We start from the raw sequence: 131,856 nt of genomic DNA on the forward strand, positions 1-131,856 counted from the left end.
CTAGCAAGATTAATAAAGAAGAAAAGAGGAAGAATCAAATAGACACAATAAAAAATGATAAAAGGGATATCACCACCAATCCCACAAAAATACAAACTACCATCAGAAAGTACTATAAACACCCCTATGCAAATAAACTAGAACATCCAGAAGAAATGGATAAATTCCTGGACATATACACCCTCCCAAGACTAAACCAGGAAAAAGTTGAATCTCTGAATAGACCAATAACAGGTTCTGAAATTCAGGCAATAATTAATAGCCTACCAACTAAAAAAAGTCCAGGACCAGACGGATTCACACCCGAATTATATCAGAGGTACAAAGAGGAGTTGGTACCATTCCTTCTAAAACTATTCCAAACAATAGAAAAAGAGGGAATCCTCCCTAACTCATTTTATGGGCCCAGCATCATCCTGATACAAAAGCCTGGCAGACAGACAACAAAAAAAGAGAATTTTAGATGAATATCCCTGATAAACATCGATGCAAAAATCGTCAGTAAAATACTGGCAAACCAAATCCAGCAGCACATCAAAAAGCTTATCCACCATGATCGAGTCGGCTCCATCCCTGGAATGCAGGGCTGGTTCAACATACACAAATCAATAAAGATAATCTGTCACACAAACAAACAATGACAAAAATCACATGATTATTTCAATAGATGCAGAAAAGGCCTTCGACAAAATTCAACAGTGCTTCATACTAAAAACTCTCAATAAACTAGGTATTCATGGAATGTATCTCAAAGTAATAAGAGCTATTTATGACAAACCCACAGCCAATATCATACTGAATGGGCAAAAACTGGAAGCATTCCCTTTCAAAACTGGCACAAGACAGGGATGTCCTCTCCCACCACTCTAATTCAACATATTGTTGGAAGTTCTGGCCAGGGAAATCAGGCAAGAGAAAGAAATAAAGGGTATTCAATTAGGAAAGGAGAAAATCAGATTGTCCCTGTTAGCAGATGACATGATTGTATATTTAGAAAACCCCATCGTCTCAGCCCAAAATCTCCTTAAGCTGAGAAGCAACTTCACCAAAGTCTCAGGATACAAAATCAATGTGCAAAAATCACAGCATTCCTATACACCAGTAAGAGAGCCAAATCATGAGTGAACGCCCATTCATAATTGCTACAAAGAGAATAAAATACCTACGAATCCAACTTACAAGGGATGTGAAGGACCTCTTCAAGGAGAACTACAAACCACTGCTTAATGAAATAAAAGAGGACACAAACAAATGGAAGAATATTCCATGCTCATGCATAGGAAAAATCAATATCATGAAAATGGCCGAACTGCCCAAGGTAATTTATAGATTCAATGCCATCCCCATCAAGCTACCAATGACTTTCTTCACAGAATTGGAAAAAACTACTTTAAAGTTCATATGGAACCAAAAAAGAGCCCACATTGCCAAGACAATCCTAAGCAAAAAGAACAAAGCTGGAGGCATCACGCTACCTGACTTCAAACTATACTACAAGGCTACAGTAACCAAAACAGCATGGTACTGGTACCAAAACAGATATATAGACCAATGGAACAGAACAGAGTCCTCAGAAATAACACCACACATCTACAACCATCTGATCTTTGACAAACCTGACAAAAACAAGAAATGGAGAAAGGATTCCCTATTTAATAAATGGTACTGGGAAAACCGGCTAGCCATACGTAGAAAGGTGAAACTGGATGCCTTCCTTACAGCTTATACAAAAATTAATTCAAGATGGATTAAAGACTTAAATGTTAGACCTAAAACCATAAAAACCCTAGAAGAAAACCTAGGCAATACCATTCAGGACATAGGCATGGGCAAGGACTTCATGACTAAAACACCAAAAGCCACGGTAACAAAAGTCAAAATAGACAAGTGGAATCTAATTAAACTAAAGAGCTTCTGCACAGCAAAAGAAACTACCATCAGAGTGAACAGGCAACCTACATAATGGGAGAAAATATTTGCAATCTACCCATCTGACAAAGGGCTAATATCCAGAATCTACAAAGAACTTAAACAAATTTACAAGAAAAAAAACAAACAACCCCAACAAAAAGTGGGCAAAGGATATGAATAGACACTTCTCAAAAGAAGACATTTATGCAGCCAACAGACACACGAAAACATGCTCATCATCACTGGCCATCAGACAAATGCAAGTCAAAACCACAATGAGATACCATCTCACACCAGTTAGAATGGCAATCATCAAGAAGTCAGGAAACAACAGGTGCTGGAGAGAATGTGGAGAAATAGGAACGCTTTTACACTGTTGGGGGGACTGTAAACTAGTTCAACCATTGGGGAAGACAGTGTGGTAATTCCTCAAGGATCTAGAACTAGAAATACCATTTGACCCAGTGACTGCATTACTGAGTATATACCCAAAGGATTGTAAATCCTGCTGCTATAAAGACACATGCACATGTATGTTTATTGTGGCACTATTCACAGCAGGAAAAACTTGGAACCAATCCAAATGTCCATCAATGATACACTGAATTAAGAAAATGTAGCACCTACACACCACGGAATACTACGCAGCCATAAAAAAGGATGAGTTCATGTTCATTGCAAGAACATGGATGCAGCTGGAAACCATCATTCTGAGCAAACTATCACAAGGACAGAAAGCCAAACACAGCATGTTCTCACTCTTACGTGGGAATTGAACAATGAGAACACTTGGACACAGGGCATGGAACTTCACACGCAGAGCCTGCGTGGGGTAGGGGGCAGGGAGAGGGATACCTTTAGGAGAAATTTCAAATGTAAATGACAAGCTAATGGGTGCAGCAAACCAACATGGCATATGTATACCTATGTAACAAACCTGCACGTTGTGCGCACATACACCAGAACTTAAAAGTATAATAAAAAATAGAACCATATTATGCTACTACAGACAAAAACAAGGAAAAAAATCACTCAGTATCTTTAGCTACCCACACACAAAGTCAGGTCTTACAAGATACATCCCCCAAAGAGAAACATAACAGTTCTACAACACAACAGTAAATATTTCACCAGGAAGTTATTTTAAAAACTAATTGTACAGAAAACGCTCTTATGAAATCAGAGGTACAAATAACGAGCCTGGGCTTCAATTCATGAAAGCACTCACTGCAAACTTTCAGGCATCCTGCACGGCACACCCCAAAGCCAAGTATATTAACACACAGACCTCTTTAACACAATGATGTGCTTTGTTTTTATTATGTTTTGCAGGCAGCGTTATTTGGAGTAATCGTGAAAGTTCACAATACAAAAAACATACACGGAAGTAACGGTGGTCAGTTACTCTTTTTAAAAAGTCTTTCGCTTTCCATAAAAATAGTTTAAATGAAAGATGCAAAACTCTCCAAAAGGCTGAGATCATCATAACACTAATTTTGACAATCATGTCTCTGGATTAGTGGGTTCTTGGTCGCGCTGACTTCAAGAACGAAGCCGTGGACCCTGGCCGTGAGCATTACAGCTCTTAAAGATGAGGCGTCTGGAGTTGTTCTTTCTTCCCGGTGGGTTCGTGATGTCACCGGCTGTAAAAATGAACCTGCAGACCTTCAGAGTGAGTGTTACAGCTCTTAAAGGTGGCATCAACCTAAGTAGTGACCACTAGCAAAAAAATCTGTTGTAAAGAAAGAAAAAACAAAACTTCATCTGAATGGAATTGGACGCAACTGGGTGGTTGCTGTAAAGCTCAGGCAACCTGCTTTTATTTCCTTATCTGGCCCCACCCACCTCCTGCTGATTGGTCCCTCTTACAGAGAGCTGATTGGTCTATTTTACAGAGAGCTCATTGGTCCATTTTACAGAGAGCTGATTGGTCCGTTTTGACAGAGTGCTGATTGGTGCGTTTACAATCCTTGAGCTAGACACAGACTGCCAGACAGTAAAGTTCTCCAAGTCCACACTAGGTTAGCTAGATACAAAGTACCAATTGGTGTATTTACAAACATTGAGCTAGACACAGAGTACTGATTGGTGTATTTTACAAACCCTGAGCTAGACACAGAATGCTGATTGGTGTATTTACAATCCCTTAGCTAGATATAAAGGGTCTCCAAGTGCCCACTAGACTCCCAAGCCCAGCTGGCTTCACCTAGTAGATCCTGCACCAGGGCTGCAGGCAGAGCTGCCCGCCAGTCCTGAGCCGCGCCTGCACTCCTCAGCCCTTGGGCGGTGGATGGGACCCTGTCCTCGGGCCACAGAGGAGCCCACCATGGAGTGGGGGCTCCAACATGGCGGGCTGCAGGTCCGGAGCCCTGTCCCACGGGGAGGCGGCTGAGGCCTGGTGAGAATTCGAGCGTGGTGCATGCTGGTCGTCAGTGCTGGGGTATCCTGCGCAGCCTCCGCAGCTGCTGGCCCAGGTGCTAAGCCCCTCACTGCCCTGGGCTGGCAGCGCCGGCCGGCCGCTGCCTGTGCGGGGCCGCCAAGCCCGCGCCCGCGCCTGCGGGAACTTGCGCTGGCCGTCCAGCGCCAGGCGCAGCCTTGGTTCCCGCCAGGGCCTCTCCCTCCACACCTCCCCTCAAGCAGAGGGAGGCGGCTGCGGCCTCAGCCAGCCCAGAGACGGGCTCACACAGTGCGTGGCGGGCTGAAAGGCTCCTCAAGCGCCACCAAAGTGGATGCCAGGTCGAGGAGGCGCCAAGAGTGAGGGCTGCTATCACGTTGTCTCTTCTGTTATAGCCTTACAACTTCAAATAAATATGTACAGAGCAGTTTCTAATCATTCTGTGAGGAGCAACATATACTGATCTTTGCAAGTTACAAAAAGTTTTGATTTTAATCTTGAAAATTCATTTGAAGCACATGTGGTTCATTTTGAAGTCCTAGTTTTATGCATTTCACAGAAAAGGGAAACATAAATTTCTCATGGCTTCTCCGTTCAGCTTTACACCCCTGCTGTGTGGTGCCAGTCAGTGCTTGGCGAAAAATGGTTTTTGCTTTTTAAATGACATACCGGTGCTACAGACAGTTGAGTGCTTTTAAGTGTTTTGCTCCTTTCTACGACTTGAAATAGTGCAAAGCACGAAAGAAAGAAATCTTACAGTAGAATGAAAATGACAGCAAGATATGGGCATCCTAAAGCAGAAGTAAAAGAAATTGCCTCCTTGTTCCACTGTTTATTTTCTGTATAAAATAAGTACCCCATTTTACCTTTTGTCACTAATTTATATGGAGAAAAATACACCCAAAGGCTATTTTATTGGTGGAAATATTTAAAAAGGAAAGAAACATTAGCCCTATTTTCATATTCCTCTATTGACTTAGGTAAGTAAGTTATCTAGGCCAGACATGGTGTCTCATGCCTGTAATCCCAGCACTTTGGGAGGCTGAGGCGGGAGAATCACCTGAGGTCAGCAGTTTGAGACCAGCCTGGCCAACATGGCGAAACCCTGTCTCTACTTAAAAAGGAATACAGAAATTAGCCAGGCATGGTGGTACACGTCTGTAATCCCAGCTACTCAGGAAGCTGAGGCACAAGAATCGCTTGGACCCAGAAGGTGGAGGTTATGATGAGCTGAGATTCTGCCACTGCACTGCAACCTGGGCGACAGAGTGAAACTGTGTTTCAGAAAGAAGAAGGAGAAGAAGGAGGAGAAGGAGGAGAAGGAAGACAAGGAAGAGAGGGAGAAAGAAGAAGGAGGAGGAGGAGAGGAAGAAGTTAAAGATACATTTTAAAGATACATTTTATCCTTTTAAAGATACATTTTAAAGATACATTTTAACATCAAAGTTAATAATTTCAAGCACAGTATATTCATGTAATTTTATATTAATGTTAACAGTTACTTAAAATGGTATCTGATTTTAATTATGTATAGCTTTCAAAAATTAGTAGTAGCAGTGAACAAGTCAAAAGATGCTCAATTTGGTCCAAAATTTCAGAAACATTCATCAAAATGTGATATTTTAAAACTATGAAATTATTTTTAAAGTTGATAAATCACAGTTTTATTAAGGGTTTCTGGAAAAATCAGCTTTCTTAATATAGGTTGGTGCAACATTTTGGAAGGGCAATTTGGCCATCTAACAATTAAAATCACATCTTGCAACTGGGAGAGGTGGCTCACACCGATAAACCCAGCACACTGGGAGACCAAGGAGGGAAGATCCTTGAGCACAGGAGTTCAGACCAGTCTGGGCAACATAGTGAGACCCTGCCTTTACAAAAAAATAAACAAAATTAGCCAGGCATGGTGACACACATGTGTAGTCCCAGCTACTCAGGAGGCTGAGATGGAGGATTGCTTGAGCCCGGCAGATCCAGACTGTAGAGAGCTGTGATCATGACATTGCACTCCAGCCTGGGTGACAGAGCAGGATCTTGTCTCAAAAAAAAAAAAAAAAAAAAAAAAATTACACACTGCTCTTGATCTAACAACTCCTCTTTAGGGAATTTGTTCCATGGATATAATCACATACGTGCACAAGGAAGGTCACTGCATCTACATCCTTTTTAATAGTTAAAAAAATGAAATTAACCTAATTGCTCACCAATAAAATAATTAAATTATCTTGCGTTATACTGTGGAATACTACACAGCCATTAGAAAGAATACTGACATGAAAAGATTTCTAAATTAACTATTAAGGGAAAAAAGAAAGATGAAGAACTGCCCAAGGGGAGGTATGAGCTGATTTGTTTCTGAAAGTAAGAAGCTGATATAACCATAAATATTTATATATGAAGAAAAAAATTATTAAAGGACAAGCAAGCAACTGTTAATATTCCTGAATGTAATGAATGGGATGGAACTAGAGGTCAGAAATGGAGGAAGAAAATCTTTACTTTTTATTTTATGTCTTCCTTTGCTGCTTGAAATTTTTACCACAAATAGAGATTATGTTTATAATTTAAAAAGTAATAACACCTGATTCTCAATCATAGGGACTATTGAAACCATGGACATTTGAAACTCACAGATGAAAATTTTAAATGGCTCTCTTCCCTCTCCATTTACCCTTACATGTATAAAACGAAAAATGCCTTTTGTCATAGCAGATAAATACAGGAAAAGTTTTGAACTGTCTTCCTTCTATCTCTGCATACCTCTTCTGATACAGCTGTTAATAAGTAATTATCCTCAGCAAGTAATCATTATCCTCAGCAAGTAATCTTGCTAGAGAATGCACAAGGAAGGGATTGGAAAATGCACATTTATTGAAAACATAACCACTATGTGCCAGGCATTGAACTAGGGTTTAGGGTCCAAATGATTCACAAAACAAATGCTTGGGATAATTAGGATGATCTGAAGAAATTATGAAGAGTTAGCTCTAATTGTTTTAAAGTTGTGTATGCCCATTGCTGGATGGAGCCAGAAGGAAGCTATTCAGGCATTTTTTATGAAGTTGGTGAAAGAGACATAAGTTGAAGAAAAAAAAGAGAAGACAGAATTAGACAACCACAGGTCTAGAACTGTATAATCTGAAAGGCCCTGGAGTGATAGTTAGAAATGCAGGTTTCCAATGCCCAACCTCAGTCTACTGAATAAGACTTTCTAGAGGTGTGTCCTGAGAATCTGCATTGAAGTCAAATTGTCTAAGTACACTTTATAAAACTAAGTTTGAGAAACTCTGCTCTAAGGTTATTTCCACTCTGAAGAATAAGTCCTATCTGGAGATATTCTCCTTATGTTTATTTTCTCCTTAGATTTCTAGGAAGGTGTTAGGGCCCATATTAGGGAGTGAGCTAGATGTTAGGGAAAAAACTCAATCTGTGCTTTTTAAAATTTTGCCATCTCTCTTACATTTTGTCACAATATAGATTTTTAAAATCATCTCAAAAGATTCTAAATTTCCATCCAATTGTTTCCTTAACATGATTATTTTCTCAGTAGCTTCATCATGAGTTTTTCCCTTAAGTTTGTGAAAGAGAAAGCTAGAGACCATGTATTTGCAGTTCATCTGTTATAATGTAATAACTGAGCATACATCTTGTCTTCTTTTGATTTTACTTGTGTTATAAATTTGATTATAGATAATTTTGTTGATAAATCACAGGTCTCCTAAAATATTTGAAAGACTATTATGAATAAGGTCCTAAAGTTTAGAAGGCATCTGATCTCTCTGTAGAGTCTAGATTATTTTGGATAACAATGAGGATAAGTATAAATCAATATATGACTGCCAAGTATAAACAGAATTGAATCTAGTTTAATGTGCATTTATCAATTACTTATTATACTGCAATTTGCCAAAGGGTATTAGAGGAGGTAAGCTGGTTATAAGATACAGTTCTACCCTCGAAGGGCTTACAGGATGATGAACAAGGCTCATCCATAGACTAACTTTAATAAAAGGCAAAATGACAGATTCCAAATAAAAATGCAGTAAGTAGTAAATCTAAACAATAGGAACTTTGGAGAGTGACTATTTGTGGTAACCTAAGGAAAAGCAGAACAAATAAGTCAAATCTACTCTGTTTAGAGGTGTTGCATCCAGATTATACTCCACCAGAGCACACCAGAGAAGACTTCACAGAGGAGCCTGGTTACAGAGAAATTCACAAGGATGAGGATTTGACGAGAGGAACAATGAGTAAGATAATATTTTTGTAAGGCTGGGGGCAGCGCCTCACACCTGTAATCCCAGCACTTTGGGAGGCTGAGTGGGGTGGATCACCTGAGTTCAAGAGTTTCAGGCCAGCCTGGTCAACATGGTGAAACCTGATCTCTACTAAAAATACAAAAATTAGCCCGGCTTGGTGGTGGGCGCCTGTAGTCCCAGTTGCTCGGGAGGCTGGGGCAGGAGAATCGCTTGAACCTGGGAGGCAGAGATTGCAGTGAGCTGAGATGGAGCCACTGCACTCCAGCCTGGGTGACAGAGCAAGACTCCGTCTCAAAAAAAAAAAAAAAAAAAAAAAAAAAAAAGGAAGAAAGAAAAAAAGGATATTTTTGTAAAGATGTGATAATGTGATAGAGGGTAAGCACTTGGTGGGAACAACAATTCTGGCCCGATACATGAGTAGAATACTACTCAAAATGATATTATTTACATTATTATTATTGTTGTTACATTGAAGAACATACCTATAAGAATCACAGAAACCAGCAAAACTAAGAAGGTGATGTCCTAAAATGGGAAGAGACCTGGGAATTTCCAAGTTTGTCACATCTGCACAGTATTATTTCTTTAAAAAGCCAAATGCCACAAAAGTCGTATCCTCTAATGTTTTTAATAACCTTGAATTTCTGATGAGGTAAATGAGACACAGTGATTAAAGTTTAGACATATAGGAAAAGAAAGGCACTTTAAAATATTTCTCTTTGAATCTTCGGAGAAATGCTGTGAACCAACTCCAGGATTCTCTACAGAAACAGGCTGGGCATAGTGGCTCATGCCTGTAATCCCAACACTTTGGGAGGCCGAGGCAGGCTAATCATTTGAGATCAGGAGTTTGGAACTAGCCTGGTCAACATGGTGAAACCCTTCTTTACTAAAAATACAAAAATTAGCCTGGTATGATGGTGGGTGCCTGTAATCCCAGCTACTTGGGAGGCTGAGGCAGGAGAATCGCTTGAGCCCGGGAGATAGAAGTTGCAGTGAGCAGAGATCGGGCCACGGCACTCCAGCCTAGGGAGACAGAGTGAGACTCCATCTCAAAGAAGAAAAAAAGAAAAAGAAAAAAAAAATGTATACCACATTTATGATTCCAAGGTTTTATTTTGCTTTATTTCACAATTATTTTCATCTTGGTTAAATTAGAAGTTAGGATAATTGAGGCTCTATTAAAAGCATTTTCTTTAAATGTTATTCTCCTTATTTGCATTTGGCTTTTCCTCAAATGGAAAGGAAAAAGATATCCAAATAGACAATTTTAAAAAATCCTTCCTTATTTAATTAACTGTTCATATAAATATATATAAATATATATGCCATCCTTTTTTGTTTTCTGGGAAAAACTCAAGGGCTACAACTAATCCTCTTAAATGTGAGTCCCATGTTTTCTCTGCTTTTGGAATCACTTCAACACGTGGCACAGCACCTGCCTTAATGTTTTTAACATTACATTGACTCCTTTTGCTGTTCCTCTGGAAGAAAATGTCTTCCATGGAAAAGTGTGGTGTCTAACCTATCCCAATAGCGCTTTAACCCATGCTTTCTCTTTGCATCTGTGGGCACAGCACTGGTTCCCAGACTCTGGGGATGGGGGTGGGGGGTTTCCACTGGACCAAACCCAGGATAGACTCCGTCCCCCACTTCTGAGATCCAGAGGCTGCTTGTCTGTGGCTGGGCTGCCCAGCCCTTTGGAAGAGAGAAGGCTGATGGAGCCTCCTCGAAATCAGGCAGCAGTGCCCGTGCCACGGCCTCTGCAGGACAGACTCCAGCATCCCCGGGGTGGGTTTCCGGAGCCCCGCGCCCCGCCGCGCCCGGGAAAGGCTCCAAAATCTCTCGGCCCGGAGGCCCCACGCGGCCTCTGCTCACAAGCGGGGAGTCGCAGCCACGCTACAGCTGGCTTGATCCTCAGTGCTGTGTGGAGAAACCGCGGCGGCAAACGCCGGGCCTGCAGCTGCTGCGTGTCGGCAGCTGCTGCGTGTCGGCGTTGCTGGCTCGCGGGCGGCGACGGCTCCCGGACAACAGAGGACGCGAGCAACCCGCGCAGCGCCCAGCAGGGCCTTGGCAGGGTGGAGAGGCGCAGGCTGGGTTAGCGGAGCAGAGCGGACCGATCTGGTGCCCTTCGTGGCCCCAGGCCTGCGGACCTTCTGTGCTCCCCGGCCCAGGGCGAGAGCGGGGGAAGAGACAAACAGTGCCCCGATAGTGGCGCGCGCTCTCCGCCATCCCCGGGCCTCACGCTTTCACCTCGCGTGCTGGGGCGAGGGCGGGGCTGCGTGGTGTACTGGGTCGGGGGTAGGAAGGACCTGCCAGGCCTTAGCCCTGAGCTATCGGTCATCCGCTAACGCCACGCTTCCTGCATCCCTGGCTTGGACCCGAGGCTCTGCGCCGCTTGTCTGTAGCAGACACAACCCAGCTCCCTTACTGTTCTCAGGCCCTGCTATTTCAAGAATTCCAGAAAAAGAGTGCACCGGCGTGTGCGGGCCGGTGCTGCCCGGAAAACCCGTGAAGCAGGCACGCACGGCCCGGATGCAAGCACATCAGTCCCCTCCCCCAAAGGTCTCCCCAGCTTTATTGATCGCGTGGGTGGGGGGTAGGGATCTAAATTTGTCTCCCAGATTTTCTCTGAAATCGAGTCTCTTGGGAGTGAAGGTCCATATGATTATACCACGTCCATAGCAGTCGCGTTGTGTTCAAAATGGGCATGGGTGCTCGCGGCGCGGATACTGAGTTCCCCAGAGATGCGGAGTCTTTTGCCCCAGGGGCTTATTCTTGTTTTCTCAATGGAACAGGTCTTCGAATTTCCCCAGGAACATCTCAGTAAGTAGGGGTGTGCGTGTTTGTGTGTGTCAGTGTGTGTGTGTAAATGGTTCCTATGAACTGACAGTTTGGTATTTAAAGAACAAATGGACATAGGCACAGAAGTCATGCCTTTTCCATGGATAAGATTGAGATTTCTGAGATTTCCAAGACAAGGTTGACCTGTCACGGGATAGTATTTTCAATCCTTCTCATTTAATTTAAAAAAAAAAAAAAAAAAAAAAAAGCCTGCACTTCTGTAGATTTTTGTTGGACATTCTTGTTAGTATCTTAGATTACTATGATGTTTTAAGTTGAATATAGGCATGAATTTTCATAATAGAACACTTGTTATATCATATGTATTCCCATTGCAGGTCATTTTCCCACCAAACTGTAAGCTTCTTCAAGGCAGGAAGACCTTTTATTCGCCTCTGACTTGTCCCAAACCAAGTAATGCCTGCAAATATCAAGTACCCAATAAATGAGTGTTAATTACACCACTCACCCCCAATCCTTCCATTTCCTGTAGGCTCTAAATATTTCTGTGTGTGCAAAGGAGTAGCAATGGAGGAATGCGGAGATAGGGTTCACAGATACCAAATAAAAGTAAAAGACATGGCCATCAATGCTGATGGATATTTACCAGATAGTAATGGTGCTCAGAATCAGTTTGCTAATCAAGTCTCCTTAGTTTTAGGGTTGTTATGTGGAAGAGGTAGGAGTGACCTACAGTATCAGGCAATTCTCTTAAAAATCAATATCTGGATATATATCTCTCCCACCCCTCAACCACCATTTTTTCTTCCTTTCTATAGATTAGGTGTGGTGTAAACCATTATACTTACAGTGGAAATGAGCTTGCTAACCTATGATACCTTACCTTGGATTTACTGGTACATTTGGCTAATCTCATATTTCCCTTTTTACATTTTTCACTGGAATCCTAAGATAACATAAACTGGTGAAACCTGGTTTAGGTATCTAAAATACTTAACTTGGGAAAGTGAGCTGCAAATATTAAAAATCATTAGCTGCCTTAATTGTTGCTTTTTCAACTCAGTGATACCATTATATCCTCTCTCCTCAGCCTTTGAACGTACTTCCTAGTCTCTTCCATGAGTAAACATTTGAAGATTAAACATTTGAAGATTCTACCTTGTTAATGTGTAATATTAACTGATACTGTTTTTCATAAGGGGTTTAGCTGTGCCTGGTCACCTTATATAATGCTGCTTTAAAAACATCACCATCACTGATGCGTTATAAAACATTTATTCTGGACAACATAGTATGCAGAACACTTTCCATTAATTACTAGAAATCTCTTGAAGAGGACACTGCCCACAATGGGAATTATTTTTATTTTAGATGCTTGTACTAGAAAAATATACTTCACTCAGAGTAAATGATAAGACTGGGTGCCTCATCAATATCATTGTTTCTAAATTTCTGTAGACCATTCAGTTGTGACGGGTCTAATGCTCTAACGGTAACAAAATATTAGTTTTATTAAGAACTTTAGGGTTAAGCTCTTGGATTTTTGTAGCACCTCTTCTACTCTTTCGTTCAAGTGCCAAGTATTAATTCCTTTCAGCTTGTAAGTAAAATGTGGTTCAGAATGCTACCTCTATTTGTAGCATTAGGAAAAAATGCTGTATTTATAATAATTCTCCACAACATTGGTTTATTTTAGCATCAATTTCCTCTCCTCCGTTATGATTTTTAATGGAGTCCTTATTGGTGTTTTTTTTCTTGACCTACTTTCTTTTCAATAGCTTTCATATATAGCCTGTTTTCATTGTTGGTGATTTCTGTAGAGTCTAGTAGAGTCTAAATCACGGTGAAACAGAGTAGTTAGTTATTACTTACTCTAGAAATGTTTTCGTGGTTTAAAAATCATCTGGTCTGTTCATATTCCGACTTCTTTTAAACTATGCTTTTCATGAATTTGCTTCATTCTCCAGACTGAGGATTGAACCTCATTCTGCTCTGACCCAATTGTTCTTTTCCTTTGTTGCCTCCACCCCCTAGAGAATGTGTTTCCAGGGGACAGGCGTTCTTGGGGCTGAAGAGGAGGAGAGTCAAGTGAGACGAGATCTGGTACCTCACGCACTAGATCCCTCCTCTCCGGCCTGGTGAGAAGTCAGAGACAATTTTGACAGTTCATAGTCCTGCCTCGGCTCTCACGCTTGCGGTCCATGGGCGGGTTTTACCTTCTCTCTCTTCCTCTGCTTCTGGCCTGCTTACAGGCCAACAGCAAATACAGCCATTGCCCGAGGCCACTCAGAACTCTCCCTGTGCCATCCTCTTGGGGAACAGGAGGATATGTCCGTAGAAGACTTCGGGGACTGGGGAAAGCCACGCTGGGATCGGGACGCCGGAGAGGGTCGCCCCTCCCTAGGCTTTTTCCCGTCGCGGCGCCCACGTGACCGAGAGCAGGCCTTCACCAGCCCGCCCCTTTCGGCCGCAACTGCCCACTTCCCGCTCGGGGTAAGTAACCGCGGTTTTCCGCACCGCCCCAACCCCGCCCTTCTCCTTTCCCCTTGCCTTCACCTCCCTCGGGCTCTCTCGCGCCACTCTCCCCACCCCCCTATCTTCCCCATCGGGCCCTTTGTACGTGCTCGGCGGCGTGCAAGCGCGCCTGGCACGTGACCCCGCCGAACGTGGCATTGTGTTATCACGTGACCCAGGTGCGTACGCGACGGAGCGGGGTGTGAAGATGGCGGACGAAGAGGCCGAGCAGGAGAGGTTGAGTCGCGGCGAAGGCGGCTGCGTCGCGGAGCTGCAGCGCCTGGGCGAGCAGCTCCAGGAGCTAGAGCGACAGCTGCGGGAGAGCCGGGTACCGGCCGTGGAAGCGGCCACCGACTACTGTCAGCAGCTGTGCCAGGTGAGGGCGCCCGGTGGTCCCCTCCCCCTTTACCCAGCTAGAAGGGGAAGAGGGCGAGCGAGCGCCAGGCGGCCGAGAGGTGGTCGCCGCTTCCTTGGCATCATCGGCGCCTCCGCCCGGGTGGGAGCGGTAGTAGAAGGAAGGCGCCTTTGTGTGGCTGCAGTTGTGGCGGTTGTTGTCGTCTGCAGCTCCTGGCTGGGGGAAGGGAGTTGTGGTCAAGGCGGAAAATCCCCCCTCCCCTTTCCTTCCCTGAACTCGGGACTGCGCGGTCCTCGCGGCTGAGGAAATGTAGACGGTGCGGATTGGAGAGAGTAGGAGGAGAATGGAGGCCAGGTTCTCTTCCTCCTCGTCTTATTGTGCACTGGGGATTACCGCGCCTCCCGCCTCTGCGCCTCTCTGCTTCCCACTCCGACGGGCCTCCGCCCCCACTGGTTTGATTCCTTTGCCTTCCCCTGCTTTCATCCGTCCCGCCCCCAGCCCCGGCCCTGTCCTGGCTGTCTCCGGGCCTTTGTTGTTCGAATTTCGCCTTAGGACTGAAGGGGCCTTTGTTGATGTTCGGAGGAGCAGTCCCCGCCGACCCCTTCTAGTTGAGCTAGACGTTCCGGAGGGGGTGCTTGGCGGAGGTTGTCCCCTCCTGCCCATACTTGCTTGCTTGGTGCACCCATGGTAAAGCTTGATCTCCTTAGTGTGGAGGAGCTGTCCCTGTACATCTGTCTCAGATTGAATGGCCCTTTGGGACGGCTTTTCCAGAGTCCGTTTCTCGTTTGCTTCCACCCTTCGAGGAGTATGATTTCCACTATCCTTTCTCTACCGATCACCCCTTCACCCCTGTTTCTTGGAGTTCTCCCTATTTGGCTTCCTGATGAAGTGGGAGAAGACAGGTTCATGTGGATCTGTGCTTTGGGTAGTTTCAAATCTTTGCTTGCCCAAGGACGCTTCTCACCAGTGACTGCATTCTAATCAGAATTTGGAATGTTAATAACACTGTTTGCTAGTAATGAAAATAATTTCATCCTTGATGAAAATCGGAGAGTTTGGGACAACATTTGGACTTCATTACGAGCCTTGCACTTAGGTTTGAAATTTCAAGGTAGTGTTGCTGGCTCTGGTGAAGACTTTGATTGGATTGTCTTGAGGAGGAAAAAGAAGACACAATTTACACAGGTCATATTTAGAGTTAACTTGTGAATGTATCTTTACAGAGAATTCGTTTTGGAAAAGTATTGATCTTAACGTAGAACAATGGTTGACCATTTTAGCTGAGTAGATTACATTTTCACTTATTTTTTAGCCTCCAAATATTGAAATCTTTCCATTATAATGTCGGGTTTACGTGATCATATACAAAAGAATCTCCGCCGCTGTATGCACTTTATTGTCACAAATTATTTGATGGCTGTTCAAAATCTTAAAAACAAAAACTGTGAGATCAAGTGGTGACTTGTCTAGGAGGATGTGCAATTTGAAAGCTCCCTACGTAGGTAAATAGGTCTGGTGAATACCTGTGGCAAAATTAGAGGCTCATTCCTTTGAATTCTGATATTAAAAAATTGTTGAAATTTCTCAGTTTCTTTACCTTGCAGTACCCACTCATTCTTAATTGGTCTTTAAAGATTTATTTTAGAGAGAAAAAAATTTCTCTAAGATACCTATAATAGGAAGTATTTCATTAGTAAGTCGAGTCAGTTTTTATATAATAATCAGTGAGAACTATTAAAGTCTAGCTTTGCTGAAAGACATTTTTCCCCTAATAGTGTCCACTGATAGTTTTAAGGCTAATTACTGTAAATTCTCTTTTGTCAGCAGTATTTTTAAGCAGGATTAATAATTCTGGGAAAATAGAATTTCATGCAAGCTAGACCCCCCCCCCCTTTTTGTGGGTGTGTGAGGTTGTAAAGTTATCACTTAAAGATTATTTATTTATTTATTTTTGAGAGACGGAGTCTTGCACTGTCACCCGGGCTGGAGTGCAGTGGTGCGATCTCAGCTCACTGCAACCTCCGTCTCCCGGGTTCAAGGGATTCTCCTGCCTCAGCTTCCCAAGTAGCTGGGACTACAGGTGTGCGCCACCATGCCCACCTAATTTTTGTATTTTTATTAGAGATCGGGTTTGGGGTTTCACTATATGTTGGTCAGGTTGGTCTTGAACTTCTGACCTCAGGTGATCCACCTGCCTCCATCTCCGAAAGTGCTGGGATTTCGGGTGTGAGCCATCTCACCCCACCAGACTTACAAGAGTTTTTAAATGAGTGAAACAGCATTTTAAAAATCAGAATGAAAATAATTTCCTACATTAGTTTCATTAAATGATTAGTCTTACACATAAATTGTTATTGATGCTACTGACAAAAAACATCAAACAGTAATGAAACGAAGGCTGGATTTGTGGATTTCAAAAATTATAAAATATTTCATACACTGTAATCTCAGAATAATTTAAGTACACTTAAAAGCAATCTCCATTTGAAACGATACGGAGTGTGTCTAATTTCCTCTGGAACTTTTTCTGGGGTGGGGTTTTTTGTTTTGTTTTTCAGGTAACCTATTTATGTTAGTGATCTTGTCAAATGGAGGTAACTTGAAACCATTGTTTTATTTATGTTTATTTACAGGGGTGGAGGTGGATCACGCCTTGAATCCCAGCAGTTTGGGAGGCCAAGTTGGGCGGATTGCTTGAGGCTGGGCAACATGGTGTGGCCCCTTCTCTACAAAAAATAGAGAAAACAAAACAAAACAACTAGCCAGGTTCTGTGGCGAGTGCCTGTAGTCCCAGCTACTCGGGAGGCTGAGGTGGGAGGATCATTTGAACCAGGGAGGCAGAGGTTGCAGTGTGCAGAGATTGTGCACTGTGCACCTCCAGCCCAGGTGACAGAGCAAGATTCTGGCTCAGAAAAATAAAAAATAAAAGTAAAATTGTATCTTAGCAATTACTACCTAGCATTTTGATACGAAGTGGAGTGAAGCAGTGTTTAACAATTGTAGAATTTATTGGCACAATCTAAATATAGTGAGTGCCAGGGATACTAGGAGCTAGAAATTATCTGTTAGTTTCTAACCTTGAGATTATTGTTTAACTTTTTCTATTTAAGCTTTTCCTGTAAAACTGGGATAGTCACATGCTTCCAGAAGGCAAAGATGAATAAACGTTTGTCAAAGTTAATGGGCTTCAGAATTAATATTCTGCCAGTGTTGATGCTTAGTGCTTGTGTAACCCTTATTTTTGCATTTACTTTAAAAAATGAATTAGTTTACTTTCTATGTAATGTTTATGAACAAAAGTTAAGTTTCTGGAGAATGTGGTGAAACCCACAGAAATAGGAGTTGCTTATGATCCCTAGTTTATAGAGTTTTATTTTTGAGTGAGGTAGGAGATTAATAGATTTTTTAAATTCTGAGTAGCAGAATAGAAACGAAAGGCATTAAATGCTTTTCTTAACAGTGTTGTTTTGCTCTTTCTGGAAATAAGCCCCCCTCTTTGCTTATTTAAATGAGAATTTGCTTAAAGCTCAAGTGGGAGGAGGGAAGAGTAAGTGGAGGATGGGCATGGTAGAGTGCCTGTCATAAATCTTAAATTTTCCTTATTTTATTTTATTTTTTGAGAAATGGGGTCTTGCTACATTGCCCAGGTATGATCTCAACCTCAAACTCTTAGGCTCAAGTGATCCTCCTGTCTCAGCCTTCTTTTTTTTTTTTTTTTTTTTTTTTTGAGTTGGAGTTTAACTCTGTCACCCAGGCTGGTGTACAATGGCGCAATTTGGGCTCACCACAACCTCTGCCTCTTGGGTTCAAGCAATTCTCCTGCCTCAGCCTCCCGAGTAGTTGGGATTACAGGCATGTGCCATCATGCCCGACTAATTTTGTATTTTTACTAGAGACAGGGTTTCTCCTTGTTGGTCAGGCTGGTTCCGCCCCCCTCAGCCTCCCAAAGTGTGGGATTACAGACATGAACCACCACGCCCGGCCCTTTCTCAGCCTTCTAAGTAGCTGAGACCTCATACACCACCACGCCCAGCTCTTAAATTTCCTTGTATCTTTTCAAAGTTAGCTTTAATATGGGCAATATAACCAACTCATTTTCTTAAAATTGACTTAGAATAAGTATATAGAATAACCAGAAGTAATTTCTTGTATTTACTTGTTTTAGGATTATTACTGTATTTATTATATAAAAAATTGGTTATAATTGGAATCTTTTGGACTAGTTAATTGTATTAGACTGGGCCAGTAGTCAGTCATTCAACATTTCTACTGTATACAGGCTAGGCACGCATGATCATGGTCCCTGGCTTCAAAGAGTTTATAGTCTCTGGAGGAAGGTAGACAGATAATCGTAAGCTGTGATTTATATATTTTATTGCAGAGATGAGTACAGTAAAGAGGAAGGTTATTTGGGAGTTTTAAAAGAAGCATTCCAACAGAGGAGTTGTTCTAAAGAGATTTTAAAATAATGGTTGGAAAAATTGGCCATTGTAATAGTTGATTTGTTGGAGTATGATATTTACTGACAGCACTATATACTGGACTGACTGACTGGTTGATTGTAACTGTTATTGACCATTGATCAGTAGTGATCTGGTGGCTGACAGTTGTTTTAAAGGGTTGAATTGCAGTCGTGTGTGTGTGTGTATAATACACACACACATACACGTGTGTGTATATGTATGTGCAAGGACCTAGGTTTAGATGTTACAGAGGATATAAGATACAAGAGACTCTAATAAAAAAAAGTATGTGTGTGTGGGTGTGTGTGTGTATATACATATGTACGATATGTGTGTGTATATACATATATATGAAGTGTATGTATATATATAAAATTTTCTTAGTTCATATAAGCGGTGCTTCTCAACTGGGCATAGTACTTTCCCTACCTCCAGTTATCTCTTCAAGGGCACTTAGAAATATGTAGGATCAGGCTTTTGGATGTTGCTATGACTAGGGATGTGGTACTGGCATTTAGTGCCCATGACCCTGAATGCTAAATTTTCTGAAGTGATCAGGACAGTCCCAACAAATGGAAACATAATCCCTCTGTCTAAATACCTGCAGTGCCCTTTTCAGAAACATTGAACAGAAAGAAAAATAATATATTTAGAAGGTTTTTTTTTTGTTTTTTGTTTTTTTAGTCCTTATACTCTTTTCATATTGAGATAGGCTCCAGATATATGGTTAATTTGGAACAGGTTCAGGTAAATGATATTCAACTATATTTAAGTATAATTTGTACTGACCATGAGAGGTCAAGAAGCTTTCTACTTTCTTAGCAGAAATTACAAGCAATTACTTAAACAGTTAGTAAAACAACTCTTACTAGGTTAAAGAAGGCAATAACTTCAGCATAATTATCCTGATTAAAGCAAAGGTTTGACATTTTGGTGTAACAAATTCCGTACTTTTAAGCATTTATATGCAAGGACCTAGATTTAGATGTTACAGGAAATAAAAGATATGGGCGACTAGTGGGATATAAATTAGTAAGATAATATTTAAATATCACTTCAAAATGACAGCTGAAAAGATGTCAAAAGGCAGTGTATTAACTAACAAATTCGTTTTGCTTTATTTTTATTTTATTTATTTATTTTTTCTGAGACAGGGTCTCCACTCTGTCATCCAGGCAGGAGTGCAGTGACACAGTCATGGCTCACTACATCCTTAACCAGCTGGGCTTAAGTGATCCTCCTGCCTCAGCGTGCCGGGTAGCTAGGACTACAGGTGCACATCAACATGCCTGACTGACTTTAACATTTTTTGTGGAGACAAGATCTCCCTACGTTGCCCAGGTTGATCTCAGACTCCTGGGCTCAGGCAGTCCTCCCACCTTGGTCTCCCAAAGTGCTGGGACTATAGGCATGAGCCTCTGCACCCAGCCTGGTTTTGCTTTTTTGTTGTTTGTTTTGTTTTGTTTTAAATTGAAAATGTACTAATTGAAATGGTTTTTAAAAATTCACCCTGAGAAAGGGCATACAATGAAAACTTGATCTTTTCCCATTCTAGAGTTCTGGTCTCATTTCCATGAAGACAAATCCCCTAATAGTTTCCAGAACTAGTTTGCTCTTTTTAAGAAAATAAAGATAACTACACTGCATCTTGCTTTCCCTCCCCCCAGAGGCATCTTCTAGCTCATTCCATAGCTGCTCATGTAAGTTTATGGCTTTCTGTTGTATAGTGTATAGTAATTCTAGTCTATGACTGTGTCTGATTAATCAGTTCATTATCAGTGGATATTTGGGAGAGTAAGTTAATTTTATGTATAGTAACTTAAAGAGTTCAAAGTAGGTAGTAAGCACTTCAGGCTGGGGTATCAGGGAAGGCTTTACCAAGAAGGTACTATTTGAGCTAGTCTTCATTACCTTTATTAGCCATTAGTGGTGCCTGATTGGTATAAGAAATAAAAACCAAATTAAAACTGTTAGAGCTACAGAATGTGTAGGTTACATATTTAGACATTTCTTTGTATATTTTTTGTCTCATCAGTTTGATATAAGTTGATTCTTTTGTTTATATACATGTTTTGCTTAGCTTTAATTATAACTGCAAGAGCTTTGAAACTAAGCATTTTCCTTAAAAATTAGACTCTTATTTTTGACTATTAGAGGCTGTCTTAATTTGTAGGACACTTCAAATCAGAAGAAAAGATAGCTTGCTTGTTAATTAGTGATAATTACTTCAGGTATTGAGGGAGCAATAAGTCATTTAAACTTTTAGAAGTTTAGATAATGCTCAGGGGAAATAATGTTTTAAATGTTCATAATTAGTGTGATTGCATGTTAAGAGATAATAAATTCTACTTTGCAAAATATGCTTATATCAATTTTAGCAAAGGGGAAAACTTTACTAAGCTGTGCTTGTCCCCTTCTTATCCTTTTTGGTCCTAAATTAAAATGAGGGAAGAGAACATTCATTCTGCAGATGTACTTCATAACATATAATAACCTGCCAAACAGGATTTTCATAGGTTTTTATCTGTAAAACTGCTGCTGTACTTATTTTCTTGAGCTTCTGTCAAAGATGAGAGGTTACATTATTTTTCCCAACTCCTACAGATAAATTCAGTTTATAAAATTAACCAATCAATGTGAGTATCCTCTTATAGTTGTAAAATGGAAAGTTTGCTTTCATTAGTATGTTTGTCAGCATACACTGCAACTTTTAACAATGTATTGTTTTCCAGGAGAGCCTCTTGATTCATTGTTTTTGTTTTGGCATTGGCAGTTGCACAATGTATCTCAAAAGAAAAATGTTACCTTTTCCCCCTTGACTTACATTTTAAAAAGAAAGACTAAAGGTCTCTAAGTAAACATGTTCAGCTAAGAAGATTTGTTAAAAATTAGCCATATAGGCCGGGCGCTGCCTGCCTGTAATCCCAGCACTTTGGGGAGGCCGAGACGGGCGGATCACAAGGTCAGGAGATCGACCATCCTGGCTAACACGTAAAACTCCTGCCTCAGTGGTCCCAGCTACTCCCGAGGCTGGAGGCAGGAGAATGGCGGGAACCCGTGGAGGCGGAGCTGTCGTGAGCTGAGATCTGGCCACTGCACTCCAGCCTGGGCGACAGAGCGACTCCGGCTCCCAAAAAAAAAAAAAAAAAAAAAAAAAAAAAATTCAGTTACATACATAAGGCCTGGCACAGTGGCTCACGCCTGTAATCCCAGCACTTTGGGAGGCCAAGGTGGGCGGATCAGGAGGTCAGGAGATCTAGACCATCCTGGCTAACACGGTGGTGAAACCCCGTCTTAACTAAAAATACAAAAAATTAGCCGGGTGTGGTAGTGGGCACCTGTAGTACCAGCTACTCCAGAGGCTGAGGCAGGAGAATGGTGTGAACCCGGGAGGCAGAGCTTGCAGTGAGCCTAAATCATGCCACTGCATTCCAGCCTGGGCGACAGATCAAGACTCCGCCTCAAAAAAAAAACAAAAACAAAAAAACCCACACATACATTTCAGTTATATGTATCTTTTCTTGATTTATTCTAATCAGATGTTTAAATTGCTCTTATGTGGGAACACTAAGGTAGCTATGGAGAATTATGGAGTGGACCTCTACCTTAAAGAGCTTACAAAATCAACAGTGTGTATTAACTGTTAAGTGACAGTATTAGATAGTAAGGCATCTAGCGGTGTAATAAGTATGGATTCAGAGAAGTAGAGCATCTTGAAATTATTGTAGCCAAAAATTGAGCAGGAAAGGAAAACACTATTTACATTGGATCTTGAAGGATTTTGGATAACCAAAGAGAAGTGGGAGGGTTGAGAATAAAAGCTCAGATAAATGGACCAACTATTCAAAGTGGCGTTTTTGGAGAAAAATGTCAAGTGATAGGATTGAAAGGATAGATTAAAACCAGACTAAGAGTTTAGGATGCCAAGCCAAGAAGTTTTGATAAATCTTGTAAGCATAGATTTATGGTTACATGGCCTAAAGACTCATCCTTCTGTGTTTGAGGCATTGAAATAAAAGTTAAATTCAGAATGTTACAACCCTTGTTTCCCCCCCCCCCCCCCCCCCCAGTATCCTGTATCAGTTACTGTCATGTTACAGACTATCCAAAAACTTACTGCCTTTAAAAGAACAGCCATTTTTATTATTGTTCGCAAGTCAGTGGGTCGGCTGAGTGGTTCTGCTGTCAGCTCTCAGGTTATCTGGGGCTGAATGGTCCCAGATGGTTTCATTCATATGTCTGGTGGTTGTCAGGCCGGTCTAAAGGCTTCACTTGGGCTGGCTTATTTCTCTATTCTTAGCCTTCTCTAGTAAGGTAGCCTGGATTTCTTTACATGGCATCAAGAGAGTAAGTTCTTTTCCACACATGCTTTACTTTGTATGCCCCTCCTGGTGTCATATTTATGCTGATGTCCCGTTGGCTACTGCCAATTAAGTGGTCAAACTCAGCCTCTTTGTGGGAAGGGGACCACACATGCTATGGGTACAGGGAGATGTGATTCTTTAGGGACCATTTCTGTAACACTCTACTACATGTCCCATTTCCCTTTATTCCCTACTGCAGTGTGAGGCACTTTTATAGGACAAATTTAATTTTTTACTCTCAATTGCTATTGCCTCTGCTTTCTTTCTTGTCACTCATCTTCTCTAACCACATCTGTGTCCATCTGATTGGCAAAAGTCATTCCCATTCCTGCTTTCTGATCTCAGTCTCTAAATAGAAAAGAGGCATCCTCACCCCATGACTGAGACTTTAGAATATTTGTGGAATGACCTCGTTTTTGTTTTTGTTTTGTTTTTGATATGCAGTCTCACTCTTTCGCCCAGGCTGGAGTGCAATGGGGTGATCTCGACTCACTGCAACCTCCACCTCCCAGGTTCAAGTGATTCTTTTGCCTCCACCTCCCAAGTAGCTGGGACTACAGGCATGTGCCACCACGCCCGTCTAATTTTTTTTTTTTTTTTTGGTATTATTAGAGATGGGGTTTCACCATGTTAGCCAGGCTGGTCTCGATCTCCTGACCTCTTGATCCGCCCTCCTCAGCCTCCCAAAGTGCTGGGATTACAGGCGTGAGCCACCTTGCGTGGCTAGAATGACCTCTTTATTTACCATGGTTCTTTACCTTGATATTAAACCTGGTCTGAATTTGTTGTGTTGCATTATCTCTACCTTGTATAGTCTGATAATGACATCCTAGTTCTTGTCCCAATGAACTTGCTTTTAACATTCCTTTCAGTTTGTGAAATTCTCCAAAGTCCTGCTTTTGTCTTTCTCAGTGGCAGACTACTTCTTGTAACAGTGTTTCTCAAACTTCAGTTTGCAGAAATCAAAGAGAGTAAGTCTGTAGATCTCAGAGTTACAAATTATTCACCTCAGCTTATCCAGGTTCAACATTCCAAATCTGAAATGGTAAACACTCTGGTCCCAAGCATTTTCAGATTAGGGATACTCAACCTGGAGTAAGATGTAACTTTATTTTACTTCACTATTTAGTTGTCACACTGAAACAAAATGACCACAAAACAATACTTATCCTTAGTCTGTGTGACACATTCTGTTTTTACTTATTTTAAAATGTTACTCTTGATTTTATAATCCACCAATAGGTCATAACCCACAGTTTGAAAAATACTCTTTTAGAGGGTTACTGGGATTCAATTCAGTAGTAAGTAAAAAAGTAGGCAGTCCCTATGTTTAAGCTAGTCTTTTAGTCTAGTTGGCCCAGAACATTCTTTTATTTAGAAGCATCAAAATTAAAATACAGTTTCACATTTCTTTTCTTTTCTTTTCTTTTTTTTTTTTTTTTTTGAGATAGAGTTTCTCTCTTGTCTCCCAGGCTGGAGTGCAATGGCATGATCTCAGGTCACTGCAACCTCTGCCTCCCTGTTTAAGCGATTCTCCTGCCTCAGCTTCCCGAGTAGCTGGGACTACAGGCAGGCACCACCAAGTCTGGCTAGTTTTTGTATTTTTAGTAGAGACGGGGTTTTGCCATGTTGCCCAGGCTTGTCTCAAACTCCTGACCTCAGGTGATCTGCCTGCCTTGGCCTCCCAAACTGTTGGGATTACAGGCGTGAGCCCCGTCACCTGGCCAGTTTTACATTTCTTAAAGTGAATGCTAGAAACCCAACATTATGTTCACAGAACCCAATTTGAGAAATACTGATGCGTAGGAAAAAACCTACATTTAAGCATGAACCCAGTGCTCTCCCTCCTACTTTTTTCAGCATTACTTTTTATTATTCTACAGGAACTTTCTGCTCCAAGTTTATTAATTCCTCACAAGCATACCTGTTCATTTTACTGCCTTTGTGACTGCTTAGATAACTTTGCAATGTTACAATAGTGGAAAGCCAAATGGCTTTGAGTTCAACTAACAGCTCCCCCACAATCTGGGAGAAATATTCAGCTCCGTAAGTCATGCTTTCTTTGAAAAAATAAGGCTGAGGTAAGGGATGATAAATGCCTACCCATAGAGGGTAGGAGACACTGGTGAAGGCTCCCAGCACAGTATCTGGCATAAGGAAGACATCATGAACAAGTAGTTTTTGAGTCATTCTCAACTCTACTTGTACCTTAAAGCCCAGGATGATTACGTGTTTTCCGAGTATACCCTTCTCTGGTCTGCACTTGCTCTGAGAGTTACTTCTGACTTCTGTCATTGACTATGTTATGTTGCTTGTATAGCATGGATTTTTCAGTATGATTTAGCTTTATTTTCAATGTTTGAAAATTTGTTCTAACTTTTTCAGTTTTGGTTAGGAAAATATACATGAGTCATAAATATGTGTGCATTTGTTGCCTTTTGTTTCTTTGTTGCATGCTCTATGTCCTCAGTAGATTTTGGATTCCTTCATTGGACATACAATGCTTTGATGCAGTAAGTTCTCCGTAAGTATTTCTTTGAGATTTTTTCTCAGAGCTTTACTTGTCCTCAAATATTAACACTTTTGAGTTTTGATTTGCCCAAGGTGCCAGAGTTAGGATATGGTTAGCCCCCAGGTTCAAATTAAATATATTTTGCTGCCTGTGTCTCCCGTGTTCTTTTGTTAAAAGAGTTACTTGACTCTTCCTGAAATAGGTTATACTGTTTTATTGTAGTAGTGTTAAAAAACTACTTTAATAGTAAAAATACTACTATTTATTTCCATAAACTAGGAAATGAACTGCAGGAAGAATCATTTATTTATTCCATTAGCAGTTACTTGGTGCTTAATTCGTGGCACTGTACTATTGGTATAGGAAAAATTTGCTGTCACTTTAGCAAAAAACTTGCAAAAGTTAAACTTCTGAAGTCAGTCCTGAAATCTTTTTTCCCTCAGTACATTTCGTTTTCAGTTAAAGTAAAACTGACTCTTGAATCTTCTGTTTTAGGCCGGGTGCAGTGGCTCATGCCTGTAATCCCAGCACTTTGGGAGGATGAGATGGGTGGATCACCTCAAGTCAGGAGTTTTAGACCAGCCTGACCAACACGGTGTAACCCTGTCTCTACTAAAACTACACAAATTAGCTGGGCTTGGTGGCACATGCCTGTAATCCCAGCTACTTGGGAGGCTGAGCCGGGAGAATCGCTTGAACTAGGGAGGCAGTGGTTGCAGTGAGCCAAGATCGCACCATTGCATTCCTGCCTGGTCAACAAGAGTGAAGTGAAACGCCATCTCAGAAACAAAAAACAAAAAACTTCTGTTTCAATGACAACCTTGCTGTTTGTACATTTAGTTTTCCTGAAATACTTTTGAGATTATGAGATTGAGGAGAGCTATGTTTGTTAGATATATTTTGCTGCTCTTCATGTGGTTGAGAAAGTAATTTGAACTAAGATTGTGTAGGAATTCTTGGCTAACTCAGAAAATGCCACCTAACTGGCATTCAAAGTTAAACCAAATGTGATTATCCAGAGTGTAGTCCTTTCTTTACCTGTAAAGGCAGAACCAAAAGGACTCTTAGTGAAGCTTCTCCATTGTCTTGGACTGAAGGCACCCATCCTCACTCAGACTGTCATTGTCCAAAATCAGTAACGTTGTTTTACTTACAAGTTAGGAAATTCAATTACCTAATTTCCATAATCTGCAAATGGGTGGAACCTTGGAGTTAGAGGCAAGACCAACCAGATTGAAGAGACAGGGAATCAGTATTCAGAACAGGCACTGTTAGATGCTTTACTAACGATTAATTGTTTAATCTGAAGGCCTATGAGATCATAGGATTCAAGAACCATTTAGTTTGTTTTAGTTTCCAAGTTAATTTAAATTGCCTCCTACGACCTCACCATTACTACTATATAATACTTGCTCAGTGTGACCCAGTGTCATCAAAAATTAAGTGATTATTTAGGAAGACTGAGGCATAGGGTTAAATGGCTAAAACTAAGCAGTGCTTTAAAAAATGAAATTTCAAATACCTGGAAAATGTCTTCATGTGGAACATTTGGCATCCTTATTGATGCCTGATATAGGAGGTGATATATTAGCTTCATAATAGTTTTTTTTTTTTTTTTTTTAGGTAGAGTTTTGCTCTTGTCACCCAGGCTGGAGTGCAGTGGCACGATCTCAGCTCACTACAACCTCTGCCTCCTGGGTTCAAGTGATTCTCCTGCCTCAGCCTCCCGAGTAACTGGGGTTACAGGCACGCACCATCATACCTGGCTAATTTTTCTATCTTTATTAGAGACGGGGTTTCACCATGTTGGCCAGGGTGGTCCCGAACTCCTGACCTCAGGTGATCCGCCCATCTCAGCCTCCCAAATTGCTGGGATTACAGGTGTGAGCCACCGCGCCCAGCTGATTACAGGTTTTATATTTAGAAAGAGGTTATTAAGTTTAAAGATAGTACAATAATCCCTCGGTATTCATAGACAATTGGCTCCAGGAACCCCCTTGGATTCCAAAATCCCCAGATGCTCAAGTCCCTTAAATGAAATGGCATAGTATTTGCATATAACCTAGCATATCCTCCCAAATGCTTTCTCTGTAGATGTATGTACGTAAATAGTTGTTATACGGTTTTGGTTTTTTATTTGTATTTTTATTGTTGTATTGTTACTTTTTATTGCTTTTTTTAATTTTTATTTTTTTGAGACAAAATCTTGCTCTATCACCCAGGCTGCAGTGTAGTGGCACTATCTCCATTCACTGCAGCCTCCACCTCCCGGGTTCAAGTGATTCTCGTGACTCAGCCTGCCGAGTAGCTGCAGTTACAGGCGTGCCACCATGCCCGGCTAATTTTTGTATTTTTAGTAAAGACAGGGTTTCACCACGTTGGCCGGGCTAGTCTCGAACTCCTGACCCTGAAGTGATTCGCTCACCTCAGCCTCCCAAATTGCTGGGATTACAGATGTGAGCCACTGTGCCCGGTCTGCTTTTTTTTTTGTTTTTTTTTTAAATGTATTTTCCAACGAAGATTGTTGAATCTGTGGATATGGAACCCACGGATACTGAGGGCCCCCTGTAATTAACCGTTGGCTCGGCTCCTCATTGCAGACAGTGTTATACAGATATCAGAAAACTATTTGATATAAATAATCTAAATTAAGTCTAGCACTAATTTTGATTTACTACAGTTAATTGAAGTAGTTATTTGTGATATTGAGAAAATTATTTCCAGTAAATAGGAATGATTATGCTACTTTTAAAAGATGAGCCATTAGCATTTAGTTGTTTTTTGTTTGTTTGTTTGTTGGTTTTTTGAGACAGGGTCTCACTGTCACCCAGGCTGGAATGCAGTGACGCCATCAGATCTCACTTCAGCGTCCACCTCCCAGGCTCAAGCAATCCTCCCACCTCAGCCGTCTTGGATAGCTGGGACTACAGATGTGCACTACCATGCCCAGCTAATTCTTGGTATTTTTAGTGGAGACAGCGTTTTGCCATGTTGCCCAGGTTTGTCTTGATCTCCTGGGCTCAAGCAGTTTGCCCATCTCAGACTCCCAGAGTGCTGGGGTTACAGGCATGAGCCACTGTGCCCAGGCTAGAATTTGTATATACTCAAAATAGTTTACATTTTGCATTTTTCTATATGAACATGTGCATGTATTGCTGATCTTTCCCTACTTTTTGCAAATGTGATAGATTTCACTATATATAAAACTTAAAACATCACTATACGTTAACTCAGAAGCATTAACATTATATTATGGAATAATGCAAATTTTTAGTTTTTAAAAAACAACTTCTACAAGATTATTATATTATTTTAAAAGACTAAAACATAAAAGACTGATACTTAAGTAGTTTGAATCTGGTGATTTATTCCATGACTTAACCTATTCATATTTGTATAATCTTATTTTAAACCTTGGTTTGGGATTTTTTTTAATTGCCTCCCTAAAATAGGATAGTGCACATTGCATAAAATGACATTGTCAATAAAATTTATATCCTCGAACTGACTATGAAGTTCATCAGCATGAAGATATTTTATAGAAAGCATTTCTGAATGCATGTATTATAAAACTGCTTCTTTAGCAATTAAGAATTAACCCTAGTAAGTGAAGTTGAATATGTTGGCAATAAATTGATCAGTATATCCAGTGTTGTGACTCATTTATGAAGTATTTTTGAAAAGGTTACCTGATGTTGCACATTCTGCCTAAGGAGAAATTATCTTCAACACCAAAAGACCTTTGAGGATTTACCTATAATTCAATGAAAATATTTGTGGTGTGAATTTTTTCCTCCATGAAAACCCTCCTCTATAGATCTTGTTTTATTTGACCAAAAGAAACTATATCCTAGATTTTGTCTTCCATGTATAGTTTGCTTGACAGCCCATTAGATACTGTGAATTAAAATCTTGGGATTCTAAGGATGTTGGTTTTATACATACTGTTTATTGTGAGTTTGGCATGCCACTTACAGCATTTCTTTGTTTCTTTATCCTTGAAATGGGGACCTTTTGTGATTGTTATTAGAACTGATGAAAGCCATAAATATTTTAAATGATCGTTGTAATATAAAGTAACATTTTCATTTACACTTAGACTACTTTGGAAACACTTTGGATGTTTTATGTATGATATGACCTAGCATAATTTTAAAACATTAATAATTCCACTGTTTTCAAAGTTATCCATGATTATCAGTTTTAAAAATGTTAAATTACTGATTTATTAATTTGTTTAAAGCCTGCATTTTGAAGAGAGTAGGATTAGACTTTATAGTAATTTATAAAAGATCCTTTTGCGTGTGTGTGGTGGAGGGTTTGGAGTTAGTTGATGGGAGTGAATGTACTGGGAGAAGATTAGTGGCTTTATAGTTGAAACCTTTCCTTTGTCCAAAATTTTAAACTAGAATTTGAGAGGCTGGGGATGAGAGAGAAGCTGGGATTATACAGTAACTAAAAGAATACATTTTGAACTATGATTTGAATTCCAACTCTGGCACTTCCTGAAGGACTTCAGGGTTGTGTGTGTGTGTGTGTGTGTGTGTATGTTTAAATCTCTGTTCTTACTTATAGACTGGAGGTAATAATAATAATACCTGCTTAAAGCTGTTGTGATTAAGGCATAACGTTTGCTGAGTGCTTTGCTTATTATGGTGCTAGAATTACAGAGTAATTGTTAGCTATTAATACATTTAAGAGGAGTAGATCCAAAATGTTCCCTCATAAAAGGATACTAGTTTTAAAAAATTATTTAACCCACTATATCAAAAATGTTGTAATTTCACCAACATAAAAATTGACATAGTTTATAGTCTTTTTTTGTACATCTTCAAAGTCTGGTATGTATTTTATACTGATGACATATGTCAGCTTGGACTAGTTACATTTCAAGGGCTGTATGTATACTCACATGAATCTCAATTGTAATGAAATATACTGGTTTGCACCCTTTCGTTGTCGGCACATCTACTTGTAAACCAGTGTGAATGTCTGCCACTCTCCAACCTCTATATCCTATCATCTAGATTTAAATAAAGATATACCACTAGCGGACCATACTTATTGTTGAACATTAAACTATGAGATTAGCACTATGTCTGGTACTAGTTAAATGGCAACAAAAATGCCTGACATGGAGAGTTCAATTCAACCATTTATGTGTTTGCAAATACTAACAAAGGTAACTGTGAATGGGTAATTTCTTTTTCTTCATAGCACCTAGCACAGTTACTAATTTTCTGTAATCTTTTATACGGTGTACTATTTCCCCTGTGACACCCGATGAGGAAAGGAACTGCATCCACCTTGTTTGCGACATTTTCTCAGTAAAAGCAGTGAACAGCCGTTTTCTCTTTAGAACAATTTATGATAGCCTACCCCAATCATTAAAAAGTAATCAGGAAATTTCCCAGTAGTCAGAATCACATTTATCCTGCCTTCATCCAACTCCTCCTCCAAGACACACTGGAATCAGAATGGTTGAGGCACAAATGGACAAGTAACAAGAGAACAGCTCTTTTCATCAACCTCTTAGACTTAAAGTAAAAAGAAAACAATATATATGCACCTGGTGGGAAAGAATAATGAGTATTGTTCCCCAAGAGTCAAGTCAGAGGCATGGTTCATTAGCACCCTGGAGACTAATTAAGCATTCTTTAGAATGTTTAACCATTCTAAGTTAAACAATAGAAGTACTATAGTAGTCATGATAAAGGAAAACCTAATACCAATAAATGCCCTGAGTTTTTCAAAATGCAGACTAAAATAGGACCAGGCATGGTGGCTTATACCTGTAATCGCAGCACTTTGGGAGACCAAGGCGGGTGGCTTACTTGAGCCCAGGTGTTTGAGACCAGCCTGGGCAACATGGCAAAACCTCATCTCTATAAAAAATACAAAATATTAGCTGGGCATGGTGGTACACACCTGTAGTCCCGGCTACTCAGGAGGCTGAGATGAGAGGATCACCTGAGCCTGGGAAGTCAAGGTCTCAGTGATCCAAGATTGCACCACTGCATTCTAGCCTGAGTGACAGAATGAGACTCTGTCTCAAAAAAAAAAAAAAAAGAAAAATTTAAATTAAAAAATGAAATGGCATGTAATGATTAAAGGTGAAATCTGTTACAAATAAAATTAAAAACCTATATTTAACTCATTCTTTAATATGAATAATATCGTATTATAATGTCCTTTTGGTAGTCTTAAGGTTATAGAAATAACTTTATGTAGCATAAAACCTGGAAAGATGGAAGACTTGAGAGTCACAGCAGCTCTTTTTCTATATACAATAAAATGGCACTTTAATAATATTGGAATTCTCCAGATTAATTTATTGTCAGTTTTGTAATTTTGGCCCCCCCCAAAAAAAATCCAACTCCTTATCAGGCGTTCCGTTTCGTAAACTGCTGATGTACACTGGCATTCCATGTCATTCAAAACATTCATCTATTGTGTAAGTCAAACTGAATCATATTTAAAATTCCCTAAAGAAGATTACTTTTTTCTTTTCTGTTTAGGCGAGCATTCCAAAAGTGGGGTAAATTTAGCTTCTTCACTGTGTTTTTTTCTTTTTTTTTCTTCTTTTTATGGTCACTTTGATAACCGCTGGAGTCACTACCTTGGAAAACAGGGTCCTAGTTCTGATGCCTTTTCTTTTTCTTCTTCTTTGGCTCATCTTCCCAGAGGTTATTCTCATTAGCAATCATCCTGTAAGTCTAACTCTTCCTTTGGGGTGACATCTGCAAAATTTGCTAGCTTGTGGTACCATCATCCACTTCATTAATCTCTAGGTGTTTCTGGTTTCTCTTTTTCTTCTTTGGAAGTTTTTCAAAAGCTTCTTCAGTGCTGGTTTATCAGAAACTTCAGAGTTCTTGGATTGTCAACTAGTGGTGGTTTTCCCTAAATGCAGAATATTTCAGCAGCATCTTAATCTAGATGAAACATTTCATATTCTGATTCATCACCACACATATCTCCAGGGCCTGCCACTGGTCAGCTAACATCTCAGGTTTAGGGATGGACATACTAAAATATTTTTGTACAAAATAGCCAGTCTGACTATAAGACACTTTGTTAACTGTACCTTTTGCCCTGGTTCAGGGCAGAAAATAACAAAATCTACTTCAATGTTAAGATTAATGTGTTCTTGATCATCATAAATATCTCCCAGTTCACCACAACTTTGATGTTATATGCAATGGGGACACCCAAAAGGCTCTCAGAATAGTGCAGGAGCTTCACATTGACCTTCTCTGCAATGCCGGTGTATTTCCTCTTAAGGTAGCAGAGTGATGTGCTTTTGGCTGGGCCACCAGGCAGGAATAGCGACTATTCAATTCACCAGCATCCAAGCAGCAGGATAGGTCGGCAGCTCTAGGAGAGGAGGGACATCTTCAGCCACAGCGCCTCTGAGCAACCTGCAGCCATGTGGCTTGTCCAAGAACATTAATCTTAGTGTTAATAAAATACTGTTTAGTTTCTTGTCATCTAGATAGTGGTTTTACAGTCGAAAAAAAAAAAATAGGGAAACTCCCTTTTCTGCCCAGTCTTACCTGATACCTTGATGTATAAAATAGAAAAGTTACTGCTGCAGAAGAGTTTGACAAGTAGTACTCTAGAATATAACAGCATTATTGGCAGGGATCGTGAAGGGAGTTAAAGTGTAGTTCTCTTCTGACAGTATTTTCTTCCTAAACTGGTGTTTTTTCCTCCTGTTTCCTCTTTCTACTGCTTTCTTCTCTGTACTAACATAGTGAATGTTCTTAGAAACATAAAAAAGCCATTACTGAAGAGTTTCATACCTTTGATTTAGTTTTTAAAGACTTATGCTGCTTATTCTTGTCTTACCTACTAAGGCACATTAAACTCATTTTTTTAGTACCTAAGATTTTAAATATATTTCCCTGGAATCACGGCACTGATGTGTATATAGTATGAATAGGGGAATGTACTTTATCAGAGGAACAATAATATCAAACAGTGAAATTTATACAACTATACTCAGTGCTAATGTTTCTAAAAATTTATTGAGAAGACTGAGGTTATCTTACATGTTTCCCCAAGTCGTCTTCTTAAATTTTCTCTGGACTTTTCATTTCCTTCCTTGGAAACCTAAGGAAGAAGTGGCTGTTCCCTTTCCAAAGTACATCTTTTCATATGTGTACTTGATCCCCACCGCTTCAGAGAACCATCCCACTCTTTTGAATCTTAATCACTTTTCACGCTTCTGTCTTTTAGCGTATAGATGTATACATATCTTTCTCATCTTCTTGTTTCACTGGTCATCTCTCTTCAGATTTTGCCCCTTCCTCTGACTTCTTCTCTCCTTATGTGAAACTTCTTCTTCCTAAAAAAGGTTTTCCTTAATTCTTTTTTTCACCTCATCGTTATTGCCAGACTTCTTGGAAAGGTATTGTTTTTATTGCCTTCATTTCTTTACCTTTCATTGCAGTTTGGATTTTACTCCTCACCACACAAAAGGAAATGTTCTCTTTTTTTGAGTTGAGGTCTCACTCTTGCCCAGAAGTGCAGTGGGTACAATCATGGCTCCCTGCAGCCTTGAACTCCTGGGCTCAAGTGATTCTCCTGTCTCAGCTTCCTGAGTAGCTAGGACTACGGGCCCACACCACCATGCCTGGCTAATTTTTAATAACTTTTTTGTAGAGACAGTGTCTCACTATGTTGCCCAGGCTGGTCTTGAACTCCTGGCCTCAGGTGATCCTCGTGCCTTGGCTTCCCGGAGTGCTAGAAGTACAGATGTGAGCCACCACTCTTGGCCAAGAAAATGTTCTTTTAATGGTCACTCGGCTTGGCATATCTGCAGTACTTGTAGACCTGCATAGCAACCTAGCAGCTCAAAGACTATGTCATATGCCTGTACATGTTTTAAAGAAATTTTGTCAGCATTTAAAAAATCATAAACTCATATTGAAATGAGGGTTTAGGGCTTTTGGAAGATCAGAAGATCTGGCAATATTGAACTAATGCCTGGCTCTGGACTGAAATGGCTTGCTGGCCAACCCCTCTTGGCTGTTTAAAATGTTTGTGACACCACCTAGACTTACCTTCAGTTTATTTACACTAGGCTCCTGGTTCTACATTTGTGACTGTTTATTGTCTTTACTCACTCTTCCTTTCACCTTCTGGAAGGTAAATGGTAGCTATTATTAATATATTTAAGAGGACTAGATCCAAAAGTTTATAGTATGTGTGTGGTGGGGGGGCTTTCCCTCATAGGGAAGAAAAAGTATTTTTTCCTATCTGTCACTAGGTTCGTGGCTGAGTCACCTTTAACAGAATACAGATTAACAAGAGAAAAGAACGCACATTTATTTAATAAAAGTTTTACATGACATGGAAGTTTTCAGAAATGAAGACCCAAAGATACAGGGAAACCTGTGTATTTCAATGCTTAGATTTGATGAAGAATAGACAGTGGTGGGGAAATATGATTGGACAAAGCAGGTAGGATCTAATGGTAATAAACTGGAGGGGAACTTAGCAAGGCCTGTTTGTGCAGATCCTTAATGTTCCTGTGTTTTCAGAGATAAGGACATTCCTTTCCTCAGGGAATAGTGAGGACACCTCTGAAATGAGGGTCTTATGACCTAGTTTAGAGGAAGGTCAGAAAATTGTTTTATGGCCTGTTTCAGGGGAGAAGGGTGGGAGGAGATCAGAAACCTTCCTGTTTCTGCTACTTTCTCAAATGCCAAGGTGCCATATTTTGGGGTAGCATTTCCTGAACCCTATCACCCTCAATGTTTTCTTCTTTCACTCTTCACTGGCAACAGTCAAGCATTTTTTCCCAACTTACCATTATGTCTGAGGCAGGACTTTCTCCTCAGAAAGTGGTTCCTGATGGCCCGGTTGATAATCCATGCTTTACATAATCGTCTTCAGTAGTCATCCACTCTGACAGTATCTCCCATCGCTCACTCTGGATGGGATTTCCAGGTGTCCATTATTTTTATAGACTTTTAGCTCTTGGCTTCCATTTTCAGTCACCTGTGGAACTCCTCCTCGTGGATGTTCAGTAAGTACTTCTAATTAAATATGTCTGAAATGGAACTCATCCACTTTTCCCTCCATCCTCCCACCAATAAGAAAGCCTGTTGCTGCTATTCCTAATGCACCGCCTCCCCGCCCCGCACTCCCTCCGTGCCCCACACACACACTTATGTTTTTAATCCTGTTTAATCCTGCCCAGGCACGGTGGCTCACGCCTGCAATCCTAGCACTTTGGGAGGCTGAGGCTGGTGGATCACTTGAGGTCAGGAGTTTGAGACCAGCCTGCCCAACATGGTGAAACCCTGCCTTTACTAAAAATACAGAATTATCAGCACATGCCTATAATCCCAGCTACTCAGGAGGCTGAGACAGGAGAATCTCTTGAACCTGGGAGGCCGAGGTTGGTGTGAGTTGAGATTGCGCCACTGTACTCCAGCCTGGGCGACAAGAGTGAAACTCCATCTCAAAAAAAAAAAAAAGTTTTGAATCCTTGAGTCATTTTTAGCTCCTCCTCTCATTTCCACAGGCCAGTTACTAAGTTTTGTCAATTTTATTCCTGTACTATTTCCTGTATCCCTTGCTGCTTAAATTTGATAAGTCATTACTGGCTACGTAGTTTCTTGCCATAGGAAAGTAACAAATATTTATTTTTTCATGAGGTACTTTTCTGTCCTCCATTCACTTCTTTTTAAATCTGTCTTCTATACTGTCACTAAGATTATTAGTTATCTTTCCAAAGCACAGATACCATATTTGTTCCTTAAAGATTTTAAAAGACTACATTATGTCGAAGAATTCAAATTCTGGGTTGAACACCATGAGTTAAAATCCCAACTTCACCATTTACTAGTTGTGGGCTCATTTGCTTAATTTCTTTAATAAGGATAATAGTCATGTCTACTTCATAGGTTTGTAAGGATTAAGTGAGGCATCAGTACAGTGCACATCACATTAACAAGCACCGTGTAAAATGCTGTTGTTCCATGAAAACGAAAATTCAAGCTCATTAACCTTACATTCAGGAATCTTTCATGCTTCCAGTGCCCCATCCTGACTGATTGGCACCATATCTCTAATTTTTTTGTAGTCTTAGGCCTTTGTAGTCTATTCTTATGCTACAGCTTATGTATTCTCCCTCACTTCTGTGCATTTGCCTTAGCTTTCTCCTTTAGTGTTTTCTTTTTTTAATTGACTTGGTTTTTCCAGATCTCTTTGCTTTAGTCTATGGTAAGGCTATTCAAATTCTACATTTTTCATTAGGCCTTCCTATGCTACTAAATGGATTTAATTATGTATTCCTCATTCTTTTTATTGAACTGTGTATGTTTTTCATAGTTTCTTTGTATTATGATTGTGTTTCTTTCTTCTACCTCCCAAGTTGGTGTTCCTTAAAAAGAGAGACCTTGCCTAGTTTGCTGAATTGTAAGTAAGTAAATCTTGTTGAATGGTTTTCTCCTTGGATAGGTGGTTTCAGTTTTTGGAAGAAAGGTGAATTTTGTGCGTTTAAGAAGCTGTTCTTTACTGAAATTATGTTACTTTTGACTATTCTTATTTCATCTCATTTCTGAATTGGATATCTATATTCAGGGCAAGGATTCAGTGTGATCAAACAGTTCTTATAAAGCAAATGTGAGTGTATGAAAAGTAGTAGTACTCTTACTGGCTTACATTTATTAAAGTTATGTGCCAGGAACTGTTACATTTGTGTGTTGTGTATGTCTGCCTGTGTGTATAAGAGAGAGGGAAATAATTCATTTAGTTCTCAGCACCTCTCTGAAATAGGTGATACTATCCCTATTTATTGATGAGACCACTAAGGCACAGAGATGTAAAATAACTTGCCCAAGTCAAGTAACTAGGAGTTTTTAACAATGCAAGAAAATCAGAACCCAAACTAAATAAAACATTTTATTTGTTTTTTTAGGGACAATGTGTAGGTGTGATTGTTGAATTTTGCTTTAGGGTACTAAAGGAATTTATAAAAGAAAACTTTAATCTTTTGAAACTAAGTTTCAGGAAAGCAGAATGTGAGCATTTTACCCTTGTGGAGTCTGAGTAATACCCTTATTTAACAATGTGCAAATTAGGGTTCTTTGTTCTATAGTAGTGGGAATTTCATTAGTTTTGAATTTGAGTGATGTGTAGGTCCTTGAAGGGTGAACAATACGTATTTATGAACTATAGTGATAGCAATTTGTTGAAGACATTGTTTCCCAGTCTTTACATATTAATATACGATTATTTGTTTTATTGGATTAAACAAAAACAAATCTGTAGTTGTGATATATGTGGCTTTGTTTTTTTTTTTTTGTTTGTTTGTTTTTTGGAGATGGAGTCTCTGTTGCCCGGGCTGGAGTGCCCTGGCGCCATCTCGGCTCACTGCATCCTCCGCCTCCCAGGTTCAAGAGATTTTCCTGCCTCAGCTTCCCGAGTAGCTGGGATTACAGGTGTGCGCCATCATGCCCAGCTAATTTTTGTATTTTTAGTGGAGACAGGGTTTTACCATGTTAGCCAGGTGGATCTCGAACTCTCAGCTTTAGGTGATCTGCCCACAGCAACCTCCCAAAGTGCTGGGATTACAGGAATGAGCCACCATGCCTGGCCAATGTGGACTCTATATGGTGTAAAGGAGTATGTAAAATCTGTAGAGAGAAATAGGGCTATTTTCTACAGTAGTGGTCTTTAAATTTTTTAATTGGGTACCTTACCAGCAAACATTTGAATAGGAAACTTCAATATAAGTATGTCTAATTATAAATCATAAGTATAAATATATATACTATTTCGGCTTATATAGTTTTTCAGGTCTGTTGATAATATAATTTTATGATTTAGAAAAATTTAGTAGAATTTTTTTCCTACTGTACTTCAGTGTACGTCCTCTGTTTGTAAATCCCTAGTTTATAGTGCTATGATTAATGAAGTTTTCTAATAATACATTATTAAATAAGTTCCTGATTTATTTGCCGTTTCCTCCATGTACAGAGAAGTTACAGCAACAGCCCATTCAGATTTTTTTATACTATCTTTTAGTCAAATTTAATTTACTGTGTATTTCTAGTTTATTGCTTCTGCCATGTTTTATTCTTTATGAAGATCCCCGAGTATTGAGTGTGCGAGTTATCAGATTCTCTCCCAGCTCTAAATTACCTCTTCATTACTTGATCTGCAATATTGAAGCCTAACCCTTTAGGCCAGGGGTGTCCAATGTCTTGGCTTCCCTGGGCCACATTGAAAGAATTGTCTTGGGCCACACATAACATACACCAACAATAGCTTATGAACTGAATCGCAAAAAAAAAAAACAAAAAAAAACCCAGAAACCTCATAATGTTTTAAGAAAGTTTGACAAATTTGCATTGGCCCACATTCACAGCCATCCAGGGCCACATTTTGAACAACCTTGCCTTAAGCATTTCTTCTTTGTATGTTAATTTTGTGAGTAGAGAGTGCTGGAAGGACAGTGCACAAAGGTGGGCTTATGGTTTTGTTTCTTACTGTGAATGCACGGCTGCCGGTAGTGTGGCTGTGGATATCCAGGGGTCCTCTGCCCCAGGTCTGTGTCAAGAGCAGACAGACCCTTGTCTAGCTCACAGCCCCAGCCTCAGCTTAGTGACCTCCTTTCTGTAGTTTTCCCAGCATGAGGCTGCACACCCCAGACCTCATGCCTGCCTTCTGGAGAACCAGCTGCCAGTATTCCAACTTCCCCTGCATGTCTGCTTACACTCAGGAGAGCTTTCCTTTTGCAGGCCCTGCTGGTAATCAGATTCTCAATGTCCCAACTGACTGTGTGTGCTCAACGCCCAGCCCCTTAAGCCTAGCAACCATACTTCCAATAAGGCCTGAACCCTAGTTTTGGGGAGGGGACCCTCTTCTAAGTTTGTTCCTCCCGTGGATACCCTCACTCAGCCCTTGGGTATTCTTCAGAGTTTTCATTACACATTGATAGTGATTTTCCAATTACAGTTAATAGTTGTAACGAGTTCCCTGATTTCCCTTGCAGGATGTGTGGCGGGTGTGGCTTACCTGCTTGGTTCCCCACAGCTCAGGCCCCTAGGGGGAGCATGCAGACTGGTAGGTGCAGAGACCAGGATGAATGCTTTGGGCTCTTGGCCCTATGGTAGTGTCTAGGGGTGAGTGCCTGCACCCACACTGTTCCAAAGCTCTTTGTTTCAGCTTTGCCATCTGCAGACGGCTTTGAGTGTTAATCAGCTCAATGGACCCTCTGCCTTATTGCAAGGAAGAAGGCCATTGTGACAGCCTTCTGTATCCCAAGCTCTTCCCCAGTGTCCCAGATCACACGCAGGCTTGAAGGATGAGTGCAAGGTTTTATTGAATGGTGAAGGTGGCTCTCAGCGAAATGGATGGGGAGCCAGAAGATGGAGGGATGGGGGATATAGTCTTCCCCTGGAGTTCAGCTGTGGTCAGCCGAACTCCTTTCAGCATTCAGGTGCTTCTTCCCTCCTTCTCTGCCGTGCCACCCTGCTGCTCTCTGCCGCTCTCCACTATTCCTGTTGACATTCAGCAGTTTGTGTGTGTGCCCTCTAAGGTCTTGGGTTAAGTGGGGGCAAGATGGGGGAAGTGGCGGGCCAAAAGGCAACTTTCTGGGCGCAAAAACAGGAATGCCTGCCCTCTTTTAGCGCCACTGGTGTTCAGACTTGAGGGTGGGGCATTTGCTGGGGATCTGTTCTCTTCTACCCAGTATTTCCCTGTCTCCTGTTCATATCATGTGTATTAAACTTTCCCTGTTCAAATTAGGGGGTGGTTCTCTTTTTTTTTTTTTTTTTTTGAGATGAAGTCTCACTCTGTACCCCAGACTGGAGTGCAGTGGCACTGTCTGGGCTCACTGCAACCTCTGTCTTCTGGGTTCAAGCGATTCTCCTGCCTCAGCCTCCCAACTGGCTGGGATTACAGGCACGCACCACCACACCCAGCTAGTTTTTTGGTATTTTTAGTAGAGATGGGGTTTCGCCATGTTGGCCAGGCTGGTCTTGAACTCCTGACCTCAGGTGATCCTCCCGTCTCGGCATCCCCAAGTGCTGAGATTACAGGTGCCCGGTGGTTCTCATTTTTTTAATTGGATCCTACCAGATGCAGTGGGCTAAAGTGAGTTAAATTACATATTATCTTTGTGCTTGAAAACTGAAGATTAGTACGAATGCTTCCTCCTCCCCCACTGCTCATATACAGGGCATATTTGGGTCACTGCTCGTCCATAGTGACTAGCTTTGTTATTAAAAAATACCATGGTTGTAAATGCAGTTATTCACTCTAGTGGGATATTACTATGCAGGAGTAGCCCTTAAAAGTCATTTTGATCCCCAAAATGGTTGAGTTGAGAGAATGGAATAATTGTGTGAGTGTGTTTCCATAGTTAAAAGTCTATTATATTTTAATTTAAACAATTAAGAAACGTCAAATGAGAACTTTTCAATTCTATTACTTTATTGTCATGCTTGGTAGCTTAAAAAATTTCCACCTGGTTATTTCCTTTTGAGTAAATTAGCAAATGGCAGTCATGTAAATTATCTTTTAAAAATTTCCCCAAGTACAAGGCTGGGTTAAAAGAAAAGCACTCCTACACTTTCAGAGGATGTGGGGTTGGTGAGGCAGAGAGACAGAAGATGAGCTATTGTGACTAATTTATTAGTGCTAACTTGTTACTAATAGATGGTTCATTTGTAGACATCTAAATATGATTGTGTTCGTTTTCATATTTGACTTTTCCTTTGAAGTTATATGTGTAAAAATAGTTGGTGATATGTTTCTAGAAATTGAAAGAAGAAAGAATAAAAGCAAATTAACAATCATATTATTGATTCCATAGCATCATGTTAAATTTGCTACATCCAGTAGCCTTTACATTAGTGTAGAAGTAATGAGCCTGCATTTTATATTAAGTAAATTACATTATTTTTAATAAATCAGTAAAACAGCAGGACACCAGAATCTTTTTGAGAGATTTTCTACTTCCTAGTCCTACTGCTTTAACTTCACTGTTTGTGACAACTTTGTATAGAGAGATATTATTGAAGATAAAACTGATGGCCCTGACTCTGTAGGTGATCTTCCCAATGAAACACTCATGGAGATAGTATTTTACATAAATTTTTAAAAGCAGTGATGACTTCTGTGTAGGAGTCAGTTTTTTTAAACTTAGGTTATAAATGACTGTGTTTACAGTGAATGTTGCTGAAAAAGAAAAAATGCTTGCAATAAAGTTACAAATAGTCATTTCCCCCTGCAAGTGAAAGAATGATGCCTCATTCCAGTCTTTGACACCTTAGAGTCAGTAAGGGTGTTAAGTACTAGAGGAAGTTTATAATTATAAAGGGCTGCATCTAATAGTATTAAAGGCAAACAGAGTGCTTTGCAACAGTTACAGTAACAGGGAGTAAAATAATTTAAAATACATATTGCTATCAAATACTTTCCTCTTGCAGGCTGGCCCCTGCAGGAAAATGTAACTTGAAATTCAAGCATGTTGTATCTAAGAAGTTACTGTTTAAAAAAATAAAATGGTCCCTTCAGTTGGGGTTGGATCATAATTCTAAAAGACACAATCCCGAACACCATAATCCCAAATGTTGAAATCCTGAAAGATTGAAATCCCTAATGTCTAAAATCCCAGAGGATTGAAATTCCATTAATTCTGGAAAAAATAATTTTTAAAAACATTTAAAAAGAGTTTATTTACATTTTAAAGGGGATTTGAGAATCATAAATTACCACAGAACATAAACCACTTTACACCATAAAATAGGCAGTAATGACATACATATTTTTGCAAGTTTAAATAGATATACTAAGGATAGTCACATGGGTATAACAGTTATGAGCAGATAAGCCATATTCGTAAAGAAATAGGTCACAAAGTGAAATGTGTAAATACATATCACTATTGTTGGCAACTGTATACACCCAGTATTATAACTTATATAGTATGTAAAGTATATAACTTATAATTTAGATGATCACAGTCATCTAAAATACTGTGATGGACAGCTAAGTCTTTTGATGAGGTCAGCAAAAAACCATAATGATTCACCTCCACATATGCAGTTGCCCAGAGAGCCAAGATCTCAAGAGATTTTGTCTTTCACAAATACAGATGTAAAAAAAAGGACATCTCTATTTATTGAGGAAATTTCAACATTTTCACGTATACACACGGTGCTTACACACAAAGTTAATGTTGTGATAATACACTTTTGTACAAGAGTCATATTTACTAAAATGCATATGACAAATTAAAACTCTCTAAACCTTTATACAATTTATACCTCCAGTATTGGAAATGATGTGAAGATGAAAGATAGCATAGCTAATTGGCACAATGTGTGAAGGGGCAGAAGTAATTCATAATTGAATAATTTGGCATGAGAGATTTCTCCTACTTTTTGCCTGCATTTTCACTTCTGTGAACTTTTGGAGAGTGGTGTATTCTACACATTTTGTAGGTATATGTTGTCCATTTGGAAGTCTGGTTATTGTTTGGCCATTGCAATTAAGCATTTTTCTGCTTTCACATCACCAATAATAATTAGCTTTTAAACTTCTGTCTTTCACCAGTAAGGAGCTTAGTGTGCTCAACTTACCATAGCTTTTCTTTTTTTTTTGGTGGGGGGGAACAATTCCGTAGGTGTCTTCCATTGTGTTGTAAGAAATACCATAAGAAGGAATGGTTGGCTTCTCCAATACTAGGTCTGTATTAGTGTTCTCCAGAGGGAGAACCAATAGGATATGTATATAGATATGTGAGAAGAGATTTATTAGGAGAATTGACTTAAGAGATTCTGGTGGCTGAAGAGTTCCACAATAGGACATCTGCAAGCCAGAGACTCTGGGGTTGCAGTAGCAAAGCTCAGTCCAGTTCCTTAGACCTCAACCAAGGAAGCTGGTGGTGTGACCCAGTGGGAGGTTGAAAGCTTCAAGGACCCTGAGGGGCTACTAGTGTATGTCCTGGAGTACAAAGGTCAGTGAGCCTGAAGTTCTCATATCCAAGGAAGCAGAAGAAAAGTCTTTTCCTAACTCTCAGAGACCAATCCATTTTCTGTATTTGCTCTCTTGGCTTTTGGCCAATTGATGGTCCTCATCCACAGTGAGGTCAGATCTTCCCTACCTGGTCCACCCAGACTTACACTATAATGTCCTCTGAAAACATCCTCCCAGACACTCCCAAAATAGTGCTTTAACAGGTTTTTAGGTATTCCTTAATCCAGTCAAGTTGACACCTAAAATTAAGTCCATAAGTCTACCCCTTGACCATGTGCCCATATGCATTTCCTGGAACTAATACTTAGTTTCCAAATAAAGACATTAACAAAGTAATAGTTCCACCTAACATGATACAACTTATATGATGCAAATATGCTGTGTACAACCGAAAAATGCACTAAACTTTTCCCCAGAATTCGACTTTCAGGATTTTGACATTTCAAGATTTTAATCTTTCAGAATTACGATTTTCAGGATTTTAGATTTCTGGGATTTTGATGTTTTGGATTTCAACATTTAGGATTGTGTGTTTTGGGATTCTGATGAGCACTGCTTTAGTTACCAGCGTCACAATTTAATTAATATAGTAATTTAATTCTTTTGGTTTACCATTTGTATTCTAGAACTTTAAGCATACTTTTTTCTTTCTTTGAGATGAGGTCTCGCTCTGTAACCCAGGCTGGAGTGCAGTGGCACAATCTCACTTACTGCAACCTCCACCTCCTGGGCTCAAGTGATTCCTCCTATTTCAGCGGGGACTACAGGTGCATGCCACCACACCCAGCTAATTTCTTGTATTTTTGATAGAGACAGGGTTTCACCATGTTGCCCAGGCTGGTCTTGAACTCCGGAGCTCAAGCGATCTACCCACCCAAGGGTAGATTACAAAGGTGGTGGGATTACAGGCATGAGCCACCACGCCCGGCCCTCTGTATTTTTCCTATTTAAAAAAATTTTTTTTAAACATTTGCTAGTTTATTATAAAGGATTTTACAAAGGATTGACAGGAACAGACGTATAGGACAAGATATGGGGGAAAGGGGCTCAGGGACCTTCCACACCCTGCCCGGGTGCACCTCCCTCCAGAAACCTCATGCACATTTGGCTATCCAGAAATTCCTGAACCCAGTCCTTTTGGGTTTTTATGGAGGTTTCATTACTTAGGTATGATCTATTAAATAATTGGCCATTGGTGATCAACTTAGTCTTCAGCCCCTCTCCCCTCTCCAAAGGTTGGGGGGGCAGGTGGGGATAAAAGTCTCAACCCTCTAGTCATGCTTTGGCCTTTCTGGTGTCCAACCCCTGTCCTGAAGTTACCTATGGGCTGCCAGCCATCAGTCAACTCATTAATATACAAGGAAGCCTTCAGGCATATTTTTCTAGGTTATTAATGGAGGTGAAATTCCCAGACTAGTTACAAAAAGTATTTTTAAAATTCACAGTAAAATTGTAATGTTACTTTATATTCTAGGAACAGGATACTGTGCAGGAAAGACCACTGTCAAATTCAGAGTTTTGTTTTGGGAATGCCTTATCACTTCATTTTCATTCCCTGTTCCTTCCCCAGTCCTCTTTCTCAAGTAGCCGACGTTCTCATATTTCTGTGAGTACACTTTGCATCTTCACTCAAACCTATTCCTTCAATATAGGAGAGCTCAGTTAGCTGCTAAAGAAAATAATATGAACTAATTTTTGATACTGTATGAACGTGCATTAAATAGATACGATTTCAGGTAGATAATAAGTATGGGAAAATGGCCAGGTACAGTGGCTCATGCCTGTAATCCCGGCATTTTGGAAGACTGAGGTGGGAGGATCACTTGAGCCCAGGAGATTGAGGCTGCAGTGACCCGTAATCATGCCACGGCATTACAGCCTGGGTGACAGAACAAGACCTGGTCTCAAAAAACAGGCAGAGAAGTACAGGTGATTTGGAGGAAGGATAATTTGGAGTGGAAGGATCTCCAAAGAGGGAAGGCTCCCAGTTGCTCCTGTGTCCAGTCTTTTGTTATAGTTGTTCCTGTATTCCAGAACTTAAAGTTTCTCAATGCGTGAACTGAAAATTTTTCTTCCAACTACTTATATTACATTAGCAGCAAAGGTTCATGGGATAAATGAGGAGGGTAAGACTAGAGCCTTTGGTGTGTATGATTTTCTCAGTTCAGGACTATAGTTGTATATCATCATTCTAGTCTTTTTTAGTTATTAATATGTGAGCTAGTAAATTAATTTTTTCCTCACTTAAGTGACATTATGTTTAATTTCTAATCTTAAGACAAATAGTAATCCAAATTTTTAGAAAAAAGAAATTTCTGCAGTAATTAGAAAATATTGTCAGTCTTCTCTGACTTAAATGTATATCAAGTACTGTTACTTATGGGTCCAGGTCAGTCATGATAAATATCAGTAAAGTTTAAAAGAAAATCTTGTTCAGTAACTCACTTTACTAAATCTTTTTTTTTTTTTGAGACAGAGTCTCGCTCTGTCGCCCAGGCTGGAGTGCAGTGGCGCAATCTCGGCTCACTGCAAGCTCCGCCTCCCGGGTTCACGCCATTCTCCTGCCTCAGCCTCCTGAGTAACTGGGACTACAGGCACCCGCCACCGCGCCCGGCTAATTTTTTGTATTTTTTGTAGAAACGGGGTTTCACCGTGGTCTCGATCTCCTGACCTTGTGATCCGCCCGCCTCGGCCTCCCAAAGTGCTGGGATTACAGGCGTGAGCCACCGCACCCGGCCACTTTACTAAATCTTAATGCTTGAAAACATACATATTTACAGCCAGATCTTAAACTGGAGAGTGGCTGGATGAACCCATTCTGTGGTCAAATGTTTGCTATTTGGCCAGGTACAGTGGCTCACACCTGTAATCCTAGCACTTTGGGAGGCCAAGGTGGGCGGATCACCTGAGGTCAGGAGTTCGAGACCAGCCTGGCCAACATAGTGAAACCCATCTCTACCAAAAATACAAAAATTAGCCAGGTATGGTGGCGCATGCCTGTAGTCCCAGTTACTAAGGAGACTGAGGTGGGAGGATCACTTGAACCCAAGTGTCGGAGGTTGCAGTGAGCCAAGATTGTGCCATTGCATTCCACCTGGGCGACAGAGTGAGACTCTGTCTCAAAAAAAAAAAAAGTTTGATATTTACTGTTGACTTAATGTAGTTTGATGCTCTTAGATTAAAAGCTGTGTTTACTACTTAGCTGTTTCACTATATGAGTAGTTGCAACATTAAATGCCTATCGACACCAGGCATGCAAATTAATGACTTGGATAGAGAAAGGACAGTGGGGAACAAGAGAGCTCTCACCGTAATTCACCAACTGCTACCTATCTGCTTATTACTGCTGTATGGGAATGCTGGCCGGTGTTTGCTGAGTCTTTTGATTTTTCAGTGAGAACTAGGTCCAGTTGCTTGTGTATAATGTCTCAATTATGAAATATCGGCAATGATTTCAAAATATCTGGGGGAAAAAGACCCCAAAAGACTGAGCCAAATAAAACATGCCTGGGGAATTTATTCTTAGAGATTTTGAGCATTCTGTAGTTTGCCAGTTGTACATGAAAAACAACTCTCCCATAGTGAGTTTTGATTGTTTAATTCTACCGTGGTCTCTGTGCTTTCATCATTATTCACGTACCTGGAAACTGTACAGCTCTGAATGCATTTGGAAATAAGTGTACAAATGGTCAGCATGGCTAGGGAAGGGAAACAACTCAGACTGTTTTGATACCTTTAGCAAAGAGAAATCACTAAGGTAAAGATACCCAACTGACAGATAATGTAGAAATCCCTTACTATCTTTCTGGCCTTATATTTCTATTAGAGGCCTCTATGCTTTGTTTAATTTATCCTGAGATCTCAGATTTTTAACCAGTATTCTAAGCTTCCAGAACTATATAAACATTGTATATATCCAAGAGTGATTTTATGAGTATTTCAGTGGAAGGATAGAGGAAAGCAAATCAGATAACACTAGCTTGTAACCATGTTAACTTGAAAATTGCATGATTATTTAAAGTTCTTACAAGATGCTTATGTTAAAATTAGTTTTAGAATGTCAGTTTTCTTATTTAATTTTCTGCATTGTATTAATTGTACTTTTTATTGTAATTTTCTAATTGTAATTTTTTTATTAAACAGTTTAATTCACTGTTGTTTTGGCTATTTTTACTTGAAAAACAACAGTGAATTAAGCTTTAATAAAAAAATTACTATGGCTGGCTATATATTAATCTAAATAAGACTTTAAAAATACAATGCAGATAAATTATTAGAGGTTTTAAAATGAACATCATAATGAAGGCTTTTAAAAAGTCTTTTTCAGGCCGTGCGCTGTGGCTCATGCCTGTAGTCCTAGCACTTTGGGAGGCCAAGGCGGGCCAGTCACCTAAGGTCCGGAATTCGGGACCAGCCTGGACAACATGGTAAAACCCCGTCTCTACTAAAAATACTAAAATTAGCCAGGTGTGGTGGCAGGCACTTGTAATCGCAGCTACTGGGGAGGCTAAGGCATGAGAATTGTTTGAACCTGGGAGACAGAGGTTGCTGAGCTGCGATCTCACCACTGCACTCCAGCCTGGGCAACAGAGTGAAACTCTGACTCAAAAATAAGTAAATATAAATGAAATAAAAAATAAGTCTTTTTCAAAATAAATTTTTTATTAGAGTAGTTTTAAATTTGTAGAAGCATGGGGAAGATAGTATAGTGAGTTCACATATAGCCACAGTTTCCAATTAGTCAGATCCTATATTCACATAGTGTGTGTCACAATTAATGATCCAATATTCATAATATATTATTATTGTTAACTAGGTCCATACTTGGTTCAGATCTCATTAGGTTTTTCTTAATTTTTTTTTTTCTGTTTCAGGATCCCATCTAGGATATACATTACATTTGTAATGTCTACTTAGGCTGCTCTGAGCAAGATTATTTTCCAAACTTTACTTTTAGGAGTAATGGCCATGTAGTATGTAGAATATATTGAATTTGTCTAATTTTTTCTCATTATTAGACTGGGATTATGTTTTTTTTTTATAGGGGTGGGGAGAGGGGAAGAAGACCACCGAGATAAAGTGCCATCATCAAAGATGTATATTCGCAACATGACTTAGCACAGTTGATGGGCTGGTTTAATACTGTTTGTCAGAGTCTACACTGTAAAGTTATTCTTCACCCTTCCCCTTCCATACTGCACTTGGAAGGAAGGAAGCCACTATTTGTAGCCCACACTTAAGAGGTTAGGCTCTGTCTCCTTGAGGGCAGAATCTAGGTAAACTATTTGGGATTCTTCTACATGGGAAATTTTTCTTCTACCACATTATATTTATTCAGTCATTTATATATGTCAGTATAGACTCATGGATATTTGTTTTATACTTTGGTTAATAATCCAACACCACTTTATTTTGTTGCTCAAATTGTTCCAACTTTGGCCACAGGAACTCTTTTACTTGTATATCCGTTTGATATATTCCCTAACCTTTGTGTGTGTGTGCATGTATGCATATGTGTGTATTAGAGGGATATTCTAGTCTTTTGATTGAGAAGAAAATTTGTAAGACGTAAGTCTGATATACAGACAACCTTCCATTTTTATATCCTTGCTGACCATAATACCATATAACTAACAAAATGTATTATGTTTATGCTTTACTGCTAGCTTTCTTCATTCAAGTACTTCAGAAGCATTAGGGAACGTTGTCTTAGAAGTGAACCTCGTTAAGAAAGATCCTAGGAGATTTTTAAGTTATTAGAGCAGTGAAGATTACCTATGCTTGCTTACAGGGAAATGTATCAGGAAATGGAGTTCTTAGGCCAGTGAATATGTATTTTCATTTTTAATTTTATATTTATATTTATTTATTTATTTTTGAGATGCAGTCTTGCTGTGTCACCCAGGCTGGAGTGCAGTGGTGCGACCGTGGCTCACTGCAACCTCTGCCTCCTGGGTTTAAGTGATTCTCCTGCCTCAGCCTCTCGAGTAGCTGGGACTACAGATGCATGCCACCATGCCCAGCTAAGTTTTGTATTTTTAGTAGAGATGAGGTTTCGTCATGTTGGCCAGGCTGGTCTGGAACTTTTGACCTCAGGTGATTTGCCCGCCTTAGCCTCCCAGAATATGTATTTTCAAGAAGACTGGAGAAAAATTTCTCCAAAGGAATTAAATAGTTAATAAACATCTTTGAAGCTACCGCTCCGGTACAGAGTATTAATAGTCTTTTTCCATTTTTTTCTTTACTATTTCTTCTTTAGTTATGAATGTAACATTCTTCTTTAAAAATGAAGCAATACAAATACTATCTTCCTTAAATTGTTCCACTCTTCAGAGGTAACTATACAAAACCTGAGTATTCTTTCTAGACAGTTTCCTATGCATTCACACAGATATAATTCATTTGTATTTATATGTTTATATTTAAATAGTGGGATCATATAATACATAATATTCTATACCATACTTTTTTTTAACCTAATGATAAATCTTGGTCATGATTCCATGTCAGTGTATTCAAAGCTACTACATTCTTAAATATAATGTTTCATAATACGGACATTCCATAATGTATTAAACCAGGAGTGTTCAATGTTTTGACTTCTTAGGCCCACACTGGAAGAAGAATTGTCTTGGACCACACATAAAATCCACTAACAGTAACGATAGCTGATGAGATTTAAAAAAAAAAAAAATCACAAAAAAACTCATAATTTTAAGAAAATTTACAAATTTCTGTTGGGCCACATTCAAAGTCATCCTAGGCCATGGGTTGGACAAGCTTTTATTAAACAGTCTTCTGTTAGTGACACTTAGATTGTTAACAGTGTTTTGGTTAGAGTTTTTGTCAAGATACCCTTATATTAATATCAATATCTTTACATGTATGTGGCAATACTTGGTTAGAATTGTTTTCTGGAACTAGTATTTTGCATTCCCAAATTGACCTCCAAGAGTCTGCACTGATGAACATTCTACAATACTTGTTTTTGAAGCTATATAATTTTTACCATTTTCTAGGGTGAAATCATGTCTCCTTGTTGCTTTTATTTTATTTATTTATTTATTTTGAGACGGAGTCTCACTTTGTCGCCCAGGCCGGAGTACAGTGGCGCAATCTCGACTCACTGCAACATCTGCCTCCCGGGTTAAGCGATTCTGGCACAACCTCCCAAGTAGCTGGGGTTACAGGAGTGCCCCCCACGCCCAGCTGGTTTTTTTATTTTAGTACAGATGGAGTTTAACCATGTTGGCCAGGCTGGTCTCAAACTCCTGACCTCAAATGATTCACCCCTCCTTGGCCTCCCAAAGTGGTGGGATTACAGGTGTGAGCCACCATGCCTGGCACTTTTAATCTTTATGTGCCTGATACTGGGGAGGTTTGAGAATTTGTTTCTCATAGACGTCTGCTTTGTGATGGAAAAGCCTTTCTAAGGGTAACACAAACTTAGAAATGATTGAAGATTCACTGACAGATTTGACTACAAAAACGTTTATAACCTCTTTATGGTGGGAACCACAAAAGGCAAACAACAGACGGGGAGAAAATGCTTTTAACAGAGAACTTTGTTTTTATGGTTCACGGGTTAATTTATCAGAGATTGAGTTGCAATTTCTCATTGGAACTTTTGTTATATGTAAGAAGGTCCAATAAAATATCTCAACAGTCTTTCTAGAGCTACTGGAACAATTCTGTTATTTTAAAAAGTGAATATAAATCTAGATGCACTGTTTAGGGTGAGGGTGGATTTTTATTTTAACCCTAGTGAAAATAACTTTTTTGGTAAGTTTCTTAGAATTCGACCATTATTTGATAAGTCAGTTATTGTGCTTTCATTCATGTTGCACATTCCAATATACACGTTAATTTTGCACAGGAAGGATGATTTTACATGGTTTTTTTTTTTTTTTTAATCATGGACACTCTTCCACATACCCAAACCCCTCTAGGAAACCCTTATTCACTTAGGTTTGTTCCCTTCCATAATGTTTTAAGGCTCTTGTAATTCTGTACACACACATAGATACATGCACACACATAGAAAATGCCTTTGTCAGTCCTGATTTTTCAAAAATGGAATTATATACTTCATTGCATTTAATTATTAAATAATGGCTCATGTGAATGTTTCCATGAGAATCACAGAGTAACTGTATCACAGTTTATTCATTAATTCTCTACTGATGAATGTTCACTTTTTTGTGAGATCTTGACCATCAGGAACAGTATTGCATTGCACGTGCCTGTATTTTAAGTTCATACATACTGGTACTTTTATTTCAGTGGGCTGGATTTCCAGGGATCTTAATGGATAAGGAATAGATTTGACCAGGAATGAGTTCAGTTACTGTTATATAAAGACTTTTGAAGCAAAAAACTTTAAATATAAGGAAATTATTTTCTAAAGAAAGGATTTCATTCCTATTGCCCCAGCTGGAGTGCGATGGCAACGTGGCTTACTGCAGCCTCCACCTTTGAGCTCAAGCAATTCTCCTGCCCTAGTCTCCAAGTATCGGGGATGAGGGTAATTTTAAGTACAGGTTGAGCTTGCCTAATCTGAGAACCCTAAATTAGAAATGCTCCAAAATCTTAAAATTTTTTAACACCGACATCATGCCACAAGTGGAAAACATACCTGAGCTTATGTGACAGGTCTCAGTTAAAATGCGGCCACACAGCAGGGTGTGGTGGTATGCCTGCAATCCTAGCACTTTGGGAGGCAGAGGCAGACAGATCGCTTGAGCTCAGGAGTTTGAGACCAGCCTGGGAAATATAGCGAAAAATATTTCTATCAAAAATGCAAAAATTAGCCAGGCGGTGGCACGTCTGTAGTTCCAGCTACTCGGGAGGCTGAGATGGGAGGATTACTTGAGCCTGAGAAATTGAGGCTAGAGTGAACCAAGATCGCACCTCTGCACTTCAGCCTGAATGACAAAGTGAGAGAGACCCTCCCTCCAAAAAAAAAAAAAAAAAAAAAATGCAGGCACAACACAGTTTATTCAGTGTCCCCAAGGGAAAAAACAACCTGCGCCCTTCAACTGTGATGTATCTTTTCTGCACATACTTGCTCAGATTCTCACACAAGTGCGCCCTCCAAGAGTAATAAGACAGCTCAGTGTGCACCTTTGTTTCATGCACAAAGTTATTTAAAAACATTATATAAAATTACCTTCAGGCTAAGTGTAGAGTTTACATGGAACATAAATGAATTTCATGTTTAGACTTGGGTCTCATACTGAAGATATCTCGTTAATGTGTATGTAGATATTCCAGAATTTGAAAAAATCTGAAACACTTCTGATCTCAAGCATTTTATATAAAGGATACTCTGCCTGTACTAATTTAACAAAATCTAGGAACTAAGATGAGGAGAGATAGAGGAGGGAGATAAAACATCTTAAAGGTCGACTAGAGGAAAAGGAAAAACAAGAACAGGGGAAATAGAAGTATTCTAACCCTAGAACCTAAAGGTCTCATCCTTTAGATGGGTAACTAGGGAGAATAGGAGCATGGGAAATTCAGCGTGGAAACTTATTCATGTCATATGTCTAGAAAAGGCACAGCATTCATTATCAGAATGAATTTAGAACTTCTAAATAAGTGTGGAAAACAGAATAAAAACAAACTTGGTAGAACAAATAGGGAAAAGGAAAGGGGAGATTAAATGATAAATATGGAAGGAATAAAATTAAATGTGAATAATTTGAGTTCACTCTTAGACATAAAAATGCTGTTTACAAGGACTTTTTAGTTTAAAAGCGTGAAAAATGAAATTAAACATTTATGTTAAATCAGAAAAAAGAAAAAAGTTGAAATTAATGAAGCAGAAAAAAGAATTAAAAATAAATGAATTCTTTGAAAAAGATTACTCTTTTTCACATCTAAGTGAAAAAAAAGACAGCAGAAGTAGACAAAATCAGGAATAAGGAGACAACTGTGGATCTAGGGGGCAAGAACTAAGTTTTCTGCTCTGTAGCACCAAATTTGAAAACAAGAAGAAATGGTGGACTTCCATTTAAAATTCAAACTACTGAAACTGAATCAAGAAAAGTCTGAATGAATACAAGTTCTATTGTTAAAACTGTTATAGGCCATAAATTACTCTTTTCTCAGTTTAACTGAAAAGAGTAATTTATGGCCTATAAATCGAAAGCTTCCGAATTTATTTTACAAAGTACTTTAATATCAAAACCTAATAAATAATATTTAAAAAGAAAACTGTAGGCCAGTTTCACATATGAAAGAATATATATGCAAAAGTTTAAATAAAATATTAGGAAATAGAATCCAGCAATATATACAAAAAATCCTTTTAACAAAACAGATGGTATTGCAGGAATTCAGTGCTGGTTCTGTACCTGAAAATATCTATATACTGTATTAAATTGAAAAGCTCATTTGAGAAAAAAAAAAAAACACCTGTATGCAGTAGATGCTACAAATGACCTTCGTTAAAATCACCATTCCCAATAAAAACTCTGTAAAATAGGAATACACAGAAATTATTTAATGTAATAGGGACTAAGTTTTAGAAACTAATGACATAATTTTAAGTGATAAAAACAAAAAAATCTTCTCCATTGTAAACAGGTTACAGATAGGAATCCCTTTTAGTACTATTTTTATTTAACATAGTGTTAGTAGTTTAAGAAAAGTAAAATGTTGAAGAATAGATTAAAATAACTGTGCAAAAGATAGTGAAAGGAAGATTTGCCTTTTCACATTTAGATTATAGCAATACGTAAACATTTAAGGAATAGAAAAGTATATTACTAGAACAAGTAGAGAGTGAAAAAATTCTGGTACAAATTGTGAAGTTAGTGTATAACAACACAGTGTTGAATTTAATGAGAAAAGTTTAATATGAGGATTTTGGTATCAACTGGCTGTCCAAAGATAAAAATGGACCCTCACATCACATACAAAATTGTTTTTTAGATAAAGATTTAAATACAGGTATTCCTTCATTTGCATGGTGCACTTTGAGGTGTTGCAGAAGTGACGATGAGAGCTGAAACTGCAAAGCAATTTTATTTAATACTTTATCAGTTGGAAATTTCATAGTTTTCCTGTGACTGTTGAAATTTTCATTAAACTATTAAAAATACCCATCACTGGTCATAAATGTATTGGGAAATGGAGGAAAAGAATTAAAATAATACACTAAAAATACAAAAAATAGAAAATAATTATTTAAAATTATCTAAAAATTTGAAACATTAGAAAAATCGAGAACTAGGCAGGATGTGGTGGCTCACGCCTGTAATTTCAGCACTTTTGGGAGGCCAAAGCAGGTGGATTGCCTGAGGTCAGGAGTTTGAGACCAGCCTGGCCAACATGGGGAAACCCCGTCTCTACTAAAAATACAAAAATTAACTGGGCATGGTGGCACATGCCTGTAATCCTTGCTACTCGGGAGGCTGAGGCAGGAGAATCGCTTGAACCTGGGAGGTAGAGGTTGCAGTGAGCCAGTATAGCACCACTGCACTCCAGCCTGGGCAACAGAATGAGACTCCGTCTTGGGAAAAAAAAAAAAAAAAAGAAAAAAAAAATTGAGAGGATGTTCTATTGTAAAAAGCTTATCGAGAATAGTTTCAATGGTGCTTGCCTTCTAATTGTATAACTTAAGATATGGAGCAAGCATCTCTTCTGTGCCTTGCCAAATTATCATTTTCTCTTCTAAATTTGTATTAATTTTCAACATTTTATATAGTACTTGGCATTTCCAAAGTCATGAAATATTTCAGAGACTTCTTTTAATGTGAAGTTTTTTTCCTCTGGGATATCTTCATCTTTTGGTCATAACCAGTTTCCAGTTCCACTTTCAGCATTGCCACTTTTTGTTTCCTTGCTGCACTTCCATTTTTGTTGGTCAGTCCCCTCTTTTGACTGTTTCCTTTTGTAAAATGTCAAGTCAGTGTATCACTGGGAGACAGGAAGACAACACAGTTACACACTTTGCTGTTTGTGCATATACTGAGTATACAAACAGGTACCCAGTAACCAGTTGCTGTCAAATTTTGGGAAAAGTTATGTGATTGCTTACTGATCATGATGCACATCTCTTATTTACTTAGTGATTTGTGGACCAGACATCTAGAAACTGTGCACTTACTCAAAGTTGATACACTGTGGTAACAGAGTTGAACCAGGTTGTTGGGGACTATTATTTAAACTGTGATGACTGGTACCTGTGTATTTCAGAACTGTGCAAAAGCAAAGACTGCTTGTGTACATGACACACAGACACAAAAAAAACTTGAAATATAATCTGAGAGACTACGTATTTAGTCCTTCCTAATGAAGACTTTCTAGTCTTTATATTATTCCCAGAAAGTGTAAAAAGATGGACATATTTCATAACATAAAAATGAATTTAAAATAACAAAGCCAACAGGGAAAACAGTAGATCCAGAAAATTATTTCTAAAACTGGTGATGAACAAAAGGTGAATTTCTGTAATATATAAAATTCTTGCGGTGTGACAAGAAAAGAGACCATCAGTGTGATAGAGCAACAGACAAAACAAATCCAAATGGACAACAAATGAGAAAGGAGGTCAGATTCATTATTATTTAAAGAAGTGCAGATTAGAGAAACTGTAGAATTTAATGGGTTGTATATGATTTCTTGCTAGAGGTAATATAGAGAAAGGCACTCAAACTTCGGTGGAAATGAGAAAACAACCTTTTGGGAAAGCAATCTGGCCAGTAAATCTGTCAGTAAAACAGCATATCTGTTTGCTTTATCCTAGCAGTTGCTCTTCTGGAAATCCATCCCATAGTAGAAAATTTAGTATTTCATTTAATTGCAGTAGGTTAGATAGTACCATAAATGTTTTTGAAACCAGAGTACAATTTTAGAATATCAGATTTTTAACATTTGGGTTTTTTTAAAAAAAAAGCATTAAGTAAGACTGGGCACAGTGGCTCACGCCTGTAGTCCCAGCACTGTGGGAGGCCAAGACGGGTGGATTACCTGAGGTCAGGAGTTCGAGACTAGCCTGGCCAACAGGGTGAAACCCCATCTCTACTAAAAATACAAAAAAATTAACCGAGCCTGGTGGTGGACACCTGTAATCCCAGCTACTCAGAAGACTGAGGCAGGAGAATTGCTTGAACCCCAGAGGCGGAGGTCATGCCACTGCACTCCAGCCTGGGGAACAGAGTGAGACTGTTTCAAAAAAATAAGCATTAAGTAGAGCTAGAGTTTCAGTTTTTTATCTAAGATGTATCCATTTTAGTTGAAAGATGTACCTTCATTTCTAGCTTTCAACAGTATGTGTTTTCAATCTTTGATTCTGGGTTATGAGGGTGCTACAGTTAAAGGGATTTTTAGATCATTTCTGTTTCAAGAGTATTTATGTATCTTAAGAACAGGTCCCTCTGAAATGTAGTTAACTTTTCCTGAAGATAAAAGTAATATGATTTGAATCATTGCTGTTTTAAGCAATGTTTAATAGATACTGATTGGTATTTTCTTTTTCATCAGTTTCAAATTGATTCTATAAAATTTGATAAGTTGGAGAGAATATGCGGATAGCTAGAGGTCTGTGTAACAATGACACCAATTAGCTTAAAATTTAAATCCTGACATAACCAAGTCACCATTGCATGTTTATGTATTCCATGTTAGTCATTTTAGAAAATATTAACATTAGAACTACTTTGTAGTTGGGAAATGGATGAGACTTAAAATAGGTTTTATAAGATATGAAGTACTTAAATATATTAGACTTGGGGAAGTTATTAATTCTCTGTGAACTTTGCAATCTTTATCTGAAACTTTGAGCCAGATGTGAATCAGAATTCAAAAATGTTCTGCATTCAAAAAAGAATATGGTGCATATACCGTATTACATAATAACTTCAGAGGGTCCTTGGGTTGCATCTCATAAACACAGCAGAATACATAAATATTCTCACTAAATGGGACAAAACCTATCAAACATTTCATTCCTTTTTATTGTTGAAAAATATTCAGCCATATGGATTTATTACATTTTGCTCATCCATTCAAACTATTGATGGACATTTGGCTTGTTCCTAGTTTTAGGCTCTTTTGGCCAACATGCTTATATTTGTTTTGGGTGGATTGCTAGGAGTTGAATTGCTGGTTTGAATAGTAAATTTATGTTTAACTTTTTAAGAAACTGACTATCCAAAGTGACTACCATTTTACATTCTCCTTAGCAATGTATGAGAGTTCCAGTTTCTCTGTATACTCACCAACACTTGGTATTGTCTTTTTAAAATTATAGCCATTCTAGTGGATGTGGTATCTCATAGTTAAATTCATATTTCCCTAATGGTTAGTAATATTGAACATCTTTTCATGTGCATTTTCAGCCATTTGTTATCTTCTCTGGTGAACTGTCCATTTAAGTCTTTTGCCCATTTTTAAAAACAAGGTTGTCTTTTTATTATAGAGTTGTAGTAGTTCTTTCTGTATTCTGGATATGAGCCCTTTGTTAGATATATCATTTGTAAACATTTTTTTCTCAACCTATGACTTGGCTCTTCATTTTTTAATGGAGTCTTTGGAAGTGCAGAAGTTTTTTATTTTGATGAGTTGAAGTCCAATTTATGAACTTTATAAAAATAGATCATGTTTGGTGTTCTAAGAACTCTTCAAGAAGTTTTATAGAGTTAGCTCTTCATTTAAGTATGGTCCATTTTGGGTTTTGTGTATGATGTAAGGTAAGCATCTCATTTCATTTTTATGCATGTGGATATTCAGTTGTTTCAGTACCATTTCCTGTGCTGAGAATGGATCACATGCCCTCTGGTTCAGCCTATATTAGCATTTGTTTCTAGGAAAATGTTTTTAATTTCTTTTTTATCAAAGTCACTTATACAATGAGTATAAATTACTAAGGGAAAACCTATTTCTGTTGAATTTTATTTCTATTCAGAGCAGTTACTAGAGAATATAGAAATTAAGGGAATCAATCACCTTTAAAGCTGGGTTTCCTACCATTGTATTTCATGTCCTAAAGTAAGGATGTATTGTATGTGCCAATTGGCCCATGATAGACATGCACAGTAGACTGTGGCACCCTTTCTGGCTTATCCCCAGCAAGTTGAGATTGAGACTCATGCTATAATTATTTATGGCAGCTAGACTGTCTTTCTTTGAATCTGATTGTGTACATACTGAGCTTGTAGGTCTCTGAAGTTACTAGGGGTTACATTCTACGTAAGGGGTTTACGCTTAAGGATTTTGGACGTCCCACATGATATTTGGCTGTATGTTGGGCTAAAGTCTTCACTTCAGATTTGAGCCATGTATTTACCTTCATTATGACTACTTGACTATGGGAGTCAAAATGTAAAGGTACAGATCAACCAGACATACTATGTTAGCATTTTTGGAAAGTAAGTTCAAAGCCAGAAATACTGTGGAGACTAAGCTGAAGTCAGAAGTGTCCTTTTAAGAGTGTTTTTTACAGAGAAACAGTTACATAGCATTGTGAGAATTAATTCAGTGGATGAAACCTAAAAACATTCCATTTCTGTATTATGTACTAGACATTAAAAAAAAAAAAACCTCTTCTCCCATTAATGTCAGGTTTCTTAGGAATTAGGTTAGCATCAAACATGCTCATGTTTTTCCAAGATTGAAACCCTTTGTGCCAAGGCATTGATGTGGTTGCTTCTGTAAGCCTAGCTTATAGCAAAGAATATACAAGAACAGAGAAATTATGGGGCATGCCATGTCAGGCTAGGGAATAGGGAAGTTTTGGGATTATAATTGGTTCATGCCATCAAAATGCTACAAAGAGAGTAGGCCCTGGAACCAGAAGTTTTAGAATTCTCAGAAAGTCTGGAGATTGTGTTACAGCATCAATATTGGAGATTATTTAGGGATTCAAAGCTATCAGAAACTCAGTTTTGTGAATGGTTATTTCATATCCTAGCACTGAGTATATGGGAATGTGAATCATGTTAAATTCATAATTGATTTTCTTTGAAAATGCTCAACTACTACTAAAATAACTACTGCAGTGAGCCATTTGCCAGGGATGGTATACTGAGATATGGGGAAACAAGTGTCTCAACCAGAACAATGGGGAAGTAAGATTATTGGATTTCATCACAAGTAAGTGAGAGTCTCCTGAATTCTTACAATTTGGGAGAGAGATGATATAAAGGCAACATACTCAGAAGAAAAAATAGTGGTGGACAAGCTCAACCCTGAGATTCCGAGGTAGACTTATTTTTATGTTATGAAATTTGTGTTATGCATATGGCACTATGTATTATTTGTGAATATGAGATACAAAATGTCTTCCCAGTTTGTAGCCTTTTATTTGATTTTCTATGGGGTTTTGGTGAAAACAAGTTTTTAATTCTGTTGTAGCTGCAGTTATTGTCTTCCGTTATGGTGTGTATTTTCTGTCTTGTTAAGAAAACCTTCTTTGCCCTAAGGTCTTAAGGTGTTCTCCTATGTTTTCATTCTGAAGTTTTTTGTTGTTGTTGTTGTTTTTCTCTTGTGATGGAGTTTCATTCTTGTTGCCCAGACTAGAATCCTATGGCGCAATCTCGGCTCACCGCAACCTCTGCCTCCCGGGTTCAAGCGATTCTCCTGCCTCAGCTTCCCAAGTAGCTGGGATTACAGGCATGCACCATCACGCTCAGCTAATTTTTGTATTTTTAGTAGAGATGGATTTCTCCATGTTGGTCAGGCTGGTCTTGAACTCCCGACCTCAAGTGATCCGCCTACCTCAGCCTCCCAAAGTGCTAGGATTACAGGCGTGAGCCACCGTGCCCAGCCTCATCCTAAAGTTTTAAAGTATTGCTTTTCACATTCAATTACTTGTCCATATAGTATATAGTTTTGTTGTATGCTGGGAATAGTTATAATTTTTCTTTCCCGTTTAGATGGTTGTTTCAGGTTATTTATGGAATAGTCTGTACTTTCCTCACTGGTTTCTAATGGGACTTTTTTGTATACCATGCTCTCATATATATGTAGTTCTATTTTAAAGCTCTTTCGTTTAGCATACATCTAATCAAGAGAAAATACTAAAGCCAAATTGAGGGACATTCTACAAAATGAGTGGCCTATAATAATCTCCAGTGGTGCCAGGGTCCTGAGTCTTTCAAGTCTTATTTAGGGTTTAAGGAGACTAGGACATGACAAACGCAAACTGTACTACTACTGTATCTTTTTCTATAAAAGACGTCATTGGGATAATTTGGCATACGTGAATGTCTGCAGATTAAATAGTAGTAATGAATCAGTGTTTATTGCCCGATTCTGATGGTCATACTGTGGTTATGTGGGAGAATGTACTCCTGTGTAGGAAATACATACTCTTTGAAGGTAATGAGGCATTAGGTTGGCCACTAACTATCAAATAGCTTAGGAAAAAAATTTCTTTGTACTGTATCTCCAACTTTTCTGTAACTTTGTGATTGTTTCAAAATATTTTTTTAAAAATTTAAAGTTTATTTATTGTAGGATTTGGTTGGTAACATTTAGGATTTTTTTTTTTTTTTTTTTTTTTTTAAGACTAAGTCTCAGTCTTATCGCCCAGGCTGGAGTGCAATGGCACAATCTTGGTTCACTGCAACCTCCGCCTCCTGAGTTCAACCGATTCTCCTGCCTCAGCCTCCCGAATAGCTGGGATGATAGGCACCTTCCACCATGCCCAGCTAATTTTTGTATTTTTAGCAGAGACGGGATTTCGCCATGTTGACCAGGCTGGTCTCGAACTCCTGACCTCAGGCGATCTGCCTGCCTTGGCCTCCCAAAGTGTTGGGATTACAGGCGTGAGCCACTGCGCCTGGCCACATTTAGGATTTTTAAATTGCTGTTTATGTCTGAGATTGGCCTGTGATTATTCCTTTCTCATACCGTATGTACCGAGTTTTATTCTCAAGTTTATAGTAGCCTCAAACAATGAATTAGTGAATTTTCCCACTCTTCCTTTCATCCAAAAGCTTCTGTAATAAAGAGATTATCTGTTTCCTAAAGGATTGTTTGCTGGGGTTTTTCCCCCCTCCCCGCTGGCCCCAGACACAATATATCTCTCTGTCTTCAGGCTGTAGTGCAGTATCTCACTACAACCTCGAACTCCTGGGCGCGAGTGATCCTCCAGCTTTAGCCTCCCAAGTAGCTGGGATTACAGGCATGCACCACCATAACTGGCTAATTTTTAAAATCATTGGTAGAGATGAAGTCTCACTGTGTTGCTCTGGCTGGTCTCTAACTCCTGGCCTCATATTGTCCCCCCACCTTGGCTTCCCCAAGTGCTGGCATTACAGACAGGAGACACCATGCCCAGCCTGTTTGCTGGATTTTTCTATAAAAATTGTCTGATAATTCTTTTTTTTTTTTTTTTTTCTTAACCTGGATTCAGTTTCTTAATAGGTAAAGGACTGTTTTTTTCTATTTCTTTGTGAGATCATTTTAGTAATGTTCTAACCATTCCCATTTTATTCAGATTTTTAAGTTATTTTCAGATAACATGATTCTTACTCAATAATCTTATTTCAAATAAGATTATTCAATATATTTTGATTTTAAAACATCTTTATTGCTTCTCTAGTTATGACTCCTTTCTCATTTCCAGTACTGTTGATTTGTGCTCTTTTTTTCTTGACCAGCTTTGCCAGATGACTAGGTTTAGTTTTGTTGACCCTCTCTGTGTGTTTTCTTATTTTTTTCTTTTTTTAAACATCCTCACCACAATCTGTGCCTTTATTTTTTTTGTCATTTATTTCTCATCTTAGTTTTATTACTTTTACGTTTTTATACTCTTTGACTTTATCCTGTTCTTTTTCCAATTTAAGTTGGCTACTTTGTTATTTTCACCAAATTTTGCATAATAAACTGCAAAAACTTTAATAGCATTTAACATAAGCATTATCGCTTACTCATCTGAGGTCTGGTTAAGTATCTGTTGATCTTGGCTGGACTGATAGATATGTTTCAGATTGGCTGTTACCTGATACGTGTTGGACTCAACTGGAGCAACAGGATGACATCTGCCTCTCATTACCCTGCTGGGAACAGCAGGCTAATCTGGATGTATCTCTCATTGTGAGGGCAGAAGCATGAGAGAAAGCAAGATGCTTAAACTTACAGCCGTCCTACTATCGCTTCTGCCCCATTCTCTTGGTCAGAACAAGTCACATGGGTTAGGAAAATATTTTCTACCATTATGAGAAGTACTCCAAAGTCATGTGACGAACGACATGGAAATAAGGAGAGGTGCTAAAAATTCAATCTACCACACATCCCACCCTCAATACTTTGCTTTTCCAAACTCTTTATAACAGAAAAGTTACAAGAATAGTACCATGAATACCCCCATAGCTTTCACCAAAATTCCTCCTTCATTCACATTTTGCCGTATTTGCTTTATCTCACACTTTATTTTCTTGTCTGAATCTTTTAAGAGTTAGCCAGTGTTATGACATTGCCCCCCTTATGTACTTTAAGCATTTATTTCCTAAGGCCAAAGACATTTTTCTGTATACTCACAACACAATCATCACACTCAGGAAATGTAATATTGACACACCGCTATTATCTAATTATGATATGTATTTAAATTTCTCCATTTGTCCCAATAATATCCTCTTTGGCTATTCTTTATTTTCTCTTTTTTAAATGCAGCCATTTATCAAACAAATATCACAAAACAAATGTGATATTTGTTTTATCACAATATATGAATTCCTAACAATCTCTTTGACATGTAAAATTGCACATTAAAGATCCCAGGGCTTATTGAAAAAATGTACTTAAGAGACACAGCATGCAAAAACGTCATCTCACACACAGAGAACCTTATTGAAACAGTAGCGCAGTTTTATACCTATTAAGTAGTTTAAAAATGCATAGGTACTTTACCTTGAAAAAGATCTGAAGTTTCTTTGTGGAAGTGAGCACCAGAAGGAAAGTGGGTGTCAGAAGGGATGTAGTTTGTGAGTTAATGTGAATTAGCAGAAGGAGAGTTCTCTGAAATTGGATAGAAAGTTGTAACACCACGTGTGATTGGTTATCACTAATAACACTTATGGTGAACTGAGGTAGCTGGTACATGTTTGATTTGCGTGCGTGTGTGCATTTTGCATATTCTAACAGCTCAGTTCATCTGGGTACAATTCTCTGCTTTCACCTAATGTTTCCCACCAAAAAATAGTATATAAGCAAATGAGAAATTCATGTTTTGCTAATGTTGTGTCGGAACAAATGTGTATATATGTATTTTTTAAAGCTGTAACAGAAGTGACAGTATAAACATTTGCATCTAAAACTGCCCTTCTTAAGATTGCTTTAGCTGCATCCTACGAATTTTGATAGGTTGTTTTTGCTATAATTCAAGTGTAAGTATTTTTTGATTTCTATGATGGTTTCTTTTACCCCAGACTGAGAAGTACACTTTGAAATTTCAAGTTTGTGGTTTTCTTTGTTAGGGTATTCTTTTGTTAAGTGTTTAACTTTATTGCATTATATTCAAAGAATGTGGAAAAATGTGGAAAAAATATTAAAAATGTGAACATATTCTTTATTTCATGTGACTGTCTATGTGGCCTAGTTTGTGTTCAGTTTTTGTAACTGTTTTACTTGTGTTTGTGAAGAGTGTGCATTTTCTAATTGGAGAGTCCTGTTTCTGTAGACGTAAATTATCATGTTTTTTTCTTAGCTTAATTTTCTGTGTGTTTATCACTAATTCAATCCAAATTCTCCCTCAATTGTTTAAATCTCCTCTTAAGCTTATTCAAGCACCTTGGGTTCTCTATCAATTTCATCTTGAAGAAATTTATCCAAAATCCATCTAATATGCTATAATTATTTTCCAGGTCCATTGCACAACTGTCTTCTTGGAATCTTACCTCATTCATCTCTCTCATGTTAGAGCTCCCTTTCTTCTGTGTATCATTCTGACTTCTTTCCTGGTTTATTTTTCATTTTGGTGAAATTCCTTCTTCAGTAACATCCTGAAAAAATGTGCCTAGAAGGTAAAAAATTTTAGACCACATATGTCCAAAAATGACTTTTTTGTTTTAATAGTTACAATCATTGGATACAAATAGTTTCCCCATAGCTTTCAATGCAGTGCTTCATTTTCTTTTTGCTTCAGTGTTGCTGTTGAGAAGTCTGCTGCCTCATCCCCTTCCAATCTTATTTTGATCCTATCTTGTTTTTGAGTTCTGAAATTTTATGAGAAAGTACTTTGGTACAGTTCTATTTTCAGTAATTGTGCTGGACATTCAGTGGGCCTTTTCATTCTTAAAATTCATGTTCTTAGGTTCTAGAAAATTAATTTCAATTAAGTATTTTATTTATTCACCTCAATTTCTCTATTCTGACTTCCTGGAACTCCTGTTGTTAATTATGGGACCTCTAGCATTATTCTTTAAATTTTAAAATCTTTTTTGTCCTATCTGTAATTTTTATTAGTCTTTTTTCCCATAACTATTTCTTATAACATGGTGTTTTTATTCATAGATGTAATGTGTTTTCTCATATATCCAAGAATATCAATGGTAGTTTCTTGAAATTTTATTTTCTCCCTGCATAGTTTCTGTTTATTCAAAATTGCTTTTTTCCTCCTTGTTTTGATTTCTCTCAACGTTAGAAGCTTTTTAAAAATGTCTACTGGTCTTTAAATACCGTATTTAAGGGTATACTGCTAAAAACGTGATTGAGAGCTCCAAGTTCATGTATGACGTTTGTTGTGATTTTCACAAATAAGGGGTCTAGTTTGTTTCATTCCCTGATGAAGGCTTGGTGTCAGATTCTTGGATCTTTTCTTTTTGATTTCCCAGAAAAAGACTCAGCTAGGGACCTGGAAGTTCAGGCAGTGAGTTGGAAAAAAGGGGCTTGCTGTCTATAGGGAGTATGTAAAGTTGACTTATTGCCCTGAAAAGTAAGATACTTCTTCTCAACTGTGTCCAAACACCTCTTTTTAAACTTCTTTACTGAGGAAGAGTGGCAGTACCTTGCTTGGATTTTCTAGCTGTGGAGAGTGAGGAGGAAATCAGGGAGGCTTAACTCCTAAAATAGACTTTTCAACCAGTTTTCTCTTTTTTAGCCCCACTTTCACCCCCCATTTTCAGAGGCATCTGGTGCTCCCAGTTCCTGAGCCCTTTGGTGATTATGCAGAGTTAGTAGGTTTTGCTTGTTTGTTTGTTTTTGTTGTTTTTACCTAAAGCCTATTTAGGAGTCACTTTTCTTGGAGTGTCAATCTTACATACGCTTTCCAGCTTTTAAGATTTTATTTCTGTTTGTTCCATTCCCATGTTCCTATTCTTATGGGTTTATGCCACTTTAAAAAAAATTACTGTAGTTTCAGTGAGGTTTGGGGAGAAGAGAGTAAGGTGCAAAATAAATGTGTCCAGTCTACCATTTCTACACAAAACCTTAAAATACATTTTAATAACTTAGAAATTTTAAAGAGTATTTCACATTCATCAAAGGCTCTTCAGGGTAAAAGGTCAAAACTGTAAGACATTATTTGCTACCTTTCAGTCGTGTACAGGGAGTTTTCCAAAGATACCTAATGTGTGGTATTGCAGCAGATTAAGTGTATAAACCAATATGAGAAACCCACTCTTTTTTCTTGTCGGACTTTGAAGAGATTTGAAAAATGTGAAACAATGCCTCTTTTCACTTTTTTCAGGAAATGCATTTTTATTAAAAATATCTTATGTGATGGGTTTGTTATTTTAAACTTGTTTATAAATATGTAAAAGTCTCAGTTTTCATATTGAATATGGTAAATGTCAGTAGTTGTAACTCACATAAACAACTCTTTGGGTTCCTCAGTCATTTTTAAGAGGGTAAAGAGTCATGAGATCAAAATGTTTGACAACTTCTGTTCTGGAGAACCCTAGATGTAAATTGGAAGTGGAACATGAATGTAATAATATAAACATAACCAACACTCCACTAGTCTTATCTTTACGTAGGACAGTAATGTAATTTAATCCCCATGTTTATTAAATGTAACACCCCTGTGGTTTTATTTCTCTTTTATTTTCCTTCCTGGTAATCCTTAGGGCAACTAAAGGAAGCTACCAGAAGTTAATCTATACTGTTTCTCCCTAAAGCATATATGTTCTAGACTCTGCTGATTTAAATAATGAGAAATCAACTTAAGAGCCAAATGTTAAAGTGTGCATTTTTGTTCTCAAGGGAGTAAAAATTGGCTCTTAAAGAAAAAAGTTGTTTTTTAAATTGTTTGTTACATGTAAACAAATATATAGTTTAATCTGTGGTATCAAAATTTCATTGGGGATGATGAACAATTAGGAAAAAAAAGTCAAAGGTCTCCTTAAGAGGGGACAACAATGAAAACCACCGCAAGAAACACTGTGTTAGAGATCCTTTAACCTCTTGCTTATTTCTTCTATCCTAGGCTTGCCCCATAACACACACTATAGAACAGATGCAGTAGCCACAAATAACTTTGTAGGGATCTAGTAGCTCCCTTAAAGGAGGTGAGGCATGTAGCAACCACAGAGCTTGTGTCTGATCTCAGTGGGAGACCTTGGGTCTCACTCAGCCCTAGCTAGTTGCCATGCTGGAATGTGGGCCCAAAGTTGCCAATTTTTTTTTTTTTTTAAAGAAAAGCCAGAAACCCAAGTTTTTATGTAAAATATATAACTTCTAAATATTAGAAACTAATTCAAATATTTTTTGAACAATGTGCACATCAAAACATCCATGAGCCACTAGTTTATGAACAGACACACATACTAGTGTAGTCTCTTCTGGTATGGTGGAGTGTGTCTTTAATGTATGACTCCTTTCAGCATCCTCAACTCTGAATCATCTTGCTCCTCTTTGAAAAACTTCAGTTGATGGGCCACCACCTGTCTCAGGAGACCAACTTGTTCTGTTTTTGGTTTACTCTGATGGTTTGGTAGTTCTGTCTTATCAGAAACAGGAGTGTCTCTTTTAAACTTTAACCTAGTGGTCCTAGTATGACCTGTGAGACACACAGAATAAAATTAACTGCTCTCTTATGTGACAAGCCTCTAGATTTGTGAATTTGGCTAATTTAATGTAATTTAATCCAAATTTTAAAAATTAGATTTACAAGTTAATTTTTATTTCTCCAGAAATGTATCGCATAGTAGTTAAGAATGAACACTCTGAAGTCAGACTATGAGGGTTTGAATACCTTCTCTGCCTTTTCCTAGCTCTGTGATCTTATGGCTTGTTATTTCACTACTTTATGCCTTGGTTTGTTAATTTTTAATATAAGCATATTACTATAATTTACCTAATTACTGAGTAGGTAGTACATGTAAAGCTCTTAGAACAACACCTAGCCATGTGGTAAGTATTCAGTAAATATTATTTAGTATCCAGATTAAGCATCCCTAGTTCCATCAGTCATTCATCAAAAAACAGTTTTAAATTTTCTCACCCTATTTTGCGTACAGGTTACTCATTAATGGAAGCAATATGGTGCATTGCAGGAAGACGTTTAGGTTTTGTTCCCTGTCTTTTCCCCTCTGTGCCATCTCCCCCCAAACTCATCTTCAAACCAGATTACAGTGACTTTTATCTTTGTCTGTTCATATGTGTATAAATATAAATATATGTGTATAGACAAATTCATTCATTCTTGAAAGAGTGTGGGAACAAAAACCATTGGTTTAATGGGGGAAAAAGTGTAGGACTTTGGTCAGATGCCAGTCTCAAGTACCAGGTCCCCAAGTCTGTCCAACTTGGCTACAAAGTTAGGAGTTCTCACAACCCCCTCCTCAGGGTCAGTAATTTGCTGGAATAACTCACAGAATTCAGGAAAATGCTATACTTATTATTATAAGGTATTATAAAGGATACAAATGAACAGCCAGACGAAGAAGTACCTAGGGTGAGATCTGAAAGGGTTCCAAGCACCAGAGCCTGCCTCTGTGGAGTTGCAATGTGCCACCTTCCCAGCACATGGATGTGTTTTCCAACTCAAAAGCTCTTAGACTACTGTTGTTTAGGAGGTCTTGTGGAGTACATAGACATGATTGATCAAATCATTGGCCATTGGCGATTGGGTTCAATCTCTATGACCTTTTATCGCCTCCAAGACTGGGGGGTGGGGCTGCAAGCTCCGTCTCTCTAATCATGGCATGGTCTTTCTAGTGACCAGTCCCTATCTTAAAGCTATCTAGAAGCTCCTCAGCCTAATGTTATCTCATTAACATGAAAAAGACACGTATGTAGATTTCAAGGGTTTCAGGAGCTCTGTGCTAGGAACCTAGGACAAAGATCAGTTATTTTTATTATACCATACTTGTATGCCTGCCAGTGGCACAAACTGAATTCAAAGACTGATCATGAATCTTAACATCCCTTTTGATTGAATGGTTGCATCATCGAATTCCAAATTTTCTTTTTCATGTTGATTCCTAGTTCATGTTGGTTCAACCAGGAACTAATCCCAGGTTTTAATTGCTCTAATCAAAATCACGTGTAAGAGAATGTTTTCATTTCTAGTAGTCCATAGTTCTCTGTCATTGTCCTCTGAATCATCTAGCTGGTCAAAAGATTGGAGAGTATAACCATTTCAGATCCGTAAGAAATATAAGTTCTTCTTTATTTGATGGATATTTAGAAGAAAGTTAATTCTCCTGGGTAGGGGCCTAAAGAAAACTTCCCCTTCATCCTCTGAAGGTTCACTGAAAATCAACTGATGAACAGCAGATTTGAAATGGCATACAAATTTATTAATGAAAGGGAGGTGGAGAAATGTGGATGATTTTAGAGGAGGGTTGTAAATTATTTTTAGGGGAATTCAGTGGGCTTGAAGAAGATACAGTGGCCTGGGACAAAGTCTGTTGAGCCTGCAAAGCACTCAGTGGTTTGTGACAAAAGTTTCTGCCCTATGAGTTCAGTTAATAAAAACTCAGGGAGGGAACTGTTAGAAATGCTTGTTCCCAGTGCCACAAAGAAATAGCACTCAAACATAAATTTAATTTTCACAGTGAGGCAATTTTTACTTTCTGCAGAAAAGGTGCTCCTCGCAGATGGAACAATGGTGAGACCACACCTGGACAGGGGAGGGGAAGGAGTTCTTGTTCCTGATGCAGGTAGCCCCTGCTGCTGTGTCGTTCCCGTATTGGCTAGGGTTGGCCCACACAGTCTGAGCTAATTCCAACTGGCTATTTTAAAAAGAGCAGGGGGTATGAGCCATAGTGGTAGGGTGAGTAGTTTGGTGGGAAGGATGGTTAGGAATAGGTAACTAAAGGTGACTTAGGTCAGAGCAGGTGACCAGGGGTGACTCAGATAAAGCAGGTGACCGAGATGAGTCAGGACCGACCAGGAGACCAGGGAACAAATGTGAACTACTGATGAGGACTGGCGAGAAAGTTGTTTACTGAAACTTAGAAGCAAGGGGGTGAAGAGAACCAGGGAGTTGAACTTTAAAATGGAGAATCAAAGAATAAGAGAGGTGAACATACTGACATACTGATTCTTTGAAGAGAAACTTGGGGTTCACTATATTTAACAGGATCAAAGTTAATTTTATTCTTCTTTGGTGGATCTGGACTTTAGACAGATAAGGAAACTTCACAGAACAACTTCAAACTGTGCTTTGGGAGAAAGAAGATCAAGAGATGGGAAGGAACAGGGGAAGGTCAGAGAGACTCTGAGGCTTCTTCCTCAGCATGTCAGAGTGCCACAGTTTGGGGTATCAGTTTCTGAGCCCCGACACCTGCAAAAGTGAGTCTCTGATTGGGATTATATGTATAATAGGGACATGATTAGGCAAATAAAAGGCTTTAATTTCTGTGTTTACGTCGAAGCTGAATCATCTTGGGTATAATGTAGGCAGCTTCATCTCATGTTCCATGTTGACCAGCTACAATGTCATTTGTTCATCATTACATTTAACAATGCCAAGAGGGTACAGAAACACGGATTCCCCTCTTCTCCAGCATCTCTATCCCTGCTTGGACTTAAAAGATCAGGAATAGCTTTACCTTTGGGCTTCATGTGGATTGAGCTAGGGAACTTATCTCTGATTGTTTTTATCCTCACATAGAATCTATTTTGTACCATGGAGGTTTGGGATATAATGGGATTGTGAGGTGAGGTGAAAGTGTGGATGAGAGCAGATTTGTTTCAGCGTTCATCTGGGAAAGATTGGGGTGTTTTTTCCTGGATATCTGAGAAATAAGTTTTTCTACCTCAACTTTACTGGGAAATTTTGCTATGGAGTTGGTTTTGAACCTAGTTGAGTATCCCCTGACACCCCACCCTACATCCTGCACTGTGGCTGCAGGTTTTCTGTCCTTTCTCTCCCTAGGAATTAGTATTTGCCCTCACTTCTTAGGGGGAAAGGAAAGGAAGGGATTAGTGAGAGCCAAGGTCTGTGAATATGTGGCTAGTCAGTAGGTGAGTGGTTGTTTTGTTGCCTTTAGTTTACCAGCTTACTTTTTCTATTGCTTTCGTCTGATCACTTACTAATTCTGTTAGTTGGAAGTTAGTAGAGAGGACAAGGTAGTAAGTGCTTTGGTAGTAGAATACAATCCCCACCCTCTCCCTTCTCCCTCCTCCCTCTCTCCAGTTTTTAAATCTGCTTCTGTATGCCAGAGGATACAGGCCCTCAGGAAATTTTTTTTTCTTCAATGCCCTATTTTCTAGGAAAAGACACCTGAATTTCCATATGTTTGATTAAATGAGTCTTAAACCCTGAAATGTGGAGAGGACCAATTGTGGCTTCTGTGTTATAAAAACATTTATTTAGAATCTCTCTTCATTTAGCATAACTATAGAACCTTTTAGATAAGAGTCTTAACGTGTGTATTTCTGTATAACTTCTCTTTCCATTATCTCCCATCTTTATTCAGTAAGATAAATAGCATCTTTTAAAGAAATTCTGATGAGGTAAATTTAAAATATTTACTTAATTAAAAGATGAGAAATATTTTTTAATTAAAAAACTATTATAGAAATTACTTAATCTTATAATAATTATTTAATATATTTAATGTTGATTTTATATGTTGAAAGTCTTTGGATGACTTTTTAAATGCTAGCGCTTGTCAAAAAATTATTAATTTGTATGTACTGTTATTTTTTTATGGACTGAAAAAGGACATGTCTTTGCTTACCATACATGATTCATTTTGTTTTTCAGTATTGAATTTTCTGCTGCTTTACGAAAAATAGAAGACAGATATTATTTGAAATTCTTCACTGCATGCCTGGTCAAGTATTACTTGCCCAGATGTCTTTTTAAAATAACTTTTAAAACTTACTAGGGAATAGAGGAGCTACTCTTGCACTATTTAAAACTAGCCTTGATGAAATGATGCTATTGCTGGATGAATTAATACTAATATTTTCTCCTACAGAGAGCTGCCAAAAATATGACTATACATCATTTAATATTTTAATCAATATAAACTTTTTGTTTTTATAAATAAAAGTTTGTATTTTTCAAAATTTTTCAGAAACACAGCTGATGAGTCAATGTATATTTTGATTTACGTTTTGAATACTTTTTATTATTCCTTCCAAAACAGACACTCCTAGAATATGCAGAGAAATGGAAAACTTCAGAAGATCCTTTACCTTTATTGGAGGTATACACAGTGGCTATCCAAAGTTACGTTAAAGCCCGACCTTATCTTACCTCTGAATGTGAAAATGTAGCCTTGGTTCTGGAACGCTTGGCATTGTGAGTAGACCTTTGAGTAAATAAACTAGATTTAGCTTTAAAAAAGAACACAAAAACATTAAATCTCAAGTCTTATAGTTTAATTTTAAATAGATTAGTTATGGGGAGTCTGCTTATGATATTAGAATTACTGGTTCTATTTTCCTTTGAATTTTAATAATTATTCCTCTCCTTACCAATTTTTTGTTTTTTAGAAGCTGTGTTGAACTTTTACTGTGTCTGCCTGTTGAGTTATCAGATAAACAGTGGGAACAATTTCAGTCACTGGTGCAGGTGAGAATCTTTAGATTTAATATAGGTATATCTTATGTCAGTTTTCCTTACTCTTAAAAAAATTATTCAGTTAAGTTTTAAGACATCTCAATAATGACAGACATTAATTACTGATCTTATTAACACTAGTGTCTTACATATAGTAGATCTCAACAAGTGTTTGCTAAATAAGATAGATTGAATAATCTTTATGATCAGATAATTAGGGCTTTGTAAGAGCAGCAAGGGAACACAAAAGGAAGTGCCCTCATTTGGATTTAGAAACAGTTAAACTGGTTTCTGAAAGTCTTCAATGTGCTTTATAAGAATTTCACATATATCATTTAATCCTCATGAAAATTTGTGTGGGTAGGTATGGTTTCCCCATTTTAAAGGTGAGGAAACTGAGGCTCATACTCTAAAATAATTATCTGCCCAAACTTGTATAGCTAATATCACATAGTAGTTATTCAAACTAAGGTTCTTTATTCCAAAGCCCATGCTTTTTCTCCGGCCTGAAAACACATGCTTTGTCTTTTTTATTTAGTGTTGTTATTCTGCTTACATGCGATACTACACAATTTAGCAGTTAGTTGTCTTGGAGTATTTTCAAGAATGTTAAATTTTGTTTCAAGCACTAGAGCTGGATGTATTATGGCTTCAATTAAATTTTGATTAATTGGTTAGTTAAAAAGAATGCTCCTGCCAGCTAGTTTCAAAGCTATAGCTCTCTTTCTCTCCATTTCTCTATCCAGAGTTCTTAAAATATCTTTAGGCCTTAAGATTTTCTATAAGAAATTTGTTAAAGAGGTATAGCCTTAAATTTTAGAAGCATGTAGAATAAGCTATAGTTAAGCAGAGAAATAAACTTTCCTATTTTAATATTAAACGTTAAAATCTACATCAAGTGCAACAGGCCCTTGAAGGTGGAATTCATCTTATTTAATGTCATAGGATTCCGCATGATGTTTTACATATAACAAATGCTTCATAACTGTTTGTTGAAATGAAAGTGTCTTGTCCTGTTTGTCACATTGCAACTAACTTTTTGATCATGCATATTCTACTTCAGATATCCGTAACTTGTATCTTAGGTTTTTTTTTTCCAGAAAGTATTTTTAGGTAAATTATTTTGAAACTTACCGTTTGCCATTCAGATACACCCTACTACAGACTTAATATGCTTAACCAGAATTCTAAATGCTACTGATTTTGTTTGCCAACATAAGATAAAATTTTACACTTTCCTTTTTGAAACAAAAGGACTAGTTAATACCTTTTTAGATGGATTATGAAGGAAATAACTCTTTACATCCCTCTACATTCAGTTACTTAAAACTTAATAAAGCACCTGAACTTGTTGGAATGGGAATATTTGTATGGCTTTGAGGTTTAGACTTTTTGTTTGAAAATAGCATGCAGCTTTGAGTTTCTACAACACTTTGTTCCCATTTCTGAGCTTCCTCAAGGTTAGTTTATGCCTAACAGCATTTATTTTCCCTGTGTTTTAACTATTTAAACATTTCTTTACCCCACTAGAGGACAAACGCCGTAAAGTCAGGGACTAGTTGCTCTCTTCTCTAGAACTTTGTTCATAGAAATTTTCAATATACAGTTTCTGATTTGAATAAAAACTGTTAGTCTTCTGTGGACTGAAGACTATGCCCCTTTCATGAACACTTGGAAACAACTAGCAGGCAAGGTTCATCGTCAGCTTTAATGTGAAACTGCCAGAACTATACAATGAATAAATGAAAAAAATCGTGCATTTAGTTATTTTCTTTTCGTAATTCCCTTTTATTGGAATATGCATAAGTTGTCACTTAGTTCGTTATGTGAATCTTTTGATTAATGGTAGACTTGGAGGAAAACTTTTTTAAACACAGAGGATATAAAATGTGTAAGTTCTTTTATGCGTATGGATATTCTGATTGCTTCCTTGAGGAATAACGTTACTCCTGGCTTAGATTTTGGGGAAAAGAAAATACAGACTTATTCTGTAAATACATTATATTTATTTAAGATTTGTAAATGATTTATTTCTTATCCTTGAAATTCATCTTTAAATATTAGAAGTAAAGGAATTGAGTACTTTTTAATGTGATGTGAAAGTTTTAAGATAAAAGTCTTTTCAGAAGTTTAGTATTATATTTAAAGCCTGATAAGCTTGCTTTTAAAAATCTGTTGTAATTCTTTGGATGTTTATTTAATATTTATAGGTAGCTCATGAAAAGCTGATGGAGAATGGCAGCTGTGAATTGCATTTTTTAGCTACTCTAGCTCAAGAGACTGGGGTGTGGAAAAACCCGGTACTGTGCACTATTCTTTCCCAGGAACCATTGGATAAGGATAAAGGTAAATTTTCGAGAGAGAGAGAGAAAAAAAAAAAAAGAATAATTAGACTAGAAAAAATAAGTGTTAAAGTTGTTTTGATATAATTTATCTCAAGATATTCCAAAGAAGGACCATTTAATTAAATATCTTCTGAGGTGTGCTTGAGGCCCTGCGCCTTTATTTTATTTTGGGGAAGATGTATTTATACGATTATAGAGTCATAGAATAACAGATAAAGTAGAATTTTTTCCCAGCATCTTTTTAACAGAGGAATTCCTTCTCTAACTTCTGACAGGTGGCAGTCCAGTTTATATTTGATAATTTATTTGATAGTTGGAGAAACAGAAATAGGGTGATTAAATGCCCTTCCTCAAAATAGAATAAGAAATCAGTGCTAGAACTCTTTAAGTCTTTTGTCTCTGAGATTAATATGCTTTCTCAGTTTATTGCTCAGTCTTATTCTATCCCCTGTGTTTTTCTTATATGAGCTCAGCCTGGTATCCTATTGAAAGTAGGTGGCTAAATTACTTATATGTATAGCGCTTAATGTTTTTTAGAGTTTAAAATTTGTATAGACCCTGAAGAAAAGTACAGTTGTCTTCTAGATACTTTTCTTGAGATTATTTAGGAAAGTGTGCCCAAATATCATCCTAACCTTTCCCAAGGTATTTTGGGAAGTAAATTTTTTAGAATAATTGTAATATATCTAATGGAAAAATCTTGTATTTACCACTGTAAGCTTCTTCCGTCATTTATTGCTGCTTTTCTTGTTGATCAGTGGCAAATTCTAGGAATTTTTGCTATGTGATAGCAAGTTATGAAGGCCATGAGAAGGGAGTGTGAAGTCTATTGCTTGTGAGCTCTTCTGGTACTTTGATATTTACCCAAAGCCTTCCCAGCCAATCTTCAAACTTCTCTTTAGGTTGGTTATTCCTACTTGATTTCCGTCTCCTCCATTTTCTCCATGTTTTCTTGATTGTTCTAGTAGTGTACCTGTTTCTTAGCTTTCACAAGAGGTTTATCTTTATCCCCTGTCTTCATGGATATCCAAAAATTAGCTACAGTGTTCTCAAGACCTTGGAAGGAGATCCTTTCATTACTTAATAATAGTAATTCATTTATTTATTTACTTATTTATTGAGACAGGATCTTGCTCTGTGGCCCAGGCTAGAGTTGAGTGGTGTGATCATGGCTCACCGCAGACTCAACCTTCCAGGCTCAAGTGATCCTCTCAGCCTCCCGAGTAGCTGGGACTTACAGGCATATGCCACCACACTCAGCTAATTTTTGTATTTTTATTTTTTGTAGAGACATGGTCTCCCTGTGTTACCCAGGCTGGTCTCGAACTCCTGGGCTCAAGCCATCCTCCCACCTCAGCCTTTCAAAGTGTTGGGATTATAGGCATGACCGACCATACCCAGCCTAACAATAAATGTAAAAGTTGAGAATCGGCCGGGCACGGTGGCTCACGCCTGTAATCCCAGCAGTTTGGGAGGCCGAGACGGGCAGATCACGAGGTCAGGAGATCGAGACCATCCTGGCTAACCTGGTGAAACCCCGTCTCTACTAAAATTACAAAAAAAATTAGCCGGGCGTAGTGGCGGGCGCCTGTAGTCCCAGCTACTCGGGAGGCTGAGGCAGGAGAATGGCGTGAACCCGGGAGGCGGAGGGTGCAGTGGGGCGCCGAGGCCACGCCCCCCCCCACCAGCGGGGGCGGCTGAGCACGACCCCTTCTAAAAAAAAAAAAAAAAAAAGTTGAGAATCTTAGATTTTTTTTTTTTTTTTTTTGCCTTGCCATATTAACTTTATTCCCAATAGATTAATACCAGTATGCTTTACTTCTGGCACCAACTTATACTTTCTGATCTTGTCAACTTTTAGAAATATTAGATGTGATATATTAGTAATAATATCAAATTACAAGTTCCTCACAGTTTGGAAAGTGCTTTTATATGCATGGTTTTATTTAACCATCATAGTGAATGCTGTGAAAAGGGTAGAATCTTTATTGTCCCTATTTTTCAGATGAGAAAATAGAGGCTCAGAAAGATGAGTATTTTTTCCATACCACATTACCGGTGATGAGAGGCAGAGCCAGGAATTAAAATCAGACCTCAGCCTCTTCCTATTATGCCCTGTTGTCCCATTGTCAATTTCTGAACAGCATTTTGCTAAATTCACATATTATGCTAAAGTGGGAAAAAGGAACCTTTATCCTAGCAGAGATGTCAACTTTATTTGAAAAGATAATGTGCCTGATTTCTTTACTTGTTTAAATGTGCCTAACATTGTATCTGTTAACCAATGTCTCTGCCCATCTCTGTGCTGCTTTATTTCTTGACCTTCATCTGTCATGCCACTGGAATAATTAGGACTATGCAGCCAGGAGGAGTTTCCACAAATTAGATGGATTGTAGGTAGCCAAACTAATACAATACAGCTCATGAAGCAACCAGAGAGATGTTACATGATTGAGAGATTTGCAGCCATAATCTAGCCTGCAGCAAGTTTGAAGAGAAGAATAAAAGAGCTCAGAAAATGAGTATACCTCTATAGGTTATACTCATTAGTTTGTTTATAGTGAAGCCTTTTGAAGTTTTGATGTAGTATTTGAACAGTGAATAATCTGATTAATTCTGAGTTATTTTAGTTTATTTTTTTCAATTGACTGATTTTGGAGCTACTAAAGCCCAGCTCAACCAAGAAATACTCTTTAATTTGGGAGAATAAGGGTGGATAGGACTCAGAGATAGTGGTTTCACTTCAACGTTTGAGTGTCCTAGAGTGAGGTAGCTCTAATAACTAAACCAATACAAGTCAAGTAGATGGTTTTGAATATCAAAGGAACTTTAGGCATACTTAAATATTACTTATGCCTCTCTTTGGTCATAATCTTGGGATTGGAAAGGTACTTAATGCTCAATTATTTGTTACTCAATTTTAATTCCCCTCTAAAACATCACTGATAAATTAGCTTTTGCTCAAACACTTCTAGAGTATGGTACTTACGTAGTTCAGTCTATTCTTAGCCTGCAATTAGAAAATCTTCATTGTGAAAATTCTGAAAACTAATTTTTGGAGTTTCCTTCTTTTGGACCTGGTGCTGCCTCTAGCCATAGTAAAGTATAAATCTGTCTTTCACTTGGTAGCAATTGAGATTTTTAAAGATTGCCATCATGTCTACACTTAGTCTTCTTTTCTTTAATTTTTAATTTTTGTGGATATATAGCAGGTGTATATATTTATGGGAGTCTTCTTTTGTAGACTAAAAACCTTGATGTGGCTTGATTATAAATCTACAATCGTGATTCCTCCTTTTTGAGTGCATTTTATGTTTTTGTAGTTCTCTTAAATGTGTAAATCTCAGCACTTCATCTGTACTCTAAATATGATCTGGCCAGTTTTGAGGTCACAGGTATCCTCTTTCTCTTCATGCTAACAATTTATACTTAAGTTAGTGTAACCTAAGATGACATAACCTTTTTGGGCAGCCATGTAATTCTCACAACTCAATGAGGTTACTAAAATCATTTAAAATTTTAAAAAAATAAATGCTAACTTCTAATTATGTCTTCTCAATCTACATTTGTATACTTTTTCTTTTGGTGTACAAGTGTATTACCTTTTTCTTCCTGTTTAATTTTACTGTATTAGATCCATTCTGTCTCCCCAACTTGTCAAGATTCTTTTTAATCCTGATGTTGTTATTCAAGGATTTTGTCCTTCCCAATATCCTCTCATTTTGTAGACTTCATTTTCATATACCATATTGGCATCCAGGTTCTTCATCATAACCGTAAAAAGGTCATGTCCAGAAATAAGCTTCTGGGATACTTACAAAAATCTTTCTGCTTGCCTTTAGTTCTTACATCCATATCCGTTGATTATTATTGTTTTATCAAATATACCTATTTTCCCATAATACTGGCCCATGATTCTCCTTTTCTATCTATAAGGATTTGGTGAAAGACCATAACAAGTGTTTGTGACTGTGAAAAACTGGCTGTGACAGGTTTTCAGACTTTCATTGTTTTTGACAAGTGTTTGCCTAAAGTTCTCTTATGTAAGATTATTCAATACTGAGGTTAGTCTGACCTAATTTGTTTTTTACATAAAATTTTTTATTTTAGAATAGTTTTAAATTTATAGAAAAACTGTGAAGTTTCCGTATACCCTACACCCAGTTTTCATTATCATTAATATCTTTCATTAGTTTGGTACGTTTGTCACAATTAATAAACTAGTATTTATACTTTGTTATTAATTAATTAATCCATACTTTACTCACACTTCCTTAGTTTTTACCTAATGTCCTTTTTCTATTCCAGGATCCCATCCAGGATACCACATTACATTTAGTCGTCATGTCTCCTTAGGCTCCTCTTGGCTGTGACAGTTTTTCAGACTTTCCTTGTTTTTGATGACCTTGACAGTTTTGAGGAGTACTGGTCAGGTATTTTGTAGAGTGTCCCTCATTTGAGATTTGTCTGATGTTGTTCTCATGATTAGACTGGGGTTGTGGGTTTTGAGAAGGAAGACCGGAAAGGTAAAGTACCATTGTCATCACATCATATAAAGCGTATATATTGTCAACATGACTTATTACTGTTTTGAGGTTTTTTGGGTTTTTGGGGGTTTTTTTGTTTTTTGAGAAAGGGTCTCACTCCATCACTCAGGCTGGAGTGCAGTGGCACAATCCCAGCTCACTGCAACCTCCAATTCCTGGGTTCAAGCGATTCTCACACCTCAGCCTCCCGAGTAGCTGGGACCACAAGCATGTGCCACCATGCCTAGCTAAACTTCTTTGTATTTTTTGGTAGATACGGGGTTTCACCTTGTTGGCCAGGCTGGTCTCAAGTCCCTGACCTCAAGTGATCCACCTGCCTCGGCCTCCCGAAATGCTGGGATTACAGGCATGAGCCACTACACCCAGCCGACTTATCACTGTTTGTGTGAACCTAGACCACCTAGCTATGGTAGCGTGTGTCAGGTTTCTCCACTATGAAGTTATTCTTTCCTCCCTTTCCATGCTGTATTCTTTAGAATGAAATCACTATGTGCAACCCATACTTGAAGTGGAAAGTTATGCTGCACCTCCTTGAGGAAGCAGTATCTACATGTTATTTGGAATTCTACACAGGAGATTTGTCTCCTCCCTATTTATTTTTTTAAAATCAGTCTTTTATATTAGTATGGCCTTATATATATTTATTTTATACTTTGGTCATAATCTGATGCACTTTATTTTGTTGCTCAATTTCTTCCAGCTTTGGCATGGGAGCTCTTTTCCTTTGACTCTTGTGTCCCTCGTCATGGGTTTTGTTTTTTGTGTGACCACTTCCTTGCTTTCTGGCACCATAATATGCTCCAGGTTCATCTGGTGTATTTCCTGCCTGAGTCCTGGAATCACCCATTTCTCTAGAGAGGACTTGCTCCTTTTATTGGAGAATGGTGTTAGAAACCAAGATCTATATTAAACTAAATATGAATTCTTATTAATGTCTCCAAGTCTAATTCATTAACACAAGGATCATTCTAGCCTCCTTCCCTTGCTAATCTGTAATCCCCCACTTCAACAAAATGTCATATAATTGGAATCATACGGTATGTAGCCTTTCAGACTAACTTCTTCCAGCATTGGCCATCCATTTACTTACTCCTGTTATACCCCTATAGGGAAAAGCTTTCTTAATTACAGTACAGTGCTTTTGTACAGTTCTTTTTTACTTTATTCTTACATTCTCCACTCATTTCCAAAGTTAGTTAGGTCAGCACCTTATTTCTCCATTCCTTTCAGTGAGGTTGTTTTCATACATTTGTAATACAGTTATTTTGTTACATTCTGTATTCCATCTTGGGCTTCCTGAACCTCCTAAATAATTTTTTTTCAATTTGCATACCTTAAGATTCCCTGTTTGTGTTGTATAGTTTTATAGGTTTTGACAAATGAATAGTGTCATGTGTCCACCATTACAGTATTATACATAGTAGTTTCACTCCCTAAAAAAAAAAAATCAACTGTGCTTCACCTATCCAGCTTTCTCCCAAACACCTGACAACTACTCATCTGTTTGCCACCGCTATAGTTTTGCCTTTTTCAGAATGTCGTCTAATTAAAGCTTTTCATTTAAGCTTCTTTCACATAGCATTGTATATTTAATTCATCCAGGGCTTTACGTGTCTGTTAAACCAATGAGCTGTTAGCTCATTCCTTTTTATCACTAAATAATTCTCCATTATATGGCTGTACCACAGTATCCATTCACCTGTTAAAGGTGAATGGCTAACAAACTGTGGTACAGCCATGTAATGGATGCTAGTTTTTGATGTATGTGCTGCCAGTTTTTGGTGATTTGAATAAAGCTATTATAAACATTTGCATGCAGGTTTTTGTGTGAATGTCAGTTTTCAGATCAGTTGGGTGAAAATACCTAGGAGTATGATGGCTATGTCATATGGTAAGACTGTGTTTAACTTTGAAAAAATAACTGTCTTCTAAAGTGCCTGTACCATTTTGTATTCTCATCAGCAATGAATAATTCCTTTTGCCCCATACCCTTACCAGCAATTGGTATTGTCTGTTTTTGGAATTTTAGCCATTCTAATAGGCATGTGGTGATATCACATTGTTATTTTAATTTGCATTTCTGTAATGACAAATGATTCTGAACATCTTTTCATATGCATATTTGCCATCTGTATATCTTGGGTAAGGCATCTGTTCAGATCTCTTGCCTATTTCTTAATTGGGTTGTTTGTTTTCTTATTGTTGAGTTTTAACAGTTCTTTGTATATTTTGGGTACAAGTTCTTTTTCAGATATGTGTTTTGCAAATCTTTTCTTTCCCTCTTGTGAAAGAATTCTCTTGTGGCTTGTCCTTTCTCTTAAGAGCAACTTACAGAGTAGAAGTTTTACATTTTCGTAAAGTCCAACTTCCCAGTTTTTTCTTCCATGGATCATGCTTTTGGTATTTTATCTAAAATCTCATCGCCAAATCCAAGGCCATATAGATTTTTCTATGGTCTTTTCTAGAAATTTTATAATTTCCCATTTTACATATGGGTATATGATCCATTTTGAGATGAATTTCTGTGAAAAGTGTAACTTAATTTATGTTTAGTGAATTCGTCTTGGCTCTTACTAGTCACACTTCTTTTTCTGAACAATCACAACCCATCTTTTTAATATAATTAATTTTTAAACTCTTATTCAGGATTACATCTGTTGCTGTTTCTACAGTTTTGCAAGAAGTACCATCAGCCCCGTTTTGAAAATTACATTTTGCCATCTGTTTTCACTTATTCTATGGTTTGTTCTACTCTTAAATCTTAAGCTTATCAAAGAAGGAGTAGAGTAAGAGTAGAGGAAATATGCTTTTCTTTGCTATCATAAATAGTACATAATCAGACCCAAGTAGCAGACTTTCCCAAGAAGGTCCCACCATGCTCGGTTGTATTGTTCTCAGCATTTTTGGTGAGTTAGGTATCATCTTGGGTTTTAGCTTTATTAACATTTTGCATAGGTTGTTAGCACCAGGTGTCTGACACTCATGGTGCATCCTTGGTCTTAAACCTGTGTTTCCTTCTTTTGTATGTATTATTTTAAAATCTAAGCTCTGAGACAACTCCCTGTTATAGTCACACTGAATTTTTTAGGCACTTTCCCTCTACTTCTATATTGGGTTAATTTGCAATTGCGTAAATTGCATTTTTGTCAGCTTGCCAGTCCTTTCTTGCATCTTGAGCACTGCAGTTCTCTTTTCCCCCACCCCAGAACTCTTTTGTTTTCAAAGGAAATTTCTAAAGCTTAAGATTTTCCGTGATACTCATAAATCATTCATGGTTTTGTCGGAAATAAGCCCTTATTTTAGTAATAAACTTTGCATTTTAAAGTGAACATGGAGAAATTGCTCTTTGCTAGATATTAGCATACCTAAGATGCAGTAATATTTTAGCAGGAGAGGGGATGGGAGGAGAGAGCTAACGATAACTAATGTTGCCCAGGTAAATAGGGTAAGGTCAGATCTGATTACATGCAGATTATACCCTACTATTTTATAATTAAATATAAGTAATTAATTATGTGACGCAAAGTTTTCATTTTTACTAAAAAGGATTTTTAAACACATTCTTTGGTTTCTTTTTTTTTTTTTTTTTTTTTTTTTTGAGACGGAGTCTCGCTGTGTCGCCCAGGCTGGAGTGCAGTGGCGCGATCTCGGCTCACTGCAAGCTCCGCCTCCTGGGTTCACGCCATTCTCCCGCCTCAGCCTCCGAGTAGCTGGGACTACAGGTGCCCGCCACCTCGCCCGGCTATTTTTTTGTATTTTTAGTAGAGACGGGGTTTCACCATGTTAGCCAGGATGGTCTCGATCTCCTGACCTCGTGATCCACCCGCCTCGGCCTCCCAAAGTGCTGGGATTACAGGCTTGAGCCACCGCGCCCGGCCCATTCTTTGGTTTCTTAAACATCCCAGACAAGTACATTATTTTTTAAATACATATATATACATTTTTTTGAGCTAAGAGTCTCCCTCTGTTGCCCAGGCTGGAGTGCAGTGGTGTGATCTTGGCTCACTGCAACCTCCGCCTCCTGGGTTCAAGCGATTCTCCTCCCTCAGCCTCCCGAGTAGCTGGGACTACAGGCATGCGCCACCATGCCCAGCTAATTTTTTATATTTCTAGTAGAGACTGGGTTTCATCATGTTGGCCAGGCTAGTCTCGAACTCCTGACCTTAGGTGATCCACCTGCCTTGGCTTCCCAGAGTGCTGGGATTGCAGGCGTGTGCCACTATGCCCGGCCTTAATGGGTATATTTTATAATGTCATGTGGAAAAATCTGTCAGAATTTAGTTAAATCTGACACTCATAGTTAAATCTCATTTTGTGAAAAAATTGTGGCATACTGACTAGGTTCATCTATGATATGAAATACTTTCTAATCTTTAAAAGTTAATTCTGTTTCCTGAAAATGTGACATCCTTCTTCAGGAAAGGGGAAGAGGTGGGGTCAAGGTTGATTATCCCTAATTGGTCATTTGGAAGTTACCATGAGCAGTAGTTTCAATCCTGGCTATAATTAGAATTAACTGGGGAGGTTTTAGATAGACCAGTGCCAGGGCCCTACCTCATACCAATTAAATTAGACTCTGTGGGCAACCAGTATTGTAGAGCTTGAAGCATTGTGTTTTATTAAATGTCTTAATTTGGATTTTTTTGGATTAATTAAATGTCTTAATTTGGATTCCAACAATGCTGAATTGTGTTTTTTTAATATATTTTTAATTGTGGTAAAAAAAACACAAGGTAAAATGTACCATCTTAACTATTCTTAAGTTTGGTGATGTCAAATATATTCACGTTGCTGTAAACATATTTCAAAACTTTTTGATCTTGAACCCCAAGGTGAAAATTATACCCATTAAACAACAACTCCCCTTTTCCCTTACCCCTCAGTCCCTGGTAACCACTATTCTACTTTTTGTTTCTGTAATTTTGAGTACTTTAGATCCCATATATAAATGTTATACCATATTTTTCTCTTTATGACTGACTTTTTTCACTTAGCATAATGTCCTCAAGATTCATCCGTGTGGTAGCATGTGAAAGGATTTCCTTCCTTTTTAGGGCCAAATAATATTCCATTGTATGTTTATACCACATTTTGCTTATTCATTTATCTGCTGTATTTGGACATTTGGATTGCTTCCACCTCTTGGTTATTGTGAGTAGTGCTACTATAAACATGGGTGTACAAACACTTCTGCAAGACCCTGCTTTCAATTCTTTTGGGTTTATACCCAGAAGTGGGATAGCTGGATCATATGGTAGCTGTATTTTAAATTTTGGGGGGAACTTCTGTACTGTTTTCCACAGAGGGTACATCATTTTACAATCCTAACAGTATTGTATGAAGTTTCCAGTTAATTCACATCTTCACCAACACTTGTTTTCTATTTTTTTCATAGTAGTCATCCTAATGGGTGTGAGGTGATATCTCATTGTGGTTTTCATTTGCAGTTCTCTGATGATTTGTGATGTTTCATACGCTTGTTGACAATTTGTATGTTATCTTTTGAGAAATATCTATTCAAGTTATTAGTCCATATTTTAATTGGATTGTTTGTTTTTTGTCGTTGTTGAGTTAAAGGAGTTCTTTATATATTCTTGATATTAATCCCTCATCAGAGATATGATTTGCAGATATTTTCTCTCATTCCTTTTCACTCTGGTGAAAAGGTTGCCTTTTTACTCTGTTGATTGTGTCCTTTGCATAAAAGTTTTTTAAGTGTGATGTAGTTTTATTTTTGCTTTTGTTGCCTGTGACATGTTTGGTGTCATAACCAGGAAATCATTGCCAGTCCGTTGTCATGAAGCTTTTCCCTATGGTTTCTTCTGGGAGTTCTGTAATTTTGAATTTTCTCATTTAAGTCTTTAATCCATTTTGAGTTAATGTTTTTATATGGTGCAGGAATAGGGTCCAGCTACATTCTTTTGCATCTAGGTATCTAATTTTTCCAGTACCATTTGTTGAAGAGACTGTTCTTTCCCCATTGAGTCACCTTGGCACCCTTGTCAAAGATCATTTGACCATATATGATAGAGTTTATTTCTGGACTCTTTTCTATTGCATTGGTCCACATGTCTGTCTTTATACCAGTTATCATCAGTGTTTGATTACTTGAGCTCTGTAATATATCTTGAATCAGGAAGTGTGAGACCTTCAACTTTGTTGTTCTTTGTCAGTTATTTTGACTTAAAGATTCTGTATGAATTTTAGGATGCATTTTTCTATTTCTGCCAAAAAAAAAATGCCATTGAGATTTTTATAGAGATTGTGTTAAGTCTGTAGATTGCTTTGCCTAGTTTGGATATCTTAATATTAAGTCTCATCATTCATGAACACAAGATAACTTTCCAGTTATTTATGCATTTCATTTCTTTTAGCAGTGTTTTATAATCTTTAGTCTACAGGTCTTTTGCCTCCTCCTTGGTTACCTTTATTCCTATTTTATTGTTTTTGTTGGAATTGTAAATGGAATTATTTTCTTAATTTCCTTTTTGAATTGTTCATTTTTAGTGTATAGATGCAGCTGATATTTATGTGAATTTTTACATCTTGCAACTTTGCCAGACTTATTAGTTGCAGTAGTTTTTAAATGGGATCTTTAGGACTTTCTACATATAAGATCATGTCATCTGCTAACAGATGATTTTACTTCTTTTCAATCTTGATGTCTTTTATTTTTCTTGCCTAATTGCTTAATTGTTTCTTTTTTTGAGACTGAGTTTTTGCACTTGTTGCCCAGGCTGGAGTGCAATGGCACAATCTCGGCTCACTGCAACCTCCGCTTCCCGGGTTCAAGCAATTCTCCTCCCTCAGCCTCCCAAGTAGCTAGGATTACAGGCATGCGCCTCCACGCCCAGCTAATTTTGTGTTTTTAGCAGAGGCGGGGTTTCTCCATGTTGGTCAGGCTGGTCTCGAACTCTCGACCTCAGGTGATCTGCCCACCTTGGCCTCCCAAAGTGCTGGGATTACAGGCGTGAGCCTCCGTGCCTGGCCTAATTGCTGAATTATTTCTAAGAGAGAATACAGATTAAGTGTTTTTAAAAGGGATAAGTGATCCTTGCTTTGAAAGCAAGGGAAAGCCACTAGAAGGTTTTAAACAGGGAAGACAATCAAGTGTGTGCTTTAAAGTAATGCCAAAATCACCCTGGATTCTAGTGAAGTGATGGAGGTGGTAAGAGTAGATGGAGAAGACTAGCAGATTGCTAGGAAATAGTCTGATTAGTGATTTGGGCAGGGTTGCGTTGGGGGAACAGTGTGGAAGTGGAGATGGAGAAGAGTTAATGGAATTGAGTATTTAGGCATTGGAAGTGACAGAACTAGATGATAGATTGACATCTGGGTAGAAAGGAGGTAGGAGAGAGCATTTTTAAGACAGACTCAGGTTTCTGCCTTGAGCACAACTGAATAGATGGAAATGTGGAGATGACACATACTGTGGTGTAGAGATTTCGTATGCTGAGTTTGAGATGCTTTTCAAACAGCTAAAGATGCTGCAGAGGAAATCATGTGCAAATCTGAGCATGAGAATAGGAACCCAGTAAATGAGTTGACCCCACTTTAGGGGGAATCTAGGAGCTAGTGTAACCTGTTGTACATAGTACACAGTTAATTCTTGTGTAATTATTTCTCACAGAAAATCAACTCATATTTTGTATTTAATTATCTTTAATGTAGGAATTAGTAGTTTCCTTTTAATATTATGAAAGTGACATGGCCGGGTGCGGTGGCTCATGCCTGTAATCCCAGCACTTTGGGAGGCCAAGGTGGGCGGATCACGAGGTCAGGAGATCAAGACCATCCTGGCAAACACGCTGAAACCCTGTCTCTACTAAAAGTACAAAAAAATTAGCCGGGCGTGGTGGCGGGCGCCTGTAGTCCCAGCTACTTGGGAGGCTGAGGCAGAAGAATGGCATGAACCAGGGAGGCAGAGCTTGCAGTGAGCTGAGATCGTGCCACTGCACTCCAACCTGGGTGACAGAGCGAGACTCCGTACCAAAAAAAAAAAAAAAAAAAGACAGTGGCATAAAGAAGGCTCTTTTACATTTTTAATCAAATTGGCTAAATATCATTTATTTACATTGCCATGTGAAGTAGCGTTATCTGTGTCACAAAGCTCTCTTGATAGGCCCAAATATAGTAAAGCCTGCTTTTCTGTTGAAGTCTGTGAATATGGAGAAAACATGAAAAGGTGCCACATCAGTAAAATTACAAATATTTTATACTTTTGTGGGATGCCAGTGGGAAAAGCAGGCTAGGGAGTGAAATTTGATATGCTGGCTACTTAGAGATAAGTCTGAGAAGCATGAAAACAGTCTTTGTTGCAATATTGTAACATTATAAGGAAAAACATCTTGGATTGCAGAGAAATAGAGAAAGATGCAGGGAAGTGGGGGGAAAAGTAGTGAAGTAGAGGGATAGAAGTGAGCTTTCAATAGGACTGAATTGAGTGTAATCCACTTTCGATCCATTTGAATCATGAACTTCAGAATATATAATTATCTTCCTTTAAAGGCTGATGCTACTTCAGAGGTTTTTACTGCTGAAAGCTGCCATTCTAATGAGAAGTAGACCCAGTAGTCAAATAGAAAAAAAAAATTCTTTTCGTATCTCACACTGTATAAAGCTAGAAGTTAGAAGACTCATTCTACTCCTAGTTATGTCATTAACTGGCTTTATGTCCCTAGGAAGTCACTTGCCTTCTCTGAGCCTCAGTTTACTCATCTGCCAAATGATGGAACAGACAAAATGATCTGTAAATTTCCTTCTACTCAAATATTCTGTGTATTTTTGAAATCCATTTTGCCCTAAGTGTGGCAGTGGTTTCCCATCATTAAGAGACAAACAAAAGCCTATGGTTTTGAAATTTGCAATATTAATATTTTTCTACATTGATTTAATGCAGAAATTACACAATTTGTCATTCTAACTTAAATGCTGCTATTTGAGAATGTAGGGCCTATTTGAGATTGGGACCATCAGTTTTGTTAAATACTTCCCACCTTTAAGTTATTTATTCACCATGATCTTTTAGAGTCTGTTGATTATGACTTTTTTGTGGAAATATTTGCAGTAATTCCCATTGCAGTAATTCCCAGACTTTATATCTCTAGAGTTTCCTTTGGAGAAAATTGTTGAATTAGGAAACTAAAGGTGTTTATAGCCAGAATAACTTTATTATAACTTTGTTTTTTTAAATCTTATATTTAGCATCTTTTGCTTTGTCAGTGAACTAAACTGTAACTGCAATATAATTGTCCTAATAGGATAATGCAACTTTAAAAAAGAAAAGTAATGCCCTTTATCTCATAAAGACATAATAGTCAGAGGCACCAGAAACATATGCTTTATTTATCTGTGCTTATGCTTTATGCCTTTTGATTTAGTGTAATGTAAAGAATAGAGGGTAGCTGGTAAAAAGGTCTAGACTTCAAGAAAAGGATTAGATTTGAGATCTTGTATTATATTGCTTATATGTTTATGGTTTTAATACTGAGGAGCCATGATCATAGCATTTTATAGAAGAATCTTTTCATAGTAGAGTGGAGTACAGTTAGATGTAAAAATAAAAGTACTAGAGGGAAACAAAGGATATTACAAGAAGGAAAGGAAATCTTTTCTCATTTTCTATCCTCTGACCTGCAAATTACTTACCAGACGTATCTTTCAGTATGTTAACAAGCAGAGAAGATAGTGTGTTTTATTCATAGGGCATTTTAAATTGTATTACTAAAAGCCTTCCCAAGGTTTCAGGCTAGCCATTGCCAAATAAATTTTTAAACATGATTTCTATTCTGGTAAAGAACACTTAGGGAAAAATTTAAACTTGCACTTGTTAAAACTTAAATTCTCCTTCATAAGTACGAAAAATAAAAATATTAATTCTTATTTGTAGATGACCAAACTAGCACTAGGGGATAGTCAGAGGTTTGAACAAAGTAGAATTGTTTTTTAAATAAGTGACTGTTTTGAGTTTGTTCATTGACGTTTTAAAAATAACGACATAAAACCCACAGAAGTTTTATCCTTTGGCAAACTTTTCTCCCATCTTATTTATTTTTCTATAGATATTTTGGTTCATTCTAAAACATCTATTTTTAAAAGTTAGATTTCAGCTTTGTAAAATGGAAAATATACCATCAATATTGAACAAAATATTAGTTGAATCTCTTCTTCTGTAATGTTCCAATAGCTTTTTGTGGTTACTCATCATGTAAGGTTGTAATGCCCTAGCATTACAGATTTTAGGGATGCTAGCTGCTGGTGTTGAAGAATAACTGCTGTAGGAAAAAAATTTAGTGTAATTTTAATAACATTGACTATTAGAATTTAACACAGAATTATTTTCATCATCAAGTTTATTCAGCTCATTCTAAATGATCCCTTATGTAAGGGACCAAAAGTACTTAACTTTTCAAAGTTAGCAGTATAATCTCTTCTTGCTTATAAGGTCAAGTCTTTTGTGATAGCCTTACTAGCAATAATAGAAAATTGAAAAAAAGAAGCATTTTAGTTCCTATGTTTAAAAATATTTCTTGTAAGTGTTTGTATTGCAAATGAAGTATTACCAAATGTTGATAATCTATTATGTCTTGTTTTTTAAAGTGAATGAATTTTTAGCTTTTGAGGGTCCCATCTTGTTGGATATGAGAATTAAACACCTAATCAAAACACATCAGTTAAGTCAAGCAACTGCTCTAGCAAAGCTGTGTTCTGACCATCCAGAGATTGGTACAAAAGGTAGTTTTAAGCAAACTTACCTTGTCTGTCTTTGTACATCATCACCAAATGAAAAGTTAATTGAAGAGGTGAGTATGTTTTCTTTCATTAGTAATTATTTTTTAAGTTGAGAAATTAATTTTTAATTAGAATGTCTTTGATTTCCTTTTCTCTTAGATAGTGAAGAGATCATTGTCAATCTTACATTTTTGGTATGTTCCTGAGTGGTGGCAACATGATTCTAAGCAACTTTTAGAATTATATGTAAACTGATTGCACCTAGTTTCTGTTTTAAATAATATTCATCTGTTAAATGCTTTGGCTAAATTGTTGGAAAGATAGTGGTGGCTTAACAGTTTAGTAGAATATCTAGATTTGTCAGCTTTGGGCCTTAACTTCAATCTTGTCTGACTTCAAGATACTTGAAGATCTTTTAAACTGACTAATTTAAGTAACTTTGTAGAAATTTTATGACTTATCTCTGGGAATACTTGGAGATAAGTCATATAAATTTTATATTTTATATGCACATCTATGCTATATATAATTTTGAGTACATATTTATTTGCATATTTAATGTAAAACCTTATTTTCTCTCTTAGACATTGTGTTCTCGCTTCTAGTTTGGTATAAAGCATAGTATTCACATATTTGTATAGTTTATGACTACAAAATTCTGAGAGTGGAATCATGATCCAAATGGGAATTTTGCATTTTGGGGGACTCACAATTTCAAAAGGAAGTTGGAGACAGGGTAGGAGAATTAAAAGTTGTTGATCAAGAAACAGGGCATGTATATTTTTAAAATTTAGATAAAACTATAGTAGATCGGCCAGGTGTTGTGGCATGCCTGTAATCCCAGCACTTTGGGAGGCCGAGGCAGGCGGATCACGAGGTGAGGAGTTTGAGACCAGCCTAGCCAACATAGTGAAACTCCATCTCTACTAAAAATACAAAAAATTATCTGGGCATGGTGGTGGGCACCTGTAATCCCAGCTACTTGGTAAGCTGAGGCAGGAAAATTGCTTGAACCTGGGAGGCGGAGGTTGCAGTGAGCCAAGATCACGCCACTGCACTCCAGCCTGGGCAACAATGTGAGACTCTGTCTGAAAAAAACAAGAACAAAAAACAAAAACACCTATAGTAAGTTGATCAGTGTTCAGTGGGCACTGATTGTGTACAAGTGTCTTATATCTCTAATATACATACCCTTTGACTCCAGAGCAATAGAGAGGAAAACAAAGCGATTGTAGGCAAAACATAAGGATATGTTAAGGGAAAAGTTGAGATATAAGACAGAGGAGTAAACTAATAGAGCTTGCATGATCCTCTTAGACCGAGAGGTATTGTCATCAGTCTCAAAGCAGAATAGCTCATACAGAAAGCTCAGTGCCACATGAGGTTTGTAATGATGATTGTGTAATATTTTTTTTCCTTGAGAATAGACAAGTAGGAAGGCAAGTGGTAGGCTTGGACCAAGATTAGAAATAAACCTGTTGGGTTTCTTATGTGAGGATATTGAGGGTACTGGGAAGAGTAATGTCAGACAGTTTGTAGGCTAGATGGAGTAGAATCATGGTCTGTAGCATAGGATATTATATCATTATTAGTTTGGACTTCGACTAGTCTATATATGTTTTTCTTTATTATTTCTTTTATTGCAGGTAATTGACCTTTTAATTGATATTATATATGAGAGCAAAATAGAAGACTGACATTTTCTTATTAGTTCAAAATAACTAGATAAGTTAATTTGCAGATGTATAAAATTTATTGAAATCACCTTTGACATGTGTGTAACTTTTTTAAAAAAATCATTAGTTATTGTGCTGCTACATCTCATATTTTTCAATGCCATGAAAGCTTTTATTATCAGTTCAGTCCCTGCCCTTAAAGTCTATCTGTCCTCCCTTCCACTTCCACAGATTTGTATTAAGTGAATGATTTTTTCTGTATAAGCATTGGTGGGAAGTTGACGGGAGGTGGGATTTAAAGGTGAATAAGGCATAGGCCCTTCACTAAAGAAGCATATCTCCTATTAGGAAACTGACTGTGTAAACATAGAGTGGTTGGGTTAGCTTTGAAGTTGAAGACTATGAATTTGTGTCTCAAGTAAAAATCCAGTAAAAAAAAAAAAGAAAATCTGTATTTCCAGCTCTCTGAATAATCCAGTCTTGCAATACTGAGCCTAAGTTCCTTCTTGGTTTAATTATCCAGAGTTGAGTAACAACAGTCCAGCCTGCTCTGGGATGTGATCAGGAAAATTCTCTGTGAAGACCCTGGGTACCTCTAATGTCATGTGAAACTATTTCCCTCCCCCCACTTCTCATGTTAAGCAGGTAGAATTAAGACTTTTCATGTTCATAAGCAGGGTTCACTAAGGCCTGTATACTCCATCCCAGGAAAAAACTAGATCATATACTGCAGAACAGGACAGATAGTTGTAAGTCTACACATATATAGTAACATTACTTTGTTTAAAGTCCCTTGTTACAAAGTAACAACATTACTTTGTTAAAAATCCTTTTTTGCTTAGAGATTGCTTGCTCTTTTATGTTTCTGTTATAAACACATTTGAAACTTGTTCATTGTTCCATATGAGGTGAGTGAATTAAGATTTATTGATTTATTGTCCCCAACCCAGAGACATTGCCCCCTTTGGAAGAGGTATGCACTGTGTCCTGTCTCACTTGCCCACCCTACTCTTTGTCCACTTCATTAATGTACGTTACTTGCCTTACAAGTATTTGAGGTTTGGTTTTGTTTACGTGTTCCTTAAAGGATAGTGGGAATAGACTGTTAGAAGGGGTCAGCAATGGCCTGGATTGGTAGTGATCTTTCTGAGATCTTTGTCCAAGTGAGGCAAGGGATTGACTGTTCCCCAGGACCCTTTCAGTGTGATAGAAATAGCAGCTAGTTGATACCCCATAGGTTGTTTTAAAAAAAGAAAAGAAATAGCAGCTAGCCTTGGTAGATGGCAGAGGAATGGGGCTGGGAGAGATGAGTGTTTATCTGGCCTTTCTGGAAGGAATGAACTGGATTCTTGGTATAGTAGTAAAAAATAAAGTTAGCAGTGTCTAGTTGAGATCCAATATTTCTATTCATTTTATCATTAAAATAAATATAGAAGTTTAAAAACTAAAACTTTCTATCTTGTATCTCTGTAGCTGTCTCATTTCCCCATTTAACACTCCACTAGGTAATTATTATTAAGATTAAAATTTGATATATAATCTTTCTGACATTTTTCTATGCAGATACATGCATTTTTAATACTTAAAATCACATACACACTCCCTGGTTGTTGGCCACTTTTCCCGCTATTATTGTGGACATGTTTCCATATCATTCCATATAGATCAACCTTATTTCTCATGGCTACATAATTCCATAGTATGGATTTGTAATATCTTTAACCAGATTGGTGGACACTTACTTATATTGTTGCTTTTTGCATACATCTGTGTATCCTTGTGGGGAGTGTACTGGTAGGGTAAATTTCTGGAAGTGAAATTGCTGGATCAAAGAATCAGCACATTTTAAATTGATAGGTTTAAACTATCCTCCAGAAACGATTATGGCAATTTATGTTTCCAAAAACAATATGTGAAATATCTTCTTAGAGATTATTAGTCTTAAATATTTGTTAGCCCAAAAGTTAATTTTGATTAACTCTTGATTTTATATTTTCTTAGTTATGACAGGTTTAACATTTATTTTCTATATGGAAAGCAATATTATTTTGATAAGCAAATCAGTTATTTTTTAAACTTTTTGTTTGTTTGTTTGTTTGTTTGGGGGGACAGAGTCTTGCTCTGTTGCCCAGGCTGGAGTGCAGTGGTGTGATCTCAGCTCATGGCATCCTCTGCCTCCTGGGTTCAATTAATTTTGCCTCAGCCTCCCAAGTAGCTGGGACTACAGGCACACACTGCCATGCCTGGCTAATTTTTTGTATTTTAGTAGAGACAGGGTTTCACTGCGTTTCCCAGGCTGGTCTCAAACTCCTGGGTTCAGGCAATCCTCCCGCCTTGGCCTACCAAAGTTGCTAGGATTATACACATGAGCCACCACACCCAACCGAAACTGTTTTTGAAATGTGATTACAGCCAATACTTTTTAAAAGCATGCTTTGTAAATTCATATAAAATGTTGATAGTGTTCTATGTTTTTTGAATGTTTGGCATAAAGAGCCATGTTAAAACATACAAATTATTATTTACATCTTTGAAATAATTGTTATGCTTTATAAAGGGACTTTATTCAGCATAATGTGTCTTTAGCAAACAGATCATCCTAATCGGTTTTAAGTATTTTATTAAGAGTTCTAAATTTTCTGGTATTTAAATTTTTGCTCATTTGTCAAAGCAATAGAGAATAGTCCCTCTATAGGTAATATACTGATAATCTCTGAACTTTGCTTCTTTGAATTTTTAAATAATTCTTGTTCATTGGTGGCTATGCTTCACTTTTCATAATTTTAATTCAGTCATTTACTACTTTATATATGACTTCCTTATTCCTACATTCTATTTAATGTCATATTTTTTCAAGACGGCCATCTAGTGGCAAATCAGAGAAATGAAGGATCCCAAGTACACCATAAAAATTGTTTCATTAGTATGCCTATGAAAAATGAAGTTTGCTGTGTTAGTAAATATAGCAAATGTTTCCATTGGTACATTGCATGTATATGAAAAAATACACACAGGCAATCACACATTTATATTTTTAAATATTAAGAGTAAGCCGGGCGGGTGCAATGGCTCACACCTGTAATCCCAGCACTTTGGGAGGCCGAAGCGGGTGTATCACCTGAGGTCAGGAGTTTGAGACCAGCCTGGGCAACTTGGTGAAACCCCGTCTCTACCAAAATACAAAAATTAGCCAGGCGTGGTGGCACTTGCCTGTAATCCCAGCTACTCGGAAGGCTGAGACATGAAAATCGCTTCAACCTGGGAGGCAGAGGTTGCAGTGAACCAAGATCACACCATTGCCCTCCAGCCTGGGTGATTGAGTGAGTCTCCGTCTCAAAAAAAAAAAGAGTAAGCTAATGATAGTAATAACATTGGGGAAGTAAATTTCTTTCCTTATACATAATAGATAAATTTGGTACCATATGAGCACTCAGCAAGAGTGGCTTAGGTTTTATTTTTTATTTTATTTTATTTTTTATTTTTTACTTTTCTTGAGACAGAGTTTCGCTCTTACTGCCCAGCCTGGAATGCAGTGGCACCATCTCAGCTCACTGCAACCTCCACCTCCCGGGTTCAGGCAATTCTCCTGCCTCAGCCTCCCAAGTAGCTGAGATTACAGGCACCTGCTACCACGCCTGGCTAATTTTATATTTTTAGTAGAGACAGGGTTTCACTATGTTGGTTAGGCTGATCTCGAACTCCTGACCTCAGGTGATCCACACCCCTTGACCTCCCAAAGAGCTGGGATTTCAGGTGTGAGCCACCGGGCCCGGCCTAAGGGTGGCTTAGGTTTTAGAAGAACAACAAAAATGATAAGATTAAAAATAAATCAGACTTTCAAGAAATAAGGATTTTTATTAAACCTGAACAAGTAAAAATCCATATTTAGCAGCATACGAATATATGGCCTTAGTATGCCTGTGCACGTGGAATTCTGGAAAGAGCACAGACTCTGAAGCTAAACTTAGGTTGACATCTTGACTTTGCCACTAAGTGCGTAACTTTGAGCAAGCAACTTAATGTCTTAGGCCTTCTTTCTTTAAAAGAAGTATTAGCATTGGCTGAGCATGGTGGCTCATGCCTGTAATCCCAGCACATTGGGAGGCCGAGGCGGGTGGATCAAGATCAGGAGATCGGGAGATCGAGACCATCCTGGCTAACACGGTGAAACCCCATCTCTACTAAAAATACAAAACGTTAGCTGGGCGTGGTGGCACGCACCTGTAGTCCCAGCTACTCGAGAGGCCGAGGCAGGAGAGTCACTTGAACCAGGGAGGCAGAGGTTGCAGTGAGCCAAGATCACACCACTGCACCCCAGTCTGGACAACAGAGTAAGACTCCGTCTCACAAATAAATAAATAAATAATAAAGTAGTAGGTAGCATCTACCAGGCAAGCTGTTTGTCTGGAGGCAGTGCAGTTTGTCTGCATGAGTGTGACAGGGTAATTGTTTAAAACTAACATAACTTTGAATAAAATATATTGTGATGAAGTGGAAAGAACTTTTTTTTTTGGTTTTTTGGGGTTTTTTGTTGTTGTTGTTGTTGTTTTTCTTGAGACCAAGTCTTGCTCTGTCACCCAGGCTGGAGTGCAGTGGTGCAATTTCAGCTTACTGCTGCCACCTCCGCCTCCCAGATTTAAGCGATTCTCCCACCTCAGCCTCTTGAGTAGCTGGGACTACAGACATGCATCACCATGTCCAGGTAGTTTTGGTATGTTTTAGTAGAGATGGGATTTCACCATGTTGGCCAGGCTGGTCTCGTACTCCTGACCTCAGGTGATCCACCCACCTTGGCCTTCCAAAGTGCTTGGATTACAGGGGTGAGCCATCGTGTCTGGCCAGAGCTTGCATCTTTGATGTCAGCCAGACATGATTTGATTTGTGGCTCAACCACTCAACTAGCACATTCATCATACAGATAGTCCCCCAGTTTATGATGGTTCAACTTAGTATTTTTCAGCTCTACAATGGTGTGAAAGTGATACACATTCAGTAAGTTTCTGGACATATGATGGGGTTACATCTAGTTAAACTTACTCTGAATTGAAAATATCTTAAGTCAAAAATGCACTTTCAACTTAGGATAGGTGTATTGGGATGTAGCCCCATCGTAAGTCACAGAGCATCTGTATATAGAATGTTAGTGATAATACCTACCTAGTGGGAAAGTTATGGTTAATAATATACATAAAATGTCTGACCATGTGTTTAACAAATTGTAGATATTTTTAAATCTTTACTTTATAAATATATATCCTTCAGTCTTTTTTTAATTTGCTTAAATCAAGCTGCTTGTAAAGATTTGTTGAAAAAGAGTCAGACAGAGGAGTAGTGGAAAGAGCACTGTACCGGGTAGTATAAGACTAGATTTCAGTCTTAACTCTTCCACTAACTTCATAATTGCTTTAGGTAGTCATTTATGTTTGAACACACGATGTTTTTTCTTTGTTTGTTTCTCCCTTAGTGTTTTCTAAAAAGGCCTGATTTAATGTGTAAAATAGAACCTGTGAATCTACTGCCCCACAGCGTTTATCCTCATTATCAAAGATTGACCTCAGGATTACCCCCATTCTCCATTTACATAATTATTGACTCCTAAACACATTACATTTTACACATATGCACATTTTTGCTTACTCAATATTATATGAAAGAGAGAAAATCAACTAGGAGAGGCATAGTCTCCTCTGTGGTACGTGAGTGCTAATGGTCTGTTTTGTCTTCAGTTCTTTTTGCCATCTGTCAGTTGTACCATGTTGGAATTAATCTTTCTATTCTTTGGAACACTGGTAATTTGTGATTGTATGCTGTTTGTCACATCCCTTGTCTTATAGCAGATGCTTGTAGCAATCACAGGTAAAGTCTCTTCGTTTTATATAGTACATCATTGTGATGAAGTAATAAATTTTAATTTAAAAAAAAAAAATCATAGATGTAAGTGCATCATTAAATGAAGCAAGTTGCCTTCATCTAGGTTATATGTACACATGCATGACTTTTGGCAAGCTTTGAGATGGAGTATATTTATATGAAAAGAAAAATAGTGGAGATTTATAGAAAGTTGAGGTGAGCTAATTTTAAAAGTCGTAGTTACATAAAATGCTTAACACTATATTTTTCCCTCATGAATAGATACATATTTTATCAGTCTATACGCAGTGTACCTCTCTGTGTCTCTCTGTTGATTCTAATGCTTGTTTAAATCAGTGGATAAAAGGGGAAAAAATAAAAGTACTGTAGTTTTTTTTTCATGATCAGATCTGATTGAATGGGTAGAGAGTGCTTATAGTTATCATCAGTTAGTTACATATAAATGCTTGTAAATTCTTAAATAGTGTTTCTTAATATTCCTAATATTTCTCAGGTGTTTCTTAATATTCTCAGAATTACTATGTAAATTTCTACTGGCTATAAAGAAAGGTGTTTTTTTTTTTTTTTAAACTGCAGCCAGTCTTTGTCCCATAATGACAAATTATGACTGACTTGATAGTGTATGAAGTAATGGTATTTTATTCATGAAAACGATCTGTAAATATCTAATGAAAAAACCAAAGGTATATTGCTCTGTATCCTAATATAAAACCGTTTCGTGGAATATTTCTGTTGGCTTTTTCTTTAGATTTCAGAAGTTGATTGCAAAGATGCACTGGAAATGATCTGTAACTTAGAATCTGAGGGTGATGAAAAAAGCGCTCTTGTCTTATGTACTGCATTTTTGTCACGTCAGCTCCAACAAGGAGATATGTACTGCGCTTGGTGAGTTGATTTTATTTTTTAAGAAATCTTTGTTAAATAAGAATACAAAATAGGCTGTGAGAATTCATATGACTTAGGAACATAATTTAAAATCTTTTTAAGACAAAAGGCTTATATTTAGATATTACATGCTGGGCAAACTTATTATCAAGTAGTTGTTACAACTCTAAAAACTTTGTGTATTAAAGGCCACACAATTCCTTAGCATGCATACCAGTAATTATCTTTGGTCAGGAAAATTTTAAGTGTTAGAAAGCGAAAGAAAGACTTGTTTTGTCCAATGCCACCATAACATTTTTTAGATATGTAAGCAGTACATTTCTTCTTATGGTACATTTTCAGCTGGGCATAGCTTGTTATATGTAATCCTTTGGGAGGCTACAAGAAACAGAGATGTTGGTTTCAGTTAATGAAAAAACTGAAGATCATCTGCCTTAAATTAGCTTTCGCTAACACTGACAATTTATCTGGTCAGTCAACAGCACTATAATTCTTCAGTGTTGTGTTCATATTATGGGAACACATAAGAAAATTTGGTTTATAAAATTCCAACATTTAAGAATATTTACCAAATGACAGCATACAAATGAATAATAGAACAGCAAGGTAAATCAATGATTGTGTAATCAATAAAGATTGAAGCTTATAAAAGATTTCTAAGCATTGAGCCTTGTTGTGAAGGCAAAGTAGTATATGCAATACAGAGGACTGGTATGAAAGGCAGAAAGATTCTGAAGAGAGAATAAGTAAGATATATTTATCCAGGACAAGTGTAATAGGTTTTCTAGTTATACTACCAGAAAATCAGTGATGACTAAAAAATTAGTATGTTATGCTGGTTTTTACAAAGGCATGAAAAGCTAAGTTTCATATGCTAAGCAAAAGCAGTCCATTATAAGCTCTTGAAGGGCAACATAGAAGTTTATGTTCAAGAAACACTGTTTAAGATAAGCAGTTGTGAGTTGATTGACGACTCAATAGTGAGGGCAGAGTTGGACAAGGAAGTAGCAGTACAGAGTTCAGACAGAAAATCAACTGGAAAGCCAGTAAATCAACTGGGAAATTACTGTGACATAGATTAGTGTCTTCTGGGTTTTTTGTCAGCATTGGTTTTTATATTCATCTAATAATAATAACCTTACTATCAATTTTAAATTTGTTAGGAAATAAAAGAGAAATGCTGTTTAAAAATCATGTCATTGATATGTTTTATATATATACACACACATACACGTACGTACACACACGTATCTTGAGCTTTCTTATTACATAAAGTTCACACGTTGCTCAAAGTTATCATCTGTATAACTCGTTTAAATGTTAAATGCTGGCTGGGCACGGTGGCTCATGCCTGTAATCCCAGTACTTTGGAAGGCTGAGGTGGGCGGATCACCTGAGGTCAGGAGTTTGAGACCAGCCTGGCCAACATGGTGAAACCCCATCTCTACTAAAAATAAAAAATTGGCCAGGCATGGTGGTGCGCACCTGTAATCCCAGCTACTCAGGAGCCTGAGGCACAAGAATCGCTTGAACCTGGGAGGCAGAGGTTGCAGTGAGTGGAGATTGCGCCACTGCACTCCAGCCTGGGTGACAGTGAGACTGCCTCCAAAAAAAAAATGTTAGATGCTTTCCTAGTAAAAGGTAATGCTTCTCTGGGACTGAAAAATATTAATAAAATGATTAATCATATCCTGATTTTATTTGGTATTTAGATAGTTGGGATCTGTTTTCTTGCATTTAAACTTAAGCATGCATATAGGATTGGAATATAAAACCAGTTTTAATTTCAAATGTAATGACTGGACTAATGTGGTCCATGATTATTACATTACTGCTCCAACTTTTCTTACTGTAACTTTTTTTTTTTAAGGGAACTTACTCTCTTTTGGAGTAAATTACAACAAAGAGTAGAACCATCTATACAAGTGTACCTTGAGAGGTGTCGTCAACTTTCTTTGTTAACGAAAACAGTATATCACATTTTCTTCCTGATTAAAGTTATTAATTCAGAGGTAAGAATAATCAGAATATTTTTAAGGTTAAAATGTATACATTATCATTAATAAAAGACTATAACTTTTATGATTTTGGCACCCTTTTCAGTGATTTTTAAAATGTTTCATTTAATCCTTTGAACATTTTCTTGTTAGTCCTTTAAGATACTTGATACAGAAAGACTTAAAAATGCAGTTGAGATCCAGGGGCTTGTTCTTACTTACCCAAAAGAAAAGTAATATATGTAATACTTAAATTATATCATTCTTTGTTTTGGTTCTAGGTGTTACACTACTTTAATAATTTGACTATAGAAATTTAAAAAGTAGGCTGGGCACAGTGGCTCACACCTGTAATCCCAACACTTTGGGAGGCCGAGGTGGGCAGATCACAAAGTCAGGAGTTCGAGACTAACCTGACCAATATGGTGAAACCCTGTCTCTACTAAAAATACAAAAATTAGCCAGATGTGGTGGCGTGCACCTGTAATCCCAGCTACTCAGGAGGCTGAGGCAGTAGAATTGCTTGAACCCAGGAGGTGGAGGTTGCAGTGAGCCGAGATCACGCCACTGCACTCGAGCCTGGGCAACAGAGCGAGACTCCATCTCAAACAAACTAACAAAAAGAAATTTAAAAAGTATAAAGAAGAATATATAGTGCTACGTTCCTTTGCTAGCAGAAGGGAAGATTACATTATCTAAAATTCTACAAACAGCCACAAATACGTGATAAAATAAAACAAACATCTCTTTTATTGTGTAGCAGCTGAGATTGCAGGAATATTTGGGCTCAAAAGGTGAAACCTAAAAACAGGAACAGAAAGCTTGAACTGATACTGAGCCTCACCTAACCTGGAGATTGGGATAAGTTGCTACTTGCAGTAACTAAGTAGTTGGAAGTTTGATATTTACACAGGGACAGGAGATAGCTATATGGAGATAAGATCTTGGGCCAGGCCAGGGTGCTCACGCCCATAGTCCCAGTACTTTGGGAGGCCAAGGTGGGTGGATCACCTGAGGTCAGAAGTTTGAGATCAGTCTGGCCAACATGATGAAACCCCATCTCTACTAAAGTAAGTGGCGCCTGCCTGTAGTCCCTGCTGAGGTGGGAGGATGGCTTGAGCCTGAGAGACAGAGGTTGCAGTGAGCCGAGATTGCACCACTGCACTCCAGCCTGGGCGACAAGCAAGACCCTGTCTCAAAAACAAATAGTAGTCCGGACGTGGTGGCTCACGCCTGTAATCCCAGCATTTGGGGAGGCCAAGCTGGGTGGATCGCTTAAGCCCAGAAGTTTAAGACCAGCCTGGCCAACATGGCAAAACCATGCTCTACTAAAATTACAGAAAATTAGCTGGGCATGGCGGCAGGTGCCTGTAGTCCCAGCTACTCTGGAAGTTGAGACACAAGAATCGCTTGAGCCTAGGAGGCGGAGGTTACAGTGAGCCGAGATTGCACCACTGCACTCCAGCCTGGGAGACAGAGTGAGACTTGGTCTTTAAAAAAAAAAAAGATCTTGGGCCAGCTCTACTTGTCTGCTTGGGTAGGTAGATCTGAAACAACCACCCCCTCACCACATACACACACACGTGTGCACGCATGCATACACGAGCACTACACAAAGCTGGAAACTGTGAAGTTCTATAATTTTATTGAAAAGGTAGACTAGAAAAATAATACTGTCTAACACAGATGGATGGTAGGGAATTTTAGGTATGTCCAACTGGACTCTGGGTCAGAGGAAGAAATTCTTTAGGAAGTTATAACTACAAGTCTACCCTCGTACAGATTTGGGAGCCACATTTACCCTAGCTGTATAGTTCAGAAATCCCTATGCCAAGTAAGTTAATGTTTAAGAAGGTGAGGATGAATACCTAAGATTCCTGCAGAAGGAAATGCCGAACTGCTTTGGGAGGGACATACTGTCAGCACAGGTGTTTCATAAAGCCCTGCTTAACATGAGTTCACCATTAAGATTTATAAAGATACAAAACTATCTGACCTGAGTGATTTTCAGCAAAGGAATAATAGGATTACTTGCCTAATACTTTAAATAATATAATTATGGAAAAATCTGGGAAGTGTATATATTTAAACACTTAAAATAAGGAATTAAAGTATGAGAAAGACAGTATCAAAATGACCAAGCATTGTAAAAAGAGTCAAAAGAACGTTTGGAAATAAACATATATAGTTATTTAAATGAAAATTTTAACAGGTGGATTATACAGATTAGACACAACTGAAGAGTGAGTTGATGAGTAGAGGTTGCATATGTGTTTCCATTTATTTATTACTATTAAATATTAATAAATCAGAATTCCAGTTTCATAAAGTTAGTGATTTTCTTATAGTAACCTTGTAGAAATGCAGTTGGTTTCCATTTAAATGTACACAGAAAACACCTTCCAAAGGTGCTACCATTGTGTAGAATCTAAAAACTGAGATGCAGCATGATTAAGAAGTATTTTTAAATGAATGTATAATTGTTTTTGAAAGGAAGGACCAAAAGATACTCTTCTATTCCTTTTTATAAGTACCTTTTAAAATCTGTCATTGGTCAGTAAGTCTTAGATGTATCTTCATTTTTCTCTCCTAAAAATAATTTCTCTTCATTTTCAGGAGGAAAGAATATGAATGAATCCTGCTTTCCAGTTTTTCCTCTGTCACCCTTGTTAACTTGTCCTGATTTTTCATTTATATATTGCGGTGCTGCAGTTAAAAAATAAAGTAGCTGGACATGATCACTTGAGCCCCAGATTTCAAGACCAGCCTGGGCAACATAGCAAGACCCTGTCTCCAAAACAAAACAAACAAAAACCTGAAAGGGACCAATAATAAATTTCTTATGAAACTACTATGCAGTTTTAAATTATAGATTGTGCCACTAACTTAAAAAACAGCACGACAGAGTAGAGTAGAAAGAAGTTGAAACTAGAATCCAAACTGGGTATAAATCTTGACTTGGAATTGACCTTAATCACTGTAGGTTTCATTACTACTAAATCAGATAAATTGAGGAGGTTAGGTAAAAGTGACCATCCTTCTTCAGTCTTACTCCCTACTCATAAAGAGACCATGGTGGGCCAGAGGATGGGGTGTAAAATACTAGACAAGAGCTGCGCTGTCCATTATGGTAGTCACATTTTAGTTGCTGAGTAGCTCCATGTTGCTAGTGGCTATGCCAGATATAGAACTGTGCTAGTGGACAGCACAGATATAGAACATTCCCGTTATCACTAATAGTTCTGTCGGGTAACACTATTGCAGAGAATTTGGGTTCAGAATTAGAGTATATAAAAAAGCAGTTAAAAGTATGAATAGCTTTGGAAGTTGGCAGTGGCAGCAGCTGCCTTTTCTGTTGTTGCTTTTGTTGGTTGGTTGGTTTTTGAGAGACTCTTCCTCTGTCATCCAGACTGGAGTGCAGTGCTGCAAATCACAGCTCACTGCAGCCTCAACTTCCCAGGCTTGAGCAGTGCTCTCACCTAGCCCCCTAAGTAGCTGGGACTGCAGGTGTGTACCATCACACTTGGCTAATTTTTTTATTTTTTGTAGAGATGGGGTCTCACGATATTGCCCAGATTTATCTCCAACTCCTGGGCTCAAGCAATTCTCCCTGCCTTGGCCTTCCAAAGTGGTAGGATTACAGATATGAGCCACCACACGTGACCTTCGCAGCAGCCTTCTTGACAGGGATAGTATGCACCATGGTAATTGCTCTTTGCCCAAAAACCTTGCTGCTTGTTGCAAGAAATTTTTTTCCCTTTGTTTTTTTACTTTCTGAAATCTGATCAAGCAGAGGTTTTATCTTAAAACTAGAATCATAGATTATTATTATTTTAGAACTGAAGAGACCTTAAAGTTAAGCTATAGTGATTAGATTTTGGTGTAATAACTCTCTTCATTTTCCACATAGAGGTTAACCTCGATGTAGTGATTTGGATTAACTGGTAACCCCTTTTTTTCTCTTTTTGATATGGAGCCTCCCTCTGTTGCCCAGGCTGGAGTGCAGTGGTGCAATCTCGGCTCACTGCAACCTCCATCTCCTAGGTTCAAGCGATTCTCGTGCCTCAGCCTCTTGAGTAGCCGGGATTACAGGTGGACACCACCATGCCCAGCTAATTTTTGTATTTTTAGTAAAGACCGGGTTTTACCATGTTGGCCAGGCTGGTCTCGAACTCCTGACCTCAGGTGATCTGCCCACCTCAGCCTCCCAAAGTGCTAGGATTACAGGCGTGAGCCGCTACACCCAGCCAACTGGTAACCCTAAAAAAAAAAAAAAAAAAAAAAAAAAACTCCAGGAATTGAAGACTATCAGCCAGCTACTCATATGTTAATTTAAAATACAGTTGGCCCTCCACATTCATGGGTTCCACATCAGTGGATTCAACCACCTACAGATTGAAAATATTTAGGGGTCAGGTGTGATGGCTCACATGTAATCCCAGCACTTTGGAAGACTTAAACCCAGGAGTTTGAGGCCAGCCTGGGTAAAACAGTGAAACCTGATCTCTACCAAAAAAAAAAAAATTAGCCAAACATAGTGGTGTGCCTGTAATCCCAGCTACTCAGGAGGCTGAGATGGGAGGATCACGTGAGCCTGGGAGGCAGAAATTGCAGCGAGCCAAGATCATGCCACTGAACCAGGTTCACTCCACTGCACTCCAACCTGGGTGACAAAGTGAGACCCTGTGTCAAAAAAGAAAAGGAAACAAAAATTCTATAGAGTTCCAAAAAGCAAAACCTGAATTTGCCACAAGCGTACTATGTTGAATCTATGCAAATGAAGTAATATGTAGCCATTTATTAGGTATTATAAGTAATACAGAGATGATTTAAATTATGTGAGAGGATGTCCATAGTTTGTATGCAAATACTATGCCATTTTATATAAGGGACTTGAGCATTGTGGATTTTGGTAACCACAGGAATCCTGGAACCAGTGCCCCCAGATTCTGAAGGACAACTGTAATTAACATCTTAAATCCTAATTGAGATCTGCAAAGGAATTGGAGCAGATAGCTTGGGATCTTTTTATTCATATAATATACTCTTCCCTAGACTCCTTGAGGTTTAAGAGTTAAAAAAATACATCCCTGCCTTTAAGGATTTTGTAGTCTGTTGATGGAAACTCAAAACCAATAGCAATATTATATGAGTCTTTCTACTAGAGTGGAATCTTGATCTGGTGAGGGTACATTACTTAGTGCAGTTCCTGGTATAAAAGTAGATTCTGAATGAATAAAAGAAGTGGGCCATAATAACCCACTTGTCTATTTTCGCTATTCAATTAGTAATGACTAAAGAGGGAGGAGAGAGTGTTCCTAGTCACAGAAAAAAAACATAAAGTAGTATCAAGACAAATGAGAGAATGGAATATTTGGGTAACTACAGGTAGCTCAGTTGTTTGAGTGGAGGGAAAGATAAAAGAGGAAACTAGAACAGATGAGGCAGTGGTCAGACTGTGAAGTCCTTTTTGTATTCCACACTAAGGTTTGTATTTTATTCTGAAATATGTGGTAATTATTCAAAGAGTTTTAAAACCGGGTAAAACGTGATGTTAAGAGTGGGTAGGGAAGGACTGGATAGGATGTTACGTGGGAAACTAAAAGCAACATGTAAGCCTTGGATAGCTTTAGGTCAAGGATACTAGGCAGCCAGAGGAAAGGAACAGAAAAGGCAATGGGAAGAAGGTACAAAAGACAAACCTTTCTGTTTTCCAGAACTTGTCTGGTGCTGTTCTTTTCCTGGAAAGGAGTTGAGTGTCTGTTCCTCCTCTGAATTCATGTCACTTAGCTTTCTGTTCTTGTGACTCATAAATTTAAGCTTGTGCTATTAGTATTTATGATTAACTTATGAATTAAGTAGATTTTTCTGGGCAAGTCACTTAATTACATTGTCTTTATAGAAAATTATTGTGAATTCAAATTCAACTTTTAAAACTTACCTGCTGTATAGCCAGTTTATGATTTGAATGTTGCCTGTTCACTTATTTTCAAGTACACACATGAAAGGTCAGAAGAAAAAAAATTGTAAAATATAGTTTATTTTGTTTCTTTGACATTATGTAAAGATTTCAGGTTTAATTACAACATGAAAATGTTTTTAAAGCAAATTTATTGAGGCGCCTCACCGTTAATGAATCGAAATGACCCTTCAAATTTAGTCGCAGACTGGATTAGAATAGAATGTCAGTGGAATTCCCCTTTTAAATAGTTTAGGTGTGTCTTGTGAGCAATAAATAGAATTCTTTTTTGTTGTTTTTGTTTTTTGTTTTTGTTTTGAGATGGAGTCTTGCTCTGTCGCCCAGGCTGGAGTGCAGTGGCGCAATCTCGGCTCACTGCAAGCTCCGCCTCCTGGGTTCACGCCATTCTCCTGCCTCAGCCTCCTGAGTAGCTGGGACTACAGGCGCCCACCACCATGCCCGGCTAATTTTTTTGTATTTTTAGTAGTCACCGGGTTTCACCGTGTTAGCCAGGATGGTCTTGATCTCCTGACCTCATGATCCGCCCGTCTCGGCCTCCCAAAGTGCTGGGATTACAGACGCGAGCCACTGCACCCGGCCAATAAGTAGAATTCTTATCAGCTTTTGCCATTCCTGGAGAAGAGGCTCAACATTCATATAATACAGATAGTTATCTTCTGCAAGACAGATACCCTTCATCCAGAAATCCTTCATTCTCTGAATCTTTTTTTTTTTTTTTTTGAGACAGAGTTTCGCTATTGTTGCCCAGGCTGGAGTGCAGTGGCGCAGTCTCAGCTCACAGCAGCCTCCACCTTCTGTGTTCAAGTGATTCTCCTGCCTTAGCCTCCTCAGTAGCTGGGATTACAGGTGCCCGCCACCACACCCAGCTAATTTTTTGTATTTTTAGTAGAGACTGGGTTTCATCATGTTGGCCAGGCTGGTCTCGAACTTCTGACATCAGGTGATTCACCTGCCTCAGCCTCCCAAAGTGCAGGGATTACAGGCATGAGCCACAATGCCGGGCCTCTCTGAATCCTTTTTTAAATTCATTTATTTCTCCATCATTTCCTGAATTTCTGAAGAATCACACCCCTTCTCAGAACTTTCACCAGTAAGAACTTGTACCAGTTCTTCTGACATTATTATATGTGCCTTCAGTATTACTTTTAATCATCTTTATGGTTTACTTGGCCATTAAGTCCTCCCAGATTTATTTGTGCCTTTCCGTGTGTAGAATGCAGCTTCACAGACCACCGGTAATTTTTTTCTTTCTTGCATATCGTAATAGAGGAGTGACCTGATTGTTCACCCTTAGCAGCCCCATAAGGCATGTAACAGAGATGCAGATGTTTTACTGTACAAGTTTTAAGGCACAGATCTATCTAGGAATAGTATAATATATACAAGTTTATATGAAATCTAGAGACACCCATATGGTCCCACTTCGTTCCCAGTTTTCATCTTCCCTGTCATTTTTTTAAAATTATTATTCTTTTTAAGAGACAGGGTCTTGCTCTGTTGCCCAGGCTGGAGTGCAGTGTGCAATCCTAGCTTACTGCAGCCTCAAATTCCCAATTTCAAGCAATCCTCCTGCCTCAGCCTTCTGAGTAACTAGGATTACAGGCACATGCTACCATGCCCAGCTAATTTTTTGTTTGTTTGTTTTGGTAGAGATGGGGTCTTTCTGTATTGCCCAGGCTGATCTCAAACTCTTGGCCTCAATCAGTCCTTCCCACCTTGCCTTCCCAAAGCACTGGGATTACAGGCATAAGCCATGAGCCACCATGCCCAGCCTTTTTGTTGTTTTGGAGACAGGGTCTCACTTTGTCACCCAGGCTGGATTGCAGTGGTGTGATCTCTGCTCACTGCAGCCTCAGCCTTCCAGATTCAAGTGATCCTCCTTTCTCACCCCCACAGGTAGCTGAGACTACAGCTGCATACCACCACACCTGGCTAATTTTTGTACTTTTTGTAGAGATGGGGTCTCCCTGTGTTGCCCAGGCTGGTCTCGAACTCCTGAGCTCAAGTGATCCTCCTGCCTCAAAGCCTTCCAAAGTGTTTGGATTATAAGCATGTGCCACCGCCCCCAGCCTAGCCTATCATTTTAAAAATAGGTCTCATCATGCTATTCTTTCTATTCATTTTCTTTTTGGTCATTGTGCTCTTGCTGTTTCTAAAATCAAGGCCAATTCAGTATCCGAGGCTCCTTTTCCTTTTAAGTAAAAATACGTTTGCCGTACAAGTTTAAGCTTGTTTTGGTATAATATTTACTTCTTAACTTATGATAATACAGGCCCTATCAGTTCTCTCTACCTATTTTCTTTGTTGCCTTTTGATCCTGTATCATAAATATTTTATTCCAATGAATGTGGCCACATCCTGTGGCTATCTTATTTCTCATTTATCTTTGTTCCCTTCTTGTCTTTAAAACCTATTTTTATCTCTTTACCCTATGTGTCTTTCAAATGACTCTTACCTTTGTTATTGCTATCTAATAATAATAGTTTAAGATGCTAATTCAAAAGAAAAAGTATGTTGGGCTATGTCTACCCCTACTTCTAATTCTTAAGCTGGTCCCGCTATGAGGTAGGTAATTTGACATTCGCTTTTATGATAGCACTAGAATCTCCACTATTAGGGATTAGTACCTTATTTTATAGAAGCAAACTATTTCAGTACTGATAAGTTTGGAAATATGGGGATGTTCTCAGTTTTATAATTAGATTAGGAGGGTTTTGTTTCAGAAAGATTGCTTATGCAAACAGGAAGAGTTACAGTAAGGATGACATTTATTGATCATTTACTATGTGCCAGACATTATACTAAACTATAACACATACTTAATCTCCTTTAATACAGCAATTTAATGAAGTTTAAGTGCTGTTTTGACCTCTGTTTTATAAGTGGGATATGAAAGGTCAAAAAAGTTAAATTAACTTCCAAGTTTGCCTAGCCATTAAATAATTTCATACCCAGGTCTTAGCTTCTAATACTTATGCGTTTTCTGCCATTCTATGCAGTTCATTTTACATACACACATAACAGACTAAGCTGCAGTGCTTTAGAAGGGGAATCCTTTCATAAGCTGCTATTGCAAGATTTGAGAAAAATCTCAATCTTAACTAAATTCTGAAATAAATTAGTGTTGATTAGTGTAGCTTAAATTAACATTTCCTATTTGCTTTTTCACAGACTGAAGGGGCTGGACTTGCTACCTGTATAGAACTGTGTGTAAAAGCTCTTCGCTTGGAGTCTACAGAAAATACTGAAGTGAAAATATCTATTTGCAAGACCATTTCATGTTTGTTGCCTGATGATCTGGAAGTAAAACGTGCTTGTCAACTGAGTGAATTTCTTATTGAGCCTACAGTAGATGCGTATTATGCTGTGGAAATGTTGTATAATCAGCCAGACCAGAAATATGATGAAGAGAATCTTCCAATACCAAATTCTCTACGCTGTGAGCTGTTACTTGTATTGAAAACTCAGTGGCCCTTTGATCCAGAATTCTGGGATTGGAAAACCTTGAAACGGCAATGCCTTGCATTAATGGGGGAAGAAGCATCCATTGTGTCTTCAATAGATGAACTGAATGACAGTGAAGTATATGAAAAAGTAGACTACCAAGAAGAGAGTAAAGAAACTTCTATGAATGGACTTTCTGGTGGAGTTGGTGCTAATTCTGGCCTTCTTAAAGACATTGGTGATGAAAAGCAGAAGAAGAGAGAGATAAAACAGTTAAGAGAGAGGGGATTTATATCTGCTAGGTTTAGGAATTGGCAAGCCTACATGCAGTATTGTGTGTTGTGTGACAAAGAATTCCTTGGTCACAGAATAGTACGACATGCTCAGAAACATTACAAAGATGGAATTTATAGTTGCCCCATATGTGCAAAGAACTTTAATTCTAAAGAAACTTTTGTCCCTCATGTCACACTGCATGTTAAACAATCTAGTAAAGAGAGACTAGCAGCTATGAAACCATTAAGAAGATTGGGAAGGCCTCCAAAGATCACAACTGCCAATGAAAATCAGAAGACTAATACTGTGGCTAAACAGGAGCAGCGACCTATAAAAAAGAATAGTCTCTATTCAACAGATTTTATAGTGTTTAATGACAATGATGGTTCAGACGATGAGAATGATGACAAAGATAAATCCTATGAGCCAGAAGTGATTCCAGTCCAGAAACCAGTACCTGTTAATGAATTTAATTGCCCTGTAACTTTTTGTAAAAAGGGCTTTAAGTACTTTAAAAATTTAATTGCTCATGTAAAGGGGCATAAAGATAATGAAGATGCTAAGCGCTTTCTTGAAATGCAGAGCAAAAAAGTTATTTGCCAGTACTGTAGGCGGCATTTTGTGAGTGTTACTCATCTCAATGATCACTTACAGATGCACTGTGGCAGTAAACCATATATCTGTATACAGATGAAATGTAAAGCTGGTTTTAATAGTTATGCCGAGCTTTTAACCCACCGAAAGGAGCATCAAGTCTTTAGAGCAAAATGTATGTTTCCTAAATGTGGAAGAATTTTTTCAGAAGCTTATTTACTGTATGATCATGAAGCACAACATTATAATACGTACACTTGCAAGTTCACAGGTTGTGGCAAAGTTTATCGTTCTCAGGGTGAGCTGGAAAAGCATCTGGATGATCACAGTACTCCTCCTGAAAAAGTGCTGCCTCCTGAAGCCCAACTTAATTCATCTGGAGATTCCATTCAGCCTTCTGAAGTGAATCAGAACACAGCAGAGAATACTGAGAAAGAAAGATCTGTGCTTCCTTCAGAAAATAACATTGAAAACAGCTTACTAGCAGATAGAAGTGATGCTTGGGATAAAAGCAAAGCAGAATCAACTGTGACCAAACAAGACCAGATTTCTGCCTCTGAGCTCAGGCAAGTTAATGGACCGTTGTCAAATGGTTTGGAAAACTCTGCTACTACTCCTCTGCTTCAATCCAGTGAAGTAGCTGTGTCCATTAAGGTGTCTCTCAATCAGGGGATTGAGGATAACTTTGGAAAGCAAGAAAACTCAACTGTGGAAGGCAATGGTGAATCTCTGGTCACAGACTTACATACACCAGTTGAAGATACTTGTAATGATTTATGTCATCCAGGTTTCCAGGAGAGAAAAGAACAAGATTGCTTTAATGAAGCCCAGGTTACTCAGAATTCTTTAGTAAATTCAGAAACTCTCAAAATAGGTGACCTTACCCCACAAAACTTAGAAAGACAAGTGAACAACTTGATGACCTTTTCTGTGCAAAATCAGGCAGGATTTCAAAACAATTTACCAACTTCCAAATTTGAATGTGGAGATAATGTTAAAACATCATCCAATCTTTATAATTTACCTCTTAAGACATTAGAAAGTATTGCATTTGTTCCGCCACAGCCCAATCTAAGTAATTCATTAGGAACCCCATCAGTGCCTCCAAAAGCTCCAGTTCAGAAATTCAGCTGCCAGGTCGAGGGATGTACTCGAACCTATAACTCTTCACAGAGTATTGGGAAACACATGAAGACAGCACACCCTGACCAATATGCTGCATTTAAAATGCAGCGCAAAAATAAAAAAGGTCAGAAAGCTAACAACTTAAATACACCAAATAATGGAAAGTTTGTTTATTTTTTGCCATCACCAGTGAACAGCTCAAATAATGCATTTTTTACATCACAGACCAAAGCCAATGGGAATCCTACTTGTTCGGCCCAGTTGCAGCATGTCTCGCCTCCCATTTTTCCAGCTCATTTAGCAAGTGTGTCAACTCCATTGTTGTCCTCAATGGAAAGTGTCATAAATCCAAATATAACTTCTCAGGATAAAAATGAACAAGGTGGTATGTTATGTTCCCAAATGGAAAATTTACCTAATACTGCCTTGCCAGCACAAATGGAAGATCTAACCAAAACAGTTCTGCCTTTGAATATTGACAGTGGCTCAGATCCTTTCCTTCCTTTACCTGCAGAAAGTAGTTCAATGTCTCTCTTCCCTTCACCAGCAGATAGTGGGACTAATTCTGTTTTTTCCCAACTGGAAAATAATACAAATCATTATTCCTCACAGATGGAAGGAAACACTAATTCCTCCTTTCTAAAGGGGGGTAATGGTGAAAATGCAGTTTTTCCTTCACAAGTGAATGTTGCAGATAACTTCAGTAGCACCAGTGACCAACAGTCTGCACCTGAAAAAGTTAAAAAAGACCGTGGGCGGGGCCCAAATGGGAAGGAAAGAAAACCTAAGCACAACAAAAGGGCTAAATGGCCTGCAATTATCAGAGATGGGAAATTTATCTGTAGCAGATGTTACAGGGCTTTTACTAATCCCAGATCACTGGGTGGGCACTTATCCAAGCGATCTTACTGTAAACCACTGGATGGAGCCGAAATTGCTCAAGAACTTCTACAGAGTAATGGACAGCCTTCTCTTCTTGCCAGCATGATTCTCTCCACAAATGCAGTAAATTTGCAGCAGCCACAACAATCTACCTTCAATCCAGAAGCATGCTTTAAAGATCCATCATTTCTACAGCTGCTTGCTGCTGAAAATCGCTCGCCAACATTTTTACCAAATACATTTCCTCGACCTGGCGTGACTAACTTTAATACCAGTGTCAGTCAAGAAGGTAGTGAAATTATTAAACAGGCTTTGGAAACTGCTGGCATTCCCAGTACATTTGAGGGTGCCGAGATGCTTTCTCATGTTTCAACAGGTTGTGTCTCTGATACACCACAAGTAAATGCAACAGTGATGCCAAATCCAACTGTGCCACCCCTGTTGCAGACTGTATGCCATCCAAACACTTTGCTGACCAACCAGAATAGGACATCAAACTCCAAAACTTCCTCCATTGAGGAATGTAGCAGCTTGCCTGTTTTTCCAACGAATGACTTACTACTGAAGACTGTTGAAAATGGTTTGTGCTCTAGTTCATTTCCTAATTCTGGTGGGCCATCACAAAATTTTACCAGTAACAGTTCTCGTGTTTCTGTTATAAGTGGTCCTCAGAACACAAGATCCAGTCATTTAAATAAAAAGGGAAACAGTGCTTCTAAGAGAAGAAAGAAAGTTGCTCCTCCACTAATTGCACCTAATTCTTCCCAAAACTTGGTAACAAGTGACTTAACAACAATCGGACTCATAGCAAAGAGTGTTGAAATCCCAACTACTAACCTTCACTCAAATGTAATTCCAAGTTGTGAACCTCAGAGTTTGGTGGAAAATCTAACACAGAAGTTAAATAATGTTAACAATCAGTTATTTATGACTGATGTAAAAGAGAATTTTAAAACCAGTATTGAGTCCCATACAGTGTTAGCCCCTTTAACATTAAAAACTGAAAATGGTGATTCCCAAATGATGGCTTTGAATTCATGCACAACTTCAATAAATTCTGATTTGCAGATTTCTGAAGACAATGTTATACAAAACTTTGAGAAGACTCTTGAAATTATTAAAACTGCTATGAATTCTCAAATACTTGAGGTAAAAAGTGGATCTCAGGGTGCTGGTGAAACATCACAAAATGCTCAAATAAATTATAACATTCAGCTTCCTTCAGTAAACACTGTGCAAAATAACAAATTACCTGATTCTTCTCAGTTTTCCTCCTTTATAAGCGTCATACCAACAAAAAGTAACATTCCTCAGTCTGACGTATCACATAAGGAGGATCAAATACAGGAAATTTTAGAAGGCTTACAGAAACTAAAATTAGAAAATGACCTGTCCCCTCCGGCATCCCAGTGTGTACTGATAAATACATCAGTGACACTGACTCCCATGCCTGTTAAATCAACTGCAGATGTCACAGTTATTCAGCCAGTTTCTGAAATGATAAACATTCAATTTAATGACAAAGTTAATAAACCCTTTGTGTGTCAAAACCAAGGCTGTAACTACAGTGCTATGACAAAGGATGCACTATTTAAGCACTATGGTAAAATTCATCAGTACACTCCAGAAATGATTCTTGAAATTAAGAAGAATCAATTGAAATTTGCTCCCTTTAAATGTGTAGTACCTACATGTACAAAAACATTTACAAGAAATTCTAACCTCCGGGCACACTGTCAATTGGTGCATCATTTTACAACTGAAGAAATGGTAAAGTTAAAAATTAAAAGGCCTTATGGAAGAAAATCTCAGAGTGAAAATTTGTCGGCCCCACGAAGTACACAAGTGAAAAAACAGCTAGCTATGACAGAGGAAAATAAAAAGGAATCTCAGCCTGCTTTAGAATTGAGAGCAGAGACCCAAACTACCCACAGTAATGTAGCAGTGATCCCAGAAAAACAACTTGTAGAAAAAAAAAGCCCTGACAAAACAGAAAGTTCTTTACAGGTGATTACAGTTACTTCAGAACAATGTAATACAAATGCACTCACAAACATACAAACCAAAGGACGGAAAATTAGGAGGCATAAAAAAGAAAAGGAGGAGAAAAAACGAAAGAAGCCGGTTTCCCAATCCCTTGAGTTTCCAACAAGATACAGTCCTTACAGACCTTATCGATGTGTTCACCAGGGATGCTTTGCTGCCTTTACGATACAGCAAAACTTGATTCTCCATTACCAGGCTGTACACAAATCAGATCTACCTGCATTTTCAGCAGAGGTCGAAGAGGAAAGTGAAGCTGGTAAAGAAAGTGAAGAAACTGAAACTAAACAAACTTTGAAAGAATTTCGATGTCAGGTAAGTGACTGTTCTCGAATTTTCCAAGCAATTACTGGCCTAATACAACACTACATGAAACTTCATGAAATGACTCCTGAAGAAATTGAAAGTATGACTGCTTCAGTGGATGTTGGGAAATTTCCGTGTGACCAGTTAGAGTGTAAATCTTCATTTACTACATATTTGAACTATGTTGTTCATCTAGAGGCAGACCATGGAATTGGACTAAGGGCAAGTAAAACCGAAGAAGATGGTGTATACAAATGTGATTGTGAAGGCTGTGACCGTATATATGCAACCCGGTCAAATCTCCTCCGACACATTTTTAATAAGCATAATGACAAACATAAGGCTCATTTGATTCGCCCAAGAAGATTAACACCTGGCCAGGAAAATATGTCAAGCAAGGCAAACCAGGAAAAATCAAAGTCTAAACATCGGGGGACGAAACACAGCAGATGTGGAAAGGAAGGAATAAAAATGCCCAAGACCAAACGAAAGAAAAAAAATAATTTAGAAAACAAGAATGCAAAGATTGTGCAGATTGAAGAAAATAAGCCTTATTCTCTGAAACGTGGGAAGCATGTATATTCTATAAAGGCTAGAAATGATGCCCTGTCTGAGTGTACAAGCAGATTTGTAACCCAGTATCCATGTATGATAAAGGGATGTACTTCGGTTGTTACAAGTGAAAGCAATATAATTAGACATTATAAGTGCCATAAATTATCTAAGGCATTTACATCACAACACCGAAATCTTCTTATTGTATTCAAACGGTGTTGCAACTCACAAGTAAAGGAAACGTCTGAGCAAGAAGGTGCTAAGAATGACGTGAAAGATTCTGACACGTGTGTATCAGAGAGCAATGATAATTCAGGAACAACAGCTACAGTTTCACAAAAGGAAGTTGAAAAAAATGAAAAAGATGAAATGGATGAACTAACAGAATTGTTTATTACAAAATTAATAAATGAAGATAGCACAAGTGTAGAGACCCAGGCTATTACTTCTTCAAATGTGAGTAACGATTTTCAGGAAGATAACCCCTGCCAGTCAGAAAGACAAAAAGCAAGTAATTTGAAGAGAGTTAATAAAGAAAAAAATGTCTCACAAAATAAAAAAAGGAAAGTTGAAAAAGCTGAACCAGCATCGGCAGCTGAGTTAAGTAGCGTGCGTAAAGAAGAAGAAACTGCTGTTGCCATTCAAACCACTGAGGAGCATCCTGCATCTTTTGACTGGAGCTCTTTTAAGCCAATGGGATTTGAAGTATCATTTCTGAAGTTTCTTGAGGAGTCTGCAGTGAAGCAGAAGAAAAATATTGACAAAGACCATCCAAATACTGGAAACAAAAAAGGATCCCATTCAAATTCAAGAAAAAATATTGATAAGACTGCTGTGACTAGTGGAAATCATGTATGTCCTTGTAAAGAAAGCGAAACGTTTGTACAGTTTGCCAATCCATCACAGCTTCAGTGCAGTGATAATGTAAAAATTGTTTTAGACAAGAATCTTAAAGATTGCACTGAGCTTGTCTTAAAGCAGCTTCAGGAAATGAAACCTACCGTCAGTCTGAAAAAACTTGAAGTACATTCAAATGATCCAGATATGTCTGTTGTGAAAGATATCAGTATAGGTAAAGCCACAGGCAGAGGTCAGTACTGATAATTAATGTAGTATAAATACATCATTTACCATTTTATTTTAAATAGGAAGCCATCAAGCATGCTAGAATTGTGGAACTTTCATTATATTTTTTGTTGTTGTCATGAATTAACCTGGCCAAAAAAAAAAAAAAAAAAACATGACATTGTCATGTAAAACTTTTTTTTTTATCCCTATGGGACTTGAGGAACAGAATCAGTACTTCAGTTATTGTAAATAGCTAAACCTCAAATTTCTATCACCCAATTGCCCTTTTCATGAACTAAACAATTATCTGTGTGATTGGTATGTTTCACCAGGTCACTGCTCATGTATAACAGTACTCTTTATTTGTAGATACCTTTTTTGTATATATTTATTATTGTAAATCATGTGCTGCCACCAGCAGTCTGTAAGTCTAAACTATTAAATGACACATTTATATTTGGAATTTTAATTTTTAACTAAGCGATCAAGTTTTTTAAATTGTTCTTTTATTGTTTTAAATTAAGAACTTTTTGAACTAAAACCAGAAACTCTGCCATAGTTCATTGATTTTTACATGAAACATTTATTTACAAGATGATATCAAGATTACTTTTCACAAAATAGGCACATTATATCAACACTTTGCTCTGCTTTGTAAATTTGCCATCCAGGATTTTGGGGTGGTATTCATGTGAAATTAAAGCAGATTCTTTAGCAGTTTCCTATAGCTACAGTTTTGGTTTTGTTTTTTTTGTTTTTTTTCCTCATTGCTTCTAATTGGATATAGTTACTATGAGTCCATGAAATATAATGGAAATGTGAATAAAGAATTTACTACATTGAAGATTTTAAACATTTGGTATTAAAAAAAAAATCCTTTGTGAATGTGATAGAAAACTAGTAGTGTGGAGCAGTGTAAATATTTGAGGTGGTGATTTGTGAAGTAGCCCAGTATTGCCTTAAATAAAATCACATTTCATTTCTTGTTTTATACATGTGATCTTATAAAGATTTTTTGTTTTGTTTTCCATTTTCTGAGATTTATAGATTGGTGTATAGCTTTAAACTGTATAAAGTTTTGTGGAAAGATTTTTTTAAACATTTTTATAAATCTTAAAATTGATATCATCAAAGTGAGCCCATCTTGTGTTTATAAAATACAAGAGTCCTTAACATTTATAATTACATAGATAAAACACTTTCTATAAGGAAGTTGGATGTTTTGATTTTACTGTTTATAGATGTTAGATTGTACAGATTTGTCTGTATTTCTCACCATATCTAATGATACTTTTTTCATTAGATTGGTCTTCAAGAGCAGTATTAGTTACAATTATTTTGGTTATTCAGTATATAGTTAGCTCTTACAGTTTAGCTTTATTCACCATATTTATACTGTGGATTCACAGCCAGAGGTAGAGGTTATTCCAGGAGAGTTGATGACCTTCATTTAAAGTCCAACTAAAATCAGTACTAGAAACAAAAGAAAACATCCTTGCAATATTTACTTTTGTTTCTGTTTGCCATAAATAGTAACATTGGTTTTTTTATTTTGTGTTTGTTATAAAACAGTTGCATTCACAATATTATTGGCCTGAGATATTGATGATATTGTGATGGTATGAAAATGTGTACATTCCCTGTGCAACATCAGATTTGCAGGAAAAATGAAGCACTTACTGAAATCGCTGGTACTCTGAATAAATAAGCATGGTCAAGGAGTGAACTATTTTCTTTTGGAAATTTCTTTTTAATTTTTATTATTAAAGTATAATTTTATTTTTAGGGCCTTTTGGGTTTTATTGACTAGTTCATTTCACCTCTTTAAGACTTACTACCAATAAGCATAAAACTTGACACGTTAAAATCCCTGCCCTTTGGTAAGCCCACTGTTATTTATTAAAATAAAAGTTATTTTATGGGTGATTAATACATGGGTTTTCTTTTTCCTAAATTAACAATAATTTAAATAACTGAGTAATTTTAATATTAAATTTTTGTTAACAACTGAATGTTTCCATACAGTTTTCTTAGAAGTTGACCTAGCTCTTAAAGGTGGGCACTTGGCAAAACTACTCATATAGCACAGTAGCAAGGAGGTTTATTTCTGATCATTGTAACTATGAGCCGCTGTTAAGTGAAAATGCCAGTGTATTGGGGCTTTTCTTTTGCTCATTAGCTTAAAAAAATTTATAACTAGACATTTCTGTAATTGTTCTACATGTCATAGGGAAGAGTTTGCCAACATTTAATGAAATTTTTATATTCCAGGTAATGTATGCTAAAGGTAGTTATGAGAGAGTGGGCTTTTTAGCATGAAACAGAAAAATCAAATTATGGTAAAAAAAAAAAAATGAATTTAAAGAACAGCATGTTGGTAAATTTTGATATGGAATGTAATGTCTAAGTATTAAAAAAGAATCATAAAATATATTTTTTTCATGGTATACTTTTCCCCACCTATTGTCTTGAGATATCTTCTGCAGCCTAAATTTGCTAAAGTTTTGTCATTAAAAAGTAGGAGTTTTTCCTCTTCTGAACCCCCAAAGTTTGCGTATTACAGGTCAGAATTGTGTTATTCAAAATACATCGTCTTAAGTGAAATGTAACGGTTTTTGAAATTTTCAACAGTGTTAAATTTAACATACATATGTTATTTTAAAGGGCTAGACAGATTTTTAAGGCAAATTTTTATCAAGCAGTCACAGTGGCTATAGATAATAAGATGAAAGGACAATAATACAATACCTAGGGACATCAGAAAGAATGCCCTATTTTTCTGGAAAAGGAGGTAGGTAGGTGTGAAAGTCTTTGTAAAAAATATGAGTTTTGAAAGATGAGTGAATGCTCATTGGTTCAGGGGGACAAGAGAATTTCAGGCTTGGAGGTAAAGCATAATTGCAGTATTGCCAGTGGGCCACTTGTTAAGATAGGAAGTTGAAGAAGATGAAGCTGAGGAGGCAGATGGGTGGCGGGATCAGGAATGTTCTTGTGTGCTGTATGAAGTCTTTATTTTCGTTTTTGAAAATTGTTATTGGATGCATGCAGATTGAACAATTTAATCAGTATCAATTTTAGATAATTGTCATGGTATAGTGGATAAATTGAGTAACTTGGAGATTACTTAGGGGAACCTAAAATAGTCCAGGAAAAAAATGATGGGAGACAGAAGAAAGGCCAGTGAAGTTGGGAAAGAGACTAATGGATAAGAGAAATACTAATAAGTAATGGCTAAGGCAGCCTGTTTCAGCATGTTTATTATAGTGAGACTATTGCTGTGATGAAGTTTTCTAAATTGTGTTCTGTAGTTTTCTCTCTCTCTCTCTGTCTCTTTTCTTTTTTTGGAGACAGAGTCATGCTGTGTTGCCCAGGCTTGGTGCAGTGTGGCGTGATCTCGGCTCACTGCAACCTCTGCCTCCCTGGTTCAATTGATTCTCCTGCCTCAGCCTCCCCAGTAGCTGGGACTACAGATACATGCCACCACACCCAGCTAATTTTGTAGTTTTGGCACAATCTCGGCTCAATGCAACTTCCACCTCCCAGGTTCAAGTGATTCTCCTACCTCAGCCACCCAAGTGGGTGCACACCACCATACCCGGCCAATTTTTGTATTTTTACTGGAGACGGTTTCACCATGTTGGCCAGGCTGGACTTGAACTCCTGACCTCAAGTGATCCACCTGCCTCCACCTCCCAAAGTGTGGGTATCACAAGCATGAGCCACCACACCTGGCCTCTCTTAAAGAATTTAATGCATGTTTGCATATTAAAGACACAAGTTCTGTAAATATGTAAAAAGTTAAAAGTCAGACTTAATTGACTGTGAGAGCATTTTTCTTCTTTTAATGTTAATACTTAGTTATATCCCACTGAACTGGCATTCTAAAGAACACACTTTGAGAAATGCTGATCTTAAACAGCGTTTATTCAACCAGAACTGATAATCAACATGTCTACACCAATTCAATTATATCAGCTGTTTGCAAATGGTGATTTTTCTGATTGTTAATTTATATGTCCCAATCGGTTGATTCCTTTGCTGTTTTGGTTGTTAATGTTTTGAATATTTCCCGGTATTCAAGTAGTATTCATTGAGTTTCAAGTAATTGTGATTAAACGGGTATTCAAGTAATATTCATTGAATTTCAAGTAATTGTGATTAAACGTTGATTAAAATCCAGTTGTCATACTTACCAGAAGCCCCTGCCTCTAAACATTTTTATCCTACTTCCCATTTCCCACTCTTCTCATTTCATTGAACACAGTAACCTTCCTTCCTCACTTCAAAGCCTATCTGGAATGCTTATTCCTCTTAATTCTATGGCTGACTTCATAAACATCAGTTCACAGCTTAAATGTCACCTCATCGGAGGGACACCCGGATCATAAAGTTTCACATGCCCATTCTTTACAATAGATTTTTTTAAAATACTTTATATCTTCAACACTACCAGTCAATGAAGAAAATAATACCTGTGTTCTTCAATGACTTTGCAACAATCAAACCCCATATCACTTCCAAATCTTGAATTCAATTAATTTTTCTAGCCACAAACTTGTAGCTCACCTGCTCAAGATATCTCCGCTAAAAAAATACTTCTACCTTTTACTACCACTTGCTGACTATTCATCAGCTCACTCCTGTCCTCAACTTGTTCAGCTTAGAAACTAGATCCCATTGTTACAAGCACTCCTTTGCAAATATCCTCAGACCATACACCTCTCCCTCTGTCATGATCTGGAAGAATCCCCAAACATTCTGTCTACTCTTGAGCAGTGGAATGGAAGAAAATTATTCCGGGAGATAGGTTGGTAATCTCAAAACTTAAGTAGACTCAGCACTACCTGGCAGTTTTTCTGTAGTTTTCTGGTAACTTGCTTCCACAAGCTTAAATGACATACAGCCCTCATTTTGTGATCATTTAACCACATTTTGCTGAGGAAAAAGAAAAATGACATGAACTTTTTCAACTTTTCACCACCAAATCAATAAACCTGCTTGTATTTGCACTCTTCTACTTAGCAAAAACCAGTTTCCTCTTCTGGATTCCACCCCCTCGCCCATCTCCTTAAGAACTTTCTGTTGCTCTCTTGTTTGATCAGTATTTCTTTTACTTGGTCCTTTCCAACAGTTTATGAATAGACTCTAGTAACTACTATTCTTGAAAACATAGGCGGGAGACAGTTTATTTCATCCAGCTATAACCCTATTTGGTCCCAGTTACAGCCAGTGTGACTTGTCTGCTCATATATGCTCCATTTCCTCACTTCTCACTTAACTGCCACTTTCTGTGTTCCCACAACTCTCCTACAATTTTTTCTTGTCAGGATCACCACTGTCTTCCATGCTGCTGTATGTATTGTTTGTCTTTCTGCCCCCACTCACTGCCTCAGGAGCATGCAGAAAGGTTGATGACTCCTTGAAATATTCTGTTGGTTTTCTCCTTACCTATTTTGGATGCTCCATTTCTGATTCCATCCCTAGCTCCACTTCGAGTACCTGACCTCTGGGTCACTATTTCTCTCTACACTCTCTTTGCATTATTCTGTGGAGTTCAGTATCATCAATGTATCTATCCTACCCGTATTTATACCTCTGAAGACCAGAGTTTTCATAATTCTCTGCTTGTATGTTCAACTGCCTATTTCATAGTTAAGTATATCATGTCCAAACCATTATGTCCTTCACCCTACTTTCAATCTGTTCCTCTCCCGGTATTTCTTATCTTGATAAGGGAAGTCACTACCTGGTTTTCTGAAGCTAGGATTTTAGATGATGTCATCGTACTAATTCATGTTCTTTCTCTCTGTTTAGTCACAATTGTCATTTTTACCTTCTGATTTTTTTATTTTATTATTATTATTATTTTTTTTAGACAGAGTCTTGCTCTGTCACCAGTCTGGAGTGCAGTGGCATGATCTTGACCCACTGCAACCTCTGCCTCCCGAGTTCAAGCGATTCTTCTGCCTCAGCCTCCTGTATAGCTGGGACTACAGGTGCACACCACCACACCCAGCTAATTTTTGTATTTTTTAGTACAGATGGGGTTTCACCACTTTGGCCAGGATGGTCTTGATCTCCTGACCTCGTGATCCACCCGCCTTGGCCTCCCAAAATGCTGGGATTACAGACATGAGCCACCACACCCAGCCATCATTTCTACCTTCTAAGTAGGAAGGAACCTTTCTTGTCATCATAACTAATCCAAATCACCATCATACTTTGCCTAAATTGCTCTAACAGCCTCCCTACTGGCTTGCTTTCAGAATATTCCCCACCAAGCAGATAGATTGGTTTTTGTTTTTTTTGTTTTTGTTTTTTTTTTCCAAGTAATTTCAAAGGGAGGAAAACTCATGATTTTCCCACAGCACTTTGAATAAAATATGTTTATTTTTTACTAAGTTCTATAAAGGAATAAGGGTATTCTAAGGATATATAGGGTGAGAATATGATCCTATATACTCTGGTGAGGGACAGCAATAAAGACTTACCTATAAAAGTAATAATTAGGCACAGTGCCTCATGCCTGTAATCCCAGCACTTGGGGAGGATGAGGCAGGCAGATCGCCCAAGGTCGGGAGTTCAAAACCAGCCTGACCAACGTGGTGAAACCCCGTATCTACTAAAAATGCAGAAATGAGCTGGACCTGTTGGCAGGCGCCTGTAATCCCAGCTACTCGGGAGGCTGAGGTAGGAGAATTGCTTGAACCCAGGAGACGGAGGTTGCAGTGAGCCGAGATCATGCCCCTGCACTCCAGCATGGGTGACACAGCAAGACTTCATCTCAAATAAATAAATAAAAATTAGGGGAGAGAAGGCAGTGAAAACTCGGGCAAAGGGAAAAACGTGTAAAAAGCTCTGATAAGAATAGCTTTTGGGGAAATGATAGAAAGTTGCTAAGGATAAATTTAAAGTGAAGGAAGATAAGCAAGGGCCAGATCACTTAGTGTCTTAGACCTAATTGTATTGGACTTTATCCTAAGTAATGAGTTCACATTTGGTTTTTAAGTGGAGGAATGAGATTTCTTATACTTGAAGTTTTAAAAGTTTACTCTGGAGGGGAAGCATTCCAATGGGGAATTGAAGAAGACTGGTTAGGAAGCCTGTCCAAGTCATCCAGGAAAGAAGATACCGACTTAAAGTAGATTGGTGTTGGCAGAGAGGGGGAAAAGTTGATGGACTTGAGAGATCTAAAATATTGGACAGGACCTGACCATTAAGGATTATGGGAAAGGAGGGAGAGGAAAGAAATGTGAGGTTTTTCGTTTAAATAAATGGTTGAAGACACACCATTTCTTCAGGTAGCTAAGATGAAGAGGAGCAGTTTTATGAATGGATGGTTGCTTAGGGAAAGAATATAGAAAATGGCTGAATTCAGAAGAACTCAGTACTTAGAAGTAGATTAATAGCAAAATAGGAGAATCATGGCAACAGTAGGATGGAAGTATTTAAAGGAGGCATGTTCAGCTCTGTTACATTCTGTCAGTATAAGAATTTAAAGTATCCTTTGGATTTAGTGGTAAGAAAATAACCAGTGACTTTGCAATTACTTAGTTTTAGTGGAAGCCAGAAGAAGGTTGAGACTTATAGGAAGCAAGTTTAAACACCTATTTTTGGAAAGTTTGTGAAGGGGAAGGAAAGATGGACTGGTGGCTGAAAGATGTCGTGGAATTTAATCAAAGTTCTTAAAATCATGGACAAAATAGAATAGATTGAAGTGCCAATGGAAAGGATTTGGTAGAGGTTATGATGTGAGGAATAGCATATCTTATAAAATTCATAAGTTTCTGTCTTTAGTATTTGTTAATGTTGATGCTGTTTACCAAGATAATAATAGAAGAAACTGGATTCGAAGAAAGGATAATGTTGAGTTTGAGATTCATGTAGGTCATCCATGCAGAGATATATAGTGATCAGTTTTGTTTTGCTTTAAGTTCAGAGGTACGTGTGCAGGTTTGTTACATAGGTAAACTTGTGTCGTGGGGGTTTGTTTCACAGATTATTTAATAATCACCCAAATATTAAACCTAGTACCCATTAGTTATTATTACTGATCTGTTCCTCGTACCTTCCCCTTCAGTAGGCCACAGTGTCTGTTGTTCCCCTCCCCGCCCCCCGTGTCCATGTGTTCTCATAATTTAGCTCCCACTTATAAGTGAGAACATGCAGTATTTGGTTTTCTGTTCCTGTATTAATTTGCTAAGGCTCATGGCCTCCATCTCCATCTGTGTTCCTGTAAAGGACATGATCTCATTCTTTTTGTGGCTGCATAATATTCCATGGTGTGTATGTACCACATATTCTTTATCCAGTCTGCCATTGGTGGGCATTTAAGTTGATTCCATGTCTTTGCTATTGTGAATAGTGCTGTAGTGAACATACACATGCACGTATCTTTGTCACGGAATGATTTATACTCCTTTGGGTATATACCCAGTAATGGGATTGCTGGGTTGAATGGCATTTCTGTTTTTAGGTCTTTGAGGAATTGCCCCACTGTCTTCCACAATGGTTGAACTAATTTACACTTCCATCAACAGTGTATGTGTTCCTTTTTCTCAGCAACCTTGCCATCACCTATTATTTTTGACTTTTTGTAGCCATTTTGACTGGTGTGAGATGGTATTGCATTGTGGTTCGGTTTTCATTTCTCTAATGGTCAGTGATACTGAACTTTTTTTCATAGGTTTGTTGGCTGCATGTATGTCTTTTGAAAACTGTTCATATCCTTTGCCCGCTTTTTTTAGGAGTTTTTTTTTTTTTTTTTCCTTGTAAATTTGCTTAAGTTCCTTATAGATGCTGGACATTAGACCTTTGTTAGATGCAAAGTTTTTAAGAATTTTCTCCCCTTTTGTAGGTTGTCTGTTTACCCTGTTGATAGTTTCCTTTGCAATGCAGAAGCTCTTTAATTAGATCCCATTTGTCCATTTTTGCTTTTGTTGCAATTGCTTTTGGAGTCTTTGTTACAAAATATTTGCCCATGCCTATGTCCTGAATGATATTGTGTAAGTTGCCCTCCCAGAGTTTTTATAGTTTGGGGTTTGACGTTTAAGTCTTTAATCCATCTTGAGTTAAGGAAGGGGTCCCATTTTAATCTTCTGCATGTGGCCATCCACTTATCCCGCACCATTTATTGAATGGTGTCCTTCCCCCATTAGCTTGTTTTTGTCAGCTTTGTCAAAGATCACATAGTTTTGGTGTGTGCCCTTATTTCTGGGCTCTCTATTCTATTCCATTGGTCTGTGTGCCTGTTTTTGTGCCAGTACCATGCTGTTTTGATTACTGTAGCCCTATTGTCTAGTTTGAAGTTGGGTCGCATGATGCCTCCAACTTTATTCTTTTTGCTTAGGATTGCCATGGCTATTTGGGCTCTTTTTTGTTTCCATATGAATTTTAAAATAGTTTTTTCGAGTACTGTGAAGAAAGTCATTGGTAGTTTAATAGGGATTGCATTGAATCTATAAATTGCTTTGGGCAGTATGGCCATTTCAACGATGTTGATTCTTCTTATCCGTGAACATGGACTATTTTTCCATTTGTATCATCTCTGATTTCTTTCTTTTTTTTTTTCTTTTTTGAGGTGGAGTTTCCCTCTCGTTGCCCAGGCTGGAGTGCAATGGCGCAATCTCAGTTCACCACAACCTCCGCCTCCCGGGTTCAAAGGATTCTCCTGTCTCAGCCTCCCGAGTAGCTGGGATTACAGGCATGCACCACCATGCCCAGCTAATTTTGTATTTTTAGTAGAGACGGGGTTTCTCCATGTTGGTCAGGCTGGTCTCGAACTCCCAACCTCAGGTGATCTGCTTGCCTTGGCCTCCCAAAGTGCTGAGATTACAGTTGTGAGCCACTGCGCCCAGCCCAATCATCTCTTTGGGCAATCATTTCTTTGGGCAGTGTTTTGTAGTTCTCTTTGTAGCGATCTTTCACCTCCCTGGTTAGCTGTATTTCTAGATATTGTATTATTTTTGTGGCAGTTGTGAATGGGATTGTGTCCTGATTTGGCTTTCGGCTTGTTGATGTATAGGAATGCTAGTGACTATTCTACATTGATTTTGTATCCTGAGAGTATGTCAAAGTTGTTTATCAGCTTAAGGAGCTTTTGGGCCCGGACTGTGGAGTTTTCTAGATATCGGATCATGTCTGCAAACAGGAATAGTTTGACTTCCTCTCTTCCTGTTTGGATGCCCTTTCTTTCTTTCTCTTGCCTGATTGCTCTGGCGAGGACTTCTAATACTATACTATCTAATACTCTAATACAGGAGTGGTGAGAGAGGAGATCCTTGTCTTGTGCCAGTTTTCAAGTGGAATGCTTCCGGCCTTTGACCATTGAGTATGATGTTGGCTGTGGGTTTATCATAGATGGCTCTTATTATTTTGTGGTATGTTCCTTCAATGCCTAGTTTATTGAGAGTTTTTTAACATGAAAGTGGTGTTAAATTTTATTGAATGCATTTTCTGCATCTGTTGAGATAATCATGTGGTTTTTGCCTTTAGTTCTGTTTATGTGATCAATCACAGTTTTGGTTTTCAAATGTTGAAGCAACCTTGCATCCCAGGGCTAAAGCCTAATTAGTGATCAGTACTTTATGTGAGACTCTGAAACTACAGTTCTGGATTTTAAATTTCTTGAGGGCAAGTGGCCTGCCTTATCTCCAAAGCATTTAGCTCAGGATCTGGGGTATTGTTAGCGTTTATTACATTTTACTGGAACTGAAGGAAGAAGCAAAATCAGTCTTTAAATCTAATGTACAAGTCTGAGAGTTAGCCATTTTTAACCTTAGTTTGAGGAAAAAGACAGCATGCCCAGAAAGGACATGGGAAAATACAGCCAAGGCGAAAGTCTTGAGGAACACCAACAGTTAGTATGCAGAAGAAACCAGCAAAGATGACTTGGGAAGGAAGAGTCAGGTGAGAACTAGGAAGGGGGTGAGTGTACAGAGCATTATGGAAGCCAGAGGAGGGAGAATGGTAAAGTATCAATGGTCATGCCAAATGCCATTGAGAGATCAATTAAGAGTAAGATAAAGACTCTACCAGAATTAACTGTTGGTGGTCATTGATCTTTAGAGAAGTTTTAAATAATGCCAAATACTGTTTATTTTCTGGTTTAATTGAATAAGCTAACTAAGGAAGTAAAAGCAGGTAGTTGTTACTTAGGTAGGTAGGTAAGTCGTGGATGGAACCTGGTCCCAAAAACACAGGTTGGGAGTATTAGCATTACAAAGTAGGAAGGATACCTCTTAGACTAAGTCTGTTAAGTAGAAATGTTGAGCTCTTTGTCAGGAAGGAAAGAAACAACATTGCTGCTCAACAGCAAGCCTTAGGAAAGTAGAAAATGAAGGTTTGAATGGTGAAAATTTGAAACAAAAGATAGGAGGAAGAGCTGAGTAGGGGATATGAAAGGATTACTGATCAGCTAATATATGCTGTTTCTCACATTCAAGGCCCAGCTGATTTAGGAAAGCATAATATTTTAGTAGCACCCTCTGCATGATTACATGGTATATCTGATAGTGTTCCTCAGTTGGATGGAAGAGGGAGGTGGTTATGTAGTCCTGGTAGAAGTAACATGTTGATGAATTGAGTCTGGATAGGGGAGGAAACAGCCAAGAGGACACATGAAAAGGGAGTGGTCAAGGAACTGGAGGTCTTAATGGTGACAAAGAGGGGATAGTGGGAATAAGGCTAAAAATTAGGTATGAAAGACTGGGACATTGAAATTTATGATTTTAGGAGTAATACAGCTCACAGTGTCTGGAAATGGCCATACAAATAGATTCCTGAATTCGATGTAGATTAACTTTGGTCCATTTTATTGGATGGACTGTACGCAGAAGATGCCCTTGGTAGAAACCAGTGTAAGAAGTACTGAAGTCCTAAATTTGCTTCAGCAGGGCTAGGCCTGATGGATCATCCCTGTAATTCCAATGACTTAGGACGCTGAGGTGGGAGAATTGCTTGAGCCCAGGGGTTCAGGCCTGCAGTGGATTGTGATCACACCACTGCACTCCAGGGTAGGTGGCAGAATGAGACCCTGTCTCTAAAAATAAAAATAAAAATAAAATAATTGATTAAGAGCATACCTATAGGCTGTGTGGTACAGGTAAGGAGTTTGGGAAAGCAGCTTCATGAGAGTATCATCTTGGTAGATCCAGGTTCAGTTAAGATGAAATTGCAGTATATAAGTCTGTGAAGCAGTAAAGAACAAGAGTTCTAGAGAGGATAGAGGGAACCCTAGGGAGCATAATGAACAATGTTGGCAGGCATATTTCGAGGAAGTCAGAGAAGAAGAATTGGAATAGTAGGAATGGGAGGATAGGTAACAAAAACTGTGGGTATTTGTGGCCAAAAGAAAAGATAAACTTTACAATTATTCAAGTCCAGGGAATCTGGCCTGCCTAGACCCTGTGCATTGGATCTGCTAGTGATAGTTAACATTTGTTGACTGCTACTATTTGCTAGGCACTGCACTGAGAACTTTTCTTGTATTTCTGCTTATTCTTATACCAACTCTTAAGAGTTAAGTGCTGTTATCCTATTTTAAGATGAGGAAATTGAGTAATATGAGGAAAGGCTACAGGTCTTACCTAAGGGTTATACAGATAGTATGTGGCAGAGCTGAGAGTTGAAACCAGGCAAACAGTCCAGAGCTTAGCCAAATGAGATAATAGGTTGCTCAGTGTTTTTAGCTGTGAGGTTCCATAAAAATTATCCTAGTATCAGAAAAGAATTATCTCTAGGTGATTAGGAAGCAGTGTCAGGAGCTGATTAATAAGTGATTTTTATTTTTTTAAGACCCACAGTTTTTTATATATATATATAGAGAGAGATTATTTGAAAACTTCAAAACTATCCTTAATAACAAGTATTTACTAATATGTATGTGTGCATGTATATATGTATACCTATTCACCTTCACTTATGGTTTAGTTAACATTGGTTCCAAAGATAAAAAAGAATAAACTTCTGGAGCCATGAAGGAAGTGGCTGTGTTGATGAAGGTAGGGAGCATAAAACAAAGGGGCTGCACTACTGAAGATCTGCACTGCAGTGTGTACTCTTAAACCAGAGAAGCCGAAATGGAAATGAGAAGCAAGTATGCAGGAGTTTAATGGATTCTGACTAGAGTAGAATTCTCTAGTCAGTTTGTATTTGGAGGGTTATAATTGAAACTTGTAGTCAGAGGTTTTGTTTGCTACCAGGTTGTTTTTTTCCCCAATATAGCTATGAACATGGCAAAAGAATGTTCAGTGTGCAAGCTGCACTTACACTGTCTTTAGTGCTACCACCCATAGGTCTCCTGGATCCCCCTGTTCCTCTGGGTAAGTTGGCGAAAAGAAGTGGACACAAGGATGATAATGGCCCTCATGTCCCAAGGTCCCTCTGTAGCAGTGAGGTGTTCAAGAAGCCACTGGGCTTTTGAAGACACAAGTGTGTTTCAAACTATTCAGGAGCAGATCACACCAGGCAGTTCTTCACTGGAAACAGATGTCTGTGAGTCATCCTCACAAGAGGAATGCCCCCTTCTTGCCAAGTCAGATTTGCTGCTTTTATATGGAGGCTTTAAGATGTTTCCTTTTTTGTTTTGTTTAGAGAAAGAGTCTCGCTCTGTCGCCCAGGCTGGAGTGCAGTGGTGCGATCTTGGCTCACTGCAAGCTCTGCCTCCCAGGTTCATGCCATTCTCCTGCCTCAGCCTCCCGAGCAGCTGGGACTACAGGCAGCCGCCGTCATGCCCGGCTGATTTTTTTGTGTGTTTTTAGTAGAGATGGGGTTTCACAGTGTTAGCCAGGATGGTCTCGATCTCCTGACCTCGTGATCCTCCCGCCTCGGCCTCCCAAAGTGTTGGGTGGCGTGAGCCACCGCACCCAGCCAGCTTTAAGATGTTAACCAACACCTTAACACTTAAGATTTGGATGGGAGAAGGATATACAGAGAATCTTTTATGTTTTTTCAGTACACTTTTACATTATCCAAATGCTTAAGTCATTCTTGGCAATCCTTGTTTGCTACTTCCAACCCTGTTAAAACTGATCAGCTCATTAGATTTACTTATTTGAAGATTTTAAAACCTTAGCTGCAGCATTACAAAATTTTCTCTCAAGCGTGTATACTCTCAAAAGAGAATTTCTGATCAAGTATGGCAGGTGGGTGTTCATTTATGCAGTTTAAAATTTGATCGTCACAACCACCCCTGCCCCATAAGAAGAGGAAAATTAGCAGCCCCATTTTATAAAGACAGTGACATGGCAAAATTTAAAGACTTTTAACAGCAAACCTATAAAATAGGTCTCTGGCCCCTAGTTCAGAATGTTTTCTCCATTGTCCTGGTTGATGACTGTATTGCCATTTATTTCAAGGCAGAAGAATAAAGCTTGAGATTGTCAGAAATATATAGGGAAGGTTCTTAGGTTTTCATTGTAAATACAGGAAGTAGTGCAATACAGTTCTCATTTCAGTAAATATGGCAAAATTAGAAGTTATGTCATGTCATACATTGATGTCTTCAGTTTAAAAAGTCTACCACTATAAAATGAGAAACTGAAGTAATTCTAGTTTCTTTCCACAAAATCTTGTTCCCATAGCAGCTCCCAGCCAAGGCAGACGAGACTGGTATGAAAGGCAATATCTGCTCTGCCAGAAGTGAAAAGACTAGAAACCTAGAATGCTCTGTGTGATAATGATGTAACCTTAGCAGCACAAAATAGAGGCTGGTTGATTCTGTGTAATCCTTGAGCTTTAGGTGTGTGTTGTTCGGCCTGCCTTTCTCTAAGCTGATACCCCTGACAATGAGAGAAAAACTGAATTTTGATTTTAAAACTATAACCTGGAACCCGGCATTCCTGTGGCCTAGCTACATTGTTGTTTTTTTCTTCTTCTTCTTTTTATTTTTACTGACCAAGCTATAACCTCTAGGTAGGCAGCTTTCCTCAGAAATGCAACATTGAAGCAAAGGGCAGACATGCTCTCTCAGAGTTTTCAAGTCTCATACACAGAATTGGGCTCTCGATTACAAAGTGCTGAGCTCAAAG

The 131,856-nt window shown here is 38.1% G+C and overlaps 1 protein-coding gene and 1 pseudogene across 4 annotated transcripts; one reads left to right on the plus strand and one right to left on the minus strand.

Annotated features, from left to right (window-relative positions):
- The first annotated feature begins 10,899 nt into the window (after positions 1-10,899).
- ZNF292 (zinc finger protein 292) lies at positions 10,900-118,757 on the plus strand. Of its 4 annotated transcripts, XM_021937579.2 has the most exons (10): positions 10,900-11,394; positions 13,696-13,866; positions 14,067-14,263; positions 72,087-72,241; positions 72,436-72,514; positions 74,713-74,848; positions 89,994-90,196; positions 98,421-98,557; positions 100,428-100,569; positions 109,706-118,553. In XM_021937579.2, the coding sequence occupies exons 3-10, from the start codon at positions 14,096-14,098 to the stop codon at positions 116,858-116,860; spliced, it is 8,175 nt and encodes a 2,724-aa protein (XP_021793271.2). In that variant the 5' UTR covers positions 10,900-11,394; positions 13,696-13,866; positions 14,067-14,095; the 3' UTR covers positions 116,861-118,553. The 4 variants fall into 4 exon arrangements, with proteins under 4 accessions (XP_021793271.2, XP_003897925.3, XP_021793272.2 ...); XM_003897876.5 differs by lacking the exon at positions 10,900-11,394 and having other exon boundaries at positions 12,638-13,866; XM_021937580.2 differs by lacking the exons at positions 10,900-11,394; positions 13,696-13,866; positions 14,067-14,263; ... (1 more) ...; positions 72,436-72,514; positions 74,713-74,848 and adding an exon at positions 79,237-79,280 and having other exon boundaries at positions 109,706-118,757.
- Positions 32,077-33,028, minus strand: LOC108585260 (annotated as a pseudogene).
- Positions 118,758-131,856: the final 13,099 nt, after the last annotated feature.

The sequence above is a fragment of the Papio anubis genome, chromosome 6 (assembly GCF_008728515.1).
Source record: "Papio anubis isolate 15944 chromosome 6, Panubis1.0, whole genome shotgun sequence".
Lineage (NCBI taxonomy): Eukaryota > Metazoa > Chordata > Mammalia > Primates > Cercopithecidae > Papio > Papio anubis.

What these genes read in the sequence shown, in the direction of transcription:
- ZNF292 (XM_021937579.2), top strand. Translation starts at nt 14,096, where the DNA reads ATGGCGGACGAAGAGGCCGAGCAGGAGAGGTTGAGTCGCGGCGAAGGC. An exon ending in AATTTCAGTCACTGGTGCAG is followed by an intron (nt 72,515 to 74,712) that starts GTGAGAATCTTT and finishes TAATATTTATAG; the next exon opens with GTAGCTCATGAAAAGCTGAT. An exon ending in TTAAAGTTATTAATTCAGAG is followed by an intron (nt 100,570 to 109,705) that starts GTAAGAATAATC and finishes GCTTTTTCACAG; the next exon opens with ACTGAAGGGGCTGGACTTGC.